Genomic DNA, 141,318 nt, shown 5'->3' on the forward strand with positions numbered 1-141,318 from the left:
ATGTCCTCCACTGGATTGTATATTCCTGGAGACCAGGAAACATTTCTACTCAGTGTTTGTTCTCTCAATAGGAACTTGAGAGAATGTCATAAAACATTTTTAATCAAAATCACCTGAGTGTAATCAAAATCACCTGAGATGATAGTAAATGAGATAGTTCATCCACCAGTTTGTGGTGAATATAGACCTCACTAAAGGAAAAGTAAAGAAAATACATAGTTGTTCCTATACATTAATTCAGAAATAGTCTTCATCCATCTCATTCCCTTATCCTCTCAGCAACCAAGCTGTAGTCTACTTAGTCAACATTGCCACCTAATGGCCATTATGGGTAATTATATAAATCAGAATATCTACACCTTTCCAGCAAATTTTTATTCTCAAAACTATGCACATACTGTGTTTTTCCATCTTTTTATCTCTCCATGACCATAGTTAATTCCACTCCATAAGTTAACTTCATTGAACTTATAAACTCTCCTTAGCCCTTTTGACTTTTCTGTTCCAATTCTCTGAAGAAACCTCCAAAGTCCCTAAAGGTTTCTAAAAGTCCTCTTTTAAAATCTCTACAATATTGCTGGTGGGACTGCAAACTGGTACAGCCAATTTGGAAGGCAGTATGGAGATTCCTTGGAAATCTGGGAACGGAACCACCATTTGTCCCAGCTATTCCTCTGCTCGGATTATACCCAAAGGACTTTAAAAAAGCATACTACAGGGACACAGCCACACCAATGTTTATTGCAGCATAATTCACAATAGCTAAACTGTGGAGCCAACCTAGATGTCCTTCATCTAGGTTGAGAGCTCTCATTCCTGGATGAATGGATTAAAAAATGTGGCATATATACACAATGGAATTTTACTCAGCATTAAAAAAAGAACAAAACCTTGGCATTTGCAGGTAAATGGATAGCCTTGGAGAAGATAATGCTAAGTGAAGTTAGCCAATCCCCAGAAAACAAATACTTAATGTTTTCTCTGATATAGGGAGGTTGACACATAGTGAGATAGAGAGGGAGAGCTTGGGAGGATTAGATAAATTCAAGATAGAGAAGAGGGGTGAAAGGGACAGGGAGGGGGTAGGTGAGTAACAAGGATGGTGGAATGTGATGGACATCATTATACAAAATACATATATGAAGACTTGAATTGGATGTCAACATACTTTATATACAAACAGAAATACAAAAAGCATGGTATTTATGTATATTAAGAATTATAATGCAAAAAAAAATAACATTAGATTAGGTAGAGGGAAGTACAAGGAGGGGAAGGCAGAGGATGTGTGGATAAGAAAAATAGTAGAATTAAACAGACATTTTTACTGTATGTTATGTATGTGACTGTATGACCAATGTGATTCTACAATATGTAAACTCAGAAAAATGAGAAATTATAACCCATCTATGTATGATAAAAGTAAATACATAAATAAATTTTTAAAAAATCTCTACAAAAGCTTCTATCTGTTCTTAAGGTAATCATGTTTCAAACTCTCGTTTTTAAATTATTTCAAATGAAACGTGTTTCTAAAAGAATTGGAAGGCTAGCATGGAAACTTAACTGCAACGTATAGACTGATTTCCAAGTATTTCAGAGTTTAGTGGACTTTGGGAACTTAATCTACTTGTAAATTGATGGTTTGCTGTTTTAGAATTTAAAATGACCTTTTCAAATTGGGAAAAATGGGCAGGAACAAAGAGCAACTCAGAAAATAATAATGGCTCACATTTTTATAGCTATTTATGGTTTATAAAGTGGGTTTGTATCATCACTTCATTTGCCCTGCCCCTTGAGCTCTGTGAGGTCAGTCTGAGGTTGCCCGCAGTACAGATGAGAAGAAGGCATCCTAGACTGGAAGTTATATGCAGCACTTTCTGAGTAAACAGAGCAAGAGCTCATGCTCAAGTTTTCAGAGTCAAAGCCATGGTTTTCTTACTATCCCTTGTTGCCTCTAAGCGCTTACCCAAACACACTAATCAAACTACTGATGCCATCTTACAAAAACAATATTGATTTCAATTTGCCCAGAAAAGCAATGGAGAAACTATTCCCAGTACAAGAAGGTATAGGATGCTCTTTACAGGGCCCTCTCTTGCCTCTATGCCTTTATACAAGGTATTCCGGGTGCCAGAATGTGCTAAGTAGTGACTCAATCAAAACTAGCAACATGGCCTGGCCCATTATGGTGAGTTGGGATTTCCAGGTGGACAATTGGGCTTGGACTTTGCTTTAGGAAGGGTCTTAAATTCAGGCATTTGATGTTGTCTACAAATGAGTTACACCTATTTTCACAGTGATATACTAATAGGATGAAGGCATTGACATGTTTCATATAACTTTAAACTTAAATCCCATTCCTGGACCACACTGAATACGTTCCACATTTTTTTAGTATCTTGAAAGGAGCACACTAATATTGCACTGTATTTTGTATGCTATGGCTGTTCATTTACACATTTTTTATCACTCCATTTTGGCATTTCTGCCCTTTTTAGTACACTAGAAACTTCGAAAGTTGGCGCTGCCCCAAGTCATTGCCTTTCTTTTGGCTATCTCTCCTTTTCCGGAGTGGTTTTCTTTTTTAAAATCTTGTTGTTTATTATGATCATCTCACGCCTTTTTCACACAGTTATTGACATTCTAACAACCTAGTTCCCGGTCCACTATCTGGCGCTAGAAGGTGCTCAGGAGAGACGCTTGGAATAGAGAAGATAAATCCAAAGCCAGGAAATGGGTGACAACTTCAGAGAAAGGGGTTTTGCATTTGAGAACTTGTGTTTCTCTGATGGAAATTTTGCGTTTCCATCAGAGAAACACAAATTCTAACGGTCTGCATCAAAGATGGAGCGGGCTGACACGTGAGGTAGCCCCCCATGGCCAGGGGAGTGCGAGCACTGCTGCACTGGTCCAGCCAGGGGGGCCACGCGGGCACTGGCACCAAAGCGTGTGGACAGGGAAGCGGGCCCTCCAAGGCCAGCGGAAGGGCCGCGAAGGGCGTGCAGGAGGCAGGGCGTGGCGCGGGCGTGTGCGGGACACGGGACACCGGCCCGCGGCCAGGGAGCGAGGCGTGCTCCGGGTCTATTCCGGGAGCGGCGCGGAGGGGCGGGCGCGGGCGGGGCGGGGGCGCGCGGCGAGCATCCTGTCTGGGGGAGGGGACCGCCAAGCGCGCTGGCCACTCGCCGGCCTTCGAGAGAGCAGCGCGCCGGCCGCCAGCCTCGCAGGAGCCACTGTGCCCTGCGGCCCCGCGCCCGGGGGATCCCGGCGGCGCCATGGACAGAGGCCGGGGTAAGAGGAGCCGCGGCGCCCGCACTTGTTGCTGCTTGGGGCGGGAAAGGGGGACCTGGGAGCTCTAAGTCGGGAAAAAGGTGGGCGGTAGGGCGGGGGCTGAGTAGGGACTGGACTGGTGCGGGAGGGGGACTGGAAGACGCGCGCGGTGCGGTGTGTACAGGTGCCTCCTGCAGCTAGAGCAGCCCGGTGCGCGTCAGTCCCTCATATCCTGGGGCTGAGTCAACTCCTGTGTGTGAAATTGGAGTTTCCATACCCTCCAATTCCTAACTTCATAAACAGCACATTCCTGAGGCCAGCGAGCTCCTCCCATCCCACTTCACGCAGGAAGAATAAAATAGGGTTTACAGATCACGCTCCCTACAGAGACGTGCGAAGCCCCTGCTGTGTGCCTGGGGAGAAGTCCCTGGAGACAAAGTTTGCAGCTTCCTAGGGCTTTGGAAGGAGGGGCTGTTGTGAGCGCGCCTGCGCGCATGCTTGCGTGTATTTGATAGTAGTTTCATAGAAGTGATAGGAACTACGGAAATTGGGATTGACTAGAGCGTTGAGAGAGGCATTCATGGAGGTTGGGGTGGGGGCAGCGCGCATCCTAAGTAAAGATGTAAACCTTGCAATAGGCCTGTGGGTGCTTGTAAAGAGTGTCTGTAAAGAAGTGGCCTGTCTGGACATGGGGCAGTGCCAAAGGCTGAAATCACAAAGTAGGGGTTCTAGCTGGCACCTCTGGGATCCAAAAAGATCACAGGTTTGAAGGCACTTGGTAAACTGGCAAATGTGCCATCATGAGAAGAGTTGTTTTAATTATTATTGTTAATGGAAAATCCCCCCTGCCCACAATAACTTTATACCCTTCCCCCAGTCTGCCTGTTTACTATGCTGAGGAGTGACCAGGAGGGTGAAAACACTTAAAAGGTCCTAAGGACAAGGACTCAGTGCCTGAGCAGGTGTGGTGTGGGGGATAACCTCTAGTTCAGGTGAAGCCAGGCTCAGAGGGCCACGGTAGACCCAACCACCCCTCCCCCAGACAAAATACCCTTCCACCCTCCCTTTATCTCCTCCCCTCCCCCAGAGCAGGCAGGAAATGGGAGAAGTTCCATTGCAAACTAAGGCCATGATCTGTAAGGTATTTCTCACCTGTTAACTAACTTCTCAGCCAGGATTCACGCTCCCACTGAGGAGGAAAACCAGAAAGAAGAAAAGCAGTACCTCCCACCATTCCTCAGCCCTGCTGTCCCCACCATTCCTCAGCTCTGCTGTCCCCACCAAGACAAAGAGCACCAGCATTCTCCTATACCACTCTGTCTGGTCTCCAGTACAAAAATCCATACGTAGGCCTACCCGGACTTGAGGGAAACAGGATGACAATAATTCACAAAGCTTTAAGTGCTTTAAATGCCACCCCTTCCGAAAGCTGCCTCCAAAGATGCTCACTGGGAAGCCAGACTTCCGCAATACCTTGGTGCTCAGAGCATTGTGGACTCAGACCTTCTCTGTCTGGTCTGCTTTCCTTCTCTTTCCCAGTTCTTGTTGTGGGTAATGTGCTATTTGCTGTATAGAGCGAGTACGGGACTCATCAAGGAAGCACTACCCTAGCATGCACAAGGCCTTGGGCTGGATATCCAGCATTGCCAGAATTTAAAAAAAAAAAAAAAAAAAAAAGTATAGAGTTAATCCTCCACTGTCTCCCTCCTCTGCCCAGAACTGAGCTTCCAGAAGGTAGGAAATAGCTCTGTTGTGATCCCTCTGCTGACCTGGTGCCTGGCACATGGTCAGCTCAGGCTGCTAACCTGAATAAGATGATATGCTTTAGAGTGCATTTCCAGTTGATTAATCGTAATGGTGATTTTTTAAAGAATATTTCTAAATCCTTACATCAGAACCATTCTTCATGGCTTGCAAAGTGCGCCTCAACCTTTGAGTAAAGTGGTTGTGTGACTAGGGCACACAAGACCAGGTTATCTGTCTAAAACCTCAGATTTTGTTGTTGTTGTTATTGTTGTTGTTTAATCACAGTAGATACCAAGCAGTTGGCAGCCATAATTAGATTTTTTAAAAATTTTTATTTGTTCTTTTTATATATACATGACAGTAGAATGTATCTTGTCATATTATACATACATGGAGTATAACTTCCCATTCTTCCCATCAGATTTATGCCCTGATAAATAATTGAAAACATTTTAACAATTAAAATCAATTCAGGTAAATGTGACTGTTTTATGAATTAGAATACAAAGTCTGTGTGTTTTTAAGCTAGAACATGAGTTTTAAAACATTGTTTTAGCAGACCTTCCTTGGTGCCCCTGTTCCCAGGTAAGTAGGTGTACACTCTTTCTTGTTGTTAGAGAAGGTTTAAGAGGAGGTCTCATTTTAACCTCATTCCTATCATATCTAGGTAGGAATGCCACATGCAAAGTATTAGGGAGTACACGTTAGTATTAACAATGACAACACTGAAATCATTAAACTCTTTCTGGGTGCCAGGCTCCATGCTTAGCTTTTCACATGGTTTCTCTCAGAACAACCCTTGGGTTAGGAGTTATGGGCCAGAATTGTCATTAATCACAGCTCATAGGGAAGCAGGCTCAGCCCATATTATCAGTCAGCTCCAACTACCATAGCAAAATTCCACAGATTGGGTGACTTTGTCAAAAGAACTTTATTTTCCCACTGTTCTAGATGCTGGAGATCTAAGATCTAGGTACTGTAAGGGTAATTTCTGATGAGGCCTTTCTCCCTGGCCAGAAGAGCTACCTTCTTACTGTGTCAACAACATATGGCCTCTTTTCTACTGTCTCTTTGTTTTCCTACAAGGACTCCAGATTAGGGCCATCCTTCTGACCTCATTTAACCTTAATTACTTCCTAAAGGCCCTCTCCTTAAATATGGTCACTTGGGGGTTAGAGCTTGAACATATGAACTCCAGGGCCTAGAATAAGCCTAGATGTCAGACTTACTTCTCCAGGCCCAGGGGACTGCCATCATACCTCAGCAACACTGTGCAGATGTTTTTCACAATTATAGCATAAAAGCTCAGCTTCAAGGTCAAGTGGCTAGAGAATGGAAACAAACCTGGGAAGAATTTCTCTTCTTGCAGGATATGTGGCTTCCCATGAGTGAAGCAGGATTTCTGTGATACAGTAACAGTCATAGAAACCACATATAATGGAATTCCTCCCAGCAGGATTTCCTGATTCGTGATTACCATACAAAGAGAATCAGCCATTGGTGAAGGTAGCACACAGGTAAACTCAATGACCAGAGCCACCACCTTTCACAGGACAAGTTAACCAACTTTCTATCCTCGAATGAAGATAAAATGTGGATACTGATAATACTTATTTCTTGGGATTGCAAATATTAAATGCATGGAAAATACTTCAGACGATATATAGGAAGAGAGCCACTTAAAAAATGTTGGCTATTGTAAGAATTGTAATTTTTATCTGGGCGTGGTGGCACACACCTGTAATCCCAGCAGCTTGGGAGGCTGAGGCAGGAGGATTGTGAGTTCAAAACCAGCCTCAACAAAAGTGAGGCACCAAACAACTCAGTGAAACCCTTTCCCTAAATAAAATTATGAAATAGGGCTGAGGATGTGGCTCAGTGGTTGAGTGCCCCTGAGTTCAATCTCTAGTATCAAAAAAAGAACTGTAATTTTTAAAAATCAGACTCAATGTAATAAAACTGCTGTATAAAATGTCCTTTGTTTCTTCTGTAGGCTGATCCAATTAAAGTGATCGTTTTTGGTTCTCTACTCAGTTGTAAGCACTGAGCTAGATAGTTCTGTGTGCAAAACAAAGACAGGGAATATGTCACATCATCTTTGCGTCCTGCAGTTCCTCCATGGTGCTTGTCCCTTGGAAATCCATCTCTGACCTTGATCATCAGATCACTGTCCAACCGACATTTCTGACTGATAAAATATTGATGCAGATGCCAGCATGTCCATTTTCTCTTATTCTATCTGTTCACACCTACTAATTATGGTTAGGTCACTACAGTTTTGCTTTTTCAAACTTTCCCGTCCTTGAACCATCTTCTCTTTAAAGTCTTGGGTCTAAATTTTCTGTGATTTTTAAGATTTGCTTCCTTTATGTCCAACATTAGGTTTGATCTCTCTGGCTCATGGGATGTGATTGACTTCCCTTTCTACTTCAGTTCTTTTTCACGCTGGGAGTTTCTTCTGCTGTGTTCTATATGCTTTGGGAGATAGTGTTATCTAATGGGCAATCCAAGAAATAATTTGATTCCCTGCTTTTCATTGAATGACATTCTTGTTACTCCAGAGATGATGGAAGAATCCATTCTGTCTTGCCTCTGTTGGGCCAGCTTTGAGATCCACATTAGGAAGGCCATATTTTCTCTTTAGCATCCACATTGACCGAGCAGTTCATAGCTAACCCCATGTGGAGCTGCTCCTCCAGCCTTCTGTCCCCAAAGCTATGGATTCCCAAACAGACTTACCTGACATCCAAGTTCCCATCCTACTCCTTCTATCAGTCTGATCCTTTTTAAAGGAAAGATTATTATAAGTATCCTTTCCATCCCGACATATTTAATAAGGTCATTTTGCACCTTCCTACCCATATAAACACTTATTATATGACAAAAAAATCAGTGTAAAATGACCTCATTAAATAAGTGTTTATATGGGTACATATAACTTGTCAAAAGTGGTAATTCAATACATGTATCTAATACATAATGATCAAATCAAGCTCATTAGCATTTCCACATTCTTAAATGTTTATCATTTCTTTGTTTTGGGAACCTTTGTAGTTCTACACAAAATATATTGTAAATTGTTGTGACTGTGATTATCCTTGCCAGCCTAGGGACTCAGCAGAGTTAAATGGTTCAGAGAAAGGACAGATCTGGGCTTGAGGTTTTGCTTCATTTTGTTCTCTCTCTCTTTTTTGGGGGGGGGGCATACTGGGGATTAAACTCAGAGACACTCAGCCACTGAGCCATACTCCCAGCCCTATTTTATATATTATTTAGAGGCAGGGTCTCACTGAGTTCCTTAGCGCCTCACTTTTGCTGAGGCTGGCTTTGAACTGGAGATCCTCCTGCCTCAGCCTCTCAAGCTGCCACCATACCCAGCTGGGCTTCAGTTTTGATTACAGTTTTCTAACTATCTGATCTAGGACAGATCTGACTTCTCTGATCTTCAGTATCTTCATCAGGTATGCCATGAGAAAGTAAGGCAAATAGGCTAGCACTCGGATGTTACCAGCATGCTGCAGTAGACATAAGGAGTCCCGTGGGGGCATAATACTTAGCCTTACTCCTCTCCCTATTAGAGGCCTCTGCTGGTCACTGGGCCCTGCTTCCATTTCCTTGTCACCATTGACCCTTGTGGTGTTTGGCTTCTCTTTTAGTCAGGGTTTTTCCGCCTCTCCCTCTAATATCAGTTTCAAACCCCTCTTTTCACATGGGTGAACCACTTGCCAAGTAAGTTCCTCCCTCCCCACCCTCTGCCAAGAACTTATCATTACTCTATTCTCATTTTTGGTCCAGAAAAACAATCCTGCTTTTGGATGCCATCTCACACTCCAGCTTCTCATACCCTTCTTACTTAAAAAAAAAAAAAAAATTCAACTGAACAAAAAAGTGAAGCCATTTATACCCTCCTCCCTTACACACACACACCACCCCGGCCCCTAAACACTGTCTTCCTTCCTTTCCGGGCCAAACTTCTCAAATAAATATTGGGCATTCGCAGTCTCCTGTTCCTTCCCACACCTCTCTTCACCTCCTGCAGCCTCACTTCCAATCACACCCTGGGCTGAAAGCCCCTCGGAAGGGTCACACGTGGCTTCTTCCTCTTGTACTGGACCAAAGTGTCATCTTTCACCTCTTCCACATCCCATCTCCAGGACTTCTCTGTAGCTCCGTCTCCTTTCTGATGCACTCTTTGCGCAGGTTTTGGAGTCAGATAAGTCCAGGTTAAACAGCCACCTGTCCATCCCCCCAGGAAACGTTTTCTCCTGAAGCAGGCTTTCTTTCCACCTGATCCCACTGTTACAGCTGCTCAGAGCCTTTGGGCCTCTCCTTCTCTAAGGCAAGATGGTTAACTAATTGGTTCCCTCAGATCATAAAGTAAGAGGAATGACACCCAAAATGGGGAGACTAGCATGCAGTGATATCTGCTGAGCATCCAGTACCTGGCCCACTGCAGCAGATTACCAGCTGTTAATTCCCATCTTCTCCCTCTTGCTGTACCTTCTTACTTGCTCTGTCTCTATCTTCTTATTTTATCTCCTGTGATGCTTTTGGCCTTCTCCCCCGTTGCTCCCACCAGCTCAGCCCTCCCTCATCTCTCTCCTGCAGAGAACCAAGCCCATGGAAGGGTAAGTCTAGATGCCCGTTATCAGCCATGATTGGGCTTCTTTCCTACATCATCTCCTGCCTGTGGTACATTTCCACTCAGAGGTCAGCTCAACCTCACAGTGACCCAATTTTGAACTTATCTTATTCACCACCACATCAGACGACCCTTCCTGTTTCTCTTTTTCTGTTAACAACACAGTCACGTGAGGAGCTATGGAAGGAAATGGGGGTGTTTGTGAATAAGATCAAATTTGAAGGTGGGACAGGGGTGCAGTTTCCAAGTAGCAGTCCTGTAGGAGTGATAATAGACAGGCTTCCCAGAAGGCCCTACAAGAGCTTAAACGGGAGTTGATTTGGGTTCAGTCTAGGAGAAGCACACTAATGAAAAGAACTGCTCAAAGATAGACTCCGAGCCGCCCAGGGACATAAGGACACAGAGCATGAGTGACCCTGGATCAGGGAAGCCACCGAATGGCTCCCAGGGAACCCACATGAATATGTAGATTAAGGACTCCTGTCTCTTAATAATCAAGAGGTTTCTATGGTCATGAATCTTTAGCACACAGTAGAGAACAGCCCTTCTAGGAGGGTACATGCTCCCTCAAGCATTCCCCTTTTATTGAGATGCAGACTGTATCATAGTTTTTAAGGGATTTGTGATGATCTGTGCTTAAGGATGGAATTTGGGAAGAAGAAAGTCTAATGCAATTAAGTTATTTAGTTATTTAAAACGATCGATCGATCGGATCAGGCTTCAACCCTTCAGTTGTCACTGTTTGTAAGATATAAGTGACAGCCCTTGTGGTGGCCCTCCAGGCCTGCACCATCTGCTCTCTGCTCCCTTGGCCCTGCCTGCCTCTTGCTGTGTGCTGTCCTCATACTGGACTTTGTCCTTCCAGCCTTGAATACTTTGTGCCTTCACCTGGGCCACCCCTGCTAATCCTAACTCTGCTAAAACATTACTTCCTCAAGGGCACATTTTTCTAGTCTCCCATGCTACACTCCCTGTTGCAGGTGCTCAGAGCCCCCGGTGCTTCATTGGTTGTCATTTTCACAGTTCCGGTTGACTGTGGGCCTGAGTTAGCTGTTGATGGGGACTCTGTGAGGACAGGGCTCCTCTTTCCTGGTTTGCATCCCTTTTCCCAGCACCCAGTACCATAGGTAGCACATAATACCTGCTCAAGAAGTGTCCATCAAGATGATGGATAAATGACACTGAGAGTATACAGTTCACAGAGTGGAAGTTGGATGTGGCCATTTTCTATCCCAGGATTCTCCATTTCAATGATTTCCAACATACAGACAGAAAATGTAGGACTTTCTCACTACCCATCACTTCCTTTGCCTTTATGCAATTAAATCCCAAATCCTGTTGACTGTTATTGGGAGATGGATCTTGGATGGCTTCCTATATCCTGTTGCCTCCTGCAGGAGCTTCCTGTTTCCACTCTTGCCTTCTCCAGCCTGCCTTAAGGACCATTCCCTATTTGTCTGAAGAAGTGGTTCTCAAATCCAGCTGGCCTCAGTATCATGCCCTGTAGAGCCACCTGAAGAAATACCTGAGATCTGATCAGTGGGTCTGGGTTGAGATTGAGAAGTCTGCCTTTGTTGCAAAACCTTAGGTGATTCTGTTGTTCTCACAGGGTGACAGCCTCTGTCCTTAGGCACTACTTTTACCACCATCCTTAACCCAGCTCAGACACTTCCAGGATCCCCTGTTGCCTATTCTAGTTCCTCCTTTCATACTTTTCCACTCTAGAATCTGGGTCTGTTACTCAAAGTAGCCTCTCTGAAAGCTCGAAATGTCTCATTTTCTTTAAAAAGTCATGCAAAATGTTTTATTAAAGCCCATTATGTTAAAACTCCCCTTATATTTCCCCCCCCAAAAAAAATCTTTGTGCAGAATGGACCTCCTGAGATGCACTGTTCCCCTCTAGCTTCTCCTTCTTCACTCACCCCCCTGGCCTTTGCCACGGACTCTCAGGTTATGTGAACTCTGACCCCCAATAAATATCCCAGCACAAGTGCCAGAGTGGAAATGGGTCTGGACATGGAAGCCAAAATCTCACTCCTAGCCCTGGTTTGGCCACTCACTTAACACTTTCATAAAGCCTGAAACTTCGAGAGGCATTTTGACATCCTCAGTGGTGTGCACTTCAGCCTAGCCTCAGGGATGCTGAGGATTTCCTGCAGATGCTGAGCCACCTCTGTCCATGGTAATCATACACGCTCTCAGCCGCCTTTTACTAGGGGTTTCTATGGGGAAGAAGGAACTCACAGGATAGGGGGGATCATCAGAAGAATGGACCACCACAGTCCTTTTTCTGGAGACTTTCAGCCCTGGGTTTCCCTTCTGTGACTTCCCTCAACCCTGGCAATGAAATGGAGAGCAGAGACAGTCTCCCCCATTGGACCGGTGCAAAAACTGAGTTCTGAAAGATCTTTGCAGTACTCCCTCCCCTTCCTGGGAGAGACCAGCTCAGCATCACTCCCCTGTGGGAACTTCCTGCTATATCCCCACTTCTGCCAAGCCCCCTCCTCAGGCTGGGCTTTTAGAAGATTTGAATGTACTTATTGAAATGTTTCCTCCATGTATATATGAATCCTGATGTTTAGGGGTGTCTTCTGCATCATGCCTCCAGTGTCTAGCATACAGTCAACACTTAACATTTATAGCCAAATCTACTTACAGGCAAGGAACAGTAGCGCATGCCTGTAATCCCAGTGGCTGTGGAGGAGGCCAGGGCAGGAGGATCACAATTTCAAAGCAATTCAGCGAGGTCCTAAGCAACTCAGCATGACCCTGTCTTTAAATAAAATATAAAAAGGGCTGAGGACATGGCTCAGAGGTTAAAGCATTCCTGGGTTCAATTCCCAATACCAAAAAAAAAAAAAAGAAAAAAAAATGCTACTTCCACTGAGCATTCACCATGACTCAAATCCTGAAGTAAATACTGTCATTATTCTCACTTTACAGATTAAGAAATGGATTTTAGAAAAGTCCTTTTATTTACTCAGCCCCGCCTGCCTCCATTGCTCTCCACTGCTTCTCCATGAACCTTGAAGCCCCTCACCCCCAGGTTAGTTTTTATATGAAAGACTAGCTAGGTAAACCACAGAACTAAGTAAAAAATTCAAGGTGGGGACAGGAAGGATTCTGAGAAGAGGAGGGGAAGGGAATCGTAACCATTCTAGGAAACACCCTCCATCAGTGGAAGGGTCCAGCCAAGTAGCCCATGTGAAGCTTAATGACTTGCCTTCCCCACTGTAGCCATCAAGAGTTCTGGAGTTAAGAACTCAAGAACCTCTCATGCTCCTGGGATCGATGAAGAAACTGACCCAGGAGGGCCAGGCAGGGCTTATCCTCCACCTCAAATTCCATCTGGGGAATCCCAGTCACGCCCAGAGTGGGCGGCAGAGGTACAGAGCTGGCCAGGCGTGATTCTTCTTGGCACAGCTGTCAGGCTGTGGCAGGGGCAGAATGTGGCACCACATTGCAGTCATTCCAGCTCTGGGGAATTTACCAACAGCATGCCACACAGAAGGCAAGCTCAGGGGCTTTTTATAGCCCTCTAAGAACCTAGAGGAAAACTGATCTCCTGAGAGAGAAAAGTGGAGCATGTGTCTTGTCCGGGCATCGTCCCCCTCTACCGTGTAGTCCTCAGATGCCCGTGATTCAATGTAGAGCAAGAGTCATTGCTAGATGAGCAGGGTGGGGTGGAGGAGCCCTCTCAATGTTGGGAGACAGGGGTTCCAGCCTGACTCCTCAAATCCCCTACATGGGGTTCAATTTCTTCACCTGTCAGGTCAAAGTATCATAGTGCAGAAATCATACATAATACCCGCCCACCACCTGTTATTGTAAAGAAAGTTTTATTGGCATGCAGCCACGTGCATTCATTCTTTATGGTCTGTGGCTATTTTTTCACTATAAGAGCAGAGTTGCATGGTTGAAACAGAGGCCATATGTGGACCGCAAAATATGACTATCTGGACCTTTAAGAATTTTTTTTTTTTTTTTTTTTTTTTTTTTTTTTTGCCAGCGCCGTGTGTAAGTAGTGGAGAGATCAGGAGTGCACAACAGATGGGGAGGGTTCTGAGGGCGTGTCCAGACAGAAATGAAGCCCTGGCCTTCACCACACAAGAGTGGGTTCAACAGTAGTGTTAGAAGGACTCCAGAATGCCATTTAATGGTGTTTTTCAAATTACTTTTAGCCTTCAAGTCCTTTGACAAACAAAATCTGAAGACATAGAACTGCTCCAGGTGAGGTGGGAATGTGAGCACCGAGCCCACCCACCCCATCCCTCCTCCTCCTGGCAGTCCTTAGGGAAGCTCTGCACATCCCATAGGTTTCTGCAGAAGAGCACTTGAAAACCACTCATCTGACCCTGTGCCCCTAATTTTATCACGAGAGAAACCAAGGCCCAAGGGACAGCAGGTCACTTGACGGACCCCCCTCTCAGTGAGTGTTCCACAGAACCCCTAATGTGGTCTATCAGCAGAGCATATCTCGGCTAGGAGAAAAGCCTATCTTGACTTCACAGGGCATGGGGCAGCCATCAATGGCCATGAAGTGCCCTTGCTGACCCAGCAGGTGTTAGGGGCTAACTTGGCCAGGACACATGACCAGCCCATATATCACCCTGAGTAAGGGTTGGGAACCTTCTTTTCTAGGAACACCAGAGCCAAAAGAAGAAAATTAAAATCAAAATTAACCATATATGTTTTTATTTCATTGATACAAGACACATTTTTCTAATAACTCAGAACAAATCTTACAATTGACATATTTATCTGCTTTTTCTTGTTTTGCAAAAGATGTTGTTCAATAGATAAAAACATCTTCCAATCAGTTGGCATCTTATAATGGAGAAATTATGGTAATTTATACCAAAGCTTGCTTTTGAAGATGGAATCGGATTTATTCATTTGTAGAATATTTACCCTTCCTGCCCATTCTTGTTGAAGGGTGTGCTGAGAGCCAATCCTGCTGATAGCAAACCAAGGGCGATTTTTTTTAGCTCCACTTGAACCAAAAAGGAAAGTGATCTTCTGGGACTGTGCCAGGAAGTCAGGGAGATGGATGGCTTTTCCTCACCTCCAGCCAGCAACCAGGTGCAGCTTTGAGGGGTCTCAGAGGGTAAGCTCAGGGTCCCTGCACCCCAAATCTCCCAGGGTAACAGAGAAAATGAGACTTGGTCACAGTGCCAGTGACTTGGATCAGATCTGGCGAGTGTCCATCAAAGAGAATATGTAAAGAACCAGAAGACTCAAGGGTCACTTTGTAGCCAAGAACCTCAGGAACACTGTGGGATGGTCTTTTAGGTGGAAAAAAAAAATGGGGAGAGGACAAAAGAAAAGTCCAGAGAGTGCACAGGGCAGCAAAACAGGGCAGCAGGCCTGGAGCACCGAGGAAGGTGGAAATGAGACCTCCAAATCCTTCCAAAGAGAGGAGCCTATTCTCCAGGTCCCCAACCGGGTGTGTCCCTGTCCTTAGAGGTTGGGCTGCCCGTGATGGGTACCTAATAATAGAGGCAGATAAGGCCAGACCCAGAACCAAGTGCTGCAGCTGCAGTCTCCAGTTGCAGAGGGGGTGGGGGATCCTGGCGCTGCTCCTTCCACTCTGCACTTAACCCACGGAGTCTCAGTTAAATCCACACAAAAAATGGAGATAACAATCTCTGATTTACCCATGGGAGATGACTGGATTCAGGCAGGGAAAGCTCTCAGAAGTATTCGATCTTTTTAAAAAGTGAATGCTTGAAATACACGTTTGTGAGTGATTGGCTCCTTCATAAGTTGGAGAGGAATCCAAGTTATGTCTGCAGCATTTCACTCTCGCTCTGGGAAGAGATGGAATGACAGAGAGAGTGGGAATAAGGAAGTGGGAGCCTGTGAGCTCTTTGTCACCAGTATCACAAAGGAAAACTGACATCCGGGCCTCAGGTAGCTGTTGACCAGCTGTGAGCAGGAAGAGATTATGATGTGCTGCAATTTGGGGCCATTGTTAAAGCCAGCAAGCAGAGAGCTCACATCAGAATGCAAAGGGGGATGGGGTAGGGGTTGGACAGAAGTGGCCCTTTAGGAGCTGATGCAGATCCTTAGACTAAGATTAGCTCACCTTGATGTTGAAGAGCAGAGCCACGTAAAGGTTTCAACCCTCCAATTTCAAGTAGAGTTAATCAGCCAGGCTTTGGGGCAAGCACCTGTAGTCACAGCTACTAGGAGGCTGAGGTGGGAGGACCCTTGGACCCAGGAGTTTAAGACCAGCAACAGAACAAAACCCCATTTAAGGGAGGCGGTGAGGAAAACTAGAAAGGAAAAGCCAGATAGAGGTTATTGTGCAGAATTGTTAGTGGAGTCGAAAAGCAGAGGAGACATTCATCCAGGGTCGTTCTTCCATCCCCATGGAAGAGGACCTTTCTCTTGCACCTCACAAGCCCAACTGTAGAGGCAAGAACCAACCTCAGCAGTGTCCCAATGCCTGCCCCAGGCAGTCCCATGGGCTGAATTCCTGAGGGCTTGGCCCAGAACCAAATCCAGCACTGAGAGGCTTTGCAGGAAGGGGGAAGGGAGGGAAGACTTCCAAACTAGGTGGACAGTCAAGGTGGCCAATCCGCTGAACCCTTCACACCCCGCCTAGAACACCTGGCCCAACCCCTGTTGGTCACTGATTGCAACAGCACCCAGAGAAACCAATCTTCACAACATGATTGACACGTACCCGGTTCCCTGCGGGACACTCTCCCTTTCTGCTCACAACCTTCTGAGGAAAGTGCTCTTATTTATTATCTGTCACAGTGAGAACCGAGACTTGGTCAGGGGGCATCACCTGCCTGGAGTCACTGGGTGGCAGGAGGCAATTCCAAGGTTTGATTTAGGTGTTTTCACCCCTGTTCTCATTGTACCAATTACCCACTCTACTGACATTATCAGCCTTCCTCCCAGCCAGGGGCTGTCCCCCCAGCTCAGTTCCTCTTAGGACATCTACTTCTCTTCCTTGTAGGGATGACTAGGAAGTTCCATACACTGAACCAAATACTGTGGTCCTGGAGCTGGTGCCATCTGGCACCCCATGCTCCAGGGAGCAAATCTGCTCCACCTTCCTTTCCCCATCCCCATACCTTTTCTGTTCTCAGAGACAGTTGTCCTAAGGCACTGCCTAGCTGTGGCCCTTCCTCTGATTTCAAGGTTGGCGGCTGGTTTCTTCCCAACGCACCTGCCGCTTACCCACTACTCTGCTGGACGTTGGGCCACAATAGTACCTGCTAAGTCAGGCAATGTCCCTGCCCTCCTAACCTCATAGTTTAAAGAAGAAGCGAGTCAGCACCTCTGCAGTCTTGAACAGGGTGACCTTGCCTATTCAGGGATCCAGGACCAGCCTCCTGGAGGAAGTGGCATTTAAACCAACTCTAAGAGCATGAGTGGGTGCTAGGTAGAGAGTGAAGGGGATTTTAGATAATAATAATAGCTTGATTTGCATGAGTATTTGATTTGCACATTATGCAGAACTTCACACAACAGTGTTACTAACATCTCCATTTTACAGGTGAGAATACAGACAAAGAGAAGTTAAGTAACTTGCTTAAGGTCACATAGCTAGTAGGAGGTGAGAGTTGGGAAATAGCTCATTCAGAGAAAACATCATGAACAAACAGCACAGGGATGGTGTCTCAGACATAAATGAAAATCATGTCAGAAATACTAAATAATCATAACAATGATAATAATAATAGCATTTTTAAATTTTTAGGTGTAGATGGAGACAACACAATACCTTTATATATATATATATATATATATATATATTTTAGTTATAGTTGGACACAGTATTTTTATGTGGTGCTGAGGCGTGAATCCAGGACTTCACACGTGCTAGGCGAGGGCTCTACCGCTGAGCCACAACCCTAGCCCAATACCTTTATTTTTTTATGTGGTGCTGAGGATCAAACCTGGGCCCCGCCCATGCTAGGTGAGTGCTCTACCGCTGAGCCACAATCCCAGCCTCAATAGCATTTTTTAAGATTATGGAACAGAACGAAGCTAGATTCATGCTAGGTTCCCATTAGCGCACCCTCAGGCATCTGCAGAGCTCTCTGGTTCCTTCACACTAGGGCTTGTGTGAGCTGACTTGTCACCTAATCTTGCACCCTTCTGAATGGAGTACTGGTCAGCCTCTTCCCTGAGTCCCACAGTCCCGCAGTTTCTGTTGTTCAGCTGCGAGTGGAGGCTGGAGGTAACAAGTAGTGGTGCAATTACTATTAATCACAGTTGATGATTTACAAAACTGCAGGGTGCTCTAAAATCACCCGGCTCAGCCAGACTTGGGTCTCACGACAGGCCTAGAGGTAAGTGGGCAGTCTCAATCCCCCACTCTGAGGAAACTGAGGGTCCCAGATGTGAAGCAACCTGCCCAGTGCTGCAAGGTCAATTAGCATGTGGCCAGGGCTGGGGCCCCTGGATTCTGGCCCCAGTGCCCATGTTTTCTCCATTACCCCCAAAACATGGCACACAGTGGAGGCCAGAAATATTCCCACTCAGTCCACAATTAACCTCTCTGAAGGGCTGGAAAGAGAGCTTAGTGGCAGAGCATTTGCCTAGTGTGCACACGGCCCTGGGTTCAATTCCCAGCACTGCAAAAAAAGAAGCAGCATCAGAGTTAACCTTTCTGGGCCTCAGTTTTCTGTCAGTAACAGGGAAGAGTTCCTTCTACACACGGCTGTTGCAAAGAATAAATGAGGGCATAGGCACAGAGTGTTAGGCACCGAGAATTTTCTCCCAATGGAGTAACATCCAACAATCAGAGGAATGAACACAGGGACAGGTGGCAATAAGAATCAATCTTTGCAGCATATTAAAAGAAAAAGTCAAAAAACATTACCTATAGCATTGTCCTCTTTTTGGAGACAACAACCAAAATTTAACAACAACAACCAAAATTTAATGTATATTTAAAACTATTTTTTTTTTTTTTTTTTTGGTACCGGGGATTGAACTCAGGGGCACTCGACCACTGAGCCACACCCCCCACCTTATTTTATATTTTATTTAGAGACACACTCTCACTGAGTTGCTTAGTGCCTCGCTGTTGCTGAGGCTGGCTTTGAACTCATGATCCTCCTGCCTCAGCCTTCAGAGCCGCTGGGATTATGGGCATGTGCCACAGCACCCGGCACAACTAAAATTTTTAAATGTATATTTAACAACTAAAATTGTAAATGCATGTTTTCAGGAGCACAGCAGTTGCAGCAAAACTACATATGAGGGACAGAGGGGCATGATGAGCTCTGCAGCAACTAAATGAAAGTGAGAGGCACATGGGCCACTGATGAGTGTTTCGTGTGAAGCAAAGATTGGGATAAGTCCAATTTTGCCCACCTGAGACCTTATTTTTATTTAGTTAGGGTTTTTTTGGGGGGAGGGGGTGTTTTTTGTTTTGTTTTGGTTTGGTTTTTGTACTGAACCCAGAGGTTCAGTTAAAAAAAAAAAAGAAATTTTTAGTTTTGAATTGAACCCAAAGGGCTTTTACCACTGAGCCACATCCCCAGCGCTTTTTATTTTTATCTTTTATTTTGAGACAGGGTCTCACTAAGTTGATGAAGTTGGCCTTGCATTTGTAATCCTCCTGCCTCAGCCTCCCGAGTCTCTGGGATTACAAGTGTGTCCCACCACACCCAGGAATTTTTAAAAAGAATTGAAAATGCTAGGCACAGTATCTTCATATAGGAAGTATTCAATAAAAAAAAAAAAGGCTAGAAGGTATTATATTGCAGCAATTGGAAGCTGAACCTCTGGAGTTAAGTCTAGGTTTGAATCTCAATCTGCTTGCTGTGTGCCTTTACACAAATGACTGCCTCTCTGAACTTCACCTGGTCTATGTGTAAAATAGCAGGTAAAAACAGAAGGTATCTTGTGGGCTCATTAGGAGAATTAAATGAGGTAATTCATGCAAAATGCTTAGTACAACATCTGATGATCACTTAGGAGCTTGCAGTTACTACCTGCTTTTATTGACAGGTATCCCAGACCACCCCTGGGACTGCTCTGGTTCCCCAGGCTTGGTGAAGGAGATGGTGCAGGCCGCCCAAAAGGAAGCAGCTGCCATCTTGCAGCGGGGAAAGCTGAGCCAGTGTGTCACTGGTTTTCCACTTCCTCCTGGAACCATTTCCTTTGTGAGCTAAACAGGGAGGAATCCGCAGACAAAGGAACAATTCTGGGAGAGCCCAGTCCCCCAGCCAAAAGTTATTTCCTCCTGTGTGGTCTGGAAATGACTTAAGGAGAGGAGGCTGGACTTCCCTGGTGGCCCAGAGCTAGAAATGAGGTGCCCCAAGGGAGAGCCTCCTGGTGGGTGACAGGAACGGGAACAGAGCTGCTGCTAGGGAGAGCATTGAAGATGCAGAACTTCCCAAGCCTGTCGCCCTAGCCTGGCTCCTGGGGATAAAGTCACCAAAAACACCCCCAAGACCTGCTTTCCCATTCATTTGTGACCTCCCTGATCTGAAGTAACATGAGGTGAGAGAACTGTGCGAGTCTGCCACCCCTAATAATAAGCCCTGGGTGTGCAAACCCTCCCCCAGCCATTCCTCATTTCCCCCTCATGCAGGGGTTTTCTAAGCCTCTTCTTATGAAGAGGAAGATGGTGGTCAGAGTGGTTAAGGAACTGACTTAGAGTGGCACACTAGTAAGGGGAGGAGCTAGAACCCAGATTCTTCCCACTAGTCCTTCCCACCTCCCTTCCTTACGATGTTTCTGTTTCTATCCTGGGGAATCAAACTCCTACTATTCTTTTCAGCATAAAAGGATATTCAGTTTCCTGCAATAGCTCTCATTAACACACACAAAAGCCTTCCAAGGTGACCTCACCACCCCTTGCCCTCCCTCTCATAGGGGCTATATTTAACTCCTGGGAAGCACTGAGCACCAGGTCCTGGGTATGCAGCTGGGCTTGCTTTGACTCTTTTCCATCCTGCATGCACCATGATCTTCCCCATCCACATTGGGACAACAGGAAGTATTTGGGTGATAAACAGTGGGGTTCCAACCAGTGCAGTCCCCTCCAACGTTCTGCCTGCTATCTGGTCTTCCCTTGGATGCAAAGAAGAGTTCTTGTAAATTCAGAGGAAGGAAGTGAGACATCCCTGTGTTTCCAGCTGGGTAGACTTGCAGCAACTTGGAAGAGAAGGGCCAGGGAAAGACAGATTTCCGAGCCAATGAGTAGAATAGGCACTGCTACCTGCCTTACTGTGGAGCTGCTGCCTCTGCAGAATGAACCCTGAATTGGGCACTGACAGAAGCAGCATGTTGGAGGGAAACTGGAGGAGACATCATAACTGCCCCTCCTGTTCTGCAGTGCTCAGATCCCACACCTGTAAAATGGGCTGTCTCACCTTGGTGTACAAATTAATTGATATAAATAACACATGTAAATCTCTTAAAGTAGGATATGCCTCAGAACAATAATGAAGAAAAATATAAATAACATTTCTTGAGTGCCTACCAGGTATCAGACACCATTCTAGGACAATTTATCAGTGTCCACAGCTAGAAAATGGGGAACAGGATATACACTCAGGTAGATGGGGTTGCTCAATATCTGTTACTTCTCATTATTCCCAATTATGTGTTAGAATTAAAATTCATCAATGACAAAATAAATCACTGAATCAATCAGCAGCCATTCCCAGAGGAGGGATTCAAGTTCAGCAATATGGAGTCTTTGGGGAACACACACACACACACACACACACACACACACACACACCGCAGTTCTAAAGGATCAGACGCTATTATTGTGCCAGCTTGTTAAATTACAGTATGTAGAAAATTATCTCTAAAATCATAATCAAAATTTTTCAAAGTAACACTGTTTCTCTCTCTCCAAACAGGAGCCTTTATGAGATGTAAATTGGGTTATTTTGCTGCATGGAAATAAGAAAGGAAATCTGAATAAACTCAAAGAAAAATTGTAGGCCTTTCATAAAACCACAGTCCAACAACTCTTCTTATTTTCCATTTTAAAATTGGGCCAGCTGCATTTCCTCTGACTGAAAACAAAGAAGAATAGAGTTGTCTCTGTCTCCTCTAGAAAGACGCTTCTCCAACAGTGAGGTGGGGGAAAGGGAAATGGCATATCTCCATGCTGCTTTGAATTTAACAAAGTTGTAACTTCCACACTGTCACCAAGCATTTTTGTCAGTTCCAGAGTGTGAAAGGTACATGGGCATGAGGACATGCGTCAAGGTGCTCAGCTCTGGTGCCCAGCCTGTATGAGCCCAACCTGAGGCTGGCAGAAGTTTAATTCTTAATTTGTCTTTTGTATTGGGAATTAGACTCATAACCTTTGAAATTTTTAAATAGTTATGAGCTTCTGTGTGATCACTCTTACTGGTTGCAATGAATGTCTTTTGATTGAAGGTTTCATTCCAGCTGCACTGCATCCTGGGAGCCAGAGACAGCACTTTCAGCTTGGGGCTAAATTTCTGCTGTATAACATCTTTTTTTTTTTTTTTTTTTTTTGATACTAAGGATTGAACCCACTGAGCCACATCCCCAGCCTGGTTTTTTATTTTTTATTTTGAGACAAGTCTTGCTAAGTTGCTTAGGGCTTCTTCATAACATCCTGTTTTTATTTTATTGTGCTCGGGAGGATGGAGGAGCAGAGAGAAATTTGATCTTAGTTTTAGTCCAGTACTCACCAAAACAATAAGCATTCCTTAGTTTAATCTTAGATGTATTTTTAAATAGGTTATAATCATATTTGAGAAATGTTTTTGCAGCCTAGAGAATGAGGCTATCCCCTATCTTGCGTTTCTGTGCCTGACCCACTTTAAATATTGAAAATTTATGAACAATAATGAGTTCATTTCTTCCTTCTTGTTGTTTTAATCCCTGGAATTCACGATACCACTCCAATATTAACTTAAACCAAATAAGAAGAATGAAATTTGCTTATGGTTCTAAATGAACTTTAGACATAAAGGCCAGCATGTCCTGATGACCCCTCTCTGCCCCCAGATAGGACAAAAGACCTGGACCAGTAGTAAAGATGGGAGAGGGCAGGTTAGGAGCTGGTGAATGAGGTCTTCTTGACTGGGGATGGTAAGGGCACAGTTCTGGGTTGTATATCTGCCCCTCCAACTAAAGAATGTTGCCCCCTCACCTGGCATGGAAGGATCCTTGAAATGGAAGCACCCTGAGGAAAGGGGAGCCACTGCCTCCTGCTACAACCATTCTGAGCTCTGCCTTGGGCCCAAAGCCATGGGCAATCCAGGTGGGGAGATTTGGTACAATCCATGATGTCCTCTTGGCCTATCCCCCACCTGTACATACCAGTGCACCTGAAACTGCACGCTGGAGGTCACATAGGAATGAAGAGAGCAGCTGTGCAGTGTGATGAGCTCCTTGCACAACACATCTTTCATCTTCACCATGAGCTTGTGAAGCAGCTACTGTTATTATGTCCACTGTCTGCACATCAATTGGAAGCTTAGGAAAATTAAGAAATTTCCTCAGAGGCCCACAGCTGAAAAATGACCAAGCTGGGAAGGGAGCCTGATTGTCCATGGCCTGTGTTCTTAGCCACTCTTCCAATGACTGGAGCATCAAGTTTTGTGTGAATTTAGCACTAGATACTATTTTCTCGAGTGGTCATGTGATCACAGTCAAGTCAGGTAACCTCTTTCTTTGGTCCTCACTTTTTACATCTTTAAAATGAGTGGATTAGCCAGCACAGTGGTGCACACCATAATCTCAGCAGCTCAGGAGGCTGAGATAAGAGGATCTCAAGTTCAAATCTAGCCTCAGCTAAAGCAAGACCTTCAGCAACTTAGTGAGACCCTGTTCCTAAATAAAAAAAAAAAAAAAAAAGGACTGGGGATGTGGCTCAGTGGTCAAGTGCCCCTAAGTTCAATCCCTGATACCAATAAATAAATAAATGAAGATTAGACTAGGTCATCAAAATATTATATCTATTGAATTAGTGTTCACTGGGCATCTACCAAGTGCTGATCAAGATTCAGGCTCTGTCCTCACTGAGCTTATTACAACAATCACATCTGTCACCAAATACTATCTGATCAGTACTTTGGAATCTTCATGGTTCTGGGAAGTGTCAGGAAGTAGCAAGTGACAACAACAATAAGCAATATGGCTGTCATTTAGTGCGTATTTGTATCAGATGTAGTGTTATGCTAAGGACCTAGAGGCGTGACCTTCGGCCTCCCTGCCCTTGAGGCTGGGATCCCACTATTCTCATTTTACATAAGACAAAACCTGAGCTCTCTTCAGTTCAGAAATGGCAGTATAAGAATCCCAATACTAGGGTAAGGATATAACCTCAAGGTAGAGTACTTGCTTTGTATGCATGAGACCCTGGGTTCGATCCCTGACACCCAAAAAAGGAAATCCTAGTACTCACTCATCATGAATCTGTCCCCAAAGTCATACAACTGTGCCTAATCAAAGTAATACTCCATATTCCAGCCATTTACCATCTTCTCTTGGGGCTCTTATTCCCTCTACTCTCAGTTATCTCAAAAGAGTCAGCCAGTGATTTTTTTTTTTAAGGAGTATGGGTTTTCACCATATTCCTGAATTTTATACATGCTCCCTGTAGGATGTTTGGTGGAGTATTTTGCAAAGTTTGAAATTTGAACTGGTTACAATGGAATCACCTGGGTGGAGTGCTTATTAAAATGTAGATTCCAGATCCTAAGTCTACCAGGTCACTCTCTGGATAGGAGGTTCAGGAACTGATGTTACCAACAACCCCTAGAAAACTCAGTCTTTCTGAAATTCCAGGCAGCTATCCTGGTGGTATGTGTGAGCCCTGGCCAGAATTATTTGTCATTTGCATTATACCCATATGACTTCTCTCAAATTAAATTCTCTGATGGATGAAATCCCTGTGGTTAGATTCTCCAGTACTAAAAACAAAGCTCTCATTGAAAGCGCTTCTATATTTGCTGCACTTGAAGGCTGTCTTGGGGTGAGTTCTGCACTGTTCTAGAAAAGCCTGGTGCTGGCTGAAGGTTTCTGGTATCCATGATATACAGAAGTTTCTATAGAGTGAGATCCCCCTGTTATGTCTGGTATTCTCTTTGAATAACCTGTTTTTCTTCTGTGAGGTCCTCACAGTCAGGGCAATGATATTCAAATAGGCTCATTAGGAAGAGAGCCAGAGAGAAGGAATGTCAGGCTGGACTTGGAGGCTGAGGCAGGAGGATTGCGAATTCAAACCCAGCCTCAGCAACTCAGAGAGATCCTGTCTCTAATAAAGTATGAAAAAAGGGCTGGGGATGTGGCTCTGTGATTAAGCAACCCTGGGTTCAATCCCTGGTACAAAAAAAAAGAGAGAGAGAGAGAGAGAGAGAGCAAGAGAGAAAATGTCAACCCCATGGTGAGGACTGCCCACTCACAGGTGAAGGGGTCCCCAGTCAAAGAGTCCTGGTGAAGTCACACCCTGACCCCTCAGGGGGAGGACTTGGAGAGGAAGCCCAGCAGTACCTCTGCCAGCCTCTGCTGCACTGAGCTAAGATCTTAGCTGTTGAAACCAACACCAGGACTAGGCGGCAGCCTTTCACTCTTCCTCTGCTTCTCCCTGGCTCAGGCCCTCCCTTCTCTTCCAATCTGTTTGGACTCCAGTGATCACATCTCTGTTAAATAAAAAGCACTTAAAAGTCAAAGTCTCATGTGAAGAATCCCATCAAAGACCAGGAAGGAAACAAAAAATGCTGTTATGAAGCTTGGATACTAAAGCTCATATGATAAATACAGAGAACTCACGGGGAACTGCATTGTTCTTATTAGAAGCAACAGTAACAAAGTTTACTGTATGTATTGGAAGCAGTAAGGCAGAGCACTTAGAAGCAGGAATACTGCCACATGCAGGTACTTGCTAGGAGCAGCAAGAAAGGGTTGGAACCTCAGACAGAAGGAAAGAAACGAGAGGAAAAGGAAGACAGGGAGGAAGAAGAAAAGAGATTTAAAGAAACCCAAAATGCTGCCAAGCAGGGTGACACATGCCTGTAAACCCAGCTAGTCAGGAGGCTGAGGCAGGAGGATTGCCACTTCAAGGCCAGCCTGGGCAGCTTAGCAAGACTCTGTTTCAAAATCACAAGGGCTAGACTTGAGTTGTAGCTCAGTGGTAAAGCTCTTGCCTAGCAAATATGAGGCATTGGGTTCAATCCTCAGAACCACATAAAAATAAATTTTAAAAAGATATAGTGTTCATCTACAACTAAAAGAATATATTTAAAAAAAATTTAAAAGGGCTGGAGATGTAGCTCAGTGGTGAAGTGCCCCTGGGTTCAATTCCCAGTAACGCAAAAGAAGGAAAGAAAGAAACTCAATAAGCTGAGCAATCTGGGTTCATTCACTGAGCACAGCAGTTCTCAAGGTAGGTGTTGGGATAGGGGATACCTGAGGGATCCCCAAAATGCTTTCAAGGGGTCCACAAGGTCAAAAGTGCTTTTATATAGTACTAAGATGTCACACGCCTGCCTCACTCATTCTCTGTGAGTGTGCAGTGGAGATTTCCAGAGGGGACATAGGAAGATGTGTCCACTCCAAGAGTGTGTTCTCGTGGTTCTAGAATGTCTCAGGTTTCATTGTTGATGCAGTCAATATTGGCAGATAAAATGCCCCCAAAAGAAAAGTTCTTTGGGGTACTCCATAATTTCTAAAAGTATAAAGGGATCCTGACACCAGAGGGTTTCAGAATGCTTGGCGTAGAGCCGAATTGCCAGCAACCCTGAACTCAGACTCCGGCACATGACAGCAGAGCAGATTGGGAACTTGTAAATGAGAACCACAGCCGCAGGCCTTGGACAGCTCGCTGCCCTTGGTGCCTGCCTTACTGCATTTACTGGGACGTCCCCTGTGAGTCACTAATTGTGACTGTGCGTGCAGAGAAAGAGAGAGAGAGAGAGAGAGAAACTGAATAGAGAGGATGCCTCCTGGGACAATATCTTGTTTATTTTTCCTAACTCCCAAGTGGCCCCCTGACACATATTTAGCATTCAGTAAATGCTTTGAAATTACATTAACTGATGTTTGGTGTGTCCCTAAGGGTGCCAGAGAAGTTCATGATTCTATCTGAAAAGTTTTCTTTCTGAGCCAACTCAAGTTTGGTTGAAATTATTTTAAATGAATTCCTGCTTTAAAGAGGAGCCCCTCTTGTCCTCCCCAATCCATCCAGAACCCTTGCTTCTCTGTCACTCTGGGGACAGCAGGTCTCCAGGCTCCTTTCACCCAGCTGTGGGTTCAGCAGCGCACCCTGGAGCAGTACCACTCAGTGGCTCTAGGAATTGCACAGCCTGGGAATCAGCCGGGCTCCACCCCTCTGAAACTGAGGAACATCCCTTAGGTCTCCTCAGCCCAGGCGTCATGTCCTGGAAAATGTGTATCCCAATAGCTGTTCACATCTGTGCCTAGGGGTGAGGCAGGAAGTGCCTACCAGTGGGGAGCACTCCTGAGTGAGCTGTCCCATCCAATCCCATCTTTAGCTCATGTTCCACTAATTTGAGGAGAAGCTGGACTGCTGCAGAGAGACAACAATGTCACATTTTCCCAATAATGCCACCATCTCTACAGACAATTTCCATTTAAAAGAAAATCCAAGAGTGGACATCTATACATCCCTTCTCTTGTCAAACACACCTGGCACACCTGTGCTGAGCAGATGCAGTATCATAGTCCAGCCCACACCTTCTGGAGCTAAGCTCCTGCTAAGGGAGACAGACCCTCGGAGGCCTGCGCAGCACAGGTCAGCAAGATGAAGCCTGCAGAGGCAGGGAGCAGCTGACTGTGGTGAGCTTCTGCTCTGAGCAGGCCCAGGCACAACGAGCTTGGCGGAAGAAATTCTCACAGCCACCGAATGAGGCAGGTACTGTTGTTAGCCTCCCTTCGCAGAGGAGAAAACTGAGTCACTGGCAGGCGAAGTAACTTGTCAAAGGTCTCGGAGCTGAGGAATAATGCAATTTGAATTTGAACTTGGCACTCTGGCTCCAGGGCTGGTTTTCTTAGGCAGGATGTGACAGCCTCTTGTACATGTCCCAGACCCCACAGGTTCATATCAGTCTTCTGCTTCCTCAGGGCATGCAGGGTAGAGAGAAACACGTGGGAATCATGGCCAGAGTGCAAGTCCTGGTCCTTTCAGCTTGCCTCTGTGTCTTTAAGCTAGTTACTCACCTTTGTGCAAGTTCTGAGGTAGGTCTAAGGCGGCTTAGTTTCTTCATCTAAAAAAGTAAGGGTGAGCCTGAGACCTACCTCAGAACTTGCACAAAATACCACACAGCAATATAGTTAGTTCTGTGGTGAAGATACTAGAGTGAGGGAAGTCGTCCAGCCAGGGTTAGTCGCTGTGCAATCATGGAGATGTTTCTGAGGCTCAGTGTTATCCTCCATATGATGGAGACAAAAAAATGCTTGACATGAGATTAAAAAGGTACAATAAGCATAAAGGTCTCAGCATTGTTCAATATAGGTTAGCTTTTATCATAATGCACAAGTCTGTGGTAAGACATAAAGCAGGACAATACTACTACTGTGATGAAGCTGGCCTTTGGCCTTAACACAAATCAAGTCCCAAGTTACTATTTGGGACAGGAAGACATCAATGACATCATGATCTTAGTATGTTCCAGTCTTTAAAGGATTCTGTGCTCTAGCATCTTGCAACTCACTTTGGTCACAGACCTGGGAACTTGTCAGAAATGCAGACAACCGGGTCCCACTCCAGACCTCCTGAATATGAATTTGCATTTTGGTAAGATTCCCAGGTGGTTCCTAAACACATTCAGGTTGGAGAAGCGCTGGTTTGAGCATGGGAAGAATGGCAATGATAGCTTTGGGCATGGGGTAGGAAGGGTTAATGTTTAGTTTGGCTCTGGCCAAAGTGCCGGAAACAGAAGGTTCCAGAGATTGAAGCATATGAACTGATGGGACAGGAAGGCTCCTTCCTGCCTATATCCTGGATAGCCAGGGGATCCAGCCGAGCCCTGCACTGAGCCCCCCTAGACCCGCAAACAGAGAGCAGACTGGGACAAAGGGAGGCCCGGGCACCTCTGCCCAGGGCTGCCTGGGTTCAGAGTGGCTGGGGTAAGCCCAGGGAGGTACAGTCCTCTGGCCAAGGTCATCTGAGGTCTGAGGCAGTGTGAGGAGGCCTGGAGGAATGCCATGGGGCTCATGAGCAGGGCCCCCCAAGGGAGGATGGTGGCCAGCACTGGGACAGCTGTGTGAGGGCCCTGCCTCTCCCTTGTGTACCAGGCCCTGCTCTCTGTCCCCTCCAGCCCGGGCTTCAGCTGGTGGGGAGGGCCAGATCCTGCATGCGGAACTCTGACTGGCCCTGGCTTTTCTCCCCAGTGCTGGAGCAGCTGCTCCCGGAGCTCACTGGTCTGCTTAGCCTCCTGGACCATGAGTACCTAAGTGACAGCACCCTGGAGAAGAAGATGGCCGTGGCCTCCATCCTGCAGAGCCTACAGCCTCTCCCAGGTCAGCCCGGACGAGTCACTCCCCTACAGACAGCTGTGTCACCCTTGACCCTCCTCAAGGACCTTCAGTAACTCCCCAGGGCCTGTGCACATACAGGTTCCGCTCACCACACAGGTTCTGCTAATAGCATGCTCTGGTCTAATGTTCTTGTCCACTTAGAGCCTGCTCTTCCACCTCAGTCCTGGCAGTGTTCTTTGTCCTCCTCCATCCCCAGCCCTCCACACATTCACACTCAAGAACACATTGCATCCATCCACTGAAGGACATCTAGATTGGCTCCACAGTTTAGCTATTGTGAATTGTGCTGCTATAAACATTGATGTGGCTGAGTCCCTGTAGTATGTGTTTTAAGAATGTAATGCAAAAAAATAATAGTAATAATAAGAGAGCTCATGTATAATGGCACAATTTGGTATGAACACACTTTATATGCAGAGTTACAAAAAATTATGCTGTAAATGGATAATAAAGATTGTAATGCATTCCACCTATTGTCATGTATGTAAGAAATAAACTTTAAATTTTTTTTAAAAAAAGAACACATTGCACCCACATACCTGCCACTCATGACCTATAATACTCTCACAGGACTCACACAGCACTCTCACACATGGTGTGTACTCCTATGCACCACACATGACCCACAACACATGCTACCTATACCACACATGCACACAGCACACACACATACACAAAGGTAATGCTCTGAGCTACACCAGACAGACCTCCAACACACAAGCATGTGCACCTCACACCCTCCTGCACAGGCATACAATCCTGCACACACTCATCCTCATGAGCTGCATCCCTGCTCATGCCCACCTAAGCCCACATCTCTGCCCATTATTATCTGCCCAGCAACACGCTCTGCCCAACGGCTCTATCTTTTCTTCCACACTCCAGGTCAGTTGATGGCACGAAGCATCTCTCTGAACTCCAGACTATACCCGCTCAGGGAATCTGAAGGATGCTGTGGGAAGTTACCACTGAGTGACTCCAAACCTTGTTTCCCAAAAAACTGAGTTGACAATCCCTGCCACCCTCACAGGACTCTTGGGAGGAAGAAAAGGGCAGCATTTTTCCTACTGTTCTCACTGGACCCCGTCCCCTGACCATTCCCAGAATAGCCCCATAATTTGTACTAGGTTTCTGGGCCTCCTTTTACTTAGAGACAGATCCTCAGTGACAGAGTAAAAATGAAAACAAAGTGTGAAAAACAGCACAATGACAGGATGTGAACGTGCTTTGCAAAGTGAGTGCTGAGCTCCTGTGGAACAGGAGTCCACGCAGGGCGGGTTGGACTCATCCCTTCCCCCCTCACTGCCAGTGTCCTCCCCTCCCTTCCAGCTAAGGAAGTCTCCTACCTATATGTGAACACTGCTGACCTCCACTCGGGGCCCAGCTTTGTGGAGTCCCTCTTTGAAGAATTTGGTAAGTGCTTCTCCCAACCTTGGTTTTGACACCGTCTCTCCCAGGTGGCTGGGCCTGGCTCTAACATTGCATCATGGAGTCACTTTGGGTTTTCTGGGCTCTGCCAGCTCTGAAAATGTAATTGGAATTTACAGTTATAAGAAATGTTCCTGAGATTGGAGGAACAATAGGAAGAAAAGTATAAGTCAAAGAGTTCAGTACAGAAGGGGTTTCTCTCCCTGCACGGCCTCTGCCAGCCATGTCCTCCTGGGTCCCTGGCTGAGCAGTCCAGTGTCTAAGCAGAAAATGAGAGCTGTGTCAGAGCCTGGCCTGAGACCAGGCTGGCCAGCGTGTGGGAGGCAGTGTGCCAGCCCAACTCCATCCTGGGGGCAAAGAGCAGTGCTCACCACAAGGAGAAAACTACAGTCTATGCAGGAGCTCTGGGGGCATATGGACCTAGAGAGAACACCAAGCCTTTGTAACACAATTGCCAGAAACCTCCAAAGCACCATTACAAAGAATGTGATTTGGTCCTCTTGACAGACAAGGCAGGGGGTGGGGTGACCAGGTTACCATGGAGGAGTCCCAGAGCAATTGATTAAGCCACCTAGGTGGTAGAGGCAATGTGAAGTCCAATCCTCACTCGGAAACCTCCAGACCCCAAATCCAGCCCTCTTTAGTTTTCCCTTGACCAATGCCCTGATCCTCTGTAGACTGTGACCTGAGTGACCTTCGGGACATGCCAGAGGATGATGGGGAGCCCAGCAAAGGAACCAGCCCTGAGCCAGCTAAGAGCCCATCTCTGAGAAATGTGAGTCATGGATCCCACACCCTCAAGCCCTGTGCCCCTCTAGAGAGGATGAGGGAAGTTCTCCCCCGGCTGATGGTTGGGCCCTCTTTGTGTGCAAGACTCTGTTCTCTCTCCAAGGTGGTGGTTAAGGGCAGAAATAGCACAAATAAGCATTCATACACTCAATAGCGCATGCATGCGCACCGTGGTCCTGCTAAGCAGGGAGAATGTGGTGAGCTAGTCTGTCCCCTTAGGCCTGAAGCACATCACCACGCCAACTTCAGATTGCATACAGAGGTAATGGGAAATTCTGTGGACCAGGGGTTGGGAGTCTCTGTGTACCCTTAGGCAAATCATTTCCCTTCTCAGAGCCTGAGTTTTTCACCCACAAGATGAAAGATTGGACCAGATCTAGGGTTCCCAGACTTGGGGGTCACAGAGTTAGAGACAAGCATTGTCTGTCAACTCCATAGTGGATTATCCTCACCATCAATGGTGATGGTACCAGTTGCTGACAACTTAGTGTATCCTTCACATGCTCAAAGCAACTAGTGAGCTTGATACAACTGCTATTCCCCCTTTATACAGATAAGGAAACAGAGGTTCAGAGAGGGCAAGTGATACGCCTGATGTCCCACAATTAGTAAGTGACAGAACTTAGCTGTAGAGCTGGGGAATCCCCTGGCACAAAGCCTAAGCTGTTCACTAAATAACAGGCCTCATGCGCATGTGTCCTGCTGCTCCTCTTATGTGGATGTGGATGTGGTGGCAGAGTTTGGGGAACTCATGGTAGTTCTTTGTAATTCTGCATGTGCTCAAGCAAAAGTATAGCTACCAGGGTTTGGCAGTCCACAAAACTTTCAGCCATTATAGAGAAGCTCTAATGCTTCAAAATTTAGGGTGAGAAACACAGGACAAATACACTCTTAAGTTCTGCCTTCTCTGTGACTATATTAAAATTATGGCTTCCCATTCAGGGTCTACCTACCTCCTAAGAGCTACTGCATCCTCTTCCACTAGCCTCGCTCCCTCCTGTTCCCCTCTTCTCTACTCCGCAGCCATCTGATCTCACACACCTTCTTGTCCCCACACAGGCAGCAGACCTGCCTCCACCACTGCCCAACAAGCCTCCCCCTGAGGACTACTATGAGGAGGCCCTTCCTCTGGGACCAGGCAAGTCCCCTGAGTACATCAGCTCCCACAGTAAGTTCTGGTCCCCTTCAGGTTTATGGGCTTCTCCTTCCTGAGAAGCCAATTCTAAGTGTGTCCATGTCCTGCAGGAGCTGGAGTGCCAGGCCTAGTGCCTGCCCAGCCATGTCACCAGTTCTTGAGGAGAGGCTGCTCTGAGCTTCTGGCCTCTGCAGTGCCAATCTGGGTGGACTGATGGGTGCAGACCAGGGGCCAGGGACTTGAGTTAGTCTCAGTTCTGTGTGGCCTTGGACCACCCACTTCTCCTCTCTGGACCTCTATTCCTCTACTCCTAAAACAAAAATATACTCACATACATGCATAGGAAGGAGGTAACATAAACCAACCTGTTCTGAGCCCTGAAACTGATGCTAATCCAACTGCTCCTGTCTGGGGATGGAGTGGGGATGAAAAAATTGTATTTCAGTAGAATCACATCTTATGATGGGTTAGGTTATCAAGCCAATAACAGGTAAAATAGGGCATGTGGGGAGTGTAGCTCAGTGGTAGAGTGCTCGCCTTCCATGTGCAAGGCCTGGATTCAGTTCCCAGCACTGGAAAAAAGAAAAGAGAAAAAAGAAAAAGGTAGGACACATGGTCTTATAGGTCTCTAATGTGCACATCCCAGAGATTCATACAATGGTGTTGGCAGAAATCTTAGAAGCTATATTATTTAATATTTAATTTAACACGTTTTTAAAAATTCTATCTGAATATAGCATTTATTCTCTAATAAGAACATACTTGGAACAGTTTATTACACATATAACTTATATAAATAAATATATAAATATTCCATCTACATATTTTTACTGCTGGATGTGCTCAGTAAAATTATATAGAGGACACTAGAATAAATCAACTTTGAAAATCTCTGAAATTTATCACAAAGAAGAGTCCTTGATCTTCCATGATCTCCCCCCAGTGAGTTAATGGATAGTGTTCCTTTGAGGATCAGAAGCTATCACTTTCTTGAAAACATTGTACACAATTATACACAAGGAACCATGTTATGCTTTTGAATGACGTGGAGCTGAATTTGTATATAATGTTAGTGGGATGCTACCCCATCATCCAGAAACACCATGGATACATACATCAAAGAAGCCTGTGCTGATCAAAAACAAATTCCAAGATATAGTCATTTAAGAAAATCAAACACAAAATACTGCATATAACATATGAGTCTAGCTTTTTTTTCCTAATGAATATACACACATTCATGCATTCTAATAATTTTTCTAGGCTACGTAAGAAATATTAATGAGGTTTTCCTGAGTGAGATGAAATCTGAAATCTGGGGAGAGAGTTGGGGATGTAATTCAGTGGTAGAGCACTTGCCTAGCATGCTTGAGGCCTAGGTTCCAACCCTAGCACTGAAAAATAATAAATAAATTATATATATATATATATATATATATATATATATATATATATATTTGAACATGTATTTCAGCTGGGCATAGTGGTGTACACCCTAATCCCAGCTACTCAGGAGGCTGAGGAGGGAGGATCACTTGAACCTGGGAGTTTAAGGCCAGCCTAGGAAACATAGCCAGACCCTGTCTCAAAAAGGAAAAAAAAAAATCTGAACAAAGGAAACATACTCTTCCACTCATGTTCTTTTGTACTGCTTGGGCTTTTTGTCATGAGGCATTTTATTTTTTACTGAGGTCAACTACATGCAAGGTTGAGCATTTTCACGATTTTTATTTAAAAGTCCAACCAGTGGCATTTGATACACTCAGTGTCGTACAGCCATCACTACTCTCCAGTTCCCAAACATTTTCATCATCCCAAAGGAAACTGCTGTTAACCAGTCAGTCCCCAGCCCCCTTCACCCAGCCCCTGCGGTCCTCCAGTCTTCTGTCAGCGTGGATTTGCCTATTCTGAATATGTTGTATAAATGGAATCACATACTACATGACCTTTTCTGTCTGGCTTCTTTCACTTCTCATAATGCTTCCAAGGTTCATCAGTGTTGGAGCATAGACCAGAATTTCGTTCTTTTCTATGACCGAATAACATTCTGTGTATCTACACCATGTTGTGCTTATCTGTTTATCAACTGATGAACATTTGAGTTGTTTCTACCTTGTAACTGTGGTAGGTCTGCACCAGATGATCTGTTGCCCTCTTTAGCCTTGATTGTCCCAAGTTCCATGTTACTACAAGCAGCTACAAGTTACTACATCCATGTTTGGATGTAAAACAGGCACCTTTTTCCTATCTCACTGACTCCAGGGCAGGGGAGGAAGGAGGGGGAAGAGGTGCTGCTGGGCCCTAATCCCAGGTCAAGCACCTCAGCTAGATGAGACTCCTGCATCTTCCCAGAAAGCTCACTTCCCTTTCAGACAGGGCAGAGAAGCACCCTCCTGGGAGCAGCTGGGAAGGGAGGGCCTCAGGAAGGGCCGAGACCTTGTCCAGGGAGCTCATGCCAAGCCCATCAGGGAGTATCCTTCCTCTGGCACACAGCGTCCAGCCCTGCCAGGTGTTGCAGTGCTTCGTCCTGTCCCTCTTTGACACACCTTTCCCTCCCAGCTCCCCCTGCTGCTCTGGCCCTGACAACCCCAGTCCACCTCACCGGTGTGTGGTCAGCATCTGAGGCCTCAGATTGTCTGCTGCGAAAGGCAGCTCGAGCCCCTCTTGGGAGATAGAGCTGGGAGTCCCAGATGTGGGAAACTTCAGTGCTGCTGCCCTCAGGAAACAGATGGACAGGAGGGGCTGGGAACCCAGAGCAGAGCTCTGAAGATCAGTGTGTGTGAGAGCGAGTGGGACTGGGCTGAGGAAGACCTCCTGGAGGAGAGGCTGTGCTTCCATCGCCTGAGTTGGCAACCTCAGTTCTGACCCAAGCTCTGTCACTAGCAGCCAGCCATGTGTGGCTTGTTTCCCCATCTGTAAAATGGGGCTGAACCTCCCTCCCATTGAGAATCAAAGGACACAACGATAATGATAGCTAGCATTTGTCAGCACCCAATGTGTGCCACGCTCTGTGCTCAGAGCTTATGTGCATGATATCATTAATCCACAGTGGGGAGCTGTTCACTTCCTGGGTGAAGAATCGGAATGCAGGGAGGCTGTACTCTTTCCAGGCTCACTCAGGAGATGGAAGAGATAGGATTGGAGCTCAATTCTGACAGAGCCCAAACCCTTCACCAGCCGAACTTCCAGCTGAGCCTCAGGGACTACTTACATCAAAATGACTCTCTCTCTCTATATATATATATTTTTTTCTTTGTAGTGGTAGATGGACAGCATACTTTTATTTTATTTGGTTTTTTTGTTTGTTTGTTTGTTTTTGTTTTGTTTTGTTTTTTAATGTGGTGCTAAGGATCGAACCCTATGCCTCACACATGCTGGGCAAGTGTTCTGCCACTGAGCTATAGCCCTAGCCCAACTTCATATATTTCTAAAAAATAAATTTATAAATAAATTTGTTCCAATTCATTAGACTTTGATACATTTTCTATTTTATGTATCTTTAGAATTTTCCTATCAAGTAATTTTTTTCCAGTGCAGATTCCTCAGCCCAACTCACTCCAGAGATTCCCAGACTCTAGGGATGCAACCCTCGGAATCTGCACTGGAAAACAACCCCTAGGTGATTCTGATGTAGAACAGCTTGAGGTGCCCTGCTCACCACTGCGCTGCTCTGTACCACCTCCCAGCCCCAAAGGAGGATGTGCCCTAACCATTCAGCTCCAATAGCTGTTGCTATTACTCTAATGCTCGTGTGAGCATTATTATTTGCTCCTGTGGTCCAGTTCTTCCTTTGTATTTCCAGAGGTTTTGAAGGAAAATTGCCTTTCCAAGATGAGGGAGCAGATGTGTTAGGAAGTGAATAGCAAGTCTGAGGGGAGAAGAGGAGGTCTGTGCAGAACATAGAGGCAGATCGAAGCCCTGGCAGCTGGTGCACCATTCCCCACAGTGCAAGGACCAGAGCTGCCACCAAAATGCTCTCTCACACACTGATGTTCTGAGTCACTGAGGAGAAGCCAACTGGGAAGGTCAGAGGAAAGATCTTGGACCTGGGTCTTGGATGTGAGGAGTTCTCTGGTAGAAGAGGGCACAGGAAATAGCATGAACATAGGCCTGGCAGGGCAGTTCCGTGGGACAGGGGCACTCAGGGTATGTTGGGAACCAGAGCAGACAAGATGCAGAGACAAGTCCCCACTCCCAGTGTGGGACTGCCCTGAGCTCCACTCTGTATTTCCTGACAAGGGGCACGGTATCTAGGGCCTTCCCAGCCGTGCCCCTGGGTCTACTCCTGGGTCTGTCTGTGTTTCTCCATGCTCAGCTCTTTCGACAACCCCACAGATGGATGCAGCCCAGCCCACTCGATTGTGGACGGCTATTATGAGGATGCAGACAGCAGCTACCCTGCAGCCAGGATGAACGGAGAACTGAAGAACTCCTGTAAGTTCACACCAGCTCCACCCTCACAAGGAGCCAGCCCCTGGCATTCATGTGCCCCACCTCTCACCCCAGCCATGGTCACCACAGATGCTCCAAAGCCCTTGTGACCCCAGGGTTCAGTGGAAAGGCCACTGGAATAGGAATCTGGAACCCAGAATCCTGCCTTTGCCCTGACTCTTGGTAACTGATCTTAGGGGAGCCTAGTTTCCTTATCCATGATGGGGATTTGGTGTGAGCATCACCTGAGACAAAGGCTGCAAAGGTGATGGGGTAATCACAGCTTTTTACTGGATGCCAAACACTTGGCTGAACATTCTCCATGCCTTGGTGTTCAAGAGGCTGGTCGAAATAAGTACTATTATTTATGGAGATCCCATACAAATGAGGACACTGCGGCTCCCCCAGTGAAGTCACCAAGATCACAAAGCAAGTGGTAAATCCAAAACACAGTGCACTGCATGAGGCAGGCCTCTAGTCCTCACCAACACCATGCCCTGGGTTTCCTCTATGGTCTCAGGGTGTTGGGGCGAGCAGGGGGCTTCCCCAGGACAGCACAGTGACAGGTTCTTTCCTGTGGTGCCTGCAGACAATGACTCGGACGCCATGAGCAGCTCCTACGAGTCCTATGATGAGGAGGAGGAGGAAGGGAAGGGGCCACAGCCTAGGCACCAGTGGCCCTCTGAGGAGGCCTCCATGCACCTGGTGAGGGACTGCAGGATATGTGCCTTCCTGCTGCGGAAAAAGCGCTTTGGACAGTGGGCCAAGCAGCTGACCATCATCAAGGAGGACCAGCTCTTGGTGAGTGCCTTTAGGCAGACTCACGTGTTTCTGCCTGAGGACCACTGGCCTGGCCTTATGCACAGCTCAAAGCCCAGTGCTTCTGAGATCATGGTTCTCCACATAAGCAAAATTCACACACACACACACACACACACACACACACACACACACACACACCCCTTAAAGACCTGAGGTAAGCTCACCAAGGTTTTTGTTTTGTTTTGCCAGAGAAGAATTTTTTTTATCACTTTAAAGCATTATCTGTTGTTTTTCAGTATACAAGCTGATGTGTTTATTTATAAAACTAGAGAAAAACACAATGAAAAGTAATTTTAAAAAAAAATACCCATGATCCCATAGACCAAGAGATGACTACTATATTTCCACACCTTGATTTCCACACCTCTGTCTCATAAAACTTATCTCCTGCAGCACCTGTTGTTATAGAACACCACTATAAAAGAAAATACATCTTTAACTCCAAAATGGGTGGATGAGCATAAATTTTAGGAAAAAAAAATAATAGTTCCTCCCCAAAATACTCTGCTGACAAGACTGGCTTAACACAGATGCATGTGAAACAATCCCTTTGTCACCCTGGGGCAATGAAAGTTCACCCCAGGCAAGCACCAGTACAAGGGTCAGGGCGACCTATTTCCACTGCCTGTGCCTTCTCTGTTCCCAACTCCCGGCCAGGCCAGGGCCTCCAGCATGGTATAAACAGAGTGGGGGGAGCTGGGCCTAACTCCATCCAGACCTCTAGAGGAAGCTCCAGTAATTCACCATTAAGACTGACGTTTATCTTTCCTGCAGGATTTCGTAAATGTTCCTTATTACCATGTTAAGGAAGATCCCTCCCCTCTATTCTTGGCTTGCTAAGAGTTTATATCACAAATGGATACTGAATTATATAAAATGCCTTTTTCTGATTCTATTGATATGTGTGATTTTTCTCCTTTTTTCTATTTACTTGATGAATTTTGTGGTTGATTTTTGAATATGAAACCATGCTGTGTTCCCAGGGAAAGCTGCACTTGGTCTTGATGTAGTGTGCTTTTCTATGTGTCTAGATTCCATTTGCTCATCTTTTGTTGTGGGCTTTTGCTTCTGTTAGAAGATTAATTAGCCTGTGGTCTTCCTTTTCTGTAATGTCACTGTCAGTTTCTCCCACCAAGGTAATGCTGGCCTTATGAGAAGAAGGGAGGAGTCAGAATCATTATTGATAAACTATCGACCTCCCAAGGCCAGCCCTCCGCCTCTGCTAGAATTCCCTTTTCCAAATTCCTGCCATACAGCCCTTTCATGTAGCTTCCTCCCAAGCCAGCCCATTTCTTCTCTATTTCTTAAGACCCAAATGATCTTCCTGGTATTATGCTGCAATCCATCTCTTCTTACTAGACAGTTGTGCCTGAAGATGCCCAGTGACATCCCTGGCTGGCATCTCCATGTCCTTGCACAGTGCCCACAGTTGGGCTGGGTGGGGAGGTCTTTATGGGGTAAGTCAAACTTCCCTGGAGACTTTGTATGAGGGTAGCTTCCTGCTCTACCTTCCACTCCAGAAGGCCCTGACCCTTTCTCTCCTTGTCCAGTGTTACAAAAGCTCCAAGGACCGTCAGCCACATCTGAGGTTGGCGCTGGATGCCTGCAGCGTCATCTACGTGCCCAAGGACAGCCGGCACAAGAGGCATGAGCTGCGCTTCACCCAGGGGGCCACTGAGGTCTTGGTGCTCGCACTGCAGAGCCGGGAGCAAGCTGAGGAATGGATGAAGGTATGTGGGGCCCACACCCCACTCCTGTCTTGCCGCCCTTCTTTCCTTCCTCTCTTCTCCAGAACCCCAATGATGGAGCTGGATTCTGTCTCTGAAAGAACCAATCCTTGCTCAGGGTAGAAGGGGTCAGAGCCTGAGCCCAGGCGCCCGGCACGTAGTTGGGGCTTATATTTGGAAATGGATCTTGGATATCTGCAAGAGACAGACGTCACGCTGGGGACCCAAGTTCCCTCTAGTTATTTGGATCCTCTGACATCCCTACTATGAGCTTGTCTGAACTGCACTCATATACCTCCTGGAATGGGGAGCTTAATATGAAGGAAGCTGATTTTGTCATTAGACAAACTAACAGGGCGGGGGGGAGAAGGAAGGAAGGAAGGAAGGAAGGAAGGAAGGAAGGAAGGAAGGAAGGGAGGGAGGGAGGGAGGGAGGGAGGGAGGGAGGGAGGGAGGGAGGGAGGGAGGGAGGGAGGGAGGGAGGGAGGGAGGGCTGGCTAGGGTTGTGGCTCAGCGGTAGAGTGCTTGCCTAACATGTGCGAGGCCCCTGGTTCAATCCTCAGCACCACATAAAAATAAACAAATAAAATAAAGGTATTGTGTCCAACCACAATTAAAAAAATTTTGAAAGAAAGATTGGAGGGAGGGAGGGAAAAACTCTTACATGTTTTAGATGGGAACATTCACCCTTTTAACCAGCACCTGTGGCCCCACTTCTGCATCTTTGTGGCCACACAGAACAATGAGAGCCACCACATATTGAGCACTTACTTTGCGCCATGGCTTGTGCTGAGAGCTTCACATACGTGATCTTATTTACCCTCACAATGGGACTGTTATCATTCCTATTTTACAAACAAGGAAATGGAGGCACTTAGGACTTGCCAAAGATCTCACTGCCAAGTGGTTGGTGCCATAATTTGAATCAAAGAAGTAGATCTATTCCAAAGGCATAGACACAGTGACATGGTTATGACAAAGGAAGACTTTGGTGGCATATAGACTTGGCTCAAGTCCCAGGATAAGCAGCATTCACTGGCTGTGTGGTCTTCTACAAATGACTTTGCTGCCCTGTGCCATGATTTCCTTGTCTGTAAAATGGTTCTTGTGAAGATGTTAGGGAGCATTCGGCACAGCACCTGGCAGACAGCAGGTGTCAGTAACTGTCAGTGACTGCTGCAATATTGGCGATGCTCCAGTCCCAGTCGTCTACAGCCGACCTCCCCCTGCACAGACCTCTGCTCCACTCTGACACCTTTCTCTCCCTCCTCCTCTGATCTCCCTGCTGGAACAAGGAAACCAAGCACCTCCCTCCCTCCCTTCCTTCCTGTGATAACCAGCTCTTGCGTGGAATGTTTGGTGCTTCTCCTGACTGCTTTTGTCTCAGGAGGGGAAGGAAGTGAGAGAACCCGCCTGGTGGGGAAACCTCTGCCTCCTAGGGCCAGATGGGTCAGAAGATGGAGCCCCAGCACTGAGCTACAAGACTCCTGTCAGCCATAATCCTTGAGAGGCTGAAGCAAGAGAATCATAAGTAGAGGCCAGCCTCAGAAAGTTCAAGGCTAACCTGGGCAACTTAGTGAGACCCTACCTTGAAATAAAAAATAAAAAGGGCTGGAGATGTAGCTCAGTAGCAGAGTGCCCCTGAGCTCTATCCTCCGTACTGCAAAAAAGAGAGGAGCCTGCTTGCCTTAACATTTTATCTAAAGGTTAAGAGCCTGCAGCCATACTGTTTGCTTTTAGTTTCTGGCTCTGCCACTACCCACATATGGCTTCACCTCTCTGAGTCTCATCATCCTAACCTGCAACTTGAGGATCACTGGTTGCTGTGGAGATAAAATGCCTGATGGGTTAGCATCAAATGGTGGCTATCATTACTTTATGATCTACATGCTTATTGCTGCAACCTTGAATGAGTGAGTGACTCTGTTTCCTTATCACTGACATAGAGATGATGACCCCAGCTCCTCCCTTGGTCACAGAAGCAGGCTCTTGCCTTGCAAGCCTTTCTGGTTCATATCACCCCTCACATCCACAGTCTAACTCTCTGCAGCCTCAGCAGCCCCAGCAGAGGACCAGTGTTCTCATGTTACAGATATGGAAATGGAGGCCCAGAGCAAAGAAGTAGCTTTTTCTTTTTTCTTTTCTTCTCTCTCTCTCTTTTTTTTTTTTTTACCAGGGATTAAACTCAGAGACACTTAACCACTGAGACACATCCCCAGCCCTTTTTATGTTTTATTTTGAGACAGGGTCTCACTGAGTTCTAAGGGCCTCACCAAGTTGCTGAGGTTGGCTTTGAATTCCCCATCCTCCTGCCTCAGCTTCCTAAGTTGCATGTGCCACCATGCCTGGCAGAAGTAGCTTTGTCAAGACACACAACTAATCAGCAATGAAACTAAGTCTCTTGGTTTCTAGCCCTGTATCCTCTTAGTCCAAGGGACAGATACAGAAGGAAGCCTTTCAGACTCTGATATACCCCATGCTTGTGCAAGTGTCTGCATCCACTCCTCTGTATAACAGCCCTGATCATACAAAACCCAATCATCCTTTTGCCTCCAGACCTTTCGTGACCATCTTTTCCTGGCTGTGTGTCCTCTCCACAGGTCATCCGAGAGGTCAGCAGGCCAACTGGGGGAGCTGAGGGTACAGAGGCTCCCAGATCCCCGGTGCTCCAGTGCAAGCTGGACCTGGACAAGGTACGTCTGTCTCTACTAAGCCCTCCTGACCAGGCAGTGGGCATTCAACATGGACCCCACCCCAGGGGATATCACAGGCTGGTGGGGAAGCCAGATTCCACTGATGGAGCCAAACAAGCAATGCATGCCCCGCACAGAGCAGGCACAGCAGTAGGTGCTTAGAACATGTCTACTGAATGCATGAATGCACAAATAAATGAGTGTCTATGTCCAAGGTGCAGTATGAACACAGGAAGGAGTGGCTCACCCTGTCTAGATAGGAGGTCACGTCTGAACTATACCATGAAAAATAAATTGGACTATATCACCAGAAAAGAAAGTTGGCTGCCTGGAACACAGGTGAAGCAGTCATTGGTCAGCTGGTCAGGCCATGGGCAAATATGTACCAGTGCCTACCTTTTGCCAGGTACTGTAGGTAACAAAGGAACTCAGACTCAGATCATCCCCTTAAGGACATCATAGCCTACAGGAAGGTTTAAGCTCCACATAGATGGGTCTTACAGAATGTAATAAAGGCTAGTATTTATAGACTGTAACTGTGTACAGCAGTATTTCAAATGTTTTATATATATTAACTAATTTCTGTAACAACTTTGGAGTAGGTAAATTTTCAGATGAGAAAGCTGTGGCATGGAAAGATTTATCCAATGTCAAATAGTAAATAAGAAACAGGAGCCGGGTTTGGTGGTGCACACCAGTAATCCCCACAGCTCAGGAGTCTGAGGCAGGAGAATCATAAGTTTGAGTCGAGCCTCAGAAACTTGGTGAGACTCTGTCTCAAAAATTTGTAAAAAGGCAGGGCAGGGGATATAGCTCAGTGGTAAGAGTGGCCCTGAATTCAATCAGTAGTGAGGGAAAAAAGGAAGAAAGCAAGCAAGAAAGAAGAAACAGAACTAGAGTTTAAAGCCAGACAGTCTTGAGTACTCTGCCATCTCAGTGAAGCATCCCGACCATCCACCAGACAAGTACTTGTTAAGGCTCTGCCCATGCTAGGCACTGTGGGAACCCTGAAATATAGTCCTAAAAAACAGGTACGTCCCTTGCTCTCACAGCACTTAAGCCAGTGAACAAGGAGCCCTGAATCAAATAATCACACAGACTTACAAACGCCAAGCCAAGGAAGTTCTAGGAAGGGGGGAAGTACCAGGATCCCTGGGAGTGTGTGGTGGGAGCCTGCTCCTCTCTCAGAGGTACAGGAAGGTTCCCTGAGGAAGTCACTTTTCATATGAAGATGAAAAGTTAGCAAGAAAGGGGAAGAGAAAGGGATTCCAAGCAGAGGGAACAGGCTGGAGCAGAAGGAAGCATGGAATTCAGAGGGCGGGGAGAGCCTGTCAGCCCTGTTTAGAGTGGCCCTGAGTAGTGACAGTGAGGGGGACTGGCTGGAGGGACAGGAGGAGTAGGGAAGATGGCACTTATGGTGAGCCTTACAGTTTGGGCAAGATGTTACTGAAGCAGGGGGGTCAAGGGAGGTGACAGCAGAAGCACTCCCATGGGATCAGGTGACAGTTATGGCAGGGCGGGGTCTCTCATGTGTAGAGGGTGCTGGTGGAGAAGCCTAGCCCTGCTCTCACTCAGCCTTGTCAGTAGTGGAGCCTAAAGGAAAGCAATGTTGATGGTGTGAGAAAGAAAGAGTGTGTGTGTGTGTGTGCGCGCGCGCGCACTTGCATACGCGCTTGCACTGGTGCAGTTCACAGGATGTGTAGAGATGAGCTTATATAGTTGAGTTTTCCTGCAGCCAAGTCTTTGGGGGAGGGTAACATATTTAGGGTGGTTTTGGGGGTGCAAATGGGGCTGAGGATGTGGGTATTGGTGGGTCTGCTTCTCCGTGGAATCATGGGGTTGAAATGTCATCATCCCTCAGTTAATCCCAAAGTGCTCGCAGCATTTCTTGGTATTTGCTTTCTGTGTTGATGAAAAGCTTGCTGTCTGTACACCACTGCAGAACAAATACAGCCACAGCTTCTGTTTTACAATTTATAGCGGAGGCTTGGGCAGTGCTACCCCATTTCTGACAATTATTATTTTTCCAGTCCTATGGACATAAAAGAAGAGCCCATGACCTCTCGTGTCCTCCCTGCTTTCTAGGATGGGGCTTATCACGAAGCACCCCTGGGCCTGATCTTGGGGATCCTTGGCAGGGGCCTCACCTCTGTAATTCTGCCTTCTTAAGTGGGTGGGTATCATTTTAACCCTGTCCCAGGCCTGGCTGGCACAGTTTAGCTTCTTGAAGCAGGAGAACAGCCCTTCACACAGGTGTTAAGAATGATACAACCTATTGGCCTCAGACTTGGGCCATCTCTCTGGTGCCTCACAGCAGCCTTCTGAAGGGGGAGTAATTCAGATGAGAAAACCAACTTGGGGAAAATGAGAGGATTTTCCCACATGTGCACAGCTAAAAAATGAGAGTAGGGTCCTAATTTCTTCCAAGATCTGACTAACTACTCTGCTCTACCTCACAGGCTACCTTGACCCTGTATGACTGAATCAATGAATGTATGATTGGTCTGGAGTTGGTATGAGTAAAAATGATGTTGGCTGGCAATGAACTTGCTAACGTGTGTGTCTGCACGCGCGCTTATCATTCTCCCATCAAAGCTGGGATCATAATGGACTCCTATGGGTCACAAGGTCCTGTCTCAACTATTTTGAAAATGTCTGCTGGCCCATCCCTTTTCTGTCATCCCTGCTGTCACCTTGGCTCGCCCCCTTCTGGAGTCTCATCTGACCAGGAGTGACGTGTCTCCATAGGCTCTTTTGCATTCAGTCTTGGCCCCTCTTGTCCACCCCACAACACCACTGGATTACATTAGCATACCACTACATTCACTCCCAGCTCCCTGTCACTTGCCAAACACAGTGCAAACTCCTAGGACACTGCTGTCAATGTGTGATGACTAATTGCCTCATCCCTAATAGACTATACAACGAAGACACAACATGAGTAAGTCATTGTTGTCCTCTCCATACCTGGCACGATATACCAGGTACATTATAGTGTTCGTTAAACTGATTATCATGTGTGTGGGGAATTGGGGAAACTAAACCAATAAAAGGGTACTTCTGAGTGTCTCCTCTGACGTGAGGCTGTCTGTGTCCCTTCTCAGAGGCTGTCCCAAGAAAAGCAGACCTCAGACTCCGACAGCCTAGGCATGGGAGACAGTGCTTCCACCCTCAGCCGCCGGGAGACCTGCGAACATGGTAGGAGCCTCTGCTGGCTCAGGCTGAAGATTGCCAGAGCTAGGAGGGGCCTTAGCTGTGGGTACACAGTGGCAGAGCAGGTCCAGGAGACCTAGGTTAAACGACCTGGACTGTCATACCTGGAACTGGATACTAGTCCCTTGTGTGCCAGCTGAAAGGGCTGCTGGGAAGGCCAGGGATGGATGGAACTAGGACAAGGGGCTCCTTCTCCTCCCCTGACCCATCTCTGCTGCAACAGGCAAAGGGAAGAAGAGCAGCCTGGCAGAGCTGAAGGGCTCCATGAGCAGAGCTGCAGGCCGAAAGATCACCCGCATCATCAGCTTCTCCAAGAAAAAAGCACTGGCTGAGGACCTGCAGACGTCCTCTGCAGAGGAGGAGGTCCCCTGCTGTGGTGGGTACAGGATGTAGAGCGCAAGGGCATTCAGGCACCTAGGGCTAAAGCCAGGAGACCCTCCGTGCCTCATCTACCTGGCTCCCAGGGCAGGGAAGAGAATTCCAGTCTTCTGCATGGCTAAACACCACTTCACCAACATCCACACCCTGCCATCACTTGGCTCCTATGAGGCCCTCTCAGTGAAAGGAAAGATCCACCGACCCCCATATTTCTGTACTCCCTATGACCTTGGCCCAAATCACTGCCCATCTTGGGGTCTCAGTTTTCTTCTGTATAATGAGAGGGGAGTAACATTTCATAGCATATAACATGCCAGATATGTAAGTTGTAAACCAGTCTCATAAAGAGATTTGGATTAGAATATTTAAGTACCTTTCAATATAAATGCACTCAATGTGAGTGAAAAGGGCTTTCGGAGGCAAAACATTTTTTCATATAAATGCAGCATTCCATTTACTGTAATCCAATAAGAAATCATCTATTTTGAGGGACTGAATGGGGGTAACTCAGGCAGAGCACTTGCCTAGCATGCATAAGGTCCAGTTTTGATCTCTGGATCCACAAAAAGAAAAAGCTGTTTTGGATATGCAATAATATTCTTCTACCACTAAAAAAAAATAGGATAAGAGAATATGACTATAAAGAAACATTTTAAAAAAGGAAAGAAAGAAAAAGAAAAACACAAAATATTTTGTAATCAGGGGGACTGGGGTTGTGGCTCAGTGGTAGAGTATTTGCATAGCATGTGTGAGGCGCTGGGTTCTATCTCAGCACCACATAAAAATAAAAGATTTTGTGTCCACCTAAAACTAAAAATTAAGTATTAAAAAAAGTTAATATATATGTCTGTGTGTATATATATATATTTATATATATATATATTTTATATATAAATCAGTGAGTCCAGGATTGTTACAGTAAAATAATATAATAAATTTTAATCTATTTATTAAAAGAGGGAATTCTAAGCGCACCTGTGGTTAACTGTGGAGCAGTCTGGGCCTTGATTTCAATTTTATAATTCTTTCCCTTGAACGGCTAGTTTTGTTCCCATACTCTGCCACTAGGTGTCAGCACCATCCACTATTTTCTATCTTTGGGTAAATTCTGGATTTGGGGAGGGGAGGAGAGGCAAGTTGTATCTTTATACAATTTATGGAGCAGCTCTTGCCCTTTTCATCACACTTGGTGTGGTCCCAGGGCTGTGCAGTGATATGCAAGCGGGATTATCCGTGCCCACTTCACAGCTAGGAAACTGAAACTCAGAGAAGAGGATGCCTACCATCCCAAGCAGGGGCGCGTGAGCTGATCCAAAAGAACGCAGAGACCTTCTTTCTAGCGGGTGCAAGAGTGGTCTGGCAGTCTGTCCCGGGCTGTGGCCCATGCACTAAATTTGCAGCCCCAAATGGGGTTTGTCCAAGGTGGACTGTGGGGAGGTCAAGCCACTGCTCTCTCCCCTCCCAGGCTATCTGCACGTGCTGGTGAACCAGGGCTGGAAGGAACGCTGGTGCCGCCTCAAATGCAACACACTGTATTTCCACAAGGACCGTGCGGACCTGCGGACCCACGTGAACGCAATCGCCCTCCGGGGCTGTGAGGTGGCTCCGGGCTTTGGGCCCAGACACCCATTTGCCTTCAGGATCTTGCGTAACCGGCAGGAGGTGGCCATCCTGGAGGTGAGAGGAGAGAGTCCAGATGGGCCTTGTGGTGGGGCTCTGGCCCAAGGGTACTGTTTTTGTTGGGAACCTTGCCCAAGGACGCTGCAGGGCCTGAGAGGAAAGCAAGTGCTACTGTCAGTGAGCCAGCAGGCTTGCAAGATAACACAGGGGACACACGCTTAAATGCCTGTTCTAAGTACTTGGCAAATCATGCTTTTAACATGTGTACCTATGATATTTTGTATATTATGTGTGACATACTAAATTTTGGATGACATACTAAATATACTAAAAAATTATTTGTCACTCATCTGAAATTCTAATTTAACAGAGCATTTTGGGTTTTTAATCCTAATTCTGACTGCCTTAGAACTAAAGTATATTTATCCTCCCTGACCTTGAAATCCCAAATCTGAAAGGCATTTCATCGGTCTAACCGAGATTTGATTCTAGAGTCTCCCATAAAACCTTCCCAGCAGTCCACCTCAGATGAACCACTGCCCTCTGATGTAGCCTACTCTTCTCATCAAGCAACTCAAATTTCTAGAAATATTTCCTCTATATTATAGAGTTTAAATCTTTAAATTCCACAAAAGCTGAAACCATGCCTGTTCTGCATACTTTTATTTTTCTAGAAGTCTGCATGATGCCTGGCATATACTGTGCACTCAATAAGCATTTGTTGCACAATGGATAAATGAAAAATGAATTCATTTCATGTATTCGTTGTGCTTCCTACCCATAGACACTGAGTTCCTCCGGAGGTCATGCAAAACACATTGACTCTCAGAATCCTACTGACTATTTGAATTTAAAATGTTGACACTGGAAGAAAACTTAAAATACCTATCTTCCTGTATTATAGATAAGGAAACTGAGGCCAGGGTTGTCTAATGCTTTACATAGTGCCCCACAGGATTAAAACTCAATCTGTTGATCTTGTTCTCTTTGCCCAGTTACCCACTGCCTCTCTCAGTTCTTAAATTTCAAGAAATATTGCCTCTGTAATTTGCTTTTATTTCTCATAGCTTCAGATAGGTCTCTTATTTCATTAACTTAGATACAGAGTTTCTAGCACAAAGTGTACTTCCTTTATTCACTTTTATCATCTGCAAGCTAAGTTGATTTTATAACAATGCTTTCTAAATGAGAATTAAGTATGCGTTTAGCTAACCAGCAACTTAAAGGAGGCTTCCCCTATAGTACTGTAATTATTTGGCAATTACAATGCAAGTAAAAATTGAGTTGTATGAGCAATTGCTTCCCCTAAGAGAAAAGTAAGTAGTTTTCAAAAATTTCAGAGAACACCTAAATGTTGTTTTTATATCCAAATGGTTGCACAGACCCCAAGTCTTATTCCTCTTTGGTTCCTAAGAAGTGGGTACATAATAGGCACTTATAAATATTTGTGGGTTTGGCTGAAGTGAGCAGGAAGCCAGAGGCCCCACAGTGTGAAAATGAACTTCACTGTGCCTCCTCTCCCCCAGGCGAGCTGTTCAGAGGACATGGGTCGCTGGCTTGGGCTGCTGCTGGTGGAGATGGGCTCCAAAGTCACTCCAGAGGCGCTGCACTATGACTACGTGGACGTGGAGACCTTAACCAGCATTGTCAGTGCTGGGCGCAACTCCTTCCTGTAAGGGCCAGTCCCTCAGCACACAGCTGCCCATGACTTTTCCTGTCTCAGCTCAATCTCAATGTATCTGTGTCCAGCCTTGGGCACTGGAAGGAAAGGGAGGAAGAGTTTGGGAAGCTAAACTTGGGGGAAGGAACTGGCTGAGGGACGTAGGCCAGGGTCAAGGCAAGATGTGGAATGAGCAAAACTGGGGAATCTCTGGAGTAATGGGCTCGACCCTCAGGCTACTAGACATTAAGCTGTCCTTGAGTATGCAGGGGACATGTGGCTATTCCATGGAGTTAAGCATTGGAGACTCTACGTTCAAGTCCCAGCTTAATTACCACCAGCTGTAGAAATGTGGGCTGACTGCTTGCCATCTTGGATCTTCTGTTTCCTGACTTACAGAAAGGCTCTGATGAATCGCTTGCCCTCTGGGCTATTGTGAGAATCATGTGGGTCCCTTCCCGTGAAGTGCTCACACAGCACATGATCTGCTGACCCACATTAAGAGCTGCTGCCAGGATCAAATGAGAGTGGACAGGAAAACACTATAAACTGCAAACTTCATCACCATCATTGTACCTTTCATTTTCTAGATATGCAAGATCCTGCCAGGATCAGTGGCCTGAGCCCAGAGTCTATGATGATGTTCCTTATGAAAAGATGCAGGTATGGTCCCTTGGGGTTGCTTGGGAACATAATAAAGGCCATTTCTTCTATTTCTTTCTTTCCCTCAGTGACCCTTTTATCCTTTGCTTCAGAGAAATGGTTTTCATTTAACTGGCAGCTCAAAGGGGAGTCCCGTCTTCTGACAGATGATGGTTCAGGAGGAGGAATCCCTAGCACAGGAGGCCGGGTGGTGCAGTGGAAAGAGCCCCAGGTCAGGAGGAAAAAAGAGGCTCTTTAGACTGCTAAGCACTCCAGAAATATAAGGCACTGTGTCCACTTTCAGCAAGGAGCTGGGCTCTCCTCCTCTGCTTACCACTCTGAACTGAGCTGTTTGTTCCATGTTGTTAGGGGTAGATGCTGCCTATTGGCCACCTGCAAGGCTTTCAGTCTAGATTTCAGCAAAACAGGGTTGTCTCCCTGTTTTGCTCACAAAAACAAGGAGGAGTCAGCTCATTGACTTGAGTCCTCGGTACCTGTCACATGTCCCAGAATGCTTGTGGCAGCATACCACAGTCTTTTCAGACTTCCTAGTTCTCTCATAGGTACTCCAGTTTAGAGTTGCCTTCTGCTGCCTTTGATAGTAGGAGATTCAAATAATATAACACCAGGGAAAGTCATTTATAAACTGTCAAGTACTGCACAAATTTCAGAACGGACAGGGAACACATCTCTGCATTGCAGCCTTAGCCTCTTGCACTTAATCATTTTCCTACATCTCCCACTTAGGATGAGGAGCCTGAGCGCCCCACTGGAGCCCAGGTGAAACGCCATGCCTCCTCCTGCAGTGAGAAGTCCCATCGAGTGGATCCACAGGTCAAGGTCAAACGCCATGCCTCCAGTGAGTTCTGTGTGGGCCTTCCCTGCTAAGCAGGGACAGGAAAGGGAAGTAGCCTACAGCACAGTTCTCAAAATCAGATTCCTCCAGGTTCAGGCAGGTCAATAAATGAGTAAAGTCAGTCATAAGAAAATGCCCTACAAAAAGTAATAGGGATTGGGGTGTTGTTCAGTGGTACAGCACCTGCCTAGCATGCATAAGGCTCTGGGTTCATCTCTAGCACTGAAAAAAAAGGTAACAACACATGCACACTGAAAAAAAGGAAGCTGGCAGATAGCCTCAGAGGGAAATTGACTGGAGGTAGGGCTAAGGGAACTGGAGCACTCAGGCCCAACTCTATAGGTGACCGCCAGCTCACTTCAGTGGTCCAGTGCCAGCCCCTGTTGCCAGATTTACTGATTATTCAAAATGCCAGAAATCTGGACTTTATATGAAATTTTAATAATGTTAGTAATTAATTTTTATAAAGTTTAACACTGATTGTCTTATATATGCATATGCATATATATATATATGGAGAGAGAGAGAGAGAGACAATGAGAGAAGTCATCTTCAAGTTGTATCTGTTTCTGAAGCTAATAATTTATGATTTCTGATCTGTGATTATAAGTGGAGAACTAAATCCCTCCACACAACCTGGAGGGGGCTGCCGTGAGAGCCATGGCTCACCTCTGTCCCAGGCCGAGCTCCACCTAGCATGCTGTGGGTCTTGGTGAATTGCTCGATTGCCACACTGCACAATGATAACTAAGTACATCAGATGCCTCTTTAAGTTCTGTCTGATTTCTAACACTAACCTCTGTACTCATGTGAATTATTGCTATACTATGAGAAGCTAGCTTCCTGTAGGAAAGCCTGTTCCAAGAGTTTTTTTCTTCCTTCCTTACTTTTCTTCCTTTGCACCTGAAAAAAAAAAAATGAGGTTCTATTCTTTGCTTTTTTAAGATTTAAAAAAAAAAAAAAAAAACTTTACTGTAGCTCCATTTCATTTGGATAGTTCTTCCCTCCTGGGAGTGAGATGATCTGTCTTCTTTGGAACACAAGTTTGGTAAAGTCCTTTCCCATCTCTAGGTCTGAATTCCCTCCTTGGGCTAGGGATGTAGCCATTGCTACAACATCTGCCTTGCAAGCCTGAGGCCCTGGGTTCCATTCTCAGCATTAAGGAAGAAAGAAAGAAAAGGGGGGGGTGCAGCATGTTTTGAGCTCCCTCTCTAAATAACTAAAGAAATGTTGTGTAACATTCTTTATATGCTATTCATAGGCACTGGAAATACAGGGCCTTATGAAAAGCCCATTTTAAAATGAAAAACTGAAATAAGCAGAAAAACCAATTTATGAAAGAGATGTAAAAACGGAGCTACTCTTGTTGAAGCCCACTCATTCCCCTAGCTATCAGTGTTGGCCATCACTATGAAGTCACAGGGTTCCTTGAAGAGTGGTGGGAAACCACTAATGTAACCACTAATGTAGTCCAACAACATTGTTTGAAGAACATAAATAAAAGGTGTCTTGGCCCACTTAGGGTGCTATAACAAAATACCATAAGCAGAATGACTTATAAATAATAGAAATTTATTTCTCATAGTTTGGAGGCTGGGAAGTCCAAAGCACCAACAGATTTCTGTCTGTGAGGACCCATTTTCTGCTTCATAGATAGCCATTTTTTTTACTTTCTGGAGTCTCTTGTAAAGGCATTAATACCATTTATGAAGGCTCCACTCTCGTGACCTACCCACCTACAAAAGACCCACCTCAAATAGAAATTTTGGAGGTTCATAATCAGTCTACAGCAAAAGAGACTTGCACAATATCATGTATTAATTTTCTATCACAATATAACAAAATACCCAAAATTTAGTGGTTCAGTTTCTGCTGTTTGAAAATCCTGAGTAAATGAGTTATGTAGTTTTGGCTGAGGGCCTCTCATCAGGCTGCAATCAAGACATTGTCCCATCACCTGAAGTCATCTGAAGGCTTGCCAGACTGGAGGATCTGCTTCTAAAATGGCTCACTCGCATGCCAGGCAAGTTTGTGCTGGTGTTGGAAGGAGGCTTCAGTTCTTTGCAATGGGCACCACTTCATAGGGTTGCAAGTCCTCATGATGTGACAACTGGCTTCCCCCAGAGCACACAACCTAAGAGGGAGCAGCAAGCAGATAATACATGTCTTTTATGATCTACATTTAGAAGTCATAGTCTTGTCATTTCTGCAATATCCTAATATTATACAGCTCAGCCTTGTTTTTTGTGGGAAAGGACCACAAAAGGGCATGAATATCAAAAAGTAAAAATTGTGGAGGCCAAGTTTATTACTGAGAAAAATGTGACATGAGAAAACTGTGGACCCACTCTCCAAAAAAACAACTGTAACTGAAGAAAATTATTAAAACAATCATTTAAAATCTCTGGAAATTGTTAAGGGCATATAAGAAATGAATAAATACATATTCTAGAAAATGTGCTAAATCTCAGTAAGAACAGTGAGAGTGAGCGGCATTTAAGCCACAACCCATATCTTTACCTTCTTCTACCCCCACCCCCTGTTCAGTATGAAAAAAATAAAGTGTCTGCTCCAGGCAAGTGTGGATGAGAAAACAGGGTTCACTGTTCCCCCAGCTCCTTTAAGGGCTACAGTGTCTCCCCAGGAAGGACAAGCTACCAGCATTTCTCATCCTGCCCAGCTCCATGTTGCAGAGGCTAAATTCCAAGTGAGTGCAGCAGAAAGACAGGGAGCTCCCTTCTCCATCCAGCTCTTTGGGGGTACAGGCTTTACCCAAGGTGGGCCAGCTCACAAGTACTTGGAGCCTGAATGCCCTCCTTCCAGTTCAACCAGACAGAGAGGTTCCAGGCTGAAGGAGGCAAGCAGAAAAAACCAAAAGTTACTGCCCCAATCCTGCACCCTGCTCATAAGGCAGGAATGCCACTCCAAGACAAGCAAGCTGTCTCAGTTCATTCTGTGCTGCTATAGCAGAATACCTGAAACTGGTAATTTATAACAAAAAGAGAATTATTGCCTCATGCTTCTAGAGACTGCAAAGTCCAAGATCAAGGTACCAGCATCTGGCAGGACCTTCTTGCTGCATCATCACATGACAGAAGGTACCGGGGATTGAATCCAGACATGCTTAACCACTGAGCCACATCCTTGGCCCTATTTTTTGTTTGTTTGTTTTTTGTTTTGTAATGTACAAGGTCTCACTAAATTGCTGAGGCCTGCTTTGAACTTGCAATCCTTCCACCTTAGCCTCCCCAGCCACTGGGATTACAGGTGTGCACAACCGCACAGGGGAATTTGCCACCCATGAGGGTGGAGCCCTCATAAGCTAATCACTTTTTAAAGGTCGAACTTTGGGGGGGGGGTACGTGCCACTTTTTAATACTATTACAATAGCAATTAAGTTTCAACATAAATTTTAGAGAAGAAAAACATTCAGATGACAATGGCCAATGTTTCTACCCCCAGATCTAGAGCAGTGACTCAGGGATTCTGGCCAGGGGAAAAGGTGGGCCATAAGAACAGAGAACTCCAACGTTCTCTCTCAAAAGAACTGACTTCGGTGCTGGGTTGCTCAGTGGCAGAGTGCTTGGGTTTGATCCTCAATACCACATAAAAACAAATAAACAAAATAAAGATATTGTATCCATATAAAACTAAACAAACAAACAATCTGACTTTGAGTGCAACACAGTGTAGCAAAGTTCAAAGTAAAAGGTACTCTCAAACACAATGGAGATTGGTGGTAAACAAGAAGAGGCTAGGAGCTCCACAGGAACAATAAACTAAACCACAGGCCACTAGCTGATCAGAGAGAACCACAAAGACAGCTAAGAACAGCATTAGGAACTAATCTCAAAAGACTGGTCCCAAAATCTATCCCGTAAAGGGACTGAATTTAACTGGATCAGACCATGGAGCAATTTATGCCCAGAGCATTTTCAAAAACAACAATTAGTTAACAATTAGTAGAACCTAATGGCTGAGTGTTAGATTAACAACAGCAGCAGACAGCTTAAGAGAAAGATCTAGGAGAGAGTCAGAGAGAACCCTACCAAAACCATTGCCATCCAGGGTGATTATACCATGCACAGTACTATGTCTTCTGAGGAGCAATATCAGAGGTTTCACGTTGCTAGAGAAAACTGACTTCATAAAATAGTCCAGCCAAGTCACTAAAATATTAAGCAAATAGCAATCCTTGAGAGGAAGGCAAAATCAATAAATATCTAAAGATGCTGTAATATAGTAAAGTGACCAGTTTTCAACAAAAAATTATGAGACATGTAAAGAATCATGAAAGCATGAGCCATTCAAAGGGGGCAAAGCAAGCAACAAAAAGTGTCTATGAAAGGATGCAGATGTAGAATTTAACAAAAATTTCAAAATAGCCATTATAAATACATTCAAAGAAATAAATTTAAGCTGAACCTGGTAGCATATGCCTATAATTCTAGTGATTCAGGAGGCTGAGGCAGAAGGATTGCAAGTTTTGAGTCTAGCCTCAACAATTTAGCAAGACCCTATCTCAAATTCTAAAAGACTGGGGATATATCTCTGCCTCTGGGTTCAATCCACAATACCATGAAGAGAGGGAGGAAGGACTTAACAGTAGATTTGAACTGGCAGAAGAAAAAAATCAGTGAATTTGAAAATAGATTAAAAGGCTGTGTAAGCTGAAGAGTAGAAAGTAAAAAGAAGGAAGAAAAGTGAACAGAGTCTCAGAGAAATGTGGTATACCTTTAAGTGCACTAATATATGTATAAAGGTAATACCAAAAGGAGAAAAAAGAGGAAGAAAAAAAATCAAATAAAGAATGGCCAAAAACTTGCAAAATTCATTGAAAAACAATCTACATATCCAAAAAGCTCAGCAAACTCTAAGTAAAATAAAGGCAAGGGGATTCACAAAGAACTCATCATTAAAACACTGACACTAAAGATGAGAAAATCATGAAGGCAGAAGAGAAAATTATCTCGTCACACACAAAAATGCACATATAAGTAAAAAAAATAAGATTAACAGCCAATTTCTTATCAGTAATAGAGGAGACCTGAAAGTAGTGGGATGACATACTCAAAACACTGTCAATGTTTGGGGGAGCTGTCAATTCACATCCTATATCCAGCAAAGATATCTTTCAAAAAATTGAGATAAAATAAGGACATTTCCAGATAAGTAAAAACTGAGAGTTTGTTGCTAGTAGCTCTACCTTACAAGATATACAAAGGGAAATTGTTCAGTTTGAAAGTATGTAACCCCAGACAGCAATTTTAATTCAACAAAAACAGCACTGGTAAAGGTAATTAAGTAATTATAAAAATACAAATACATATTTTGTCTCATTTATTCTCTTCCTGAGTTGGAAAAGCAATGTATACAACCATATTTATTTGTATTTTTCAGGCCTATAGTATATAAAGAAATGTAAAAAACTGACAATAATGATACAAAGGTGGTGAGTGGGTAAATAAGAAGTGAGTGGTAAATAAGAAGGTTAAGAGAACAAGCTCTGCAAATATATCCTTGCTTTCCTTTCATTTCTCAGCTTCTTTAATAGACTTAAAATTATATAAAATAAAAATTGTAACTCTTCATTGTTGGGTTTTCAACATATATAGATGGAACATGTATAAGAGTAATAGTACAAAAAAGGTCTTCATCTGATACAATGAAATGATAAAATGTTGATAACCCTTTGTTAGTATACCCTCCTCCTTTTATTTATTTATTTTATAAGACTGCAAAATTCAGGCCAGGCACAGTGGCCCATGCCTATAATCCCAGCAACTCAGGAAGATGATACAGGAGAATTTCAAGTTCAAAGCCATCCTCAGCAACTTAGTGAGATCAACCCTGTCTCAAAAAGTAAAAAGGGCTGGGGAGGTAGCTCAGTGGTAAAGCCACTGGTTCAGTCCCCAGTACCAAAAAAACAAACTACAAATTCAAAAGTCTAGGAGTGAATTCTTCTGGCATGCCTCTGTATAGCTGGAAAAGTAGAGAAGGTATGGATTTCTTACCTCCATGTTGAATTTATGATCCAGATTTTAATTGTATGGTAGTTATGGCAAGACCTGATTCTTACATGGGTTGTTAGGTGACTACTGTAATCCCAGAAAAGCTAGACAGACAAGACACCCCAATTATCAGCAAAACATAGGAATCATTCCACACCCCACCAGCTTCCAAAAGGCTATAATTTCCCCAGAGAGGCTGAACTTTGGCCTTGGCCCAGTTCAAGCATCAACATATGGCATGAGCTGGGTGTAGTGGCACATGCCTGAAATCCCAGTGACTCAGGAAGCTGAGACAGGAGAATTGCAAGTTCAAAGCTAGCCTCAGCAATAGCAAGGCACTAAACAACTCAGTGAGACCCTGTCTCTAAATAAAATACAGAACAGGGCTGGGGATGTGGCTCAGTGGTTGAGGACCCCTGAGTTCATTCCCTGATACCCATTTAAAAAAAAAATGGCATGGTCATACAGACATAGGTTCAACTGAGCTGTCACCATTAGCAGTGAAAATAATGTCTCTGTGTCTCAGTTTCCTAAACAATAAAAGAGCTAATAATAATAAATATAAATATATCTAAATAAATAAATAGAACTAATAATAAAAGAATGCATCTTATAAGGATTAAATGTGAAAATGCAAGTTTTCACTTAGCATGTAAGTATCTAGCACATAGTAAATGCTTAATTAATTACTACCATGATTATTGGTTGTTACTGTCCACCATCATGTTCAACCTACAGTAGAATACTAAGTCTCTCCCTTTCCCCACCTTTCCCCCAGGAATACAATGGGAAATGCCTGCCTTTAGCCAAAGTCTGGACTCTCTATGAATCTGAATTATGTGTAGCTATCTCCCTATCATATATATATATGAGTTGACTCACATAAAGCATGCCCTTTTAAAAATCAAAGTGTGTTATACCTCATAAAATTTGTTGTTATATATTACTATCATTATTATCTAACAATTACTAAGCACTCTCCATGTGCCAGATACTATGCTAAATACTTTTCCTTAAATACCTCCTTTAAATCTTTCCACACCCCATGAGTTAAATGTTGTCAGTATCCTTATTTACATATAAGGTAATTGAGGCCTCAGCAGAAAGGCACAAAAGCACCACCATTCACTTCTGCCTGAAGACACAACCATCAAGGGAAAGAGAGAATGCAAATGCAAACCCCTTCTCTGAGTTGCAAAGCCCTAGCTTCTAGTCTCTGTGCTGTGGGGCCTCCCTTTTGCTCTCTATATGAAAGAGAATAGATCTAAATATTCCCATTTGATAGATGGAGAAGATAAGGCTGAGAGAAAAGTTAACCCTATCCACCCACCTCACTAGAGGTCAGAACTGAGGGCCTTTTTCTTCCCAAAATCTCTTCAGGTGCCAATCAATACAAGTATGGCAAGAACAGAGCTGAGGAGGATGCCCGGAGATACCTGGTAGAAAAAGAGAAGCTGGAGAAAGAGAAAGAGACAATTCGGACAGAGCTGATGGCACTTCGGCAGGAGAAGAGGGAGCTGCGGGAAGCCATTCGGAACAGCCCAGGTACCTGTGTGGTTTTGGTCCTGAGCCTCCGTGGGTGGCTCAGCCTTGGCACCTTCCCTGTCACAACAAGGGGAAGTTGCCCACACAGGAGGGCGTACTTCTCCCCTGCCTCCTCCTCTTCATTTTTACATCAAAATTCCTCCTAAATAAAAAAAGTGCCTTCAGTTTAATAACCACTTTGGGAGAAGAAAATGGAAAAGTATCACAATAATGTGTACACTTATTTCTTTAGGGGGTTACATAAAATATGAGAGGTTGAAAAAGCCTGACTTCAGAAGCATGAAAAACAGAAGTGACTTTAGCACCTGGTAATCTCATTTCCTGAGAGATCATCTTGAATCTTGCATTCATTCATTCACAGATGATGTGTGAGACATTGGTCCCAGGTGGGAATGATGAACAGTGATACTTTCCCAGGCTCCTCTTCTGAAATCCCTGCCTACTCTGGGTTCCTCCACACCCCTTCTTCTGTGTTTCCTTTAAATACAGTTCACCATGCTTTCAGCCTGAGGTTTCTCCACATTCTGGAAGAAACAAAAGTCCTATCCTTATAGAACATGTTCAAGACCATATAGCCCTACGAGAATCTGATAAACCTGCAGACTTTCCTTAAAAAAAAAAAAAAAATCACAATTCAAAATATTGCGAATAATTTCAGGAGCTCCTGGAGCTTACTCATGGATTTCATGGATTGCCTGTGAGCCTGGTTAGACTTACATAGAAATGAAAAGAAGAAAAACATAACTTTAAAATTGAGAGGTCATGTGCACTGAGGTCTAGGGGCTCAAATGATGTCTCCAGGAAGCTTATCTAACTTGTATTTGTGCTTTCCTCCATTTTGGTTTCATTCTTTCCCTCTTGTGGTGGCACAACCTCTGCAAAGCTCCAACCCTAACCCAACCCTCTTAGCCATCCCAGTGGAGCTTCTCCCCCATAAGCACTACAAAACCTCAGGATTCACTGTGATTGAACCAACTCTGATTTCTAAGCCACTCACTGTGACCAGAAGGTGAGAGGTGATTATGAGTTAGGCCTAAGTTATATGCCAAAACCTTTGAACTAGAAATAGGGTACTACTTAAACTACAGAAAATGAGAGGGGGAATGCTAATTCCAGAAGATGGGTCCTAGGCAGGTAAAGACCACACACTCAACACAGAACTAGAAGCCCAGGCAGGCCCAAAGTCCTTGTCATTAAGGTTCTGAAAAGGTCCTCTGGGAGGGTCAGACAAGGGCCAGAGGCCCTGACAAAAAATCTTTGAGCTTTGGTCAGGCTGGGCTGTGTCTCATCAGTGTCTCTGGACTCAGGAGCAAAGTTAAAGGCTCTGGAGGAAGCTGTGGCCACCCTGGAAGCTGAGTGTCGGGCAAAGGAGGAACACAGGATCGACCTAGAACTGAGGCTCGTGGCTGTGAAAGAGCGCTTGCAACAGTCCCTGGCAGGGGGTCCAGCCCTGGGGCTCTCCATGAGCAGCAAGAACAAGAGTGGGGTGAGTCTACTGCCATCTATGCAGGGGAGGAAGCTGCTCCTCTATCCCCTCACATGCTGCAGATGTCTCCATTATGATTGTTGTTTGGAGATAGGAGTTATGCTCATTTCCATATGAGAAAACTGAAGCCCAGAGAGGTGAGGGCACATGCCACTTTCGACACAGCCAAGAAGGGAACTCCTGTAAGCAAGTTCTGGTTCTTTGGCCTGTTCTCTCCACAGCAGCCCCACAGTTGGACTTTTGTCCAGGGTGATCTTAGAAATGGCCTTGGGGTTACTGATGATAATAAGCTACCATATGTTGACTCACAAACGAATTGATCCACTGCCATCAGTGTATGATCTTCACCTGAATTACTCAATCTTCGCAGCAGTCCTAAGAAGTAGCATTACATGTATTAACCTCATTTGACAGACAAGGAAACTAAGGGTCACAGATCTTGAATGACTTGCTCAAGGTTACTCACAGGGTTCCAAATCCAGGAAGCCTGATGGCAGAACTCTGCTCTACCACCATGGTACATGCCCTCTCCTGGCATCTCCAGCATAAGGTCCTGTCCTCAGGGTTGACATCCATCATCTCTAATACTCCTGACAGCTCAGCAAGGGCAATACTATCACCTCCAACAGGACCTTCTCAGGGAGAACTCCCTGACCTACTCTCTCAAGGTTTTCAACTTCAGCTGTATAGATATTGGATCCAATGATCCTTTTTATAGGAGACTATTGTGTGTATTCTAGGATGTTTAGTTGCATTCCTAGCCTGCACCCATTGACTACCATTGGTAGCCAACCCCAAGTTATTATAACCCAAAATGGCACCAGAAATTGCTAGGTATCCCCTGGGAGAGCAAAATCACCCTAGTTAGGAACCATTGGTCTAAATTACCAATAGTCCCATCTATTATTTTTCCTCATAGCACTTAACCTTAATTTGTGTGTATGTGGATGTATTTGTGTCCTTGTTTGTATAATGTCTGCCTCCCCCTAATATGTATTTTTACTGAGAATTATGGGCAAGGTATATAGCTTAGTGGTAGAATGTTTGGTCCTAAATTTGGTCCCCAGTATTACAAAAAAAATTGGACTATGCTTGATTTGTTTGTCATTTCATTCCTAGCTGTTTACAACATCTGAATAATTGTAGGAGTATAATGTTTGTTGAATTAATAAATGCCTTGCCTGCTTTCAGACCATCAAAGAGATGAAATAATTTGTCTGATAAGTATGAGCTGTTACTAGGGGCTGTATTGTTGTTCCAGGTCACAATACCTGGGAAGACCACACCCATGAATCTGAAGCTAGAGCTGTCTTACACCCTTACACTTCCTCTCCATGGGGCGTTTCCAACCTCATTTTATTGACGAAAAACCTGATGGCCAGAGTCACAGAGGGCTGGTGGAGGAGCCAGATCTGATTCATTCATCACAGCTGCTTCCTCCCACCAGCATTCCCTGATGTGCCTGGTCCAGAATGCTTTTTCCCTCTGCTTTTCATCCTATTGATACCCTCTGAAGACATATAGAAGTCTTCTCCAAATTCCTTACAGGCTTGGCTGTTAAGATATCACACTTAAATAACTACATCCAGTATAGTATTAAGCAATTATCTGGAAAATATAATGGGTAACAGTAGGGTAGAAAATAAGAAGAAATACCAGAGAGGCTAAGAGTAAGGCTGTATAGCTCTGTGGTAGAGCACTTAGTTAGCATGCATGCAGCTCCCGGTTCAATCCTCAACACCCCTTCCACTTTCAAAAAAAGGGTGGGCTGTGGAGTTTCAATCCCAGCTCTGATACTTACCAGCCTTTGATATTGCACAATAACTTGACCTTCCCAGTTTCCTCATCTGTAAAATGGGATGATTAATCATAGTACCTACTTCATAGGCTTGTTGAAAAGCTATATGAGCTAATCCATGCAGTGCCTCAGGCAGAGTGAGGGCCCAGTAATTTTATCTATCACTGCCTTTATCCTCAGGCCCTCAGTGTCTTCTTCCTCTCACTTTGTTCAATACTGGCATGTTTACCTTCTATTTTAAAGTTCCCTTATTCTTTTTTTTTTTAAAGAGAGAGGGAGAGAGAGAGAATTTTAATATTTATTTTTTAGTTATCGGCGAACACATCTTTGTTTTGTATGTAGTGCTGAGGATCGAACCCGGGCCGCACACATGCCCAGGCGAGCGTGCTACCGCTTGAGCCACATCCCCAGCCCCCCTTATTCTTTTAAAGGCAGGCTGGGTACAAAACAGCCAGTAGCCAGCACTGGATCTCACCTATTTAACTTTTTCTCTTCTTTTTTTATCATCAACAGGAAGCTGCAAGTAAATCTCAAAACAATGTTCCAGAACAATCTCTCCCTGTCAACTGCGTTTCTGAGCTGAGGAAGAGGAGTCCATCCATTGTAACCTCCAACCAAGGAAGGGTGCTACAGAAAGCCAAGGTATACAAACAGTTCAGCTAACCAAAATCAGAGATCTGGTATTCCCCTTTATATGGAACCTCACCCCAAAACAAAACTAGTGAGAAAGGCTAGTGAGAAAGGCGGAGAATTACTAATACACCCATACAGTATAACACATAGTTTCCTCAAAAAAGATAATCCTCCAATCTTTCCCTCCCACCCCTTTTCCCTATCTAGAGGGAGGGGGAAGGGGATTAGCAAGGATGGTGGAAGGTGATGGTCATCATTATACAAAATACATGTATAAAGACTTGAATTTGGTACCAACATACGTTATATACAAACAGAAATATGAAAGATTGTGGTATATATGTATATTAAGAATTGTAATGCAAAAAAAAAGAGTACATGTATAATGGCAAAAAAAAAAGTATTTTGTTGAATGTCAAAAAAAAAAAACCCTCCAATCTTATTCAGAACTTTTTCACTATTTGATAACACATAGTTCTAACAAGTTCAGTCATCTGGCTTCTGAGCCTAAAGACAGAAAAGGTCTCATTTCATAAGTAAGGAAACAAGACAGGAGTGGGAGGTACTTTTGAGAGGATGAAGGAGTGTGAGGGAGCAAACTGCAGGGATCTGAGGGAAGGATGATTCAGAAAAAACAAAGAGCAACTGCCAAGTCCTTCATGAGGGAAAAGAAGCTTGACATGGGTGAAGACACTGAACAGATCCAGTGATTTCAAGGAAGGGAACCAAGGGTGAGCATTAGGAGATGAGATGGGAGAGGAACTAACTGGAACCCAGATTGCTAAGACAGGAACCAGAAACTGGCCTGTAAAAGGCCAAGAATAAGTACTTCAACTTCAGCTTCTGTGGACTTTTTTTTTTTTAACCTTTATTTATCTATTTATATGTGGTGGCTGAGGATGGAACCCAGTGCCTCACACATGCTAGGCAAGTACCCTACCACTGAGCCACAGTCCTAGCACCCAGCCTATGGATCTTATGGTCTGTTTTACAACCACTCAGCCCTGCCATTATAGCACAAAGGTTAAGCAAATGAATAAACAGACAATAGTTAAGCAAATGAAGACCATGGCTATGTCTCAAAACTTTTCATTTGTAGACACTGAAATTTGAATTTCATAGAATTTTCACCCATCACAAAACCATTCCTTTTTAAATTTTTTTTTTCCAAACATCTATTTAGAAATGTGAAAGCATTCTTAACTGATGGGTTATACAAAAGCAGACAACAAGCCAGATTTGGCCAATGGGCTATAGTTAGCCAGTCCTTTGTAAAGACTTGGATTTTGTTTGACATAATGGAAAGCCATTGGACAGATTTGAGCAAGATTTTTTTATGAATTACATTTTTAAATGATCATTCTGGCTACTATTTGAGAATGGATGAGGGGACAAGATAAGCATGGAGAAGTGTCTTATTCAGGATCACAAGAGACTAAGTAGGACCAGGACAGTGGAGATGTTTATATAATGAGGTGCAGTGAAATGTTTTCTATCCTACAGTCACACTAGAACTCACAACAAACTGATTTTTTCTTTCTTTCTAGGAATGGGAAATGAAGAAGACCTAGAATGAAGATGAGGATTTCATTCCAAAAGAAATACCAGTTTGTCCATCTGAGGCGTAAATGCTTTTTTCACAAAGAGAAACCAGGAGAAAACTGGAAGTAGCTCCCATTTTCTGGGGCACCCAAAAGACCAGCCTTTGTTGTCTGAATGATTTGGGGGCACCTTGGGAGGGAAGTAGTCAAAAGCATATGGAAACAGAGGGGGTTTCCTATGACTTTACAAAGGGTAGAAATGGTGGTAGAGGGAGACTGAATTCTGCACAGTTGTAAAGTTTTTTTTTTTTTAAGATATCTTTATCTTCCCTTCTGGAGAAGAAATGAAAGCACATGTGGATAAGCCATTCCATCTCATCTCAACATCCCATTCCCAGTCCTTAAAGCAAACGAAGGCAATGTGAACATCAGTGGTACAGTGTAAAGAGAAAAGACTTGATCATCTGATCACACCTGTACCAACTGCATTCTTCTTGGGCATTACTGATCATCTCTGGACAAGGAAAATGGGCTGAAAAATCAATTATTATATTATCTCTGCCTGCACAAAAATGAACAAAAGCTATCTGGGCATGATGGTGCACTCCTGTAATCCCAGCAGTTTAGGAGGCTGAGGCAGGAGGATTGCTGAATTCAAAGCTAGCCTCAGCAAAAGTGAGGCCCTAAGCAACTCAGTGATACCCTGTCTCTAAATAAAATACAAAATAGGGTTGGGGATGTGGCTCAGTGGCCAAGTGCCCCTGCATTCAATCCCTGGTACCAAAAACAAAATGCAAAATGCACAAAAGCTATCAAGAGCATGCAAATTCTACAATCTTTCCTCAACTGTTTTAGAGCTGGGCACAGTGCAGCTACTGGAGGCTTTCAAATCTGAGCATTTTAAAATCAGATATTTGAGTAGCCAGAGGGCAAAGTTCATCAGCCAACATATTTTAAGTTTGCAGTGACAAGAGTACGGAGTTCAGGATGTTGCAGGCATTGGAGGGTGGGACTTGCTGTCAGTCAGGTCCTTTACCTATTTTATGACACTGAGGATCCTGGAACTATGGTTAAAAACTATGCCTTTATCCTAATGAAGTCTTCATCTTGCACTGGGAAGCCTACCATTGCTATAAAGTAAAGCTACCAAGGAAAACCAAGGATGGTAGCCCATTTCTGCCACATGGGTGCAAAAGCTTTTACAAACACTTGATATTTTTTTAAGAGAAGCGAGAACCTGAAGTCCTGAGCAATCTCTTTTTTGTGCCACTTACTCCCATCTCAATACTACAGGCACTTTATGGATCTGTCTTTAACACATTTCTCAACAATAAAGATATAAAAATTTAACTCTTAAAAAGATAGACTGGGGGGGGGGAATCCCAGAATAAGTCTGCTAAAGCCTTGACATATTTTGTCTACCTTTAGGCTGAACAAACTTCAGACTCATTCAAACTTCAGCACTCTCTGAAGTAGCTAGATGCTAGAGCAGGAAAAATAACCTGACCAAAATCATCCAGCTGAGCATCTGATTTAGGGGTTATGATTCTGGATCCAGATAAGGCTCAGTTTGTGCCTCTGCTGCTATCCAGGGTAACCTTAGGGTAATCACCTGACCGCTCTGATTCTTGCTTTCCTTATCTGTAAAAAACAGGATTAATGATTGTACTTTCTTGCAAAGATTGTTGGGGGTATTTAATGACATAATACACAGGAAGCATCTTGCATAGTGTCAGAAATAGGGTATATTCAAGTCCAGGATGGTTCTTATTATTAGTTAGATAAGAAATGTCTGACTCAAAAGGCTTTGTTCTTTACACTGAAGAAATGGCTTTTAGAGTATAATTATAATCATCAAAAGGTTAACAATGCAAACTGATAGTCTTCATCCAAATTCCACCTCAGTATCTAAAGTGACATCAATGACTTTACTAAATCATAACTACTCTCACATACTCTGGATTGCCAATGTTCTTTTTTTAACTTGTATATTCTGGAATGGCACCCACAACTGTCTTCAGTATCTGTCACATTGTTTCTGATGCAGTTATTTGGGTGTTCTGTCTTTTTCCAATAGATCTTGAACTCAGAGGGACCCTAGGTCACTAATAATTAACACTTATTGAGCACTTGCCATGTCAAGCACTGTTAGCCACAGTCCGCTTTATAGCCATGCAGCCTGTGTAGTCAAGCGTGGGTCCCATGCTCAGAAGGGTCCTGTGCTTAGTTATTCTTAGTTATTCTTAGCTATTCTACTGCTGCCTTCTTGATAATTTTTTTCCTTAATAATTTTTTAACAAGGGGATCTGCATTTTCCTTTTGTCCCTTTAAATTATTAGCCAGTCCTGAGGGTAACTAATCACTCTACTAGGCATTATCCCTTTAATCTTCACTAAAATCCTGCAAGATGGGTCATATCATTCCAGTGTTTACAATTCAGTCTGCTCCTGAAAGCTCTTTTTCACCATGTTATCTCCCTCCCACTGCACTGCAGCATTCAGAAGCACACTAGCACTTAATAAACACATGAATGAATGGATGCAGCACCCTTGGTATAAGCTAGGCAGCTAAGAGAAATGTAAGCAATGGCTAAAACACAAATGCCAGTCCCTGTTCTTGTTAAAATACCTTGTTTGGTTGTTTTGGATTTTTTTGTTTTGTTTTTTTTTTTTTTTTCAAACTACAGGTCATGGGTCTGGGGTGAACTTGAAGTTCCATCCTTCCTGACACCGCCAAGTTTGGTCTGTTAGAATTCTAGTGTGGTTGGATCCTCAGTGGAGGACTTTGCACAGGTTCCCCAACGGCTTTGAGCCTCAATTTTCTGTAAAAGTGTTAATAGCCCCTCCTTAAACCATGTTTCCCTTCTCATAAGGCAACAAACAAAAACTTGAAGGGATTGGTTATAACACATTTGAGTGGGACTTAGATGCCATATAAAGATGCAAAAGATTCCAGCTCTGTCCTCATGGAACTGACAAGAAGGAGAGAAAATCTGACCCAGATTGCTACAGAAGTAAGCCATAACATGTGAAGATTCAGAGTGCTTAAGTATGTTCCATTTCTTTTTTTTAAATATTTTTTAGTTGTCAATGGACCTTTATCTAATTAATTTATTTATAAGTGGTGCTGAGAATCGAACCCAATGCCTCACACATGCTAAGCGAGCGCTTTACCACTGAGCCACAACCCCAGCCCGTCCCATTTCTTTTTTTTTTAACTTTAAAGATTATTCAATAAATTGGTAATTCCAAACACCCTAGAGCCCAGCCACCAGTTCATTCTCATATCCTGTCAGCTTTCCACCCTAAATCTCTATAGTTCATCCACATCCTCCTATCTTCCTATCTTCATTAACATCATCGAACTTCATTAATTCACTGAACAAATATTTATTGAGCACCTGCTATAGTAGATGTCAAGGGAAAATAGCTTTGAACCTGGTGAAGCTCAAATCCAAATTAGAGTAACAAAAAGGAAGCAAAAATACTAATAAAGGAAAAAGATTTGGGGACACAGTTACTTTACACAGGGAAGTTACAAAGGTTTCCATTGAGGTGACCTTAGGCAGAATACATCCCTCTCCTGCCTGGGCTATTATTCCAACAGCTTATCTCCCCAGCTTCTTTTCTTATACCCTGTCTTCTCCTCCTTACAACAAAAATATGTAAAGGCTTTACCACATGTTCTCAACGCAATCAAAATAAGACTAAGATTCATTCAGCACGAAAAAATGTTAAACATGTACATTAGGGCACTGCTCACTAGGAATTAACAAAAAAATATCTCTGCCCCCAATGAAACCTAAGTTTTAGTAAGAGAAAATAAAACAATACACACCATTAAAAAAACAGTTCCTAATCAGAAAATAAGGGTATTGAAGGAAAAGTGGGGAAAGAAGCATTCAGGATGCAGTTTTTTTCACCATTCACGTGATCTGGTCCTGCCTACTCAGCTTATGCATTTCAGTCTCTGGTTTGCAATACTCTTCCCTCTTCACTGGGTGTTTGCAAATATTACCCACTCACCACCACTTGACCCTCTTTTCACCTACCAATTCTTTTACTCTCAGCTCTATATCATTTCCTTTGGGAAAAATTTCCATACTCGGACATATTTGTATTCTAGGCCTCTGCAGCACTCCGTCCCTCATCTTTAAACCCTGGACATATTTCGATTTTATACTGCGCCTGTATCTATAATTTATAATTTCACGAAAGCTCTATAAAGATTCAGCCGCTTTTGTTCGTCGTTCCGTGCCTAGTACCAATCCTCCGTACCTAGGTACCCACCCTACCAAACCAAAGAGCCAGCAACCGGAAGTGTTGCGTTCGGTACCAAGATCGGCGTGGCTCATTAGATAACCGGAAGTTTAGCGTTCCTGTCCGGACGTCCAAAGCGGGAATTGCTCTCTAAGGCTACCCGGAGGCGTGGTTTTCGAGCGCGCGCTTCACTTGGAGCGAGTGCGCGTGCGCCGCACCGATCCTCTCCAGTCTGGATCATGGCTGCTTGGCCTCTGTGGGCGGTCCAGCGGCGGGTGCAGCGCCTCCTGGCCTCGCGTAGCAGGTAAGCATTGCGGGCGAGGAGTCTGAAACACGAAGGGTATGCCGAACGAGAGCGCTGGCAAGGGCAAGTATGGGCTGGAGGGCGAGGAGTTACTCGGCTAAGTCGAGAGGACCAGGCACTCCTCACGGCCTCCTTGACCAGGTGTTCACGACCCATTTTACAGAGGGAGAAACTGAGGTTCACAGGCGAGCCTCAAGGAAGTGGGCAGATATGGAGTCATGTCCTGGGAGATGAGAAGTCTCTTGAGCCTGAAGCATCGACTGAATTGGAGATTTTCCTCTCTCTTGGCCCCTTCTCTTTAGTGGTGTCTGAGAATAGTTGGTTCTTCTGACTCCATGTGACTGTAGGTCCTGGTTCTTTACCTTTTCTTGGGCATCATTTTACCCATTGGTAAAAGGAGGGCGTTGGACCTGGTTTCTGCAAACAGCCCTTCCTTCTGCCTTCCAGATACTGTGAAATTCCAGCTACTGCTTCTAGGCGTCATCAGGTTTCATTTGATCACTTACCGTGCCGACTACCTCATTTTTTATTCCCCGTTTAATAATTGAGGAAATTGAGGTTTAGAAAAATTGGGTAAACTTTACCAAACTTAAATTCGTGGGTAGTGATAGAACCCGGACTTGATAGAACAGGTGTTTTATTACTGAACAGGTGTTCATTTTTCTCAGTTTGTATCCTGGGAAAGAATAAAAATGACTGAGTATGGGATAGAATTAGACCTCTGAATTGTAGATTTAGCTACAGAGAAATTTGCATAACTATTTTTCATTTCTTTTTAATTTTAACACACCTGACAAAATACCTTTCCATAGCATAGGTGAGTTAAATTTAGGGTTTCTGGGTTTTACTTTGTGTTTTCTTTTCAACTTTTTTTGGCAGTTTGGTGAGGTAGAAGAATGATCAGAACGAAAAAAAAAAATGATGCCTTCTGATAAGATTCCCCTTTCCTCCAGTTCTGAAGGAGTAGGAATTGGAATCAGCCACAACTCTTTGGTAATCTGACCTCTAGCCAGTTGTTCTGTTGACTGGCCCTGAGGATATTTTGATCTGTTTTCAATAGGCTAAATAATTTTTTTAGAGGGAAAGAGTGATTTCACAATGTATAATTGCCCCAGATCTATGGTGACCATATTTTTTGAACCAAAAATTAGGAACCATGTATAACTGGACACCAGATCATAATAATTGAGTTCAAGACCAGGCAAAGTCTGGGAGATAAAAGTTCTCTTGCTCATACCTTTAAACTAGTGCCTCAGTCTGCCCAGAATGCTCTTCCCTGTCCTTAAAGCAAACTCCTTTAACTCCTTAAGCCTTTACTCAGATGTCACCTCAGTGACCATTCTCTAATATTTGCCTGTTCATATAAACTATTTTGTTTTAAAGAGCTCTTGTACCACAGATTGATTTTACTTGAAATCAAATTATCAGTACCCAGCATGTGTAATGGAAACTTCTCTATAGAGAGATCAGAACTGCCATAGTTCAAGATCTGTTACAAACTAACCCCTGGTCTAAATTTCTTCCTTTGTAAACTAACTAAATGTCAAACCTTTAGTGATACTGAGCAAAGGCCCTGCATACACAGAAGCCAATATTGTGACACATTGGTTTTTTGTTTCTTTTTTCAAAAGTAAAAGCCTGTATTGTGAGGACAACTGACAAGAATGGAGATGCTGCTTATTGATTGGATAGGTGAGGAGAAGTTTTAGGGTTCTTTTGCACAGGTATAGATGTTATGCCTCTTCAAGGGTCACAGCGTTGTGTTTTTTTTCCAAGGGCCTGTTCTGTGTGGAGGATTTTTTTTTAACTTAAACCTCAGGCAAGCTGGCTTCTGCACAATTCCATTCTTGAACAAGCAGTTTTAAGTCATCCTTGAATGAATTTTGGAGGTACTTCCTGAAAGACAACTTAAGTACTTCCTTACGTAAGGAATTTACATCAGATTGTATCCAGACCTTTACCAATTTATTAGCTGTACAAAATTCTAGATATACATAAGTATCAAATACAAGGATCTGTTTTAGTCACCTATTTAGCCTAGAGGCCGAACACATAACAGATGTTTATAAGCACTTCTTTGACTTGATTTTACATGTAGTTGAGTTCCCAATTCAGAACTTCCTTCTTAGCACAAGTTCTTTTTCCTAAAAGCCTTAGAACTTGTGGTCAAGAAGGCTTAGAATTCAAAGTCTAATTCAGCCCCCTTTACTAGACTTAATTTTTCTTTTCTGTAAATGAAGGGTTGAAGCAAAACTGTGAGTCTGTAGTTTTGAATTTTCACTTCTGATGTTGCCTCTCTGATTCTCAGTATTCTTAGGGGTTTTTTTTTTTTGTTTTTTTTTTGTTTTGTTTTTTAATATTTATTTTTTAGTTCTCAGCGGACTACAACATCTTTGTTTGTATGTGGTGCTGAGGATTGAACCCGGGACGCACGCATGCCAGGCGAGCGCGCTACCACTTGAGCCACATCCCCAGCCCATTAGTTTCTTTATTGATGACTTTGTGTACCCACTTCTGGCTATTTCTACTTCCAGGAGCTCAGCATCCTGGCTCCACGGTGTACTAGTTGTGTTGGGGGATTTTTGTTGTTTTATTTTTTGCTGGTTTTTGAAACAGGGTCTCGCTTTGTTGCCCAGGCTGACCTCATGATCCTCCCACCTCAGCCTCCTTAGTAACTAAGACTCCAGTCATATGCCACTTTGCCCAGCTGTGTGTGATCTTGAACAAATCATTAAGCATTAAGCCTCTTGGCCTCAGTTTTTTCATCAGTTAAATAAATATGATTCATTACAGCAAAAAAGTGGAAAGAATCAAAATGTCCCATGAACTGACAGATGGAAAAAAAAAGTTGGTATATCCACACAACAGAATATTACTTAGCAGGAAAAAAAGGTTTATTGGCTAGGCACCAAGGCACATGCTATAATCCCAGTGACTTTGGGAGTCTGAGGAAGATTTCAAGTTCTAGACCAGCCTCAGCAACTTAGTGAGTCCCTGTCTCAAAATAAAAATTACAGTTGGGCACAGTGGAGCAAGCCTATAATCCCAGTGACTCAGAGGCTGAAGCAGGAAGATCACAAGTTCAAATCCAGCCTCCGCAACTTAGCAAGACTCTGTCTCATAAAATAAAAAGGGCTGTGAATGTGGCTCAGTGGCTAATCACACCTGGATTTAATCCCCAGTACAAAACAAAGTTTTACTGGTAAGTGCAATTTTATGGATGAACCTTAAGCACACTAAAGGAAAGAAAGTGCTCTTAAGTGACCACATATTGTATAACCACCTAAGTTAAACATCCATAAAAGGCAAATACATAGGAAATAAAAAGTATGTTAGACTTGCCCAGACAGATAATTTAGGTGGAAATGGTGAATAGTTTACAGATACAAGCTTTCTTTTTTATGGTGAGAAAAATGTTCTAAAACTGTGATAGTTATCCAACTGTAAATATACTAAAAACCTTTTAATGGTGAATTGTGTGGCATAAGAACTGAATATTGATAAAACTATTATTTTTTTAGAAGCTTTAAAAAATAATAGTACTTACCTTACATGTTGTGAGATGAAAAGATGATACAGATAAAACAGTACCTGATGCTCTAAAGTGTTCATTTGTGACGGAAAACCCTTTCGCTAGAGATTCAGTATGGGAAGTTTGGGGTCTCTAAACTTTGTAATTTGCCTTTTCTATGATAGCATTCATTCATTGTTGCCTCCTCCCTCCTATTCTAGGATATGGCTTCACCCATTCAGCACTGCCACCCAGAGAACTGCAGGTGAAGACTGCAGTTCTGAGGACCCTCCTGATGAGCTTGGGCCCTCTCTTGCTGAACGAGCCTTAAAGCTAAAAGCTGTTAAACTGGAAAAGGAAGTTCAGGATTTAACAGTAAGTAGATTTTATGTTATTTGGTCTTTTGGTTGAAGTTCCAAGTAAAATTTTCTTTGTCGTTTTTAAAATGCAATTTTCTCTGATTGACTCTTCGTCTACCCCCTCAATCCTTCATTGCTAGGTGTTACCAGCAAAAAAATTGAGAAGCTCAAAAATGCCACCGACTGAGGATAATCATCTCCTTTTAGTTCTCTGTTTATCACAGTACTTACATATCTGATATTTTGGCAGTGTGGTGCCTAGCATGTGGTAGACACTCAATAATATTTAATGTGTGAGGTTACTGGCTCTTGTATTTGGCTGCTGAGACCAAATTAGGCATACTGGACCTAGTACTGGGTTGACACACTTGGAGGAAGATAAGTATATTAACCAGAGTGGTTTCAAAGCAAGACCACTGAAAATGAGAGGAGACTGTAAAGCTTATCTTATGAGAACAATTGAAGGAACCAAAATTTGTAAGAATGGAAAAGACTAAGAGACTACAATCAGCCTTTAAATAGATAACTCATTTTTAAAACTTAACTCTCAGTTGTCCTAGAGTAAAGTCAGAGAAAGAAAACTGAAGGTTAACAGTATTAGCTGGATATGAGAGAGAAAGTTTTTTCTTTAGATAAGTAGTTTGAAAACTACTTCTGATATTGAGGTGCTGGGATATAGCTCAGTGATAGAGCACTTGCCTAGCACATCTGAGGTCCTGGGCCCAACCTCCAGTACCACAAAGAAAAAGAAAAAAGAAGGAAGGAAACTTATATTCAATCCAGCAGACTGAATGACTATCCATCAGGTTTACTATAGTAGGTCCCTCCTTTGGCTAGGGATTTGGAGTAGCTGATCTAAGATTTATCACAAGGGTGAGATTTTATAAAGTAAGCAAAAACATTCTTATTCACTCATAAGCATTTTTTTTCTGATCTTTTCAATGTTGCCGTTGATGTTCAGCTGAGATACCAGAGAGCTGTAGCTGATTGTGAAAACATAAGGAAAAGAACCCAGAGATGTGTGGAAGACGCCAAGATATTTGGTGAGAAATTTATTCACGATAAAATGTATCTGAAGGGCACTTACTTAGCATGTGCAAACTGAGCACAGTAAAAGTACATCTGAGTTCTTACTCCTTCCACCATATCAATAGGCTTTCTGTGCTGCTATCAGGAATGGTGTCAACTTAACCTTTTGCTAAGATAATGTTAGCCTTTGTTTTAACCAAACCTTTGTTTTATTTTCTAAGTACATATAATCACTACATTTGTAACATGCTAGTGCCTGTGCAAACAGTTCTGCATAATGAACAAGTGGACCTTTAAGGTATCCAGAGGAGAATCTGAAGTGTAGGCTCATAGACAGTTAGGAATATGAAACTTGAGAAGCTCAAAAATGTCACTGACTGAGGATAGTCATCTCCTTTTAGTTCCCTGTTTATCACAGTACTTACATATCTGATATTTTGGCAACGTGGTGCCTGGCATGTGGTAGATACTCAGTAATGTTTAATGTGTGAAGTTACTGACTCTGTTGGAAGCAAAATTGATTGATATCCATAGTGTAACAATGAACTACCAGACAATTTTCCCTATTGTGGACAAGTATCTTTTGCATTACTATTAGTATTGTACATCATGGTGAGTTATAAAATAGCTCAAAAACAAAGGCTCAGATTACAGAATCAGATAACCTCAGGTGGCTACTCTAGACTCCATATACAACTTACTTGAAAGAAGCCAGGTGAGTGGGCTTATCAAAAGTCATACTTTGGGCTGGGCTTGTGGCTCGGTGATAGAGAGCTCGCATAGCACGTGTGAGGCACTGGGTTCAATCCTCAGCATCAAATAAAAATAAATAAAATAAAGGTATATTAAAAAAAGTCAGACTTTGAGTTAGAACTAGCATATCAGTTTACTCAAGTAGTAGTACAACTTCTGAAAACAAACCCATGTTAACTAAATTCAAAAGAATTTGATAAATTAATCCACCTGATTGGCTTTAGAGTAAAATGTTTCTAGCAAAAGATGCTGCATAAGTTATTCTCTTGGATCATTTGCTCCTAGTGGCCAGAAATATTTAGAAAATTGAAGATAACTGGGTAATCATGGAAGTAGAAGTAGAATGATTTTAAAAGGATACAGCATGAAGACTATCTGACCTTCCAAAGGTGGTTTTTTTCCTCAATAATCCACCTTCTTAGTCACAAAGATTCATTTTTTTTTTAAGACATTGTGCAGCCACTAACTATCAAAGTAATACAACAATTAGAATGAAATTAGAGAATGAACCTTTACTAAACAGACAAAAACACAGGCTTCTCTTTACCCAAGTTCATATAGCTTTACTGACTAGAAGCAAGGACTATGCCTTGGGAATGTACAGGTCAGCCCAGAAGCTTACCATGTTCAAAATTGTATTAAGAGTGCTGGAGTATGGTTTAGTGAGAAAGCACCTCAGGGTTCAATCTCTAGTGCCAAAAACAAAAGGTGGTGGGGAGGAAGCTCTTCACCTTTAAGTTAAAGGTAGACTTCCTAGGTAGACTTCCTATGCGTCCTTTAGACTTTTATCTAGGCAGTAAGTTTTCCCGTCTCTTTGCTCTTTCATGCCTTTTATTGCTTGCTGATCTTCCTTCTCACTTCTGAGTAAAGTGAAGGCAGCTACCAGTGCATAAACTTGTCCTGAATTAACAAAGTCCTTGCCTCTCATCAGTCCCAACTAAGCATTGTGTCATAGGCATCTCTAATGATGCCATTTCCTATCCTAATCTTATCCTAATCTCTATAAGAAAGAGCATTTTGCAGATTTAGGAAGAATGGGATTTCTCAACAGCTGTGTTTTCTTTTAACCTGTAACAATTCATGTGACTAAATTTTGTGACCCATCTCTAACAACTTTACAGTAGGCAGTTGGAGATTCGTATATCTATTGATGTCACTTAACTTTCCTGTTTATTATTAGCCAGTCCTCAAGAATAAACCACTCTTGACATCCTTAGCAGAGTGTTGATATTTTTATTGTCACCCCCCAACAGTTAATATCTTGTCCCTATTGAGAGTGTGGCCTTTGTACATCTGAGATAGGAATTTTCAAAGTATATATAACTCTATACTAAAACTGAATAGCAACAAAAACACAAGAAGCAAAAATAATAGTTGTTTTAACAAGAACAGGTTTTTGAGCCTGTTATATATAAACTTAGCTAATTCTTGGGTTCTAACTCTCTTCCTCATTTCCCAGTAGGGTTTCTGGTCTTCTATACCTTTTAAAAAAAGACTTTGTCTGTTGGGTTAGGGTGAAAAGGAGGATGATCCTGGAGTTCTGTGAGGCAACCCTCCCACTCTTTGCATATAATATATTAGCCCCCTATCTGCCCCATAGTCTCCTCCTAAGTGCAGAGTGATTACTTCACAAACTTAAGTGTCTGGTTTCTCTGTAGGAATCCAGAGTTTCTGTAAGGACTTGGTGGAGGTAGCAGACATTTTGGAGAAGACTACCGAGTGCATTTCTGAAGAAACAGAACCTGGGGACCAGAAGCTCACTCTGGAGAAAGTTTTCCGAGGGTTGTCACTTTTAGAAGCAAAGCTGAAAAGTGTATTTGCCAAGCATGGCCTGGAGAAGATGGCTCCTATCGGTGATAAATACGACCCTCATGAGCATGAACTCATCTGTCATGTGCCAGCTGGTGTGGGAGTACAACCTGGCACAGTGGCTTTAGTAAGGCAAGATGGCTACAAACTTCATGGCCGTACCATTAGACTTGCTCAAGTGGAAGTGGCAGTGGAATCTCAGAGAAGATTATGAGCAGGCCCTGAAGAACTGAATGTTCTCCCAGAGTGCAGTCACCTGTGTTTCCTTTATTTATTAAACTAGGTTTGTATTGTACATGAGGTACTTCATGTGATCTGTTTTGGATTTAGTCATATTGGCTTTATTTCTATGATACTCTATTGATTTTATGTGACCTGTTTGGTCTCATCAGAAGTCTTGCCATTGAGCATTTGAACAATGTGACAAGTGTTCCTGTGGCCTTTATCAAAATATGTTTACGAAAATTATTTTTAATCTGGTACTCTGATGACTTCAGATCCAAAATCATCTTCTTAACTGTATTTTCAACTAATGGTTGAAATTAGTACAATATCTTGTATAGTGTTTTGTATTCTGTGGGAAAAGGAGACAGTAGGGATTAGTTCAATATTTGGGTATTTAGATGATAAAGTTTTACACTTGTATATGTTTAGATTGGATTGTTTGGATTGGTTTTTATAGAGAGAGATTTTTCAGGATTTCCCCCTTTTGTTTTATTTTTTACTGTTTATCCATCTTTTGTCCTTGTAGTCCCAGTTAAGCTTCATTACTTACTTTGTTTTGTGATACTTACCCCTTTCCAATTCCACTTGGAAGGTAGGGAACATCAGGAAATTCAAGGTACCTACATCCCTTTAAAGCAAGGGAATTATTTTTTAGCCTCACTAGGTATACAGTGATTTCTGGTAAAATGAGGCAGCACCAACAGCTAATGACCCCAAATGAGTCTGTATTGGTAATTACCCACAACTGCTCATTCCACCTGTCCCAACTCCTATGCCTTATTGGTTAAATTTGCCTTAGGATCCTATATTAGATTATGTGGAAAAGTGATCAGGACAAAAATGTTACATTCCCACAATTTCTCATTTCACTTGGTTATATTGAAATTTTTTTTTTCTTTAGTTGGTTCTACAAACCACTGCCTCTCTTACATTGACAAACTTTTTTTTGTTTGTTTTTGCAGTGTTGGGGGTTGAACCCAAGGTCTCATGCATGCTAGACAAATGCTCTGCCACTATGATACATTCCCAAGCCTGTCAAGCCTTTATCCATAGTTTTTGTTTCCATCTTAAGTCAAATTTGTATAAACATCTAGCTTCCCTCTTTGTTTTTAATAGTTTTTAGTTATAAGTGGACACATCTTTTATTTTTATGTGGTGCTGAGGATCAAACCCAGTGCCTCACGTATGCTAGGCAAGTGCTCTACCTCTGAGCCACAACTCCAGCTCCTCTAGCTTTCCTCTTATGTATTAACCTCCTAAAGTTAATGGTCCTATGTGGGGATTTTTTTTTTAGTCTTACAACTGGTATTATGTAAAAGATATATCTAATAAATGACTTAATGAGTAATAACATCAGTGAGACTTTAGAAAGGAGGTCAGTTAGATACTTTAATGTTAGGAGAGGCTTCAGTCTAATCTTACCTTTCAGCTTCTGAAGTAAAAGAGCCTACTCTTTTTAGGATTGAACCAAAAGGGGAAAAAACTAGTGACTAAACTTCAACAAGCGGTTGAATAAATGAGTAAGTATAGATGTTAACTTCAAACACTTAAAGATATTTACATAGAGTTACATTCGCAGCAGACCTATACTTGTGAGGTGTCCAGATTATATAGATTTGAGTTGGTTACCCATAAAATCCACTTCACCAGAACTCTGATCCTGAGTAAAAGCAAAAACTGGTTTTTCCCCACCCTTTTAGGTTCTTTAAGCTGCAAATTAAGTTTACTCATGACAGTATCAGGAGAAAAATTAGACTTTATTGTATATTTTTGCATGGGAGTCCCACAAAATAAGACTCAAAAGGAGTCAAAGATAATTGAAGCTTACAGCATTCTAAGCTATAGATCTTGGCAGGGGAGTAAGAGTGGGGGACATGGAGGAAACTGGTAAATAAAGGTGGCTTTATTATGCAGATAGGAAGGTAATATGGGTTTGATTTCCATCACCACCCAAAAGGGGGGAGGGCAGGTAACAAAAGTTGCCTAGCAGCCCTCTCTCTGATATAGACACCTTTAATAATATATATGTTTATTTTATAAAAGGACAACTTTTCAGAGCTACTCTGTCTGCAATTTCTCAAAATATGCAAAAGAAGTATGTTATAAATGAGTAATAAATGAGTAAGTATAGATGTTAACTTCAAACACTTAAAGATATTTACATAGAGTTACATTCCTCTTTTGAGGATAGTAAGTTATCCTCTTAGACAATGTAGTTAATTCTACAACACTACACAAATGTGCATCGGTAAGGGATTCCCCCCCACCCCCCAGTGGGCCATCAGATTTAAACACTTTTAAAAAACTAGGGGACTGAGCAAGGTGTAGCTCTATAGTGTGCACAAGGTGGGGAGAGGCTAGTAAACATGCACTTTTAAAATGCCATTAAAAGGTGCTTTTGGTGCTCAACCAAGTGCACACTATATTTAATGAGCAGTCAAATTTTACTGTAGTAATTTGTCCTTTTCTGCCTTTATTCCTGTGAGATTGACAGATAGTAACAATAAGAAATTGAGTCAAATTACCCATATGTGTTCTGGTATTACTAGCTATCATTACCAGTGAATTGTTTATAATTTTAGGTATGGAAGATTCTCATTACTTGAAGAGTTCTGATACCCTTTACACTTCCTGGTTTTGCAAGCAGATTGAGAATAATTTTAGGTTCTTTTATTATTCAGTAGTTTGGCAAGACTTGAAGCATAAATTTAGAATTAGATGATGAAATGGTAATAGTGGAAAAAATCTCAAGTCAAAGGGCTTTAGGAAGCCAGAGCAGCATAATAGAACAAGGCTTGCTAGGCATAGACTTGAACATAAATTCCACCCAGCTCCATCACCTATGTGACACTGAGTCCCAGTTATTTCACTCTTATAAGCTTGTTTTTAAAATGCTCTCATGATACTGTGAGGATCAAGTGAAGTATGCAAATTGCCTCCTACAGTTGGCCCTTATATTTATTTATCTTTTTTTAATCTTTTTTTTCCTACGTTTCTATAGCTGCCTAAAGTCTAAGGAAAGGGAAAGGCTAGTCAACTGATTTTTTAAAAAATGATAAGCAAATCATTCACAGTGACTTATTTTCCTTCCAGTTTTGTTTGTTTGTTTGTTTGTTTTGTTGTTTTTTGTTTTTGTTTTTTGCAGGGGGTTGGGGGGTATTAACCATACTACAAGAAACTCATATTTTTAGACTGAAGAAGCAAAAAAAAAATGTGATCTTGCTCTTTTATTTTCATCTTAATGGTAAAATGCAAAAACATTAGCTTACAGATGATACGTAAAGAAGCTCTGGCTTGCTGGAAGGGGGAATTTTGGTGTTTCTGTAACTGGATTCTCCAATTTTTTTACTGACTTTCCTTACTGCCATAAAACAATCAGTCTCTTCGACATTGACTATGTTTTTGGGTGCTCTTACTCATGACACCGTATTTGGTAAATGAAGAAAGGTTCTTAAAACAAAAAATAAATAGGGGAAAATAAGACTGAAATGTAATATTCAGAAATAACTTTAATACCTTTAATAAAACCTGAATTGAAACAATTGTAGTTGAGGTGTTTTCTGATTGTTGTTTCTATTTTGTCATTTTGGGGATTAAACCCAGAGCCTCGTATGCTAGGCAAAGCGTCTGCCACTGAGCTATGCTCCCAGCCCCTGATTGCCTAATTCATCCTGTATACGGTATCTTTCGGTCAATTCATTGACTACTGCCCCACCATGTAGATGAGCAGGAGAGGTACTCGGATCTCTCAGCAGCACAGCCCAGTAGATGGGAGTTTAGGCTTTCCATATTCCACCTCAGTGTTAAAGTCTACCTATTTTTCTACCTCTTTGATTTGCCTTTTTCTGATTTCTGGATTCCTGTTTCTGTCTGGCACTCTGGCATTGCCATATTTTCTGGTGTTTGCTACTTAGTCCTAGTTGTTTTACCAGCTTTGACTACTTCACTTACACACTGGACTCCTAACTATCCTCTTAACCAGATTTCAAGCATTTGGCCTTGATCTGATCTTTACTTTCCCTGTGTTCTTCCCAACATCTGACTGCCTGGCCTTGACTTTACTTCTGTTTCTCAATTGGCTCCTATACACGCAGTTTCTGGGTAAATGGCCCTCTTTGCAGCTAACCTTTCCTGGGATTCAGGCTTTCATTTTCATCGTTCTTCTAGTCCTATCTGTATATCCTGGCTCTGTAATCCATCATTTCCCCTATCCCAGTGCTAGTTGATTCCTATCCATTCAGGCTATTTGCTCACACTCTCAAGTTAACTTGCTGGTTTTAAAACAGTGCCTCCCCAATTCCCTGATACACTGAGGGGTAGGGTCTATGAATCTTCTTGGAGTTTTGTTAGTGACTACTAGGATCCAGTGGAAGTGACACTGCCAGTTTCTAAACTCAAATCTTAAAAAACTGGTGGCTCCACTTCCTTGAGATACCCTTAGAGCCTAACCATCATGCCAAAACTAAGCTGAAGTAGCCTGTGGAATGGGGCTGAGCTTTCAGCCGAGCCAGCACCATCTTCCTAGCCATCATGAAAGTGTTCCCTTCTACCTCCAATAGAGCAGCCACAAAGACACCAAGTAGAACAGATAAGCTGATCTCGCTGTGTACTGCCCAAAGTGCAGATTTGTGGGCAAAATAAATATTACTTCAAACCACCAAGTTTGGAGTGACTTGTTACACAGCAACACATATCATCCAACCTCATTCCTAGTCTGAGCTAGGTTTTTTGCTTGTTTTTGCTTTTCGCCTCTGTCACCAGAATTGTGCATCCTTGTTTTTCCTCTCATCAACTCTCTTGACATTCTTTTGAATTTGAGGACCTCACACATTGTCAGTGGGATGCTAGGCTTGGAAAAACTTCCTAACAGTAAACAGCTCTAGATTTAAGAGTTTAAAAGGCCCTAAAATTAAAAACAAGGTAGACCCGATATGAATTTTAAAGTTAGTATGATTCACTCTCCCAGAAAAAAAAAACAAGAAGCCCAGAAAGGTGGTGCACACCCGTAATCCCAGCAACTTGAGAGGCTGTGGCAAGAAGATTGCATGTTTAAGTTCAGCCTCAGCAACTTACCAAGACCCTGTCTCTAAATAAATAAATAAAATGAGCTAGATATATATGTAGCTCGGTGGTAAAGCGTCCCCTCATTTGACCACCCGCCCCCTGCAAAAAAAGAAGTCAGCACATTAGGCAACTTGGCACAAAACAATCAATGAATGCTTGTTTTTCTTGTTTTTAAATTCTAATTTGTTTCATATGACAGCAGAATGCATTTCAATTTAAAATACACAGACAGAACACAATTTCTCATGTCTCTGGTTATACACTGCTGAGGTCCAGCCCCTGCAGACAGAGTCAGGTTCCAGAGGTCCTAAAGGAGGAGTGGCATCAGCGAAAGAAGAGGAGTCAGGACAACAGGTTGCAAATTATGAGCAGCCTCCAGAAGAAATCTCTGCTGCCCCTGGAGGGAACTTTATTTTTATACCTTTTTTACAGGTGTTTTTTCAGGTAGTTAGTGGATAGCTTCAAAGCCTGAACTTTTTTGATTTACATAATTTTCAAGAGTTATAATCTTTTCTGACATACATTGATTACCTAAGTTATTGAGTACATTGTTGAAAATATTTTTCTGTAACCTTAGTCAATCATAATTAAGCTTTTACTTTTTCACCTTAATCACTAGGTGCTAGGCAACGCAACTAGACTACGTGACTCCTGATCTATTATTCACTTCTAACTTTAAAGCATACCTATAATTATTTCATTAACCTTTAATCTTAAAGCATACTTATGATTATTGGTAAGCGTTCTTCTAAACTAAAATCCCAGTAAAACACACTTAAAGCAGTGAAAGTCTATTATTTAAAAGCCTACTACTCTGAAGTGCCTCTAAAATATATCTATGTTAATTTTACATTATTCTATTTTTAATTTCCAATGTAATTTTCTTTTTTCATATGACCTATTCAACTGCTTTCTTAAAGAACTTCCTTGATCCTTGATCAAAGCACACCAATTCTTATGTCTTTGTAATCTTTAAAGGCCAGGCTTTGGCTGGGGATGTGGCTCAAGCGGTAGCGCGCTCGCCTGGCATGCGTGTGGCCCAGGTTCAATCCTCAGCACCATGTACAAACAAAGCTGTTGTGTCCGCCGAAAACTGAAGGGCAGGCTTTACACCTCAACCTATTTGTCATTTATATTAACTATGTGTTTTCCATTTCTATTTTCATCATAAATTTCTGTGTAAGGCAAAGGATCGTCTATTGGTTGGGGGACTGTATTTTTATTAGCTTCTTGTCCTTGAGGGGATACCATAAGCTACATACAGTGGTCCTTGTACTGTTGGCACAGCAATTGTCTTTCTGTAGCTAGGCTATTTATTGTACAGGTTGTGGCTTTAAGATGGGGGTGGGGGGGCTGGTGTAAATTGTTAACAATGGGATAAATATTTCTTGTTGTTTAGGCTTGAGGAATAATACTATTGCTTGTATCCTGAGAGACACTGAAACACACCTCCTGGCCTGTCTCAATTGTATCCTTAGTCTTATTCCGGGAATTTTCTTGCAATCTCAGGCAATACGTACTTTTATTATTGATTGACATATGATCTGTTATCCATATCATGAGTATCATAAACAAAACACTTAACCTTCCTAATGGCTGAGGATGTGGCTCAGTGGCAGAGCGCTTGCCTAGCATGTGTGAGGTCTTGACTTCAATTCTCAGCACCATATACAAATAAATAAATAAAGATCCATCAATGACTAAAAATATTTTAAAAAGAAAACATTCCTAATTGTTCTGGTTTCCAGATGGTGCGGCACTGCCACAGCATCCCCCACGTTGTGAACCTGTCAGACAGCAGTGCAGGAACGCCTTCACCAGTAAACAAAGTAGAGACACACCATTTGTGTCTTCCTATGTGCACTTGGGATAATGATGTCCATCTCATTCCACCATCTTTTCTAAGCTACTACCCCCTCCCTTCCCCTCCCTCCCCTTTACCCTATCTAAAGTTCCTCCATTCCTCCCATGCTTCCCCCAACCCCATCATGGATCAGCATCTTCATAACAGAGAAAGCATTCAGAATTTGGTTTTTTAGAACTAGCTTACTTCGGGGCTGGGGATGTGGCTCAAGGGTAGCGCACTCGCCTGGCATGCGTGCGGCCCAGGTTCGATCCTCAGCACCACATACAAACGAAGATGTTGTGTCTGCCAATAACTAAAAAATAAATATTAAAAAAATTTATCTCTCTCACTCTCTCTTTAAAAAAAAGAATTAGCTTACTTCACGTAGCATAATATTTTCCAACTCCATCCATTTACCTGCAAATGCCATGATTTTATTCTTTTTTACTGCTGAGTAATATTTCATTGTGTATATACCACAGTTTCTTTATCCATTCATCTACTGAAGGGCATCTAGGTTGGTTCCACAATTTAGCTATTGTGAATTGGGCTGCTATAAACATTGATGTGCTTTGTTCCTGTAGAATGCTGTTTTTAAGTCCTTTGAATATAAACCAAGGAGTTTATATATGGGTCAAATAGTGGTTACATTCCAAGTTTTCCAAGCAATCTCCATACTGTTTTCCATATTGGTTACAATAATTTGCAGTACCACAAGCAATGTATAAGTGTGCCTTTCTCCCCACATCCTTGTCAACACTTATTGTTGTTTGTATTCTTAATAGCTGCCATTCTGACGGGAGTGAGATGAAATCTTAAGAGTAGTTTTGATTTTCATTTCTCTAATTGCTAGAGATTGAACATTTCTTCATATATTTGTTAATTGATTGTATATCCTCTTCTGAGGAGTGTTTGTTCAGGTCTTTGGCCCATTTATTGATTGGGTTATTTGTTTTTTTTTCATGTTTAGCTTTTTGAGTTCTTTATATGCCCTAGAGATTAGTACTCTATCTGATGTGCATATGGTAAAAATTTGCTCCCATTCTGTAGGCGCTATTTACCTCATTGATTGTTTCTTTTCTTTAAAAAAAATAAGTTTAAGGTATATCTTTGTGTATGAGGAGGTACCAGAGATTGAACTTAGGAACACTCGACCACTGAGCCACATCCCCAGCCCTATTTTGTATTTTATTTAGGACAAGATCTGACTGAGTTGCTTAGCACCTCTCTTTTGCTAGACTGACTTTGAACTCACAATGCTCTTGGAGTTGCTGGGATTACAGGCATGTGCCACCTCATCCAGGTAAGAGATGGTTTGATCTTTAGAAATAAACTTAAAAGGTTTTACATTCTGACTCAGATTTTTTTAAAAAAAAAAAATGTTTTAAGGTCTGTAGCTGTGGCTCAGGGGTAGAGTGCTCACCTAGCAAGCACCGGGTTCGATCCTCAGCACCACATAAAAATAAATAAATAAAATAAAGGTATTGTGTCCAACTACAACTATAATAATAATAATAATAATAATAATAATAATAGTTTTAAGATAATAAGAGCCTGGTGTGATAGCATTCATCTGTAATCTCAGCTACTCAGGAAGCCAAGGTAAGAGGATGACAAGTGTGAAGCCAGCCTGGGCAACTTAAAATTTGAAAATGCCTGATGATGTAGCTCAGTAGTAGAGCACCTGCCTAGCATATGAGAGGTCCTGGGTTCCATCTCCAGCACTGAAAAGATTGTGAGAAATTCATGTTTATTCATTTATCTCTTAATCAGCAGTAATCTAGTTTGAACCTAGATGTGAAAAGCTGACTTAGAACCCCAGGTGTAAGCTCTTAACCGTTCTCTGAATTCTGTCAATTTCTTCCCTAGGCCATAACCCAACTGAATAAATACAGATTTTCCTTATTTATCATGAGAGTCACCCCTAACTTTATTCCTCTGCCAGAGGTCATCTGTTTTTAATGTGTAAACTAGCCACATTAAGCTGTTCTTTTTCTTAGAGTCTGCAAAGAGAATAGATAGACTCTTTTGTTTTTAAAGAAATAGAACACAGATATACAAACTGTATATAGAAACTGCAAACGCACAAAAAATACCTGGAGTCTTCAAAGTATATGGACTTGTTTCAATATATGCATAGGGTATGGTCTAGTCATCCCAGCCTCCAGCTTGGTCAGCAGTTTCCAGCACTTGCAGACACCGTCAAACCCCAAAAGGGTTTCACATCCCTTATCTCACGTGATCATCATAACTACCTAGAAAGGTAGATCGGGGTTTATTCTGTCCATTTGATGAAAGTGGGAACAGAGTCAGAGAAGACACATAACAGAGCTAGTTGATTTCGGAAACTGGACTTCAGTTCTTTCTTTTCCACCGGTGACCGGGCAGCTGGGCCCTGGTCCTGATGCTGAGGTTCCTGAGCGCTGCGCCGGGGCCAAATGAGTCAGCCAATAAGGAAGCTGCATCTAGGAGGCGGGACCACGAAGCTGCCAATGATAGACCCCTCAGGGAGAAAGATGTATCAAATCAGAATCTTGTACTGAAGAGGGACGGCTGCTCGGCCAATGAGAGGCTAAGACCTGCCAGGCTGGAAGGCGGAACGGCCAGGCCGAGAGCCGAGCGCCAACCCGCGAGCGCCCGAGCTCCAGCGTGCTGCCCCGGTCGCCGCCCGCCATGGCCCGCGCTGCCCTGTTCCTCGCCAAGCTGTCCACGCTCCTCGCCGCCGCCACTGCAGGCGGAGATGTCCCGCCCGGCAAAATCGGTGCGGGAAGAACGCGGTGGGGGGCTATGTTGGGGACGGCTGGGCGGGAAAAGGGTTCGCAGCCGGCAGCAGCTGGCTGGGGGTAGGGGAGGGCAGCTGGGCAAGCGAGGAGACCTCAGGAGAGTAGCTGGGTGACGGAGAGGCGAGGGACTAGGACTGGGCGAAAAGGGGGACCGCAGTAAGGAAGGTGTCGATGGGGAGGGTGGGATGGGCATGTAAAGAGGGCACCTGGGACAGTAAAGAAGCGTGGGCAGGACTGGTCACTGATCTCGCCCGGAGGTGCAGGGTCACTGAGCTTCTGACATGTATGTGGCTCTTGACTAGGCGTCCGTATGACAGAACAGGAACTGGATAGCATTCACAAAGGTCTATTCAGGGCTGTCTGTAGCAAGCATCGTGCTGTAGTTCCTGCTTGGACCAGAGACCTCACAATACGGGAAGTCTGTTCTAAGGTTGAGAAAGTACCGAGCACACAGAGGAAGGACTTCACCAGGCTTTGCCAGCTTGCCAGGGCTTCCTAGAAGTAACATCTAAGCCAAAACTTCCGGTCGATAGGAAACCGTTCCACGGAGACAGAACAGTAGATCGACTGGAGATAGATTTGCTAGATGAGAGAATGGGGAATTCTTCCCCCCCCCCACGTTGTTGATGATCTAACCCAGGGACCCCAGCGCACTGGACAAGTGCTCTACCGAAAAGCTACACCCCCAGCCCCATAGCAGTCATTTTTCTTTGTTTATTAGTTGTGCCGTTTCTGCAATATTTCATTTGAAACTGTCAAACACAGAGCAAAGTTGAAAGAATTTTACACTGATCATGCATATACCCACTACCTAGATTTTGCTGCTCATTGCTACTCACTTTATCTCATACTTATCACATGTTCTAGCCATCTGTGAATCTATTTTTTTATGAATTCCAGTTATTCAGAGCAGGACAAGTGCCATGCCAAGCTTCCCTTTAGCTTTCTTGATTTTCCTCAGTCCTGTGACAGGAGCGTCTGTCTACCCTACCCCAAAGGAGAATGAGGAGCTTCCCATCAGGATGAGTTAATCCTTAGGCTCCAGTTGGATCCAATCTGAACTCCTCAGAGTGAAATCTGGACCCTTCAAGCCCACCTATAAATTTCCACACGCTGCCCCTCTCATGCTATTCTCTGCAGATCGTGCAGTTCCTCTCATTGGTCCAACTAATTGTTCTCTCGGGTCCTAGTAAAAAGTTTTGTGTTTTTTTTTTTTTTTCCCTTGTATCCCCACACTCTGTCAAGGAATTTATAGCTCCTTCCTCAGGATTCCCTGGAGCTCTGTTGTCACACTTTGGCGCATGTTGTGATAGCTGACTTGCATGGATGCCCCCTGGCTACCTGGGCTCCTAGGCACAGAAGCTCTATTTGGCTCATCTTCGATTCCCAGAACATCTTACTGTAGATCTAGATAGCTGTCAGTCATGTGGGTTCAGTGAGCTGGTCCACAGTGATGTCTTCTGCTTCTCTACATCCCTTGTGTGCCTTCTAGGCTTTGAAATATCAGTATCTCTAGGAACCATGGGTGGTTTACAAATGAAGAGGAGGAGAAAAGAGGAGTTAAAAAAATAAATAAAAGGGGGCATTCTTGGAACTGACTTTGGGAATACTGAGAAAGAGGAAGTGGCTATTTTTTCAACCTGCAACAAATATTTTATGAACTCCACTACCTGTGAGGACCTAGGGACATGGTGACCCTGTTCTCTCTGGGTCCTTAAATAGACCATTTGAATATTGTGTGGCAAGGCTAGGCCAGGGATAAGCAGACTGTGCTGCCTGTATACACAGAAGGAAGCCCTGAGTGCGTTAGGAGGGTCAGGCAAGCCAAGCTAAAGATGATAGATGTGGGCCATAGAAGTCAGCAAGGTGCAGGGTCTCAGAGGATGCCTGACAAGAGGGGAGACTCAGGCAAAGGCCAGGCTCATGCCTGAGCCTTTGGGTAAGGACATGCACTGCATAGTGGAAGAAGGCTAGACAGACAAGGACGTGGAGTACTGGGAGAGGAGGACAGGGAGTAGAAAGGGAAGTGGAGGCTGATTATAAGAACATGGTGTTCTCTGAAGGTTATCTGCCATTTCTTTATTTTTTTGTTGTGTATTTATTTTGTACTGGGAATTGAACCCAGGGCACTTAACCACTGAGCCACGTCCCAGCCTCCCTTTCTCTCTCTCTCTCTCTCTCTCTCTCTCTCTCTATATATATATATATATATATATATATATATATAGAGAGAGAGAGAGAGAGAGAGAGAGAGAGAAAGGTGTTGCTAAGTTGCTTAGGGCCCCACTAAGTTGCTGAGGCTGGCTTCAAACTTAAGATCCTCCTGCCTCAGCCTCCTGAGCCACTGGGATTACAGGCGTATGCCACCACACCCAGCTATCTGCCACTTCTTAATTAGAGATGTGTTCTTAGGATCCAACATAAGTCCAGTAAGGACAAATGATACCAGGTTTAGCTCACTTCCTTTTTGGATAGGGTTACTGGACTGTCAGGTGAGAGGAAAGCAGTATTTCCAATACATGGTGGGCACAGTCTTGGGTTAGGTGACAACCCAGTTCAATTGCTTCATGACTGGTCTACTCTTCTCACACAGGACTATTTAATGATCAGTGTTTGTCTAGACAGTGGTTCCTGACCACCTCTGAGCTCTGTCCAGCTAAATGTTTTTATCAGTGACTTAGATTACAATGCAAACGAACTTGGTTTGCAAATAATGGGAAGGCAGAGGAGGTGTAGTAAAGATGGTGAATGATAAGACCCAAAAGAGACCTCAACAAACAGTAACTGTAATAAATAGTGTCCAAAGATAAGGAGCAGCCTGTCTTAGGGTACATTCCAATCTTGGCAAATACAGACATAGAAATGATTTACATGTCAGGTGTTAGGTTGGACTTAGACCAAGGGTTGGCAAACATTTTCCAGTAAAAGGCCAGAGAGCTTTGTGGTCCATTATAGTCTCTGTTGCAATTATTCAGCTCTGTCTAGCATGAAAATAACCAGAGACAATATATAAAAGAAAAGGCTGGGCACAGTGGCACACACTTATAGTCCCAGCACCTGGGAGGCTGACAAGGAAGAATCATTTGAGCCCACGAATCCAAGACCAGTCTAGGCAGCATAGCAAGAAAAAAAAAAAGTGTGCCAATAAAACATTGTTTATAAAAACAATCACCTGCTTGGATTTAACCTGCAGGCTAGAGTCTGCCAAGCCCTAGATTCAAGAGTGATTTCCAGACACTGACCCTCCCAACAGAACTAGTCAGTAAATATTGTCACCAGTCTATACAGAAATAAGGAAAATAGGGACAATGTAATACGTTTGGAGTAAGATTAAATTCATTCTCTTCAAACAACCCTCCTGAATTTGGAGATTCTTTCCTGCTCTTCTGCTGCTCAATTGTTTTTTCCTTTGTAACATGAGGGTAATAGGAGACTGCAGTTTTCAGCTCTGCTTGTTATTCAGACTTCTACTAAAAACTCAGGACTGTGAATTTCCAGTTTGAAATGTTACAAGCCTATGAGGTGCAGGTGCTGGGGAACCTCAGTGCAGGAGGATGCAGAGGTGTGACCCCGGGCCCTCACCCCGTGCTCTGTCTGTCCTACCCCCCCCCTCCCGCCTGCTGGCAGCGGTGGTTGGTGCTGGGATCGGGGGCTCTGCTGTGGCCCATTTCCTCCAGCAGCACTTTGGACCCCGAGTGCAGATCGACGTGTACGAGAAGGGAACTGTGGGTGGCCGCCTGGCCACCATCTCAGTCAACAAGCAGCACTACGAGAGCGGAGCAGCCTCCTTCCACTCCTTGAGCCTGCACATGCAGGATTTCGTCAAGCTACTGGGTAAGTGCCAGGATCTGGGGCTTTAGCACCCCAGGGCTGGCAGCAGCCACCAGGCCCTTCCCAGACTGCCCAGACCTATGAGGCCCAATGGTCATATAGCCCAATCTCCTCATTTTACAGATGGAGCAGCTGAGACCAGAGAGGGGAAGGAACTTACCTGAGGTTACACAGTGAGTTAGTTTCAGAGCCGGGATTAGAACTCAGGTTTGACTCCCAGGCCAGTTTCTTTCCCTTTCAATTTGCTGCCTCTGAATTATTGTGATTATATCAGCCCCCCATGCTGGTACCTGCCAGCTATTTGGTACCCTTCTAGGTAATATGTAAGAATTACCTCACATCCTCCTTACCAGCCTGAGAGATGGGGGTGAGATCTTCCCCAAGGAAACTGAGGCCCCAAAGTTTTAAACTCCTCAACTAAAAGCACACAGCTAATAAATCAGGAAGCTGGGATTCAAACCCAGCAGCATCTGTCCAAACCACAAATGTACTTACTGTTTGACCCAGAAATTCCACTTATCAGAAGTGAACCTACAGGTGGTCCCACAGGTGTATGGAATGGCACACACATGAGCCGGTTCATTACGGCATTGTTTGCACTAGCAAAGATTGAAAATGTCATCTCTGCCCACCCACTGGGACCTACTAATTGACAATAATAAATACCTGATTGTGTAAGTACACAATTCAACAGCCAGAATGGGAAGATTCTTTATACCCAGTTATAGAATAATCTCCAAGATATTATATGTTGTTAAGGTGCAGAACAGTGTGTATCATATGTGAGGTGGGGAAGGAATTAAATGATGGCTATTTGCATATTTCCAAATCCAGTGCTTTGTAGGTTGTAGAGCACTGGACAGCTGGAAGGAGCTATGGCTGTCTCCATGTTACCTTGGTGTCCAGGACCCCATCTCAGCAAGCCCCATGTTTCTCAGCCACTGGCACTCTGGGATGACGTCTGTATTTTTCTTACATCTGAGTGGATTCCCATTTAAAAATATATAAAATGCTATATTCTTTTCCTAATTGACTAGGAAGGACAAACATTGTCCCAGTGTATTTGTGTGCAGTTTATAGACACACAGCACAAAAGAACAAACCGTGGTGTTCCCATTTCTTTTAATGGAACCAGCCATTTGCATTAAGAAGGCCCTGAATTTAAGCTTAAGGCACTGACAGGCCTCCCAGGGGAGGGGGAGTGCCTTTGAAGGGGACCTGAGGGGCTTCTGGTTTCTGCAGGGCTGAGGCACCGTCGTGAGGTGGTGGGCAGGAGTGCCATCTTCGGCGGAGAGCATTTCGTCCTGGAGGAGACTGACTGGTACCTGCTGAACCTCTTCCGCCTGTGGTGGCACTATGGCATCAGTTTCCTGAGACTGCAGATGTGGGTGGAGGAGGTCATGGAGAAATTCATGAGGTAGGGCTGGGCCAAGCTGTGGGGAGGGCTTTCCAGGGGATCAAGGTGAAGAGCTCAGGAAATTAGCAGCTCAGCAGCTCAGCCATAGTGAAAAGGGAAAGGTACTGGTGGATTTAAAGGCCCAGCATGATTCAGTGCAGGCTTTCAGCAAGCCCTCATCCTGAGGAGTGGCCTCTTGGGGCAGGGCTGGTGCCTCTGGCATTGTTACTTGAGCCCATATTCTTTCCTGCTGCTAAATCAATTGGAGCATGGATTGAAATTCAGTCACCTACAAGGGCCAAAGTGGGATGTGCATAAGTGAAGCCACTGGTGGAAGACAGCATGGAACCACAGGAAGTGGGGGGACCTGAAAAGACAGGTCAGCAGAGGGAGGCTGTCAGCATGCTTCTGCAGTCCCCTGTGGTCAGTCATGGGAGGATGTCACCCCACAGGCTAAGTCTTCCAATTTTTCAGGAAGGAAGCTGGAAATCCAGAGTTATACATGAAGTCTCCCAGCTTTTCAATGTTTGCCACGAATTCATCTTGTAAGCCAAATTTAACAAATCTGCAGGCCATGTGCAGCCCAGGGCCACTCATTTGCAAAGTTTGCTATCCCTAGTTTTTCCATCTAGAACAAATACTTCTCTTCACCACTTCTCTCCTCCTTGGGCACCAGTTCCTCCCCATCACCTTCAGGTATGGAGGACAAGTGGTCTGTGCCCACTAAGTATACCATACATCAAGCATCCACATAGAGTCCCCAAGGCCTCCTGCAGGCTCTCCCTGTTCCCTACCTCCTCCCCCTGCAGAGATTGTCCCTTCACCATCATCATCCCCCTCTTCAGTGTCAGATGCTCAAGCATGGCCACATGGCCCCCTTCCCTGCTCTCTGGCCCTCCCCCATCCTCTTTCATTCCGTAACTACTTGGATATGGCATTTCTCCCTTATATTCTCCAGATGTCCCCCACAGCTTATGTCCTTGAGTCTCATTTTTTCTTTCTTTTTCTTTTCTCCCTTATTAATTTTATTTGAACCTACAATGTTGACTTCTCCCTGTTATGGGAGATGACTGCTACCTGCCAGCTCTAGTTTCCCCTTCAGTTACAGACCCACATTTCCATCTGCTCTGGACACCTTTATCTTTTGTCCTGTTAGCAACCCAACACAGCATGTTTACAAAGCAGCCCTAGAATGGGCAACATTTCAAAGGCCAGCTGGTCTAGAAATCCATAGGCAGATGTTTCCAGTCCGTGCTAGCCCTTGGGATTGGGTGAATGAGCCGTACCATGTGAGCTTGAGTTACTGGGAGTTCTGTCGGATGAAGACAAAGGAGAGGACAGTATTGACAGGAGGCTGCTGATATCAGGTCCAACATGGTCTTAGAAGCCAGGGCAGAGTGGAAACTAGTGGGAGACCCCGCTCCACATCCGAGGATGTATCAGTGTGGACAGGTCATGGCCACTGCCTGCAGTCCTGTGGACTGACCTCAGGGGAGTGGGATATAATTGTATTCAACAGAACTGTGGCTTGAAGCCACATCTAGTGGGAATACTTGCCTTTGTCTCCGTGCCGTTCCTCTAGGACAGGCCCAGCACAGCCAGAAAATAGGCCAAAGGGAACATAATCAGCCTCCTTTCTCACCTCTCTGGAGGTAGAGGAGGAGGCAGATCCCTGGTGGGCCTTCTGGGTCCACAGATACCCAGTGGCAGGTGATCAGCCAGAAGGCCTTTCTGCAGAGGGCTGCAGCTCCTTGTGTCCTCTAGGATCTACAAGTACCAGGCCCATGGCTATGCCTTTTCGGGTGTTGAGGAGCTGCTGTACTCACTAGGAGAGTCTGCCTTTGTCAACATGACCCAGCGCTCTGTGGCCGAGTCCCTGCTTCAGGTGGGCGTCACCCAGCGCTTTATTGACGATGTTGTCTCTGCGGTCCTCCGGGCCAGCTATGGACAGTCAGCAGCCATGCCCGCCTTTGCTGGTGAGTATCCAGCCCCTCAGCCTGCCCATCCGCCCTCCCCCTGCCCATAGTGCCCAGATTGAGCTGTGGTCCCCATAAGAACCTTACATTTATCCAGGTCATTACCCTTGCCTTCGTACTTGGTTGCCTAATTCTTGTTTGATTCTGGCTCATTCCTCCAAGTTGGCAAGACGGTATTCACATCACTTTATAGAAGGTAAAAGCAAAACTTAGAGGCAGGTCCAGTATGTACCCACCATTCCTGATTTCCTGCTAATACTTTACAGATGTGTAAATATTAGAGCTGAGGTGATATTTTGCTGTCCACAGTTTGGTTTCAAGGAATACCCTGTTGAGGCCTCTGTGCCCTGGCTGTTGAGCCATTAGTGCACCTAATCTTCCCAGCTCCTTACTGGGGTGGGTAGGCAGGTACAAACCCACCATCCTCCTGCTTAGCCCCAAGAATAAAGAACATAGGCTTCACAAGGGCAGGATTCATGCCCTCTTTTGCTCACTGATACATCCCAGATACTTAGAACAGTGCCCGGACCATGCTAGGCACTTAGTGCACTTTTGTTGAATAAGTGAATAAAAAGGTGTGGATTGGCAGGCACCTCCCATGAGCCCAGGATCCTGTTTCTCTTGCTTCTTCCCAGCCTTCGGGACCTGCCTCAGTGTCCCCTCAGTATTTCTCTCTCAGTCTTCTAGTACCTGGTGCATATCCTTCATAGCATATTTGTATTGAGATGTAACTTACACATGATACAATTTACCCACTTTAAAATATACAATTCCATGGGTTTTAGTACAGCTATAGAGTTGTGCAACCATTACCATAATTTTAGGGCATTTCATCACTACAGAAGAAACCCCCTACCTTTGACAACTACAAATTTCTTGTTTTTCTGGATATGCTGATTTGGGGGCATTCTTTAGCAACAGAACTGTACACCATGCAGTCTTTTGGAAATGGCTCTTTTTTTTTTTTTTTTTTTTTTTTTGATGGTGCTGGGGATTGAACCCAGGTCCTTGTGCATGAGAGGCAAGCACTCTACCAACTGAGCTATATTCACAGCCCTGGGAGTGGCTCTTTTATATTCTCACTTCATAGCATTGTGAACTTGGCTGTATTATTTGTTTTTTATCTCCCTGTGCCCGTGGTTGGGAGTAGTCTTTCCCTGGCAGGGAGATCTGGGGAGAACAGTGCTAGCCTCTCTAGACTCACTTGCCACCCTTCTCATTTTGCCCAGGAGCCATGTCACTAGCAGGTGCCCAAGGCAGCCTGTGGTCAGTGGAAGGAGGCAACAAGCTGGTGTGTTCTGGTTTGCTGAAGCTCACCAAGGCCAATGTGATCCATGCCACAGTGACCTCTGTGACCCTGCACAGTACAGGTGAGTAAGAGGGCAGTAGGCATGGCCACACCATTCCTGCCAGCTGCTACTCCTGCACCTCAACCCTGGGCTGTGTGCTCTGCTGGGGAGTACTTTTGAAAAAGCAGTGGGAAGCCCCATTGACGCTAGAGGGCGCTTTTGCCCTGATTCAAATGTCAGAGCCAGGAAGCTGAGTCTTCCATCAATCCAACCTGTTCCTTTGACCAAGGAAGACTGACAGTCTTTACAGACTCTCTCAGCCAGTCAGCAGCAGAACCAGAGAAGGAACTTGGGCCCCCCTGATTTCAAATCAAGTGCTCACCCTGCAACTGTACCAGTATGAAGAGAGATGGGACAGCCCCGCTCCCTCCTTTTCCACCTTAAGATCTGGCCCCCAGATGGGAGATCTGTGGTTAGAAGACAAGGAAGAAGTTGATTTTGGTGCTGTCTTCTCTTTCCTTCCAGAAGGAAAAGCCTTGTACCAGGTGGGGTACGAGAGTGAACTGGGCAGTGGATCCGACTTCTACGACATCGTGGTCATCGCCACCCCGCTGCACCTGGACAACAGCAGCAGCAACTTCACCTTTGAAGGCTTCAACCCACCCATTGATGATGTCCAGGGCTCCTTTCAGCCCACTGTCGTCTCCTTGGTCCATGGCTACCTCAACTCTTCCTACTTCGGCTTCCCTGACCCAAAGCTTTTCCCCTTTGCTAACATCCTTACCACAGATTTCCCCAACTTCTTCTGCACTCTGGATAACATCTGCCCCGTCAACATCTCCTCTAGCTTCCGGAGGAAGCAGCCTCAGGAGGCAGCTGTTTGGCGAGTTCAATCTCCCAAGCCTCTCTTTCGGACCCAGCTGAAGACCCTCTTCCGTTCCTATTACTCAGTCCAGACAGCTGAGTGGCAAGCGCACCCCCTCTATGGCTCCCGCACCACCCTCCCAAGGTTCGCACTCCATGACCAACTCTTCTACCTCAATGCCCTGGAGTGGGCGGCCAGCTCTGTGGAGGTGATGGCTGTAGCTGCAAAGAATGTGGCCTTGCTGGCTTACAACCGCTGGTACCAGGACCTGGATAAGATTGACCAGAAGGATTTAATGCACAAGGTCAAGACTGAGCTGTGAGGACCCCAGGGAGAGCCCCGGAACTTCTGCACCACAGTGAAGATGGTCACACCCACAGCAGCCCAGGACCGACAGCCACATTCCCTGACAAGCTGCTCTTTTGACCCCTTATGTATTTTTTCCCTCCAGTGTGGGTCCAGGTGATCCACCACCTGCTATCTATCTTAAGGACCTTTACAGTTTTGAGGGAGAGGATAACAAAAGGGAAGGGAATTCAAGCCAGTGTACTTGTCTTATTTATTTATTATTTTTTAAGGAGAAATAAAAAACCATCTTCTCAAGCTGCTTCTAACTTGGTTTTCTAGCTAGGAACCAGGATGACTATGGAATATAAGGCAGAAAACTCTTGAGTATGAATTTTTTTAATTCCACTACCTACTCCCAAAATGTGCAATCATTTGAGGCAACCTACAGTAAAACATTTACAACCCAGTAGTTACTAGAGAATAGAAGGGAAGATCAGAAAACCTAAGAAATTATAATAGCTCCTGTTTGCTCTGGGCCTGATGGATGGGAAGTACCTAGTTCAGAATTTTCTTAGATACCATCTCCAAGCCTCTCAACAACACTGCACATTGTAGGAGATGGCTGGTAGGACCTGAAGAAGAGATGTTTACCCCAGCACTGCCATTGGTATAGCTCTGAGCTTCCTGGCAACCAGTGCGAAAAGAAACAAACTAAGCTACAGGAAGAGGGAAGCTTTTCCTTGGTATCTGAAGGAACTGAGCATTCTGGTTTTTATGCAAGGGTTCAAGGGTATTATGACATCTGTCTTGCAAAGAAGAGAAGTCCTCAGATGGTGGAGGGCAGATATTCCTCACTCCCAAACCTTCATCTCAGCAGAGGAAAAGAAGAAAAGAAGGTTATAGGACAGAGTTGTTCAGAGATTAATCTGGTACTTTCCCCTCTAACTTCAGAGGACAGGACAATTGTGCTTTGCCTTTTCTACAAATCAGTAGAGTTTTGTGTGGTTGTTTGTTTGTTGTTGTTATTTTGGTTTGGTTTTTGGTTTTTTGGTGTGGCGGGGGTGGGGGAGAGACTGGGGATTGAACCCAGAGGCACTCAACCACTGAGCCACATCCCCAGCCTTTTTAAAATATTTTATTTAGAGACAGGGTCTCACTAAGTTGCTTAGGGCCTGCCTGAGTTGCTGAGACTGGCTTTGAATTCATGATCTTCCTACCTCAGCCTCCTGAGCCACTGGGATTATAGGCATGTGCCACCATGCCTGGGTTTTTTGCTTTTTTGAGAAAGTAAAATCTTTATTCTCTTTGGATCAGTGTCTTTGTGTAAAAGGAAGAGAATATAGAAATGGAGCCCTAGCCACCCTGCAAGCATGGTCCATGGGCCAACCACCACATCTGAATCTCCTGGAGAAGGGAAGCTTGGCAAGGTGTCCCATCCAGACTTGCTAAACCAGGCTTCAGGGAGAAGCCTGGGTGCCCAAAGGAAACATCTCTGCCAAATGATGCTATGTTAATACTGTGGCTTTCCTAACAGAAACAGTCCCCAGAGGTCATCCAGCTAACTTTCCTCTCTTTGCAGAGACGAAGATAAAAGCCCAAAGAGAGAAAATAACTTGTCGAGGTCTCCTTGGTCACAGAACAACTCAAATCTGAATTCCGTCCTGTTAACTGAGTTCAACATGGGGCAAAATACCATTCCAGATGAGGTGCCCAAACTGGCTGTGAGGTTGTTTCCACTATGTCAGCGTGGTGGTAATGGCAGTGAAAGAGTTGGAGACTTTAAAGTAAAAGTGGCATTCATTCACTGCTTATTACAGACATCATGACACCTCACTAAGAAGGCTTTGGTTGAAGTAGTAGAATACTGAACTCAAACTCTGAAGCAATAAAAATGGTATTGGGTATGACTTGAATGGCAGGCACACAGAATTGCTATCCCCAGCCCTGTTACTTCTCTCATAGCCCAAGATGGCTGCTGGCAGCTCCCCAGGTGAAAAGTTCTTTTTCTACAACCACTAAACCCAATTCCAGGCTCTGGGCCAGTTGGACCACCCCTGAACCAATTCCTGTGGGCAGGGGAGTGCCACATGCTGATTGGCTTAGGACCTAGATACCAGACCATTCACTGTGACACAGGAGATAAAATTAAGCTGAATCCGAATGTTTATTATCCGAGTGTTTGGGTTGGAGGGATGGAGAGAGCCACAATGTCAGCCACATGCTGATATCTCGAGTCCAGTGATATGGCATCTTTTTGTTTTGTTTTGGTAACAGAGATTGAACTCAGGGGTACTCAACCACTGGGCCACATCCCCAGCCCTACTTTGTGTTTTACTTAGAGACAGGGTCTCATTGAGTTGCTTAGCACTTCAATGTTGCTGAGGCTGGCTTTGAACTTGCGATTCTCCTGTCTCAGCCTCCTAAGCTACTGAGATTACAGGCATGCAACCACCGTGCCCGGCTGACATGGCATTTTGTGATGGCCTTTGCTTGAAAAGAAGATGGCGTAAACTGTCATGGTGTAATTGATAACTGGTATCAGGCCAGGGGAAACACAAAACATATCCCTAATAATCACCCTTCCCTTGTGTCCCTAGGGAAGTACGTGCACAGACAATACAAATGGGGACAGTTACATGTGATCCTTAGTCCTCAGCTGGGGCTTTGGCTGCCTGCCCAAGCACGACTGCAGTGGAACTGGCTGTCCTTCAGAAACCTCCTTCACCTGAGAGGCAGGACCAGACAGTTCAGAACCTAAGTCAGCCAAAATACCCACGCTGCCTGCCTCCCCAAGCCCAGGCCTGAAAGTTGGATCTCCTCTCTCCCTTCCTTGCATACAAGGAAGAAAAGACAGATTCCAGAAAGGGGAACAAGAACCAACAACAAGTCTTTGTCCTAGGGCACCCCACCATCAGCAGCAGCCTTCTCATACCAGAATAGAAGCCCCCAAAGGCCCACAGACTCCTAGGGAAAAAATAGAGCATTTGTAGAGAGCCCTACAACTACCCTCATCCTCAGTAGTCTCTGATGTGTGTAGTGTATTTTGCATTTAAAACCCTTCACAAGAACTCCCCCTCCTAGAGTTGGTGACCTAAGCAACATTTCAGCACTCTGTGGGAAGCAAGGGACCACTGTACTGTGTGAAGGGTAGAATTGGGGAGTGCAAGTAGAGAGGTAAGGGACACCTTTGTGTTCCAACCATCACCAAGAAGCATTTGAAGGAGCTAGCGGCAGATCTTGGGCTCCCCCTGGAGGCCTCTATGCGTTAATTCTCCAAGCGTTGCACCCCTATTGTGCTCTGGGCACTGTGGAGTTGGGGAGCGTGTTGGAGGTGCAACCTTGAACAGGCAAGTGAATTGCCCACCTCATGGAGCGGAAGTTTCTCACTAGCAAGTGGAGAAACAGGATAGACTCAGTCCAATGAAAGTTCTGGAGTGCCTGGTGGATCTACTTCTCTGAGTTCCCTACTGCTGCCGTTAAACCAGGAACTGGTTTTAAAGCTCATGATGCCAGGCTCCCAAGTTGCAGAATGGGGAAAAAAAAAAAAAAAACTGGAAATCCCTAAATCCCATCCATTCATTCACAGATGAGGAATCAGAAGCCCCCAGACATGTAAAGGTTATCATCCATGTATAACGGGCATTTTTGAGCATCTCCATATTTTTGATGCTCTAGTGGAGGATAGGTCCTCACCAGGAAAAAGGGACTTCCTTCCCAAATCCCTATATCCCTAGGCTACCTTGGTCTCCCAGGACTAAAAAGAAACCCTGCTGGAGCTCAGCTCTTCCCACACCCTCACCCTACCCCCCAAAAGGCCTTAGAAGCGTGTGCCTTTCATGTGGGGCTGAAGTCTTAAGACCTGGAATACACAGGACTGGGAGTGGGGCATAGGACCAGGGATGAAGCTCAGTGATAGAGCAATGCTTGAGCATGCGTGAGGCCCTGGGTTTGAACACCAGTAGGAAGAAGGAGGAGGAGAAGAGGAGGAGGAGGAGGAGGAGGAGGAAGAGGAGGAGAGAAAAGAAAAAAAAAAGAGCCATTTATGGGGGCCTTAGAGTCAAGCAACCCCAAGGAAGGACAACTCTGCTGAAGGGATCGGCTCAGCTGGCACATGAAATCTATTTTCCATGTGTCTGGAACCAGGCCTAAGCTTCTTGGAGTAATTTTAACCAGTATCCACTCTAGAACAATACCAAAAAAGGTAAGTTACTTACCACCCCAGACAGACACATACCTAACCATTTGGTTTTTCATGAGTTAGACCCTTGAAAACACTCAGCACTGGGGCTACTTTAAGCAGTAAAGCTAGGAAGCCAAGGACAGGATTCCTACAGAGGCTGTTGGTCTTTACACTGAAGTTAATTCTAAAGTGCTAACTCTTCTTACCCTCAGAAAATAGCTCAAGCCCCTCAGCTGTCTTGGAGGGAGAGTATTTTTAGACACTTGGACAGCTGAGTTGGGATTTGCTGCAGGGGTTAGAGGGCCAGGGGGAGGATTGAATTGCTAGGGGCTAAAGGGGGAAACATGGGGTTAGCTGGAGGGTCAAGAGCCAGCATGGGCAAGGAGGGCCATGCCGCATTTTTTCATCAGTAAAGTGTCTTGATAAAAGCCAGGAGTTACCAAAGTGTGGTCCCGGACCAGAGGCAGCAGCAGCACCTGGAAACCACTATACTACAAAGAAAAAGAAACCATTGCATAAAAATGAAAAATATCCAGTTCCCACCTAAATCAGGACCTCTAGGTTTGGAGCCCAACAGTCTGCTTCAACAAGCCTTCCAGGGGATTCTGAGACTTGTGAGAGTTTGAGAACCAGCAAACTGTCTAAACGAATGTGATGTGGACAGAGCTGGGTGAAAGAATGACCCGCATTGACTCCGCCCCACTCCTGACAGTTCTTCAAAGCCAGGGATCCCAGCCCAGACAACAGTATAGACACACATGAAAATTGTAAGGGGTCACTGGCCCATGTTGAAAATGCCTAGTCTTCAGCAACCTGAAGGCCCTTTGGGGGCCCTAAGTCTGATCAGCAGAAAAATCTCAGAACTGAGAGTTATCTTATGAATCATCTAATAACCAGGCAAGGACTGGCCTCCCAACCTCCTTGAGAGGCCCAGCCCTAGCTTGATGCTTCCAGGGTGCAGAGCTCACCACTTCAAAATAGTCATTTTTCAGGATCCTGAGTGACTTGGATAGAATCAGCTATTAATTCCTATATGGGTTTATGTCTACCAAGTTCCAATAATATAGGTGGAATACAGGCTTATAATCCTGAAAGGAAGCATGTTACTGTCCTAAGTGATAGAGATGAAGGCAGTTTTGTTGTTGTTGTTTTGTGTTTTGTTATATATATATATTTTTTTTTTTTAATACTGGTGACTGAACCCAAGGAACACTTTACCACTAAGCTTTATCCCCAGCCCTCAATTTTTTTTTTTTTTTTGAGACAGGGTCTGGCTAAGTTGCTTAGACCTTGCTGAATTGCTGAGGCTGGCTGGTATTTGGGATCCTCCTGCCTCAGCCTCAGATTACAGGCAAGTGCCACCAGGTCCAGCTTGAATGAAGTGTTTAATAGCCTATCTCAGAGTTAAAGGAGTCAGAGTGACGGCAAATCCTCCTTTATACTGAACGGAAGTGGGCCTCCGGGGATGGCCAAGCCCCATCCCACTTTGGGCTTCAGAGCCGCAAGCAGCAAACCCAAGTCTTGCTCTACAGAGGACAGCATTTACTCTTCATCAACCTTGCAGTCGCGGGGTGCAGGGAGGCGGTCTTCAGCAGCCGGCCTGCCTTCTGATGCCGAAGGTTCAGAAGATGCAGGTGCAGCCTACGGCTATGGTCTCCATGACCGCGCGCTGGCGACAGGGCCCGGTTCGCGGCGGTGGCGGGCAGAGGCGCCGGCGCACGGGCACTTGGCTGAACACGGGCACGCTCACCATGCTGCGGTCCTCCTGCATGGTGAAGGGGTTCACGCAGCCCAGACACAGGCAACGGGCCTCGGGCAGGTCCGCGGGGATGCGGCTGGGGTCGTGGTTGATGCTACGGGGAGCGAGCAGGCAGAGCTCAAGGTGAAGGTGCGGTCACAAATGAGCAAATGACGTCCCTCCCCAAGCCCCGACCTTCGCTTTTAGTTGTTGCTGCTTTTTGTTTGTTTGGGTAATAAGGATTGAACCCAGGGGTGCTTTGCCACAGAGCTACATCCCCAGCCCTTTATTTTATTTTTAATTTTGAGACAAAGACTTGCCAAATTGCTGAGGCTAGCCTTGAACGTGCAATCTTCCTGTCTCAGCCTCCAGTCGCTGAAATTAAAAGCTGCCACCACCGTGCCTTCCTGGCCCTAACCAAAGTTTTGATTTCTACAGCAAGACTGTGCTGCACTGGAAGGAAGGGTGGTAATCAACTCATGTTTCTGGTGAGGAAAGTGAATATGCCATCAGGAAGGAAGGCAAGCCTCGGTCCTAGAAGCTATCCAGGTCAAGGTCACCAATCACCTGCTGCCTTAAACCCAGCAAGATGCCCATCCCTGTACTATAGTGTGCTGTGAGTACAAGGAGAGGCCTAAGAGCCCTCCTCTGCTTACCCACCCTATTTTTATATTTGGGAGGAACTTACAGAAATAAAATGGGAACACATTGATGTGACTTTCCAGCAGAAGAGAAGTAGGGCAGCTGAGTACACTTTAGGCTCCGTCTCCACTCATTTAACACATTTTACAGATTCGCCATGTGAGCGATTCTGTCCTTAGCTTTTAAAATATTTTTTGAATAAAACAAATGAGCCCCTTCCTGGTGCTCTCATGGAACCTAGCGGAACTTGCTGGAACTTTCCTCTGTACCTTAGTTGTTGCCTTCGTTAAGCGGGGATGGGGGATGGGTGAACTAGACCTATGAACATTCGGCACCAGCATCACCTTATTATGCTTGGGACCTTGTTAGAAACACGGAACCCCTTGAACCAGAGCCTGCATTTCTACAAGCTCCCTGATTGGTTTATGGGCCCAGTAAATTGAGGGAAGCCACCAGGCTCTGGAGGATCCTTACTGACCAATACTGTAGCCAGTGGCCACAGTACATTGGCTATAATATATTGCACTGTCCAATACTGTAGCCACTGGCCACAGTACAATGTATGGCCAACATACACTGACATTAATCAGAATTAGTTCTTCAATCTCATTGGCCACATTTCAGTTGTTCAGTAGCCACCTGAGGTCAGTGGCTACCATATGAGATTTTTTTTTTACCATCACTGAAGTCCAGAGTGCTGTCCTAGGGTCTCAGGAGATAAGCCGTGTGACTGAAGGGAGGACTCTTGAGAACCAGCCTGTTTCTTTATTTTCACTCAATACCTTTACGTGGTCCCTTCCACGTGCAGGCTCTGAGCTGGGAAGTGAAGCTCTAACCACGGTAAGAACCGAGGGCAGCAGGGTAGATTCCCGAGTCAAAACCTGGCTGTGAGTCCTACTCTATGTAGATAAATATACAGTACCGTGTTCTGGGCCTGAGTCCCGGACACTGCGACAAGCTGGGGCATGGGAGCCCTTAGGTGATCCTGGTTCAGGCATTAGGGAGGTCCCCGTCTGGCATGAGAGGTAGGCATGAGCCCAGCCACCAACACAGCCACTGACAGTTGTGCACCAGGCACTATGCTGCTGGACAAAGTGACACTTGGGGAAGGCCTTGCAGGCACTTCAGCTGGGACAGTAAGGGCAGTGCTCTGCATGGATATGCATATAATAAGCCTGCAAAGTGGGTGCCACAGTCATCTCTGCTACAGCTGGGGAAACTGAGCCCCGGAAAGACTAGAACTGGGCCAAAGCCTCACAGCGGGTGAGGGGCAGAGCCAGATTCAAACCCAGACTGCCGACCTCTGAACCCAAAGTTCTGACCGTCTCAATGACTGGGGTTGGCAAAGGCCCCCACCCTCCAATAGAAATCTGGCCTGCCACTGCCGCCACCTACCTGTAGCCCCAGGGAGACAGGCTCCTCTTGTTGGACAGCCACAGCTGCAGGTCCACCTCGCACTTCCTCTTGGCCGGCTCCGAGCTGTTTCTGAGCTGGGCCACCATCTCTCCGAGGTTCCTCTCGTACTCCTCCATACGAGCATAGGGCTTCACCCGGGACACCAGGTCAAGTGGCATCTGGTGGGGCCCAGGCGCTAGGGGCCCAGGCTGCCCTTGCCCCTTCCTCTTGCCTTTGGGGTTCCTAGGCTGGCCAAGCCCCAGAAAGATAGAGATGACCAGAAGGAGCAGCTGGGGAGGAAGGCCACTGGTCAACATTGGGAGCACCATGTCTCTCTCTGGGGCAAGACTCAGGGCCCAGGGAGTGGAGATGGAAGAAGAAAGGCTTCTGCAATGGGCCCCCTTCACCTACCATGCCCTGGCCTGGTCCTATGTTTGCGGGTGCTTACTGTGCACCCCACTCCATGATGGGCACCAGACACACCTCCCCGTATCTTGAAGTCCTAAAAATAGGGCACCTCGGAAAAATCTTCCCACCCATCCATTCTATCTGCAGCACTGTCCCGGCTTCCAGGACAGCTCCACAGCCCCCAGCTGGGCTTCCCAAACCCTCCTCTGGTTCTTCCAACCAATTCTCCCCATGTAGCCAAGGACAAATGCAAATTTAATAATGTCACCTCTCACCAGCACCATTCCCATTGCCCTTAGGAACTCCCAGGCCCCTCTGGGCTTCCTCTCATATTCCTGCTCCAGCCCCAGTCTTCCATCTCTCGTTCTAGCCTTGTTCCCTCCGGCCACAGGCACTTTGCACAGGCCTCTGTCTACAGAGTTCTGCCTCTACCCTTCACCTTCTAAACCCCTTTGCACCCTCACATGTGGGACCTAGCGTCACCGCCTCGGGGATGCCTCTGGACTTCCTTGGCTCTCATAATCCATGAGTTACTTGCATGACTGTCATCTTACAATTGTACGTGTGACATTTTTATATGTTGGGCCTCCACTGAGCACAGACTCTCCCAGGCACTATGTCAGTCTGGTCCTTTGCATCTGTGGTGCTAGGAACTCAGGTATGAGTGAATGGATGACACCACCACCCCTGCCCTGGGTGACAGTCCTGGAGGGAAGACAGTGCTAGTGTCAAGTGGAGGAACCAGCCTGTGCAGAGGTGGCTGGAGAAAAGCAGGACTCCTCTCAGCTTGGGCCAGAGCAGCAGGCCTACCAAGCTTTCCTGGGCAGGGGATTCAGGGGAGGCTTATGACATGGGCAGAGCGAGTCTCAGTCTTCCAGGGAGGGGAGCACGAGAGAGGTCTGAGCTGGTTAAGAGCTTTGCTGAAAGGAAACGGGCTGGAGGAGAGTGGGTGGGAGGAAGGGGGCAGGGGTGAACTGGGGGAGATGCACCAGTCCCAGGCTGGGGCTCCCGCGGGCCTCTTCTCAAAGACCCCTGTGTGACCAGCCCTGCCCTGCCCCACTCATGGCCACCCTGGCCTTCTGCTGCCCACTTTCCCTCCCCAGAACCAGCTCGTCAGGAAAGCCTGACGTGGAAGAACCAGGCTCCCCTGGAGGCCAGGGAGAAACAGGCCCTGGGAACCTGGGTGGGGCGCAGAGCTTCCAGGATAGACTGACTTCTAGGGAGTCTCGGCCCTGAGTCTAGCCAGGCCCCACACATTCCCTGCAGCCCTCCCCCGGCCCACAGGACCCAGGCCAGATTCGCCCAGGCTACCCAACAAGGCTTGACCCTGGGGAACAAGTCTCAGCCCAGACCTTCTTGGGGGACCCATTCTCTGGCACAAAATCTGCAAAAGAGGTTCAGGTCACTACATTCTTCTGCTTGGTTCTAGATTCTAGAGCAGAAAAATGTTTCTCTCATCTGAGCTCCTCGCGTGGCATTCTTAACTCTGGCTGTCCACCCAGAGAAACCCAGAGGAGACCTCTCCCTCACTTTCCAGATGGGAAACAGAAACAGAAGGACTTGCCCAAGGTCACACAGCTCCCCTGGATCCCAGGCCTGGAAAAAAACCCCAGTGACTGAGTTTGCCAGGATCTCCCCAGATGCCCCTGCCTGAAAGAGCGTCAGTGTGGAGAGGCCGAACCCTAAGCAGGAGTCCGAGTGGCCAGCCATGCCCACAGGCTCTGAGACCAGCTCTGTTTCTCTCTCATCCTGGAGGGGAGGACAGAGGGAGAGCTCACCTCCACAGAGTCCAAGCCAAACACAGGCAGTCATTAATCAATAGGAAAGAAATACTAAAGCACTCAGGCCCTACGGGGTGGGGGTGGGGCTGGGGAGCGCCACGTACCAGGTTGTGTGGCCAGTCCATCCCGGGCCGTCGGAGGCCTGCAGCTGCTACCCGCCTGGAACCCCAGATGCCGCTGTGGAGAGAATGGCAGCAACAGGACGGAGCGCAGCAATTATAGCTCTACAGGGGGCTGCTGGGGGAGTGGGTGGGTGGGCTCATCATCAGCTGGAGCCTTGGGCCCCCAGCTGGCTGGGTCTAGCGCAGGGCAGGCAGTGAGGTGTGTGGGGGCAGGCCAGGCACTGGGCTGAGGTGCCCAGGAGCTGTTGACCAAGGGACAATGCCCTGTGTGTCTGGCGGGGCTCTGGCTGGTGGCACCTCCGCCTGTGGCCTGCGGCTGGCCGCCGGGCCAGCACCCACAAGGCCAGCTGAGACAATCAGCTTCGTTTGCTTTGGGGATGGCAAGGGGGTGAGGGTGGAGGAGGGATGGGCTGCCGGTTGGTCAAGAAAGCAAATGTTCTCAGAGAGAGTGCTGGCCATGCGTCCCCGGGAAACTGCCCCAGGCTCTCAGCCTCTGCCAGCCTCGGGTGCTGGGGAAACTGAGGCCTGCTCAAAGAAGGGATCTGCCCAGTGTCACACAGTGAGTTGGAGGGAATAAGCTGGGGTTTGTGCCTGGTTCTGGTCTGGAACTCTATCCCTCATTCCACGCTGTTTGGGGATGTTTTCTGCACAACTCCAGCCTGCTGTGAATGTGTTTCTGAGCCTGGGTGCTTCGCTCAGGCCCGTGGCAGATCCACGAGGACTTTATGGTCGATCAACTGGCCTTCCTAATGCAGCACTCCTTTCACATGTGCAAGGTCTCCATTCCTGGGCCTTCCCTGTGTGGCTGCTTGGCAGGCCCCCTTCTCTCTCAACCTTTTCTGTAAAATGGGAGTTATACCCAGAAAGAGACAGTGACCTGGAGATTCCTCCCTGATATCATTCTGAGCCTCAGTTCCCACATCTCTGAAATGGGAATAATCATAGCATCCAGCCTTGGGGCTTCCAGAAGGAATAAATGAGATGATCCATGTTAAATAGCTGGCACAGAGCCTGGCACATAGTAAGTGCTCAATAAAAATATTTTTTTTAAAATTGTTTTGGTTGTAGATGGACACAGTATCTTTATTTTATTGGTTTTTATTTTTATGTGGTGCCAGGGATCGAACCCAGTGCCTCACGCATGTTAGGCAAAGGCTCTACCACTGAGCCACAACCCAGGCCCCTCAATAAAAATTTTATTATAAAGTGATTTTATATCTACGATTATAAACATTAGCTCTTCTGATTAGCATTAGAGCTGACATGGTTTTTATTACTTGACCAACAGCCTTCTGTCCCTGAGGCCCACCCTCTTGGCTGAGAGAGCTCAAGCCCTCCAAGACTCAGGCCACAATTTCATGAGCTCAAGTGACCCCAGAGTCCCCAGGTCCTGGACTCACATGCCAAGGTCTCTCACCTGGAAGGAACGGGCCAGGCGAATGTGAGCGAGCAAGTGAACCCACACAGAGAGGCGTGGGGAGGGCGGCGAAGAGCAGGGGAGGGCTGCCGGGACAGACCGCCAGCACTGCCCTGTCTTGCTGAGGACTCATCTTGGCCATTTACAGGAATTGGCAAGGGGAAGAAGGCAGGGCGAGAAGCGCTCCTGAATGTCACAAGATTAATCTGTCCAGGGCAGGTTTCCACAGCATAACTGAGAAGCTGGCTGGGGCTCGAGCCCTTCGAGAGATACCACCATATTTGGTCAAATACTAGACAGGGCTCTGTTCTGCCGCTGGAAACTCCAGAGGGAGGGGGATTCTGAAAGCATCTCCTGGGGCAACAAGGGCCACCCACCCCCAGCCCTGGCTGTCCCAACCCCTCTGCCACTGTCCTTTGGGCAAGTGAAAGGAATAGGCTGAGGAGACCAATGGGCCATCCTGGTTGTATTCTTTACTACCCTTCTCAGGGCCCCCGTGAGCATGCAGCTCCGAGACCCCTCCCGTGGCCACGTAAGGGTAGGGACATTGAAAGATAGGGGTTCCTCTGCGGTTCATGACCCCTGAAGCCCCCGTCTCCTTACCTGCTGGCATACACAGCCCTTACTTCTGCCTTCCAAAGCAAGGATCCAGCAGCCTCCCCAGCGGCCAGCTGCAGTGTTAATGTTCATAGAGATTCCAGGGTCGCAGCCCTGGAGAGTCTGACGTAGGAGACCCAGGAATCTGCACTTCACCCTGAGCCTGGTCTGGGAGCTCCAGGCATCCTCACCCTTCATCCAGCCCCTGCTGCCCACTTCACTACAAGTGGGAAGGCCTTGCCCAGGATCACACGGTGTGCTGTGCACAGCTGGGTGCAGACACGTCTGCTCATTTTATTCACTGTTCTCCTCTCTCAAGTTTATATCAAAGCCCTGGGCCAGGCTGGGCGTCCTTGTTGGTCTAGAGGGGGCCTGTCCTTCGGGGGGGGGGGGCGCAGACCCCTCATCATGGGTTCCCAGACAGGTGTCCAGGACTATTGTTGGACTTCCCAGTCCTGGGCCATCACAGGAAGAGCCTTCCCTCAGCCTTGGCTTTGAGAAACCACTGAAGGATCATCTTCCCTTAGAGAGGTCCTGAGTGTGAACATTGGCAGGCCGTGGGACCCAGCCCCCGAGGCCAGTGCCAGGCCTCACATGGGAGGCTAGGCTCCTTGTTCTTGAGGCACAGGAAGTGGACAGCACCTGCCAGGGAAGAATGGTGGTGCATGGGTGGGCAGTGGGTGTTCCTGAGAGACTGTTTTGCTGGAAACCTCACCAAGAGCAGTGCAGCACTCACCACCAGGTGGCGCCACCAGAAAGCCAGACAGCCCCAAAGAGCGCTGCAAACCCTGGTAGGACTTTCAAGCTAGCCACCCCTTCCCTGTAGCCTGGAGTGGGCCCTGGAGCTGAAAATGTGATGAGCTAGAGGGTAGGGGCCCTGTGCCTGCCCCTGGCTTCCTAGGGGTCCTTCTGCAGATGAGGACCAGCTCCCACGTCCAAGCAGGAAGGACCCTGGCCAGCCAGGGTGCTTGCTGAGTGAGTAATCCTCTTTACTTTGAGCACCTACTATGTGTTAGGAGCTCCATATTTGGCACTTGCACACTGTGATCTCCAGAAAATAACAGCTAGCAATGATAACCGTTGCTGCTTCACATCCATCTACTGTCTGCCAGGCCAGAGCTGACTCTTTCACGTGTGTTCTCTCTAAATCCTCCCCATGGCTCTGTCAGGGGACAGGTCCTAGTTCATCTCACAGTTATGACTTGGGTTGGAAACTGAGGTTCAGAAGCGTACTTAATCACTTGCCCAAAAAGTTCCAGAATATGCAAAGCAAGTTTGACCCTGCACATGTCATTCCTTGCCGTGGGCACTGCCGCCAGAGAGCAGGATGTCCCACTGGTTCACTGGCCTTTGAGGATGATCAACCTCACACCAACATCCTCCAACATCCTTGGCCTCACCAAGCCCAAGGCCAAGTTAGAGTCCTGGGGAGTGGAGGGGAATCTGACAGCTCCCAGATTGTGGACGCCACAGCCACAGCCTTTCTGGCCTGTGGAAAGGACTCACTAAATACTTGGTACATTCAATCAAACCAGCTCTAATACCAGAGGATGATGCTGGGATGATGGGGGAGAGGCCAGAGCAGTGGAAGCTCAGAGGAGAAGGTGCAGCCCTGGTGGAGGTGTGGAGGCGCTCAGCATCCTCGGGTTAACAGACCTGAGTCTCAGTACTGTTCCTACCCCCTTCATAGCTGTGTGACCTTGGGAAAATTACTCCACTTCTCTCTTCTGCTCAGTGGAATTAATAACAACATGGTTCTTGGGGCTGGGGATGTAGCTCAGTGGTAGAGCACCTGCCTAACATATGTGAGGTTCAATCCCCAGCACCACCAAAAAAAAAAAAAATTCAAATGCAAATAATCACAACTCGTTTCTCAGTTGATTATTGCAAGGGTCCAATGAGTTGATGCATGTTCAAGTACCTGGCAACAGTGAGTGCCCACTTTAATGGTGGCCTTATCAGTGGCCTTTGAGGATGCTTCTGAAGGGTAAGATGCATCCTAGGTAGGAAGGGCATTATGAGATAGGTATGGAGGAGACTAAGTGGAAGAATGCAGAGACCTCTATTTGGTGGGCCCACCCTGGAGCTCAGCTAGGCTAGGAGGACCCGAGGGTGTGGGTGTAAACTTTGCCAGTGGACCCAGTAAGGTCGAGGAGGCAGAAGCCAACTAGCAGACGCATTTTGCTGGCTGTGGTCAGGAAGGCGCATCCCCCAGGAGGTCCTGGCTCCTCTGCCCTGCCGCCCACCCTCCCTCCCTGGTAGAAGTCCTTCTTCCAGGCCCATATTTGAACAAATGCCTGCCTCACTGCTCACTCGAGAGCCCCAGCCAAGAGGGGCTATTTTAAGCTCCCTGGACGGGAACACTGTTGGTGGGAACAGTCCCAGCCAGCAAGCTCCCAGTTCTCAAAAAAGGGAAAGGCCTGGGTGAATGGGCGGCCCCTGAGATGTGCCGAGGGGCTGCCACAGCGGTGGGATCCTGTGGCAGGGCCAGGCACAGGGGGAAGTCAAGAAGCAGGGGCTGGGGCGGGGCTCTCTAGTGATGGTGCTGAGACCACCCTTCTGCCCATATCCCGCCGTGAAGACACCAAGTGCTTGGGGTTGCAGACTGACCCAACACGGGACCAAGTGCCCCCTTCACACTCCTCACCACAGCTGTCAGCCCCTCCTCTCACTGGGTGGGTCTGTGCCTAATTGGGGTAGGAGGCCCCACTTTCCATCAGAAGGACAAAAAGGGACCACAGACCACCAGAGGCAGGAGATGCCTCATGCAGGCCCACCCAGGGCAGGAATCCCTCTGAAAGGTCTTTGCTGGGTACCTCCCTTCAGGCTGGGGAGATCAGTTCTCTCTAGAACACGCCTTTCATTTTTACATAAAGGTACTTAATGTTTGACCAGTTCAGGCTGTTTTTACTATAATTTGGCTTGGTTTTATGTGTGCCTATGTTTGTGGTGTGGTACTCGGGTGGGCATAGGGGCTATTTTTGTACTTTGATTTTGTGAAGAGCCAGTTTAGACTAATATTTAAAGGATAGACTTTGACCAGAGTCGCCTGCACCCCAGCCCTGCCACAGAGCAGCTGGGTCACCTTGAACAAGTGACCTAATCTCCCTGAGTCTAGGCCTCAAAGGATGACGTAGCAAGACCAGGCTAATTGCCTGGCACAATGTGGCCCTCAGCGAATGACTCTACTCTTATTTAGTTGTTTTATTGTTCTTAGTTCTGCCCAATCAAGTGGCAGAGAACAATTCTTGTCAGTTCAATTCTAGAACCTTCTAGCTGCCAGAGCTACCCAGGAATGCAATGGACTGCCCTGGGAAGAGTGAGCTCCCATCGGCCCACGTGTTTCAGCAAAGGCCGGAAGACCAGTCGGGAGCACTGTGAGGGCTGTGCAGGTCAGGGAAGGGGTTGGGCTCCTTGAGCTTTAAAAGTTCCCTTCCAGCATTGAGATCTAGGTCCAGATCTGTCCATGACCCCGGGCCCCATGGACGGCTGTCCAGCCTGGCTTCACTTGCCCAAACCTGGGGCAGGAAGAAGCCGGAGGTAGCTGCTGGGAGACATGGAATAAACAGCCTGTCCCCAGGGCAGCTGAGGCGCCGGGCCCCCTGCCCACCAGCACCTCCTCCCCTTGGTCCCAGGGGATGTTTATACTCTGGTCAGAGTTTACAGGACGTCTGGATTTACAAGATCCAGAATCCTGACTCTCCACCCCCCTCCCACAGCTGTCAGCCCCTCCTCTCGCTGGGTGGGTCTGTGCCTAATTGGGGTAGGAGGCCCCGCTTTCCATCAGAAGGACAAAAAGGGACAGGCAGCATAAGATGTGTTCTCTGCAGACCCCAGAGCCCAGATCCTGGTGGAGGAATGAGCCTGGGTTGGGGCCCCTCACTGCTGTCAAGAGGGGAGTCTGGGGTCAGGCAAGGTGGGGCAGCCAGCAGCAGCTTCTGCGGCCTGGGTCCCCAGGCCTGTGCCCTGACCACCGCACCGAAGCTGGTGGTGCTTGTCAAGTCGGCCTTGCGTGCTGGCTTCTGTTACAGGCTGGGGCTGTTTTTACTGCTGTTGGTTGTGTGTCTGTGTGTGAATTTGTGGAGAGCATCTTGAATACGTGTGCTTTGTTTGGTTATTGTTCTGAAGGGCCATGGAGAGAGAGCTGCTTACAGGCTGCTAATGTGTCTTATTCTCAGATGTACGTCTCGGCTCCTGGCCTGGGAGCCTGGGACCCGCATGACCAGGGCAGCACTTGCTGAGGGATACTCACAACCCACCACTTGGGGGACAGGCAGCAGCTCTGAGACACATTTTATCACCTTTGAGCAAGGAGCCTTAATAGCTGCAGCCAAGGGCTCTGTCCCCATTCTCCTGACCCCAGAAAACACCTAAGCCCTTAAGGCTTCACAACTCCCGACCCTGGCCTCCTGGAAGAAGCTCATCTCTGTGGCTTGGACCTGGGAGGACACAGTGCTGAACAGCAGCCCCGGATGGTGGTTAAATGTCTTGCCTAGTGTGTTCCTTCAGTGTCTGTGAGCATTGGCCCACAGGCCATGAAGTACCTCTGAGAGCTCTTGAAGTCATCCATTCACTTCCTTTAACAAATATACATTGAGCACCTACTTGTACCTATGCTGTTCTAGGCACTGGGGAGGCAAGTTCCTGAGCTTGCGTCCTAATGAAGGATGGGGGTATGACAATAGTGATCATCTCAGGACCAACTTGCAGCTCTGGAACTCTTCCTCTCAGTCCTCTGCACCTTCTGCATCTGTGGGAACGGCTACTTCTTCTGGGAAGCCCATGACCTTGGCCCTTGGGGCATGTGGAGGAAGGTACAATGTCTCCAGAATATGAAATCTTGCCAAATTTCCATTGGAAGGTCAGTTCTCATAAATATTGCCAGGAAAGAGGAAGAAACGACTAGTGTGGAATCCGACCACTTCCAAAGTCCAGTTCCCAGGAAAGCAGCCTCGAGAACTGCTCCAGCGTTAGAAGGCAGCTTCAGGGCTTCCACATGGAGACAGAAGAGGTCATGCCAATGGCCCAGGCAGAGGCTGATGACAGTCACCTGCTGAGAAGAGTGATACTCCTCACACATGGAGAGCACTCTACAGTTTAGGAAACGCCTTTGCTCTCTTAATTTACTCCATGCATCAACCGTATGAATATAAAAATATTACAGAAAAGCAAAGAGGCCCTATGGAGGGGAATAATCTGCCCAAGGGACAGAGTTTGGGATGAAAAGCTGGGCCCCCAGGTCACTTTTGGCCACCAGCTTCCCTAAGCTCTGCCCCAGCTTGGGGAAGGTTAATGAGCACTGTAAAGGGCAGTGGTTAGAGCCGGGTTGGTGTGGTCAGAGTGGTTAGGACCAAAGGCCAATCAAATCATCGCAGCCATGGCCGCTGGGCTCTCTGCACAAAGCTACCCCGGAGGGAATGTATCTGGTGGGAGGGCTTCGTGCCAGAGGGACACGCTTTCTGATCTGGCTCTGGAGAGAATGCTGGGGTCAGGCTGACCTTGATCTCCCTCTCCCCGTGAATGTGAACTTGGAAAAAAATGAGAATTGTTTGGCCCTCAGTCTAGATCACCCAGCTGTGTTCAAAACTTTTGTCTTCCATACTGGGATTCCCTTGTACTGCGTCCCACCATCCCAAATGTCCCTGCTTCTTCCTTTTGCTGGTGGCAAATTGGCTCTCAGAGAATAGACAGAGCAAAGCTGCTCCCTCTGCCCGTGGCAAACAATGTCCAGACAGACCAAGTTGTGCCGCAGCAACAAGCAGCCCCCAAATCTAGGAGTCTCAGCCCAGCAAGGTGTCCTTACCACCCATGCCACATGTCCTATGCGGGCTGTAAGGTCATGTGCTGCCCTCAGAATTGTGCAGGGCCACAGAGATGGAAGATGCATCACCATATTGCTACAGGAAGCATGCAGGTCAGAGCTCTGTGGACAGAAGAGCTGCAGAGGACTAGGTTGGGTTCTGCCATCTCTGCTCCAACCACATGCTTCATCTCAGTAAATTTGAGCAACATCCCAAACACCACCCCCCACCCCTTTTTTTTTTTTTAATTTTGAGACAGAGTCTCATTAATTTGCCCAGGCTGGCCTTGAACTTGTGACCCTCTTGCTGCAGCCTAAGTTAACCAGGACTACGAGTGTGAGCCCTCGTGACTGTCTCTTTCATTTCCTTTAAGTGTCAGCATCTCATCTGTTAAAGGAGAAAGTAATGATAAAGTACCTGCCTTACAGGTTTGCTGGGAGGCTGAGAATGGGTGTAAACCCTAAACACAGAATCTGGTTCCTAGAAAGAACGCGGGTCAGTTATGATGGTGTCGTCCTCATGTTACGTGCGCGTGTGGTGCTGCCATCTCCAGACTCAGTGACTCTGGATCCTCATGTTGAACAAACAGCTTTATTTCCACTAGCCATTTTCATTTTATTTTTTATGCATTTTATCTCATTGGAGAGGCCCTTAGTGTTTGGAACCTGAGGCAGAAAGAGAAATATCAGCAGCTCAGGAGACTGAGCAGGAGGATCTCTGAGTTCAAAGCCAGCCTCAGCAACTCAGCAAGGCCCTAAGCCACTCAGTGAGACCCTGTCTCTAAATAAAATACAAAAGAGGGCTGGGGGTGTGTTCAGTGGTTAAGTGCCCCTGGGTTCAATTCCCAGTACCCTCTCCCCCCAAAAAAAAAGAAAAGAAAAAGGGTATCTATGCATCATTCCAACCCCAAGCAAGATCTATGCAGTTAAAGTTTCGTCATCAGCTCCTTTTGAGATGTCTAAAGAAAAAAGATGGAATCTGGAAAAGAATTCTTGCTTGAGATAAAACTTAATGGTAGACACGAAATCAACTGTAGAACATCAGAGCTGGAAAAGCCCTTTAGAACAATGCCCAAACATAAGTCCAAAGAGGGAGAAAGACAGATACACCATCACACAACGATTCAGTGTGGAGCTGGGATCAGAACCCACTTTCTTTCCTCCCAGTCTTTCTGCATACCACCTGAGGGGCCACAGTCTTCTCCCTCCGGAGGAGGGGATCATCTTGGAATTATAGCTTGTCCTCATTTCACAGAATTGTACTCCAGTGGAGTCGTAAAGCTAAGAGCCTTATAAACATTACCTTATTAAGGCTTCTTGGAAACCCAAGGTCACAGCTCCTCTGGGTCATGGGACATGAGCTGAGCATCCAGTGAACAAACAGAGGGTAACGTTACATTTTTCACTTCGTTTAGGAAACCTGGCGTCTAATTATAGGATCTGTTTAACAGTCCTGGGTGGTTTGCAAAGTCTTGGAGTGAGCCAGCTGTCTGGAGGACTACTGGGGAGTGTCAGGGAGATGTGGGCAGGGAGGGTAGCTTCGAAGCACAGGGGAAAGAGGACAAGGACAAGCCAAGGCCCAGATGGGGTATATTAAAGTCATTTTTCCCTAATTCCACTATCTAGGTTACTCCCAGTTGGAAATAATTTCTAACAACTTCCCTCTGTTAGCGGAACCCTTTCATACGTGGGTAGCAAATGTGAATTTGTTCTAAGGCAAGAGAAATACTCATGATGGCCAGGCGTGGTGGTGCAAACCTGTGATCCCAGGAGGTGAGAGGTTGAGGCAGGAGATTCTCAAGTTCAAGATCAGCCTCAGCAATTTAATGAAGTCCTAAGCAAGTTAGCAAGTCCCTCTCCAAAAGAAAAAAGAAAAAGGGCTGGGGGTGTAGCTCAGTGGTAAAGCACCCCTGAGTTCAATCCCCAGTACTACCACCCCCAAAACAAAAGGTAAGAAAGGGAAGAAATAACTGTCATTTAACTCTCATTGTTGATGTCCTATTGAATTCCCCTACAGTAGCAGCCAAAATTACTGACCCCACCCCTGGCTCCATCTTTGTGTCCCACTATAATTAAGTTCCTTACCCAAGGAGGCAGGGGTGGGGACTGGAGCAGGGAAGTGGGGTCCTCATGAAGGTGAAAGGTTCCCCAACCCTTTGCAGCCAAGCTGGCGTGCAGGGCTTACACTTGCCAAGCCTCTTCCATACCTAGAAGCTGGAGATCCCATCCATCTGCCATAAAGTTACGCCCCCTCGCTATGCAGGGTCCCATGCAAGCTCAGCCCAAGGCCTCCACTACTCCAGGAAACCCACACATGGCCTGCTGTGTCCCAAGTCTCCCAGCTCGCACAGCAGCTCCCGTCAGTCTGAGTTAGCACATACACACTCATGCACACATACACATGCATGCACACACATGCACGCAATCCCCCAGTCCTGAGCACAGCCCAGCTCCACACATTCTTAAAGCTAACTCAGTGGTCTCCAAAGTGGAGCATCATTTGGGGCTTAAGAAAAATACTAGGGACTTCAATTGTTACTTGTTAATCTTTTCTACTTTCTATTTTTTTTTATTTGTGTTAAAGGATTGTGTATTATTATTATTATAGTACTTTAAAGACTTTATAAAAAACTATTTTAGTGATTTGTTTTTTAAATAACATAAAATAAAAATGTATTTAAATAAACTGTAGTTTAAGGCCAGTGGTTTATGATCACAAATGTTTGGGTTCCTTGACCAGAATTTTAAACTCAAAGCCTCTTGCCAAAGAATGAAGGGTATGGGAGGAACATTTTCTTCATAGCATAACATTTGTACCTTTTTGATGGTGACAATGTACTGATATTATGTATCAAGAAGTAAATACTCTTTTACAGTGTAATATAATACCTAGTATGACTTGGATCACTTTTATTCTCTTCCGTTTCCTCTGGGAGCTAGGCCCAAAAGCCCTCACCTTTGTGAGCCAACAGGGTCACTTAGAAGTAAATCAAATCTCATCCCTCCAAGGGAGACAGCCACAACCTCTGCCTGTGTGTGTGTGTGTACATGTATGTGTGTGTGAGTGTGCACGCGCATGCCCTCTTCCCTTCCTCAGTGGGAGTACCCAACCCTTTTATTATACAAATGGAAAAAAATCAGAGGCCCAGTTTAGGAAAATCTATACCCAATGTCACCCCATCACCCTTTGAACAGTTCTGAATACGGGCTTTGAGCTTTTGCTTGTACAATTTCCTTTCCTCTTCTGCCTTTTTTCATGAGTCTCTAGTAACCTGCTTCCAAAAAACTTCCTAGGGCTAGGGATATAGCTCAATGGTAGAGTGCTTGCCTAGCATGCATGTAGGCCCTGGTTTCCATCTCCAGGACCTATTAAAAAAATAAAAATCCCAGATCTCTCATTAGGAAATGAGGTGTCAAAATGCAAATCAAAACTACTCTAAGATATCATCTCACTCCAGTCAGAATGGCAGCTATTTGAAGATAAACAACAATAAGTGTTGGTGAGGATGTGGGGAAAAAGGTATACTCACACATTGCTGGTGGGACTGCAAATTGGTGCAGCCAATATGGAAAGCAGTATGGGGATTCCTTGGAAATCTGGGAATGGAACCACCATTTGACCCAGCTATTCCTCTCCTCAGACTATACCCAAAAGACTTAAAAAACAGCATACTACAGGGACACAGCCACATCAATATTTAGAGCAGCACAATTTACAATAGCTAAACTGTGGAGCCAACCTAGATGTCCTTCAGTAGATGAATGGATAAAAAATGTGGCATATATACACAATGGAATTTTACTCAGCATTAAAAAAGAACAAAACCGGGCTGGGGATGTGGCTCAAGCGGTAGCGCGCTCTCCTGGCATGAGTGCGGTGCGGCCCGGGTTCGATCCTCAGAACGAGATACCAACAAAGATGTTGTGTCCGCCGAAAACTAAAAAATAAATATTAAAAAAAAAATTTTAAATTTAAAAAAAAAAAGAACAAAACCTTGGCATTTGCAAGTAAATGGATGGTGTTAGAGAAGATAATGCTAAGTGAAGTTAGCCAATCCCAGAAAAACAAATGCCGAATGTTTTCTCTGATATAAGGAGGCTGATTTGTAGTGGGGTAGGGAGGGGGAGCATGGGAGGAATAGATGAATTCTAGATAGGGGAGAGGGAAGGGAGGGAAAGAGAGGAGGCAGGGGATTAGCAAGAATGGTGGAATGTGAAGGACATCATTATCAAAGTACATGTATGAAGACACGAATTGGGTGTCAACATACTTTATATACAGAGATATGAAAAATTGTGGTATATATGTGTAATAAGAATTGTAATGCATTCTGCTGTCGTATATTTTTAAAAAGATAAAATCAATTTAAAAAAAAAAAAGAAATGAGCTCTCAGAATGCCCTGTGCATCCCTGGAACATGATACAAACCAGTAACTGGATTTCTACCCACTTGTTCTCTCTAATAGATGGCAGGAGCTCCCTGAGAGCAGGGATGTGATATTCATCCCGGGAGCACCTGGTCTCATTCAGTGGGAAGCCCAGAATAGCTGGCTGCTTAAGATTTGAATAAATAAATGAACAGGTGCATGAGTGCGTCGACTCCTCCCTCTTCTGAAGTCCTGTGTGCATCATGGAAACCACAGATCACAAAACACCGTCTTCCTTATAGTGTAAATCTTCCTGGCACATCTGCAGTTGACATCTTTCTTCCTCCCTCTTTCTCTCTTTCTTCCTTCCTTTTTCATTCCCCAGAATCCATTCTCAGAGGGAAAAAGATTCCAGAAACACTGAGTCCCTAGATCCAGCCATGCCTAAAGCTGAATCTTCCCAGGGACTTTATAGTTGCTCGGGCCAATGAATTCCCTTTTGTTCTGAAAACAGGAAAATTAAGTTTCTATTCTCCTCTAAAAAAAGCGTTTTGGTGTTTCAACACTCCCTTAATTGTATCAGAAATGGTATGACTTCCCTTTCTAATCACCATGGTGCTTTCTATATAATAGATGCTCAAACTATTTGAGACAGAGCAGCAGCTCAGTGGTACACACCTGTCATCCCAGCTCCTCAGGAGACTGAGCCTGGAGGAAGGAGAGTTCAAGCCCAGCCCGGACAACATAGAAAGTCCCTATTTTAAAAATGGAAAAGACTATTTGCAGAGCATACTCCATGCAGCACGATCCCTCCACTACTGTCCTCCAAGGCCCTGCCCAGGCTCTCCCAGAGAGTTATGACCCTGTTGTGCATTACTGGGGATCCCAGCCACCCAACAAGTCAGTGCACAGTGGGGTAGAGAGTGTGACTTCTTGGTCCAGTTCTTTCTAAATCATCTCATATCAAAGCTGGGCACTAGAGCTGGGCGCAGTGGTGAATGCCTGAATTCTCAGCGACTTGGGAGGCTGAGACAGGAGGATCTCGAGTTCAAAGCCAGCCTCAACAACAATGAGGCACTAAGCAACTCAGTGAGACCCTGTCACTAAATAAAATACAAAAAATAGGGCTGGGGATGTGGCTCAGTGGTCGAGTGCCCGGGAGTTCAATCCCTGGTACCACCACCACCCCCCGCCTGAAAAAAAAAGAGCTGAGCTCTGGGTTTTAGTTACACATGCACACAACACAACACTCAGGACACAAATAAGGAAAATGGGGTCAATGGGAAACTGGTCATGGCTGAAAGAAGATGATTATTGTTTTGCTGCTTTGTTTTGATTTGTGTGTCTGGGTGTGTGTGTGTATGTGTGTGTGTGTGCATGCACCATAGATTGAATCCAGCGGCACTTAACCACTGAGCCACATCCCCAGCCTTTTTATTTTTTTATTTTGAAACAGGGTCTTGCTAAATTGCTGAGGCTGGATTTAAATTTGCAATCCTCCAGCCTCAGCCTCAGCCTTGGCTTCCTGAGTCACTGGGATTATTGGCATGCACCATATGCCAGCTATTTTCATCTTTTTGGGGGGAGAGGAACTGGGGATTGAACCCAGGAGCAGTTTGCCACTGAGCTACATCACCATTCCCTTTTTTTTTTTTTTTTCTTCCCACTTTGAGACAGGGCTTGGCTAAGTTGCCACAGGTTGGCCTTGAATTTTCAGTCCTCCTGCCTCATCCTCCCAAGTAGCCAGGATTACTGATAAGTAACACCATGCCCTGCTAAAATGACTTTTTTTTTTTTTTTTTTTGGTACCAGGGATTGAAGCCAGGGGCACTCAACCACTGAGCCACATCCCCGGCCCCATTTCATATTTCATTTAGAGACAGGGTCTCACTGAGTTGCTTAGGGCCTCACTGTTGCTAAGACTGGCTTTGCACTCACCATCTTCTGTCTCAGCCTCCCAAATCGCTAGGATCACGGGTGTGTGCCTCCATACCCTGCCTAAAATGACTATTTTTAAAAATAATCCCAGTTTAAAGTTAAAAAAAAAAAAGATAATTCCAGAATAGCAAGAAATAATTGGCAAATTTGGGTGAGATAGCCTTGTGAAGCAAATTTACAAATGTGGCACTGGGCTCTGAGTATGGTAGTAACTGCACCCAGTGCCACACTGGTTGTTGAGCGAATTACATGTGGTGGGACTACCCGTCCATCCGGTAGGTTTGATTTGCCAGTTAACAACAGGGCCAGGGCTCCAGTACCTGTCCTGGTTCCTGAGGACATTATTATTTCTAGTACCCCAGGCTCATGTGCTCAGTGGTATGAAATTTTGCTGTCATAAAATGACCAGGATAGGATGATGGGCAGAGGGTATTAGACATGGAGGATTTGGCACAGCACCTTCATTACTGCAGACTCCTGCGTGCTAAAAACTATGGTTTCTAGTCAGTGGCACGCACCTCTAATCCCAGCTACTCCAGAAACTGAGGCAAAAGGATCACAAGTTCAAAGCCAGTCTTAGCAACTTAGCAAAATCCTGTCTCAAAATTTTAAAAAAAGGAACTGGGGATGTAGCTCAGTGATAAAGCAACTCCGTGTTGGATTCACCTCCCGCCTAAAAACAAAATCTACATTCCCAGGGCTCTGGATGAAAGTGATTTCCCTGCTTTCTCCCTGCAGCTGCTACCAGCACAGCCACATGGGTTTGTCCACAGCAACACTTTATCACCTGTGTTCAGGTTGAATCGTGTCCATCTGCCCCCATAAATCCATATTTTGACATCCTAATCCCCAACACCTCAGAATTTGACCGTATTTGGAAATAGGGTTTTTGCAGTTGTAATTAGTTAGGATGAAGTCATGTTAGAACGGAGTGAGTCCCTAATCCAATCTGACTCTTTTCCTTATTTAAAAAATAGGGGGGGGGTGTGGAGACTAATGTACGCGGGAGAACGCCAAGTACACATGAAGGCGAAGGTTGGAGGGACACATCAACAAGCAGGCACCGAAGACCGACCGCCTGCACACCACTGAGAAGCCAGGAAAGAGACAGCTTCCTTCTCCAGCCTTAGAAGGAGCCATCCCTACCAACTCTTTGATTTTGGACATCCAGCCTCTGGCTCTGTGGGTGTCGAGGGACAATTGTGGCAGAGGCAAGAGTGGCCCCTGCCTTGGCTACAGCACTGTGTTCTTAGAGTGGATGGTCATGCTCCCCTCCCTGAGTCCACCAGGAATCAGTCAGAGTCCCCCAGAGAAAAGAACCAAAAGAATACAGAGATATAGAAGAGGTTTATTATGAAAATTGGCTCATATGGTCATATGGAGGTCAAGAAATTTCAAAATATGGCCAGGCACGGTGACCCATGTCTGTAATCCCAGCAGCTCCAGAGGCTGAGTCAGGAGGATCGTAAGTGCAAAGGCAGCCTCAGCAAAAGCGAGGCACTAAGCAACTCAGTGAGACCCTGATACTAAATGGGGCTGGGGATGTGGCTCAGTGATCGAGTGCCTCCGAGTTCAATCCCCAGTACCCCTGCCCCCACACACAAAAAAAAAATTCCAAAATATGCTGAATGCAATGGTATATGCCTATAATCCCAGCCACTGGAAAGACCAAGGCAGGAGGATCACAAGTTCAAGGCCAGCCTCAGCAACTTAGCAAGACCCTGAGAAACTTATTAAAATCCTGTCTCAAAATAAAAACTAAAAATGGCTGGAGAACTCAGTGGTAAAGCACTCCTGGGTTTAATTCTGAGAAAGAAAGAAAGAGGGTGGGGGAGGGAGAGGGAGGGAGGGAAGTGGGGAAAAGAAAGGAAAGGAGAAAGGAAAGGAAGAAATCCCATCTGAATATGTCATCTGAAAACTGGAGACCCAGGAGAGCTGCCCCTGTGACTCCGTCCTCAGTCAAGTTCAAAGGCCTGAGAACTGAGGGAATTGTTGGTGGAAGTCCTGGAGGCCAAAAGCCAAAGCATCAGGAGTGCTGATATCTGATATCCAAGGCCAGAGATGGACGTCCCAGGTCAAAAGCAGAGAGCATTTTCCCTTCCTTCACATTTTGTTTTATGCAGGCCTTCAATAGATCAGCTGATGTCCAAACTTTCTGGTGCAGATGGATTTTCTTTACTCAGTCTCCTGGGTTGAAATGCCAATCTCCTCCAGAAACAATCTCACTGACATACCGTATATACTGTTTTATAGATATCTGGGCATCCCTTAGCCCAGTCATGTTGACACATAAAACTAACCATCACACGCCATCTTTCTGATGGCAATAAAGGTAGTGAGGCCCTAAGCAACCTAGTGAGGACCTATCTCTAATTAAAAGACAAACACAGCTGCTGTGTTATTGCAGTCATGCCCAGGAATCCCAGCCAGAGCCTACTTCTTCAGCCTTCCCACTGCTATATGCACCCAATGCCCATAGCAATTCCTACTCTGCTTAAGTGAACAAGAATGATTCATTTCCTGCAACTGGGCCCTGCCTGGTACTACTTCATTGCACAGTAAACACAACATTGAATTTTCAGTTTTGCATTCCTGTTATACCTAAATTCTAACCCAAAGTAAGCAACTGAGGACTTGTTGAATGCCTTTTGAAAAATGATGATGGCTATTCTGTCCTAATAGTGAAAAATAATAGAAATCAAGAAAACAATCAAATATAGAAAAGTATAATGAAATAAGCTCAAATCACCCAAATTCCCACCACCCACAGACAAACTCTATTCTTATTTTGTTGAACATTCTTTCACATGTTCCTTCAAATGGTACAATTTGACATATCCATGCAACTACTTGCACACTCACACATTACTGTGGTGTTCCTTTGCATCTTTCAGAGCATAATAAATTCGGTCCAGTTGGCCATGAACATTCAAACATCCAAGCTCCATATGCTGGTGACAGCAGGAAGTCAGACCGGTGGCCCAGCTGCTCTCTCCAAGGTTTTTACCACCTTTTTTCAGACACACAGGCCCTTACAGGTTCTTAGGTGGGGTGCAGTGTCCAGATCCCCTTGGACCTGTATTAATCCACCCACTACAGGGGAAAAGACATGAATGACAGAGCATAAGCTGGCCTCAGTGAGTCATTTCCCCAATGTGGGTCAAGTTCACAACTCCACAGCATCCACAGGGGAAAGGAAAGGACAGGAGAAAGGAAAAGACAAAGCCCATATTCCTCCTCGAGCAGGGAAGGCGCCAGGTCAACCACCCAGGTCCCTTCAGTACAGGCTTCCCCACTGCCTGCTAGCAGTCCATGCCAGGCCGTCCCAGGGATTTGGAAGGACTGTGCTACACCATTGTTCCCTCCACCTCCGCAACCATTCTTCCCTGGTGAGCAATGCAAGAGGTTCCTTGCATCCTTCCCCAGGACAATGGGGCGACTCACCCTCCCTTGCCATCCCCAGAGATACCAGCATGGACATTCCACGGCGACTCTCTGTCCTGGCCTGTCTATGCGGTAGACTTAGGGAGAGAAAAACATGAATTCTACCTCCAGTGGGGGCCCTGCCAGGCACGCTCACCCCCACCTTGCCAGGCACGCACATTGGCACATTGTTTTACTTCAGTGGAAGGAATTACACCATGCCTTCTCTGTGCTATGCTTTCAAAAAAAAAAATTAAAAAAAAAAACAAAACTTCATCAGTATGTGGTGAATAGCTTTCTATGGCATGATATTTTTGAGAAATTGGTTTGATCACAAGACAAGTAATTATAATTTTATTGATTGATTGATTGATTGATTGCTGCACAGGAGATGGAACCCAGGGTGTCTCACACATACTAGGAAAGCTCTGAGCTACAGCCACAGTTCTTTGTTTTCTTGGTTTTCTATTTGGTACCAGAGACATCCCAGTCATTTTTGTCTTTTAATTAGAGATAGGGCCTCACTAAGTTGCTGAGGCTGGTTGTGAACTCACCATCCTCCTGCCTCAGCCTCCTGAGCCACTGGGATTACAGGTGTGCGCCACAATGCCTGGCGCTATCTCCAGTTCTTTATATCTTTTATTTTAAGACAGGGTCTTGGAAGTTGTCCAGGCCAGCCTTGAATTTCTGGTCCTCCTGCCTCAGGCTCCTGTGTTGCTGGGATCCTAGCAATTTTCAGAATTTCATCAGTAATTGTCTATGAGCTTACCTCCCAGATTCAAACTCTACCAGCAAAAGTTTTGTGCTTATTGAAGAGAATATATGGAGCTTAATTAAAAAAAATTTTTTTTGTAGTTGTATATGGACAGCATGCCTTTATTTTACTTGTTTATTTTTATGCAGTACTAAGGATTGAACCCAGTGCCTCACATATACTAGGCAAATGCTCTGCCACTGAGTTACAACCCCAGGCCTGGAGCTTAATTTTTAACTCAAGGATCACGGCCCTGTCTAATGCGTAATTGTTTCTAAGCTGGTTTCCACCAAGCTGTGCCTTTTGGACAGAATTGGTATGAAGTGGGGCTGGAGGCAAGGGGCAAGTTGGGGATGAGAAGTGTATAGAGTCTCAGGGATAGAAGACTTGCCAAATTGTCACCTAGCCTTCGCTTGCAATTCTCTAGTGACAGGGAACCTACCACTCTACCAAGACGGCAATTACCCCACTTCATCCTGCTGGTGGCACTGGGAGTAGCAAACCCATTCATCCTTGGATGTCTCCACTGCTTTAAGTCTTTCCTCTGTAGATCTAGACTCTTTCTTCCTGAAGGTTCCAACTGTACCAATCAGAGCTCTTTCTTGGTCACTCTGCAGGAGGTGGAGGCCCTCTCTCTTCTCCAGCTCACCTCACTTTCCTACACGGGGTTTCCCTTCTCTTGACCCACACACCTCGGAGGACACAGAACCCACCAGGTGACAGACCCTCTCATCTGCATCTCCCAACAGGAGCAGCCTCTGCTCCCTTCCCAGGAAGCCTGCTTGTGTGCTGAGCCAGAGGCCATCAACCCGTCTCTCCTGGGAGTGCACAGACGTCACGGCTGCTTCTCCATAGTCCAGAACTTCACGCAGAGGTTCAGAGACGTAAAGTGCTCAGAACTCCCAAGAGAGGGTGTGGGCAGGAAAGACACCATTTCCAAAATGTCGGAGGTGGATTTATGGAGATGGAGTCGTGAATGGCTGCCATTTATTTAGCTACACGTTTGAGAGAGTTTGATGTGGGGACGCCTCTCTCCTGTCTCCATGTCTCTTCAGTTCCTTGTCTGCGCCTCTCACAATAGACTTTCGGTCGACAAGCCTGAAGTTGTGGAGTTGATTCGGGAGCTCAGCCGGGTTTCTGTAAGAGCTCTTGGGTATTTGAAATGGTGGGTTTCTCCACAACTCCAACTGGGAGATTTGCTCTTCTGTCAAAGAACCTTTGATCTTCATACAGCAGCGTAACTCAAGTTTCACAGGCTCCTGTAGATTTTCCACGATGGTTCTGTTGGACTGGCTTTACTTGTACTCTGGGCTCTGAGGGTGCACTTGGGAGTAGCAAACCCAGCTGTCGTGCAGGGGAGGGGGTGGGGGGTTCTACCCTCCCTGCCCACCCCGCCCCCCTCGATTGTGTTGTGCACAAGGATGGAATCCATCCTCTTGGGCAGGAAGGAAGGGGATGACATTAATGGCGAGTCTGCTGTGTGTCAGGCTCCTGCACTGTAACTCTTAATAATGTCCCAGGCAGATTGGGCAGTTGCTCTGAAGCCGGCCCCAGACTGAATCCGCACAGCCTCCTCTCACTTCCCTCTCACAGCAGATCTGGGAGGCGGGCACCGTGTCCACTCCTTTCTACAGAGGAGGAAAGTGAGTTCATCAGGTTAACTCAGGGAAACCCCCCTGAGGCCCCTGGGAGGTGGGAAGCAGGGGGGTAGGTCCGGGCCCAGGTTGACTCCCAGAGCCCTGCGCAGGCCACCACCAGGACGGCGGCACAGACAGCGGCCGTGGTGATGCAGCCAGCAGATGATTTATTCTCATTTACGGAGGAGCAGAGTGCCACCCAGAGTGCCACCATGAGATAACTTGGGCCAAGCCTCACAGCTAGGGAGCCACAAAGGCAGGAGGAAGAGCCAGGCCTGCCGACCTCTGGGGAACTCTTTCCTTAAAAGAGACAAAGCAAGGGGGCAAGGAATTTTTTTTTTCCCTCCTAGTAGACTGGGAGTCTTAAGGCCAGGGACAATGTCTGATTCAGCACCCACACCCTGAGAGGACCCTAACAGGTCCCTCACAGGATGGCACGATTTGTGTGCTGGAGGGAACCCTGTGCCGGGGCAGGCAGACACTGCATGTGGCTGACCAAGGATGGTGGACAAAGTCTGTGGAGGGCCATCGGGGTGGCCACAGAAGGGAAGCTCTGAGCAATCAAGGGCAGGGCCAGGGTGGTCCTGGGGACAGGGCATGGCTGGCCACTAGAGGGGTTCTCGGCAGGCCTGAGAGCTGTGGCTCCTTGGTGCGGGTTGCTGCCTCTCAGGGGCCCCTCACATCTTCTCTGAACATTCTTTGCAGGCACCTAGGAAACCTGGACACTCAAACCCTGCCCAGAGGAGGCATGCTCTCTTGGAAGAGCCATACAGCAAGAAGCTGAACTAGAAAACACGCAAGATAAGCACAGTGCCCTGTGAGGAAGGAAGTGGGGAACATGGTAGGAAATACTGAGGCCGGGAAAGGCTTCTCCCAGAAGTGACATTTGAGCATAGAACAGGGGCAGGGGAAAGAGCCACTCATGATTGGCTCTGGGAGGAGAGTACCTTGAGCAGAGAGCACTGTTTGTGCAAGGGCCCTGAGGCTTGAAAAATGCTAAGACATCTGTAGAAGGCCAAGGTGGCCAAAGCATGGTGTGAAAGGGATCTAGGGTGAGATATGGTCATTACTCAGGAAAGAGACCCAGCCAGGCACCCCTGGATTCAGGACCCTTTCCTGTCTGTGGCAGCCTCCCTCTCTGGGACACTGGGCCTCCTTTGCATGATGATAAAGTAGCCACCTGGAGTTTCAGAGACGATGTTTCCTTCCCCCGCGGTCTTCCATGCCCCACCATTCCCATCACTCCTGGTCCCCAGGAGCCAGGCTTGGTGTCTTCCTCACTGGGGATTCCCAGCAAACCTCAGAACTCCCCCTGCAGTTCTGGGCACAGGGGCCAGGGAAAGGAAGGAAATTCTCACACATAGCTTTCTCCCAGGGAATTTGCTCATGTTCCCAGGCTGACAACTGGCAGCCTTCAGAACCTCATCCCCCACCCCTTCCTCCTCCTCTTCTCCCTACCTCCCTCTTTCCCCTGCCCCCCTTCTCAAGCTTAATGACTTCCACATGGGCCTCCAGCGGCTTGAGCCAAGCCCTCAGCATTGTCTGAAATCTCCAAATTTAGAAGAAATATGAAAATTGTCAACCACTCCTTCCTTAGGGGGTAAAAGCAACATTCAGCACCAGGGGCAGGTCAAGGCGAGGCAGTCACATGGCTGGACGCTGGGCCAATGGGGGCCCTGGGAGGACTCAGGCCCCGCCTCACCCCAACACCAGGCTCGCCTCTTCAGCTCATATAAGGTAAAAGGCAGATCGGCCTCCGCGGCCAGGGAACTGCGGGCAAGGGGCTGAGGGGAGGGGGATCCAGTGCCAGTCGCTTAAAAATGCCCCTGTGGTAGTAAGGGGTGCCAGAGGCCGGGTCAAGTTAGTTGAGAAGCAGTGACACCCCCCACCAGTCCCCAAACAGGCTGACCCCATCTCTAGGCCCCAAGGAGCCACACCTGGACCAGACTGCGGGACAGGTAAGAATCGGCAACAGAGATGGGGGCCATGATGGGACCTCTGTGGCCTCCTCCCTAGGAGGAGGCTGTATCTAGGGTGCTCCTCCTTGCTCTCTTTCTAAGCCCTCCGCCTCCCTCTCGGAGCCTCAGTTTACCCATCTGCACAGGGCCTGGTCTCGATGATCTCTCAGAGTCCGCCCAGCTCCACCCGGCTCTAATCCATGGTCCTTTGCTCCTGGGACCCGTCGTGGCTGCAGTTAAATGGGAAAGGAGGAGAGGATGGAGTAGGCAGAGTAACTGCCCTGCTGTCCCAAGCTTCACCTCAAGCCCAAGTCTGGGTCCGTCTCCCCGGCTTCTTTGTAGACAGTGCTCTTCTTTGTTGTATGAGGTTTTGACTTCACAGTTCCCAGAGCCTGGGGCTCCTCCAGATAATAGTCTGAAGAAACAAAGCTGGGGAAGAAGCCGTGAGCTCAGGCTCTGGCAGGGAGGCGCAGGGTCCGGCAGGAGGAGCGGCCGGCTCCGCACGGAGCCGTGGGGAAAGACACTGGGCTGTGGGGACGGATGAGCCCAGGGCTCCAGCCCTAGCTTGGCCCTCAGTGCCCAACTGTGTGGCCCTGAGCAAGCACCCTTCTGTCTCTGGGCCAGTTTCCCCATCTGTACGAGGAAGCCACGGGGCAAAATGGTCTCTACAGGATGTGACTTCTGAGACATTTGAGCCTGAGGGGAGCTGGTGTTGGAAAGTTCTCTGAGCAAAGTCTGAATTTGACCATGGTCTTGGAGCCCAAGCAGATGCCCAAAGCCCGTGGGAGCTTTTGAAGGCCGAGCCTGACATGATGGAAAGTGGCTGAGAGGTGTCTGGCTGCAGCCTCTAGGGCCAAGGGGCTAATCTCTGGACTTAGCGATACAGGAGTGCAGGACCTCAGGGCCGGATGTGGGGAAAACCATGGAGGGCTTCAGGGGATAAAGTAGTGGGGCCAGGACTCTCGGATGAAGGCTGAAATCCTGTGATGGGCTCCGTGGGAGGCTGGGCTGAGCAGAGGCTTAGGACTGGGACCCAGGGTCACACAGGCGACATCCAGGCGGGCTCCTCAGATCACATACTGGCCACATCCAGGCCCAAATGCAGCACAGTCCTCCTGCATCAGGGTGTCTAGCACCCTCACCTTCTTACTTCTGGCCTTATGTAACTGTCCTGAAGGAGGCTCTGGAATCCAGTTGAATGGGTCCAATTCTGGCTTGTTTACCTATTAGAAGAGTAACCCTGGGCAAGCCACTTGCCATCTCTGAGCCTCATATTGTTCCTCTGTGAAATGGGTGCAGTCCTGGTTCTGACCTCACATGGCTGTTAGGAGCAGTGAAGGACGTTTGCCCCTAAGGAGCAGGGACCGGTGTGACAGTACAGTTAGACCCCATTCCTTTTACAGAGCAAGGTAACGTTAGCTATGTTTACACAGAAGAGGGTAAGAGCCAGGCAGGGAGTATCCAGAGCTGCTCAAGAGAGGCCAGGCTCAGGGAGGAGGCAAGATGGATATGAAATCAGAGGTGAGGGGCCAAGATCCAGCCTGAGGTCCTTAAGGGCTGTGGGGCCTACTTGCTTGTATGCATAAGGTGTTGTGTGGGTCAGGGGTCTCCCAGGTGCAGGGGTCTGAGCCACTGCATGGTCATCTGCTGATGTGTGTCAGGTAGCCTGGGGATCTTTAGTGCAGGCTCCCAAGCATTCCTAGGTTTGGGGAAGTTTTAGGAACGCTGGACTATAAGCAGACTGGGACCCTCCCGGAGAGCTGTGAAGCCACAGAGCGGAAACTTAGCTCTAGGCCATGCAGTGAGCTTATGGCTGAGTTGGAACAGGACCTGCATCTCTGCCCAACTATGGGCTCCTTAAGGTGGTACAAATAAGGACAATTACATTGCTTTCATTTGTGGAGTGCTTACAAGGTCTAGTAACTACCTAACACCATTATATAAAAGAATGAATTCAATCCTCAAAAGACCCTGTGAGCTAGAAGCAAGTGTTCCTGATGCAAAGATTAGACACCAGAGGCACAGAAAAGTAGCTTAATAAATGGTGAAACTTGCAATCTGTGTGTGCACTGGCTGCCCCAAGCTGTTGTCCCCCCCACCCCAATCCCCAGGAGTCTCTAACCTCCTGCCCTAACCCTTGACCACCCCAACATTCCTGAGAAACCTCCCATCTGCCTTGTAGAAGAACAGAATATGTATGGAGGACTTCCCAGGAGACAAGTACTGGGCAGAATCACTTGAATTGTCATTTAGTTCTCCCAGGATGACTGTGAGGCAGGAAGCAGCATGATCCCATCCTCTCCAGTTTATAGAAAAAGAAAACACTGCAGCTCACCTGAGGCCATGCAGCTAGAAAGTGGTCCAGGGGGATCTGACCCCAGCCTGTGTGGTCTAACCACACACTCTCAGCCCCTCTGTGAGCTTAAAGGAGGAATCCATCTTGAGGACACTGAAGCAAGGAGGAGCTGCGCCAGGACTTGACCCAAGTCCCCTGGTTCTCAGGCCCCTGTTCTCCCTTCAGCCATACTGCAGCCCCTGGAGAGAGAGGAGTTGAGTCAGCCCTTTCTGGAGAAGAGCAAACATAAAGCCCTGCAGAATAGGAAGTTCTAGGCCGCGGCCACCACTGACCCATGTGGCTGTGCCAAACTCCCTGGGTGAGCCTCAGGGGCTCCCTAGATGGTCTCTGAGGTCCTCACTGCTGAGCTGTGCTGGGGCCCTGCCTCCTTCTGCAATTCTGCCATTAGACAGTCCCGGGGCCTCAGGGCCTTGGCCTGGTTCAGAGCCACAATAAGGGCTATTTCCAGTGGAATGACCAGGTTTCTTGAAGTATGTGTGTTGCACACTTTATTTATACCATATGCATTGAACTTGTCTAGTAAACAATGAAAGGGATGGGGCTGGATGTACTTCAGTGGTAGAATGCTTGCCTAGCATGCAAGAGGCTCAGGGTTCCAAACCCAACACCACAAGAAAAAAAAAAAGGAAAGAAGGAATGGAAATTAAACTGTGTGTGTTCTGCAGGATGCTGTGCTCTTGTCCGTGTGCATATCTAGATGCAGAGCTCTGGGAATCACCGGCCCCAGAGTGGGAGTGGGCATTGCCCATGTGGCCTTCCCTAGCCCACCAGAATACATTTGCTGCCATCCAATCAGAGGTACCCAGGGGATGGAGCTGCAGGAATTTGGGGGAAAGAGTCCACCGTGGCTGCCGCCTGCTAACAGCCTGTCTAGACAGGCCCCACGGGGCTCCGGTTCTCACCACACGTTGTAAGAGCACCAAGGCCCATCCCCTCCCTGCTTACAAAAGAGGCTTCTTGGCGGCAATGCTTCACCATCGAGACCTTTTCTCCAATTCAAAACATGCTTTAATGCGCAGCAAGGATCCCCCACTCTCCTGGGCCCCCAGAGCCCAGCTTATTCAGCCCCTTTTTGTTTAGCTGAAGAGACGGAGGTTGACCCCCCCAGAACCAGGGGCTGTTGTGGGTTGGGGAATCCTGTGTCCACCAGATGAGAGAAGAGGGCAGAGGGGAGTCAGCGAGCTCTGAAGGGGGGCTAAGATGCAGTCGGCGCCAGCCAGGACATAGGGTTCCATCCTGCCTCTGCCTTGAAGCCGCTGTGGGACCTTAGGCCACCTGAGCTCTCTGGGCCTCAGTTGCCTCATCTGTAAAATAGAGATGATAAGGCGACCTGTCTAGCTAGCTTACTAAGTGGTTTGGATTAAATGAGATGAAACTTGTGAAACCCTTAGAACAACGATTGGCACAGTCGGCCCTCATCAGCTTGGGCTGCCCCTCCCCCAGGTAATTGGAGACTTGAAGGGACAGCAGGTTAGACCAAGACTGGGGGAAGCCACCCCACCCTGGCACCTCCCCAAAAGTCCTCATCAGCCACAAGCCAAGGCTTCTCCTTAAAGACCCCTCCCCAGGCCCAAGCTGCGCTTCCATTGCGTGAGACCCACCGGCTTAACAGGTGCTCTAGCCAGGCACAGGGGCATACCCCGAAATGCCAAGGACTCCAAAGGCTGAGGCAGGAGGATGGCAAGTTTGAGGAAGGCCTCAGCAATCTAGGGAGGATCTCAACAACTGAAGGAAACCCAGTCTCAAAATAGAAAGGGCTGGGAATGTAGCTCAGTGGTAAAGCACCCCTGGATCCATCCCTGGTACCCAAACAAAACAAAACTGCTCCACTACCACTAGCTGTCACCCATCCTCTGCTCCTCCTCTTCCTCCAGGGAAATGAGGATGGGAGAAAGTGTCCAGAATGAGGCTGCTGGCCTTGGATGGCATCTACAGAGGCTATGACACTGTAGCTGCACGGCTGGGCTTAGAGGCCTCTGGTCAGCCTTCTCAGGCCTGCTAGGCCTCAAACATGTGGCCCAGTGTGCTAAGACCTGGCTAAGGCCCTGCGACCAGCACACTGGGGGTGCACACCCACCCACTGATTCCCAGTGTTGGTGATGGAAAGGAGACAGTTCAGGTGAAGGTGGTGGGTAGCAAGGGCGTGCTCTTGACAGACAAACAGAAGGAGAGAGAGCTCTGGGTGCAGGGGTACAGAGGACTGTGAGCATCTTCAGAAGATAGAAGCCCATCTGGCTGGAGCTGAGGGTTGATCTAGAAGCTTAGCGAGGGAGGGGACTGGCAAAGTGGAGAGGGCCTGAGCTGCTGAGTGGCTTTGGCATCAAAACCACAGCCACACAGGAGTTGAGAAAGCCCTCTTTGGTATCTGTCCATCCCTTTCTTTAACCTGTTTGTCTCGTTCTCCCAAAACACTGTCAGACCAAGAACCCCAGGGCAGGGGAGAGACCTGGGAATCTGGGCATCAAGTAATTCTCCAATGTCAGACAACAGGGAGAAGAGACTTCATGGTGGGATTAGGAGGGACAAGAAGCCTAAGAGCTGCAGTCAACATTTGCAGACCTCTCCAGAACCTTATGAGGAGCAGGAACTTCTTTGCTGCTCCAGAAGATAGGGTACAAAGCCCTATAAGGACAGATGGCAGCAAGATACTAGGAAGGAGTCTCCAGTTTGGAAATGGTGAGCTCCCCATCACCAGAAGTGTGCAAGATTAGCAGGAGTGTCATAGAGAGAAGTTAGGTATCAGAAGCTTCTGGCTTTTCCCACCAGCAGCCTGGTTCATATGCCAACTCTAGCTGCCATCACAGAAATGAACCTCTCCCCTTCCCATAGCTGCCTGCATGTCAGATTCCAGCCAGACATGACATCAGCTCTATCCTGACTTTGCAAAAGAGCCTCTTGGGAACTCTGCCTCCCATTTCCTTTCATCCCACTGCTGCCTTCTGCCCTTCTCAGGGACTCCAGGCCTGGCCAGAGAGACCTGGAGCCTGGTTGTGAGACAGAGGTCCCTGGGGAACATTCAGCCGATGGCCTTCCACCCTGCAGGAATGAGACAGAGGGGGCCAGGGTCCCTGGGAGTCCTGTTCACACGCTCCCGAGAGTCTGCATGGAAATTCCAGGAGGGTCACAGGAAAACTTCTGATTTAGAACCAAGATGCTTTATTTATTTTTTTCCTTTTCCTCTTCTCCATCCTTTCCCCCAGTGGTGGCTGGGGGTGTCGCCTGAAGCTGGAAAAGGAAATCAAGCATCCTTGCTGGGCTGAGTCACAGAAGACAGTGGAGAGAGATAGAGGTTGGGGTGGGGGGGAGGACAGAGCAAACTGGGGGCATCCTCCTACCTTGCAGGACTTGGAAAGGTGAACAGTCATGTGAGAGAAGTCAAGAGCTAGCCAGGCCTGCTGTGGGTCCTGGGGCATCGCACTCGAACATTGACCAGGCCAGTAGGCATCCCTGGATAATGACCAGAGCTACCTGATCCCAGATTCAAGCTGGGCTTAGAGATTCAGCCCAGGGGCTCATAGAATAAAGACAGAAGGGTTTCAGGATTGAAGATTCCAGAAACCTTAGGCAATGAGTCCCCACCTCACATCCAACATGAAACTAAAGCACACTTTCTCCATCTTATCCACCCTGGTGACCTGGTGTGGCACATGCTTAATAAACATTCCTGATGTCCAATCCTAAACTCTTAGCATCTTCGTCCTTTTGGAGGGCAAAGGACCTGAAAGTGCATCAGAGTCTCTGTCCTTGTGTCAGATGCAGAAACTGAGGCCCAATGACAGAGAGAGGGAGAGACTGGTCCAAGGTCACCCTACCTTAGCATCTTTGAGGTTTCTTTGCTTTCTAGCCAAAGATGGAGACTATGCTATGTTCCTCCCAGCCAAGGGCAGTGGGGACAGAGGAGAGGCAGGGACCCAGCAGAGATCTCCCTGTCTCCAAAGGGTAGTGGGAAGATGACAGCCTATATTGGCTTCTCGCTGCTCTGCCTAAGGAGTTCCTTTGTGTGGCCAGAGATGGTCCCCAAGATGGTCTGGCAGCTGTTTATAGCAGATCTCCTATAGAGAAAAGAGCCCAAATGCTGAGAGGGACTTTATTCCTGGCTCTTCCCCAATTCTCTATATGACCTTGAGCACAACCTTGAACATGAGGTCTCCTTGGCCTCAATGTATCCAGCAGCAGGCTGGACCCAACCAACTGGAGAAGTCAGGGATTCCATCTTCATTCCCCCACGGGGTCTCCTCTTATCTTAGATTTTACCCACCCCACTTGGAGCAGAAAGTGGGCCAGGGGCAAGAAGAAAACAGCAGCTGATGAATTATGTCCAAGTTTCACTTTAAGCTATGAAATTCCCTGAGAGAGAGAAAAAGCTAGGAAGGCCTTTAAGATCATCCCAGTGAAGGAAGCTGAGTCCAAAGAAGGTCAGCAAATTACTTGGGGTCATGCAGCAAGTCATGTGCAAACTGGAAACACACAGTGGGTCTCCTGACTCCCAGATCAGTGCTCTTTCAACTGACCATCTGCACTTCAAAATGACAGGCACAGAAGTCATCCTCCTGTGGACCCAGCCATCCATTCACCTGGACCACTCAAAATCTCAGGCAAGGAGCCTGCAATCCTTCCTCTGAGATTCAGTGTTCTCTTCCATAAAGCAGGGAGGTGGGATGGAGCACATGTCTCTAGGAGCCTGTACCACCAGGAGCCCAGGGCTTTCCTGGGTGGCCCCCGCTACCCCCACCTCTGCCCTTTTCTCAGAGATTGTATGGGACCTAGGCCAGAAAATCCCACCCAGAAATGCCCCCATCCAGTCCTGTCCTACCCCAGACCCCACGGCTGGGCTTCATCCAGAATTAGAGGCTCCAGCTCAGCTTCCCTCTGAAGATCTGGATTTTTCTTACCATAAAAGGGCAAGAGTGCCTCTCTTGGTCCCTGCCGCCAGCCCTGCTGAGGGAAAGGCTGAACTATTTTTAGAAAACCCAAGGGTTTGCTCCTGAAGTCAGGATGGAGCTTGTCTGCGTCTGCACCCCAGAGCCCCCTTCCCATCTCTCCCTCCTCCTCCTCCCATCCTCTCTCTTCCGTGCGTCTTCCTCTCACCCTCTTCCTCTCAATCTCCATCAATGTCTCTTCCTTTGTCTTTCTCTCCCTCCCGCCTCCCATCTCTTTTCTCTTCCTTCCCCCTCCCTTCTCCCTGTCTCCCCAATCTTTTCATACCCAGCTTCCCTCCCCCATCTCCTTCCCTCAGATCTTTGTGGTGATTGGAGAAAGTAACACATCTGCGCCCCCACCCCCTTCTGAAAAACTATTTACAACATCAATTCCAAACATCCGCCATCTGGTTCTAGGAAGGGCCAAAAGTTATTTGGAGAAGGAAGTCACGATTATTCCATCTTCAAGGCCACAGGAACTTAAGGCCCTCTTCTCTCCCACCTTCCTCCAGGGGCCCCTGTGTTATTATCTGATGAATTATGCCCCCTTAGGGAGGCAGGACCTTGGCTGGGGTACCAGCTGGGCCTCTGGTAGCATGCATTGCTTTGAACTTATTGCTTCTTCTCTTTGTGCCCCTGCTTCCTTATGCAAACAGTAAGTTTAAAACAAGGATCCTTCTAGTACTAAAGCTCCAAGACTTCAGGTCCAGCTGCAGAAAATCCTCCTGATCCAGGTCATAGAGGCCAGTTTTGGGCTTAGCAGTAAGGAGTGGGTTGATGGTGGGAGTCTCCCTGGGAGGCCCTGTATACTGTGAGGTCCAGTGTGGATCCCGAGGCCCAAAGAATGGAAGACCCTGTCCCTGGTCACGCAGCATACATATCTACAGGATGCCTGGTGCTTCACCTACTGCTTTTCCCATGCAACTTGTATCAGGAGAAACTGTTGGTTTTATTATCCCCAAAGCATCACATGTCCCTGAAACCCTGGAGGCCCCTGTTCTTTGCAAAGACTCAGGACAGAAGGCAGAACCAATGCCTTTATTGTGGTAGCGGGTTTTGTTGCTTGTTTTTTTAATGCATTCACCCCATGCAAGAAAAAGATACTGGGGAAAGAGGCAGAGGAGTGACCAAAATAAGAAGCCCCCTTGCTTTCAGTGACTTGTGGTCTTCACCAGGGCCCAAGTGGTTTTTACTTAGACAAAGTGCTTTCTCTGTTCACAACCTCCCACCACAAAGACCAACACACACCTGGAAAATGCCACGAGATCCTGTCTCCGGTTATTCCTCTAAAAATGGTGCCGTGAATAATCTGGGTCTGCAAGGGAGCCATGGAAGTACCTGTTGGGCTGCCTGATACTGACATTCCCCTTGTCATCTTGAGCAAGTGCTGTAACTTCTGAGAGCCTCAGTATCCTCATCTGGAAAATGGGGGTTAAGAGCAATACCTAAGTCATAAATGATCATGAGGATCAGTTGCAAATTCTTTGACAAGGGGGAGCTGCCTTGTCAAAGGCCTGGATGCTGTTAGCCACTCTTAGGACTGAGCAGATCCCAAAGTGCCTGGCGCACAGGAAGACAGATAGGTGAGAACTCCTATCCTCCCACGCTTCCCCAGTTTGCAAGGCCAGGGTGACAGCAACCATAGGAATCCTGGTCTGCAGGCCCCTCCCAAGGCGGGCTGAGCTACTAGAGGTAGGCCCCAGGGCTCTAGGCCAGGCAAGCCCAGGCCCCTTTTCTTCCCTCTTTTCCCTGTGGGTTTGTTTCGGCCTCATACCCCTTTCCCAGGGCTTGCTGAAAAGTCCTGGAGCTCCCCTCCCTGGGGAGGAAGTGGGGGGCGTGTGAGACTGGTGAACTCTGTGGGGATGCCTGGGAATAGAGGCCCAAGGAAACTGTGCACAGAGGGGACAGAAGGAGGGCTCCTGGCTCCCACAGCCAGCTTCCACATCTGCCCTGGATGCCGGCTGGACCTCCGCCCTCCTCCTGGCTGCCCGTGCTAACAGGGCAACTGTGACCATGTATCTGGGCTTACTGTGTGCATGGATCTGTGCTTGCACTCCCAACTGTCTCACTTGACCGTCACAAACAAGGTGGTGAGGTCAAAGCCAAAGTTCAGAGAAGTGAAGACACTGGTCACACAGCTTGTAAGGGCCAGAGGTGAGATGCAAAGACAGGGACCCGGTGTCTTCATTTTTTCCAAACATATGGCAAAAACCTGGGCCCTACAGCCCAGGGCGGGAAAAGGTTGTAGGGATGTGTGCCTGTGTGAGCAGCTGGGGACGGGAGTTGTGGCAAGAAAGCCTCTCTGGAAACAACCAGGTTCATGAGCATGCTTCACGGGCTCACGCAGAGCCCTGGCCTCAGCCCTCTCCCCACAGTGGTGCCATCTGGCCCGCAGATGTGGCCCATTCCCAGCCCCTCATGTTTCTTGGAAATGAACAAGGACAGGAGAGGCCACTGGGCTTTTGCAATGACCATTACGATGTGAGTTTTGTTTTGTGGTCATCCAGCTGGCTCTTGCCCATGCTCAAGGGACAGCCGAATTGAGCATGCAGAGCCTGGGTCCAAGTCTGCCTCTGACACTGGTCGGCAGATGACCCTGAGCAAACCATACTGCCTCTTTGAACTCACCCCTGGCAGTGTCTGTGAGCGTTCTGACTGACGGGGGAGTATCTCCCAGGCTGCAAGCCTGGTACTGTTGGAAAGGGTCACAGGTCTAGCTTAGCCCCAGATTTCAATCTTCCGCTGTCTGGCTCCTTTCCTATGTGTGGGGCTGGAAGTGTGGCTGCTGGTCAGAAGTGCCTCTGGGAAATTTCCTTCCAGACCAGTGCTTTTGCTGATAGAGTCTGACTGTGCTAGAAGGGAAGGTAACTCCTCTAGTCATGAACCTAAAAGTTTCTCTGAAGACCCTCTTTCAAAGCCAGGTAGGGCTGGGCATGTGGCTCAGTGGTAAGGTATATGTGCTGTATGTGCAAGGCTCTGGGTTCAATCCCTGGCACTGCAAAACATTTTTTAAAAGAAGAAAATGAAAGCTAGGCAGCAAAGCAGGGATACTGGAGCCCTCGGGGCCTGAAAACTCTATAGGGGATTGAGCCCAAGACTTGTGTGTGTGTGTGTGTGTGTGTGTGTGTGTGTGTGTGTGTGTGTGCGCGCATGCGCACGCGCCCAAGCGCACGTGCACGGGGTGGGGGGGTGGTCGGGGGAGGCTCTCTATCACTAAGCCACATCCCAGCCCTTTTAGTTTTTTATTTTGAGACAGGGACTCACTAAGTTTCTGAGGCTGGCCTTGAACTTGTGATTCTCCTGCATCAGTTTCCCCAGTGGCTGGGATTACAGGTATGCACTACCACAAGTGGCTAACCCAAGACTTCTGAGCTGGTGATAGCCAAGGCAGCCTGATCAGGAACTTGGGAGGCCATGACTCTGGCCATAAGGCAGTTGGCATGCCTCTGACAGGTGGGGTATTTGTTTCTTTAGGCAAGGGCCCTGGCTGGTGGAAGCCACCTACCACCCTGGCACTGGATAACCAACAACCCTGGAGAGGGAGCCTCCTAGAGACCAGAAGAGGGAGGCGGCAGGCAGCCCTGGCAGCAGAACTGTGAGTATTCCCCCTCCATTCATCCACACACCCCGCTCAGCAGGCAGCACCTGGAGTAACCTGGATCCTTGGGAAAAGGCCGCATCCTGCCACTCATGACCCAGAAGCCAGGCCTCAGAATGCTAACGAGCAGCCAGGCACAGTCGTACACGCCTGTAATCCCAGTGACTGGGGAGACTGAGGCAGGAGAATTGCGAGTTCAAGGCAAGACTCAGCAACTCAGTGAGACCCTGTCTCAAAATAACAAATGAAAAGGGCTGGGGATGTGGCTTGCTGGGTTCAGTCCCCAGTACCAGGAAAAAAAAAAATGCTAAAGAGAACTTGGTCAAAGGAAAGTCCCTGTAGATGAGTGGCACTGAGGGTCATTCAGGGCTGTTGGGGTCTGGGTTAAAGGTGAAAAGAAATGAAACCAAAGAAGGGAAAATCAACCAGGAGCCAAGAAATCATCCCACCCCACTTTTCCCTACAAAATAGCCACGCAAAGCCCATGTGTCAGGGTGGCCAAGAGAATCAAAGACATAAGACCAGTAGTAACCTTGCCTAGAAAGAAATGAACAGAGTCAGCATCCAGAGGCAGGACAGTCACTGAGCCTGTCTGAGTCTCGTTCTAACCAACCAGGTCAACTGGCTTTGGGAGCCCTCCTGTGGGCAGGCTGTCCCAAGTGGGCAACCCTTAGCACACAGTGAAGCTCAGGACAGGTGGCAGCCATTTCTACCACTGATCATATTCTTCCCACGCTTGCCAATTGCTGAAGACACTTCCACGCTCACAGCAGGATGGGAATGGGCAAGGTGAGGTGCCAGCTCTGTAAGACTGGAGGGGAAACTGAGCCCCGGGAGGTGAAAGAACCCACTCAGAGTTGCACAGAGAGTTACAGAGGGGACTTCCGGCACCAGATCTCATGTGGATGGGAAAATGGGGAGAAGATTTACCCCCATCTGGCTCCTTTCCTATGTGGGAGGGGAGAGAGAAGGAAGCAGCGCTCTAGCAAGGAACTGACACCTGGGAAGGGGGATAAAGGGACGAAGCCCAGGCCTGTCTTACATAACACAGTCAACCAACCTGTTCACCCTGCACGCTCCATACGTGTGTGCAAACGTGCACCCCAGCACAGCGGGCACCCAGTCCTCCCGCTAACAAATGAGTCACAGAGACTGGGTCTAAACAAATTGGATTAGAAGGGCCGCAGGCGCCTGCCCCACCCCCACCCAACACCCACTGTCCAGCTCCAACACTAAGCAGGCCTGCAGGACTGCCAGCTGCGGTCTCTCAGCCACACTGACAGCCAGTCCCCGGCCCCCAAGCCCCACCCCCAACCCTCGGGAAGGGGTCCTAGAGGATGCCAGGATGATGGATGGGGTGAGGGAGGTTCCAAGGCCGCCTCAAGAGCACACAGGAAGTCAGTGCTTGTGTGAGGCACATTTCCGAGCTGTTCCCAGAAGCCCACCCCCACCCCCTCAGCCTCCCTCTTTCCAGCCTCTCCCACCGTTGGTGCTGCCTGGCTGGGACTTGGGACCAGCCTGAGGCTCCAAGCAGAACCCAGAGTCCAGGCTCTGAGCACAGGTACCTGTCACCTCTCTGTCCCACAGCTGGGCTGAGCGGGAAGTGGTCAGCTCAGGAGGCCATTCTGACCATCTGGGGTGACACTGTGCCACGGGCACTGTAGAAGAAAGGAAAACTTGTGAGACAAGGCTATCTTTTTTTTTTTCAGGGTGAGTGTCAGGGTACGTGGAATTGAGCCCAGGGGCACTTTATGCCTGTGCTATATATTCCCAACCCTTTTTAATTTTTATTTTTTATTTTGAAACTCAGTTGCTTAGGGCCTTGCTGTGTTTCTGAGGCTGGCTTTGAACTTGCAGTCCTCCTGTCTCAGGCTTTCAAGTTGCTGGGATCCCAGGCATGTGCCACCATGCTACACAAGACAAGGCCATCTTAAGTGTGACACCTGACTGCTTTTTCATGGATTTTTTTTTTTCCTAGTACCAGGGATTGAACCCAGGGGTATCTAACCACATCCCCAGCTGTTTTTATTTTTATTTAGAGACAGGGCCTCGCTAAGTTGCTGAGACTGCCTTTGAACTTGCAATCCTCCTGCCTCAGCTGCCCAAGCTGCTAGGATTACAGATGTGCACCAGCGCCCCTGGCTTTCATGGGTTGTGTTGTTTAATCCTGAGAATGTGCCTTGGAGTAAGGGGATTGTGCCCATGGTACAGGTTGACCTGTGAAGCTTTTTAATCCAATGATTCCACAGAACCCCTTCCTGAGCCCTGAGTCTGTGCCAGGCACTATGTGATGTGCCGAGAACACCAAGATGAATGACCTTGTAGCTCCTGTTCCTGTGGCTTAAAGGAATTGTCCCCCTAGGGCTTGGTCACTGGGCATTCGGGTCTTCTAGGAGAGTGGCTCCAGTGTAATCTCTTTTCGTACAGCACCTATAAGTGGCTGCATGTTTCCACCAAGAGGAATCTCAGCCCAGACCCTGATATCAGATAGTCCCAAGTTGGAAGGCTGTCTCACACCCTGTCGGCTGGATAGCTATTGTCAAATGATTCGGCCTCTCCAAGTCTGTTTTCTTTTCTGCAAAATAGGGATTCAAAAGCTCCCACCCGGTAGGGCTGATGAGATTGATTTTTATTTTCCATACTCCTGTTGGACAGAAGGAGAAACAGATGTATGGAGAAGAAAGGGCTTAGCCAGGTCATGCTGAGTCAAGTCAGGACCAGGTGGGTCCCCTCCTCTCTGGATGATTCTCTTCCACCATCCCTCATCCCCATCTGAATCCTCCCACCCACTCTCCCCAAGCAGCCAGAGGCCAGGACAGCTGGTTTATACAGGTGATAACTGGGGCAAGTCCTGGATTCTGCTCTGGCCTCCACAGCAGCGTAGTTCCAGGTGACCAGCAGTGTCCTGCAGCCCTTTGCCTGGTGGTGGAGGTGGGGAGGGCTGGGCAGGCTCCCAGCCCAGACCAGCCAGGCCATATAAGGAAGGAGCCCTGTTCAGCCTCCTCACCGAGGCCTGGTGAGAAAACCCAGACAGCCACTGTTTATTTTTTCCCTCCCAGCCTCCCCTTCACCCACCCTTCCCCAGAGCCTTCCAACAGCCTGCCGACCAAGTTTCCCCCAACCCAGAGACGTTTCCAGGAGACATCCAGAAAGGGAGGG

General features: G+C 46.3%; 4 protein-coding genes and 2 long non-coding RNA genes across 12 annotated transcripts in view; 4 read left to right on the forward strand and 2 right to left on the reverse strand.

The window, feature by feature from the left end:
• Positions 1-3,164: 3,164 nt before the first annotated feature.
• Afap1l1 (actin filament associated protein 1 like 1) lies at positions 3,165-64,891 on the forward strand. Of its 2 annotated transcripts, none has more exons than XM_013358182.4 (19): positions 3,165-3,291; positions 28,988-29,116; positions 30,464-30,547; positions 31,240-31,337; positions 32,411-32,519; positions 36,822-36,920; positions 37,507-37,718; positions 39,290-39,469; positions 42,066-42,158; positions 45,263-45,356; positions 45,595-45,747; positions 47,215-47,426; positions 48,896-49,041; positions 49,620-49,692; positions 50,419-50,530; positions 57,919-58,083; positions 59,391-59,569; positions 61,881-62,009; positions 63,548-64,891. In XM_013358182.4, the coding sequence occupies exons 1-19, from the start codon at positions 3,276-3,278 to the stop codon at positions 63,569-63,571; spliced, it is 2,307 nt and encodes a 768-aa protein (XP_013213636.1). In that variant the 5' UTR covers positions 3,165-3,275; the 3' UTR covers positions 63,572-64,891. The 2 variants fall into 2 exon arrangements, with proteins under 2 accessions (XP_013213636.1, XP_040128206.1); XM_040272272.2 differs by having other exon boundaries at positions 32,411-32,489.
• On the reverse strand, positions 52,079-67,945 carry LOC120885349 (uncharacterized). Its single transcript, XR_005727916.2, has 2 exons — positions 67,593-67,945; positions 52,079-52,661 (listed from the first exon to the last, which is right to left on the reverse strand). It is a non-coding gene; the product is annotated as an uncharacterized LOC120885349 (long non-coding RNA).
• A 7-nt stretch (positions 67,946-67,952) lies between these two features.
• Positions 67,953-75,860, forward strand: Grpel2 (GrpE like 2, mitochondrial). Its single transcript, XM_005324181.5, has 4 exons — positions 67,953-68,104; positions 71,837-71,990; positions 72,936-73,017; positions 75,415-75,860. The coding sequence occupies exons 1-4, from the start codon at positions 68,040-68,042 to the stop codon at positions 75,777-75,779; spliced, it is 666 nt and encodes a 221-aa protein (XP_005324238.1). The 5' UTR covers positions 67,953-68,039; the 3' UTR covers positions 75,780-75,860.
• Positions 75,861-85,291: 9,431 nt separating this feature from the next.
• Positions 85,292-95,443, forward strand: Pcyox1l (prenylcysteine oxidase 1 like). Of its 2 annotated transcripts, none has more exons than XM_005324180.5 (6): positions 85,292-85,461; positions 89,111-89,317; positions 90,557-90,731; positions 92,475-92,686; positions 93,916-94,056; positions 94,501-95,443. In XM_005324180.5, exons 1-6 carry the CDS (start codon positions 85,374-85,376, stop codon positions 95,160-95,162), a joined length of 1,485 nt encoding a protein of 494 aa, XP_005324237.2. In that variant the 5' UTR covers positions 85,292-85,373; the 3' UTR covers positions 95,163-95,443. The 2 variants fall into 2 exon arrangements, with proteins under 2 accessions (XP_005324237.2, XP_077903683.1); XM_078047557.1 differs by lacking the exon at positions 85,292-85,461 and adding an exon at positions 89,438-89,487 and having other exon boundaries at positions 89,229-89,317.
• Positions 95,444-100,727: 5,284 nt separating this feature from the next.
• Il17b (interleukin 17B) lies at positions 100,728-107,626 on the reverse strand. 3 transcript variants are annotated; one of them, XM_005324179.4, is made up of 4 exons: positions 107,415-107,626; positions 105,377-105,449; positions 103,084-103,373; positions 100,728-101,161 (listed from the first exon to the last, which is right to left on the reverse strand). In XM_005324179.4, the coding sequence occupies exons 2-4, from the start codon at positions 105,395-105,397 to the stop codon at positions 100,930-100,932; spliced, it is 543 nt and encodes a 180-aa protein (XP_005324236.2). In that variant the 5' UTR covers positions 105,398-105,449; positions 107,415-107,626; the 3' UTR covers positions 100,728-100,929. The 3 variants fall into 3 exon arrangements, with proteins under 3 accessions (XP_005324236.2, XP_077903707.1, XP_077903705.1); XM_078047581.1 differs by having other exon boundaries at positions 105,377-106,233; XM_078047579.1 differs by lacking the exon at positions 107,415-107,626 and having other exon boundaries at positions 105,377-107,403.
• A 19,451-nt stretch (positions 107,627-127,077) lies between these two features.
• LOC110598036 (uncharacterized) overlaps positions 127,078-141,318 on the forward strand; it is a 20,660-nt gene continuing 6,419 nt past the window's right edge. For 2 of the 3 annotated variants that reach the window (XR_013438106.1, XR_013438108.1), the window contains exons 1-2: positions 127,078-127,286; positions 138,036-141,318. The exon at positions 138,036-141,318 is cut by the window's right edge. This is a non-coding gene — a long non-coding RNA (uncharacterized LOC110598036). The remainder of the gene's footprint in view (positions 127,287-138,035) is intronic. The other variant, XR_005728001.2, reaches the window with a different exon arrangement.

Source organism: Ictidomys tridecemlineatus, chromosome 1 (assembly GCF_052094955.1).
Source record: "Ictidomys tridecemlineatus isolate mIctTri1 chromosome 1, mIctTri1.hap1, whole genome shotgun sequence".
In the NCBI taxonomy this organism is placed as follows: domain Eukaryota; kingdom Metazoa; phylum Chordata; class Mammalia; order Rodentia; family Sciuridae; genus Ictidomys; species Ictidomys tridecemlineatus.

What these genes read in the sequence shown, in the direction of transcription:
- Afap1l1 (XM_013358182.4), top strand. An exon ending in GGTCAAACGCCATGCCTCCA is followed by an intron (nt 50,531 to 57,918) that starts GTGAGTTCTGTG and finishes AAATCTCTTCAG; the next exon opens with GTGCCAATCAATACAAGTAT. An exon ending in GCAGCAAGAACAAGAGTGGG is followed by an intron (nt 59,570 to 61,880) that starts GTGAGTCTACTG and finishes TATCATCAACAG; the next exon opens with GAAGCTGCAAGTAAATCTCA.
- Grpel2 (XM_005324181.5), top strand. Translation starts at nt 68,040, where the DNA reads ATGGCTGCTTGGCCTCTGTGGGCGGTCCAGCGGCGGGTGCAGCGCCTC. An exon ending in AGGAAGTTCAGGATTTAACA is followed by an intron (nt 71,991 to 72,935) that starts GTAAGTAGATTT and finishes GTTGATGTTCAG; the next exon opens with CTGAGATACCAGAGAGCTGT. An exon ending in GGAAGACGCCAAGATATTTG is followed by an intron (nt 73,018 to 75,414) that starts GTGAGAAATTTA and finishes GTTTCTCTGTAG; the next exon opens with GAATCCAGAGTTTCTGTAAG.
- Il17b (XM_005324179.4), bottom strand. Translation starts at nt 105,397, where the DNA reads ATGGACTGGCCACACAACCTG. An exon ending in TGGACTGGCCACACAACCTG is followed by an intron (nt 103,374 to 105,376) that starts GTACGTGGCGCT and finishes CTTCCTCCCCAG; the next exon opens with CTGCTCCTTCTGGTCATCTC. An exon ending in CTGTCTCCCTGGGGCTACAG is followed by an intron (nt 101,162 to 103,083) that starts GTAGGTGGCGGC and finishes CGCTCCCCGTAG; the next exon opens with CATCAACCACGACCCCAGCC.
- Pcyox1l (XM_005324180.5), top strand. Translation starts at nt 85,374, where the DNA reads ATGGCCCGCGCTGCCCTGTTCCTCGCCAAGCTGTCCACGCTCCTCGCC. An exon ending in GTCATGGAGAAATTCATGAG is followed by an intron (nt 90,732 to 92,474) that starts GTAGGGCTGGGC and finishes TGTGTCCTCTAG; the next exon opens with GATCTACAAGTACCAGGCCC. An exon ending in AGCCATGCCCGCCTTTGCTG is followed by an intron (nt 92,687 to 93,915) that starts GTGAGTATCCAG and finishes CATTTTGCCCAG; the next exon opens with GAGCCATGTCACTAGCAGGT.